This window comes from Equus przewalskii, chromosome 17, assembly GCF_037783145.1.
Source record: "Equus przewalskii isolate Varuska chromosome 17, EquPr2, whole genome shotgun sequence".
Taxonomy (NCBI): Eukaryota; Metazoa; Chordata; class Mammalia; order Perissodactyla; family Equidae; genus Equus; species Equus przewalskii.
Genome location: NC_091847.1, coordinates 9417702 through 9561880, shown reverse-complemented (window position 1 = coordinate 9561880; position 144179 = coordinate 9417702). Strand labels below are relative to the sequence as shown.

The 144179-nt window shown below is 49.0% G+C and overlaps 2 protein-coding genes across 51 annotated transcripts in view; both read right to left on the bottom strand.

The window, feature by feature from the left end:
* Positions 1-31724: 31724 nt before the first annotated feature.
* TFCP2L1 (transcription factor CP2 like 1) lies at positions 31725-90322 on the bottom strand. The gene is made up of 15 exons (XM_070581029.1): positions 90146-90322; positions 86487-86638; positions 60382-60458; positions 59732-59837; positions 58939-59045; positions 57737-57889; positions 53774-53884; positions 51181-51272; positions 49372-49420; positions 49194-49287; positions 47033-47123; positions 45856-45959; positions 44009-44151; positions 40161-40212; positions 31725-39296 (listed from the first exon to the last, which is right to left on the bottom strand). Exons 1-15 carry the CDS (start codon positions 90205-90207, stop codon positions 39250-39252), a joined length of 1440 nt encoding a protein of 479 aa, XP_070437130.1. The 5' UTR covers positions 90208-90322; the 3' UTR covers positions 31725-39249.
* A 49006-nt stretch (positions 90323-139328) lies between these two features.
* The window catches only part of CLASP1 (cytoplasmic linker associated protein 1), a 258954-nt gene continuing 254103 nt past the window's right edge, over positions 139329-144179 (bottom strand). For all 50 annotated transcript variants that reach the window (XM_070581077.1, XM_070581036.1, XM_070581055.1 and 47 more), the window contains one exon: positions 139329-142486. In XM_070581077.1, coding sequence (XP_070437178.1) covers positions 142400-142486 — 87 coding nt within the window. In that variant the 3' untranslated portion in view covers positions 139329-142399. The remainder of the gene's footprint in view (positions 142487-144179) is intronic.

Here is a 144179-nt window from a genome sequence, read left to right as displayed (position 1 = left end):
CTGGAAATGGCAAATATGTGGATAAATGACTTTTTTCTTATATTTTAAACCTCTTTAAAAGATAATTGACTATTCAAAGGAAAATTAACAACACCAATGCATTTTGGGGTCCATGACACATGTAGAAGTAAATTGTGTGACAACAATAGCACAAAGACCAGGAGAAGAGAAATGGAAGTGCAGTAACTTTAGGTTTCTGTACTATACATTAAATAGTAAACTATCAAGGAGACTTGATAAGTTAAAGATGTATATTATAAACCATAAAGAAGCCACTAAAAAAACCACACACACACAAAGCAAAGGTATGGCTAATAATCCAATAAAGGAGGCAAAATGAAACCACAAAAAGTAATCCAAAGGTGGGAAGGAAAACTAGAAATGGAAAAAAGAACACCTAGAACAAATAGAAAACAAATAATAAGATATTAGATTTAGCCAAACCTTATCAATTATTACATTAAGTGTAAACGGCCTAAACACTTCTATTAAAAGGCAGAGATTGGCATATTGGATAAAAAAGCAAGACCCTAATATATGATTTGCAAATATTTTCTCCATTCTGTGGGTTGACTTCTCACTCTCTTGATAGTATCCTTTGATGTACCAAAACTTTAAAATTTTGATGAAGTCCAATTTGTCTATTTTTCATGTTGCTTTGTGCTTTTGGTGTCATATGTAAGAATCCATTGTCAAATCCAAGGTCATGAAATTTACCACCATGTTTTCTTTCAAGAATTTAATAGTTTTAGCTCTTATATTTAGGCCTTTGACTCATTTTGAGTTAATTTTTGTAGATGACTGAGGTTAGGGTTTTATTCATTCTTTTGCATGTGCTGTCCATTTGTCCCAGCATCATTTGTTGAAGAGACTGTTCTTTATCCCATTAAATGGACTTGGCACCCTTGTCAGAAATCAACTGGCCATACATGGATGTGAAGAAATTGGAATCCTCATGTATTGCTAGTGGGAATGTAAAATGGTGCAGCTGCTGTGGAAAACAGTTTGGCAATTCCTCAAAAAGTCAAACATAGAACTACCATGTGACCTAGCAATTCCACTCCTAGGTATATAGCCAAAAGAACTGAAAGCAGGGACTCACGCAGATACCTGTACACCAATGTCCATAGCAGCACTATTCAAAAATAGCCAAAAGGTGGAAACAACCCAGGGTCCAGCAATATGTGAATGGATAAAGAAAATATAGTGTATGCACACAATGGAACATTATTCAGTCATAAAAAGGAGTGAAATTTTGACATATGCTACAGCACAGATGGACCTGGAAAATATTATGCTAAGTGAAGTAAGCCAGACAGAGAAGAACCAAATATTGTATGATTCTATTTTTTATGAGGTTCTCAGAATAGTCCAATTCATAGAGACAGAAAGTAGAATAGAGGTTACTAGGTGCTGGAGGAAGGGGAAGATAAGGAGTTATTCTTTAATGGATAAGTGTTCATGTTGGGGACAATGAAAAAGTTTTAGATGATAGTGGTGATGGTTACACATTGTGAGTGTATTTAATGCCTCTGAATTGTACATTTAAAATGGCTAAAATGATAAATGTTATGTGTGTTTTGCCACATAATTTAAAAAGTTTTTTAATCAACTGGCCATAGATGTATGGGCTTCTTTCTGAATTATTCCATTGACTATATGACTAAACTTATTCCAGTACCATACTGTTTCAATTAATATAGCTTTTTAGTAAGTTTTGAAAGCAGGAAGTGTATGTTCAACAACTTTGCTCTTCTTCTTCAAGATTGTTTTGGCTGTTTGGGATCTCTTGTAATTCCAAATGAATCTTAGGCTCAGCTTTTCCATTTCTTCCCAAAAGGCCATTGGGATTTTGATATGGATTGTTTTGAATCTATAGATTGCTTTGGATAGTATTGCCATCTTAACAATATGAAGTCTTCTAATCTATGAACGTGTCTTTCCATTTATTTGGGTCTTCTTTAACATTTTTAGTAATATTTTATAGTTTTGGTGCACATGCCTTGTACCTCCCTCATTAAATTTATTCTAGAATATATAAAGGACTCTTCTAACTCAAAAACAAAAAGACAGCACAATTTTAAAATGTGCAAAGGACCTAAATAGACTTTTCTCCAAAGACGTACAAATGGCCAACAAGCACATGAAAAGATGCACAACGTAATTAGTCATTCAATTTTTCAAATTAAAACCATAATGAGATACCATTTCACACCTACTAAGATGGGTATTATAATTTTTTTAAAGCAGAAAATAAGTGTTGTGAGGACAAATGCTGGTGGAGAAATTGGCACTCTTGAGCATTGCTGGTGGGGAGATGAAATGGTGCGACCACTCTGGAAGACAAGAAGGCTGTTTCTCAATAAGTTAAATGTGGAATTATAATATGATCCAATAATTCCACTCTTAGATATATACCCAGGAGAAATGAAGACAGGTATTCAAACAAAAATTTGTAAACAGATATTCAGAGCAGCTCTGCTCCCAATGGCCAAAAGGTGGAATCAACTCAAATGTTCATCCACTGATGAATGGATAAACGAAATATGGTGTACATATACAATGGAATATTACTCAGTCATAGAAAGGAATGAAGTATTGATACATGCTACAACATGGGTGAAACTTGAAAACATTACACTAAGTGAAAGAAGCCAGACACAAAAGGCTGCATGTTGTGTGATTCCACTTATATGAAAAATTCAGAGTCAGAAAATCCACGGAAACAGAAAGTAGATTAGTGGGTCCAGGGGTAGGGAGGAGAGGGGGATGGGGAGTGATTGCTTAATGAGTACAGGGTTTCCTTTTGAGGTAATGAAAATGTGCTTGAACTAAATAGTAGTGATGGTTGCACAACATTGTGAATGCACTAAATGTCACTGAATTGTACACTTTAAATAGTTAAAATGGTGAATTTTATGTTATGTGCATTTTGCCATCCAAGAAAAAGCAAGACCCAGCTATGTTCTGTCTATAATGATTACTCACTAAATATGAAGACACACAGATTAGAAGTGAAAGCATGGAAGGAGATACACCACGCTAACACTAATCAAAAGAAGGCTAGAACGCTATATTAATATCAGACAAAATAGATTTCAAAGCAAATCACATTACCAGGGACCAAGAAAGTCATCTCTTAGTGATAAAGGGTCTAATACATCAAGATGACATTATAACCCTAAAGGTTTATGCATCTAATAACAGAGCTTGAAAATGCATGAAGCAGGGGCCGGCCCAGTGGCATAGTGGTTAGATCATGTGCTCTACTTTGGCGGTCCAGGGTTCACAGGTTCAGATCCTATCACAGACCTACACACTGCTCATCAAGCCATGCTGTGGCAGCATCCCATATACAAAAGAGAGGAAGGTTGGCACAGATGTTAGCTCAGCAACAATCTTCCTCAAGCAAAAAGAGGAAGATTGGCAACAGATGTTTGCTCAGGGCCAATCTTCCTCACCAAAAAAAAGAAAGAAAGAAAATGCATGAAGAAAAACTAATAGAACTGAAAGAATAATTAGACAAATCCTCAATTATGTGAAAGACACAAAGTAGGCTTAAACATGAAGATGAAAGGTGTGAAATTTGGACTAAGGAAAACGCTACAGGGCAACCCTGTTTCTTCAACATATAAATTGCAAGTAAATTTTAAATAGCAGGATAAACTAGACGTTCCAGGAGACCCAACAGATAACCCTATTGTACGTAATGTATAGACCTTATTTAGATTCCAATTCAAGCAATTACTTGTAAGATAAGAGAGGAAATATGAACACTTACCAGAAATCAGATGACACTGAGAAATTAATGTTAATTTGTTTAGGTGGGATAATAATATTGCGGTCATTTTTTTAAAGGAATCCTTATCTTTTAGAAATATATACTGTCATACAGTTGAAATGATACAAAATCTGAGATTTCCTTCCAAATAATCCAGGGGATTGTGGAGAGTGGGGAAAGATAAATCAAGACTGTCCATATATTGATAATTGTTGAAACTGGGTGGTAGGTCATTACACTATTCTCACTACTTTTGTATGTACTTGAAAATGTTCATGAGAAAAAAGTTTAAAAAATAATAAAAAAGGGAGAAGGGCATATTGTGCAATTTACAGACATGCCAGATGGGTTGGAGATCTACGTCTCACCACAGAATTGGTCCATGAGGATGACTCTTACCACCAGGCACAACACTGTAGTCTCCACCTTGACTTTGCCGGTGTCACACCGGACACTTGCTACTAGGCACTGCCCCTCTGCTTCAGCTGTGTCACTCAGTTGCAGCTGCCCCTCCTGCCGGGGGAAGGCTTCACGTTTCTGCCCCTATATCATTGCAGGGGCTACCCAACTACAGGAGCTGGCGAGTGGGGCTGGCACCGCCAGACCTAGGGCATACCTAGCGTGAGTAAGGGCTTGTTTGGGTGGTTGTGTTGTATCTACCTTGTTAGGGCGTGTAGTCACTGCACGCTGTACCATATCCCTTAAGACCACGAGTCAGTCCCGAATCTACAGGTAAATGCACATCTAATGCTCATCATTAGTCCTTGTGCTGATTCATCTCCAGTCGTTTTGGTTGTCTAAAACTCATTTATTTCTTAGTGGATTCTTCAGGCAGGGTTCATGTGAATTATGTTCCCTCACTTCTTACAAATTCATAACAGTTCACGGTCTTTGTACTTGAAGGTCAGTTTGACAAGAAATAAAATCCTTAGGTCACATGTTCTTTCCTTCAATATCTTAAACATGTTCATCTTCTGTCTTCTGGTATGAAATACTGCTCACAAAATGTCTGATGCTGACTTGATTTCTTTTCCTTAGAGACGTGCTGTCCAACAGAACTTTCTGTGATGAGGTCAATGTCCTATAATGTGTGCTGTCCAATATGGTAGCCGCCAGCTACAGGTGGTTGCTGAGCATTTAGAATGTGAGAGGAATTTTTTTAATTTTACTTAACTTTAATTGAAGTAGCCACATGTGTCTAGTGACTACCATACCACACGTGCAGGCTTAGATTGACTTGATCTTTTTTCCTGGCTACCCAAAACTTTTTCCTTAAAAACTAAAATTTTACTCTAAATCTCATTGTTGGCTTTCTGGGTCAATGGTCCTAGATATGTGGCGTCAGCTTTCAATATTTTGTTTCAAGTCTTTTTATTTCAGGGAACTTTTCTTGAATCTAGACTTTAACATGGCTCTGTCCCATTGCTTTGGTTTTCTTCCCCAGAGATTACTCTCATGCATATATTGGATCTTCTTTGTCTGTCTTCGGTATCCATCACTATCTCTCAAATCCTTTTTTAAAGTTTTTTTCATTTCTGTTTTAATTTTAAAGACTACCAGGGTCACGTTCAAAAGAATTCAGGAATCAATCTGAATTATATCCCACTGGCCAAAGATGAGACAATTGAGCATGAAGTTGCCTCCTACCCAAAACCATAAGATGGTGAATTCTCCATAAATTGAAGGGGTCCATGTGCTGAGCAGGCCAGAAGAAAGACAAACGTCACCAGAACTCTTAAGTGTGTTCAGGATTTTATACAGAATATGATATAGTAGATGCTATATAAACGCTTATTAAAGTGAAGTCAACTGGGAGGGCAGAGCCATATATGTATGCCTATTAAATTTAATCTTGTTAGGTTTGGTTCTTTATTACTGCCTGTTAAGACGTTATTGAATTTACATTCTCTCATCCCTTTTATGCTCCTAGTGCCAACCAGCTTCATGATGCACACAGAGCTCACAAGCGTGCAGGCACTTATCTCACCCCATCATGAAACACAATGGGCAGGGAGGGGACAAGGACAAAGCGTGTGTATGGCCTGCCTACAGAGATATGCCTCGATTTGTCCCTGAGTCGTTAGTCATCCTGGGCTGAGTGAAGCCATAACTCAGTGACGTCTCCAACCAATTATCAAGTAATGAAGAGCATGGCTAACACGCATGGAGCACCCACTGAGTGCCGGGCCCCACGCCGAGTGCTTCACCTCCATTAGATTATTCCATTCTCAAAATAATCCTATGCTTGGAAGTAGAGTTCAGTGTTTAGGAGCAGTCTCTGAAATCAGAAGACCTGGGCTCAAATCCCAGTCAGACCCTTAACCAGCCCTGTGACCAGTGACAAATACTAACCTCTCTAGGCTCCCAGGTTCCTCTTCTGTAACAGGAAAGGATTGGCTGTACTAACCCCAGATGGTTGTCGTGAGACAAAATCGGATCACACAAGTGCTGTGCTTGGCCCAGGCTCCGGCAGGTGCTAGGTACCTAGCACAGAGTAGTTACGAGCTTCATCCCTACTCTGAGGAAAGTGGAGGGCATAGGCATTAAGTAACTTGCAAGGATGTACAGCTAGAAAGTGGGAACGCCCGTGCCCCCGACATGCTCTGCCTCCATCTCGTCCACAGGTGACTCTGAGGGGTTTGCCCACATGGCCTAGTGAGGTCCCAATCTGCTTTGTCTTTTGCATTTCCCTGCTCTCCAATATTGAAAGCCTGGCCTAAGAAACACCAGCTGGCACAGGAAATTAAGGAGCGCCAGGGAACTTTCCATCTTGGCTATTCATCTTTTCTCCTCATCTAGGTTGTGAGACCTGGATGTCAGAGCAGGCAAATGACCAGAACCAAGATAGGTCCTAGAGGAGGAGGGAGCGAGTAGAATAAATGAATGCATGAACAATTAGTCTCAACACTGCAAAATTGTCCGTGGGCCCGGTCCGTGGTGATGCTGGCTATGTCCTGGCATAATGACAAGTTCCATTGCCATAGATACCCCAGGGAATTTTCTCCTCTGCTCTTCAGGAAGTTTGACTGCTCCGTGACAACATAAGGACACTTCCAATGTCAGAAATTATAACCAACCATAAAACATTTTTTAAACCCAAGCAACAACCATCTCTGTTGTATAAACACGTCGGGAAGGGAAACGACTGCCCTGGGACCCGGCCTGTAAATCCAGGGCCACACCCAGCTCTGCCTAGGTCGGTTGCCCGCCTCAGCTCCTGTGAAGTCCCCTGGCTCGGTCACGCACTAAGACTTTACGGGAATGACTCAGATTCCCCTGCTTGCCTAGAGCCATCAGTGCTGAAAGATTCGGGGCCTCAACCTTGAACCCAACTGTGCCAAGCTGACTGTAATCATTTATCTACCCACTGCTGGGGACCCAAAGCCGGCGAGTTCCTTCAGCTGCATGTGCAGATGTTTCCTTTGTGCCCCAAACCAGGGGTGGCAATCCAAAGATGGGGAACAGTCATCTTCTGTCTTAAGTAACTCCGCTCCCGAGAGGTGCCCACCACTCCAGCCCCTCCTCTCCCCACGCTGCCCCTGCCCACACTTTACACTGTGCAAGACCCTCTACCTGTGGGTGCCCCAAGGTACCACATCCACAGGGCTTGACAGTCCGGGCTCCACCAGGAGTCTCTCCCCCAACTCTGCCTCATTCCTTAGAGATTTAGTTCATATTTTCTTTACTTTTGTGGGTGTTTGAAAATGTCCATCAAAAAGTTGTTTTTTTAAAAATATTTCAATTCAAGTACCACCTCTTCCAGAAAGCTTTCCTTGACTTCTCTGGCCAATTTAGGTGTCACATCCCTCCTCTGGGTTTCCATAGCATCCAGAGTTGGTCTCTATCAGCATAGCACAAAGCAGTGGTCAAGGCCGTGGATTTGGGGATAAGATGCACCTGGCTTAAATCCTGACCCTACTATTCACTTGTTATATGACCTTGAGCAGGTTCCCAAGCCCCAAATTCCACTTTTATAAAATCAGATTGATACTAACACTTACCTCCTAAGAGTCTGATGATAATTAAATGAGATAATGCATTTAGGACATTTAGTACAATACCTGGCATAAAGAAAGTGCTGAGAAAATAATAATAATATGCACTTGTAAATTATTATCTTAACACAGATGACTCTCTAATGAGACGAGATATGCATCTGTTTCCCCACTGGACCATGGGCTCGGTTTTATTTCCAACCACTAGCATAGCATAGGCTGGGGACACAAAAGGGAACTGGATTTTTCCAGAGTCTGCATCTTCCAACAGGTCATACCGTCTGCAGAGGCCCTTTTTGAAAAGTGCAAGAAGCACGCAGCCTATTAAGCCTGCAGAAGTAGAATCTAATTAGCAAATATTTATTAGGTAACTGCTATGTACTGGATGCTGTGAGCGATAAAAAGATGAAAAATACAGTCTTATTCCTCAAGAAGCTCACGTTTTATTTGGGGGAAAGGAAATATAAACCTTTGGGAATTTCAACCAAGAAATAATGCTTAAGTAACAAAGATGGTAAAGTGAAAATCTAACAAAGAGAAAAACCGAATTAATTAGCAGGTGCCCTGCCTCTGCCCACCACGGCTCTCAGAGTTCGGCTCCCACCCCCATCCCAGAGCCTCACCCTGTCCCGTCTCCTGTCCCCATTCCCAGACCAGTCCCAGCTGGAGGAGCTGGTTCGTGAGCAGCCTAAGTCCCATTCTCCGCCTCCGTCATGATACTCAAGCCGACCCCCGGGCCCTAGGAAGTAGGCGTCTTTATGGCCGTTTACGGATGAGAAGACCAAGGCTCGTGGTGACTGAACAACTCCTCGGAGCCCCAGATTCCGCAAGTGGCAGAAGCTGGATCCTGTCCCAGGTCTGCGTGACAATCAGAGCATCCCCCACACGGGATGACGAGGCATCTGGCGGGAGACAGGCCAGCGTGCAAGGCAGCATTTCTCTCCCCCGTGGGTGTAGGCCAGCTGGGGAAGATTATTTGCTCACCTGGACCAGTTGGTATCAGCAAAGACAAATGTGAGTGTTGAGGGCAAACAACAGAAACTCAACTCCGGCTGCCCAGAAACTCAGAATCAACAGGAAGGTGGGGAACAAGGCTCAGGAAGTGGTCCGGAGCCGAGAAAGGCCACCAGTCCTCTGGGCAGAGTCCACCCCGGGGGCTGGGCCCTGGACTGCTGCTGCCGCTGGCGCACGCTGCCATGGCGAAGGGAGTCCGACTCTTCCTGTGCGTGACGTCACCACTTGAGATTCTGAGTCCTGGATGGGAGGGTCCCTTTGGCCAAGCCTGGGTCCCTTTGCTCAGGTACTGGGTGAGGGAACATCTGCCCGTTCAGCTTCCCCAGTAGGTGGCTTATCTCCTGCCAATACTCACATGAAGGGGCCTTACTCACAAATAGGGAGGGGGGTAAATATGCTGGGCGGTCCCCTCCCCACCCCAACAACAAATACCCTCTGCAATACTTCGGAGCTGAAGAGGGTGGAAGAGATGACATGGGGCTAGAAGCCTGAAGGAGGACCCACAGTGAGGGCTGGGAGAACTCAGGAGGGCTTCGTGGAAGAGGTGTGTCTTGACCGTGACCTTTAAGCACAGGGAGTATGTGGCCCCTGTTCTGCCCATGATGCCTGGCCTGACCCGCTCAGCCGCCTGGCAAGTGGTCCTCCGAGAGTGTCCAGTGCCCGCGTTGCTGCGTCGGCGTCACCATTCCCACGGCCACCGGCACTGTGCTGGGAGTCAGGCGTCCACATTCTCCAGCTCTGCCAACAGTGCAGGCTAGCTTCACGGGCTCCATCGTACAGATGAGGAAACGGACGCTGAGGGAGATGACAGGTCCTGCACCGGAGGCCGGCATGGGAACCCAGCCTGTGGAGCAGGATGCCCACACCGCTGGTCCTCAGCCTGATGTCCCCCAGCACAGCTGGAGAAGTAGCAGGAACGTGGCACACTTCACTCCAGCTGTAGGCTTTTCCCGGGAATTTTGTATCCTTCACGCACGCCAACCCTATGAGATAGTGCGGGCCACGTGTGATTTCCCCTTGCGTGGTCGAGGAACCAGAGGCCAAGGTCAGCCAACCTTCAAGGACCAGAGTCTGCCCAGGCTGGGCGCCGGCTCTCCGCCCTGATCCAGTCGGCAGCTGCCTTCGTCCCCTGTGACCCTGCCGTGGCAGGCCGCGGGGTGGAGCAGTTTGGGGAACAGATCCCATTAAGCTGTGTCCGTCCACATGATGTAAGCCCACACCTAAAGCCGTTCCCCGGAACGCAGTGGTCGAAAGTGCTGAGGGAACGTTTGTCTGGGAGAACAATGGGTACTGATTACTCTGGCAGCGGCAGCTGGCAGGCTCGGGAGGTGGTTTGGTCTGGGGTTTGGGGTGGGTTTTACTTGGATGCCAAAGCCCGGTTACTCATCATTCCTGCTCTATCTGGGCCCCTGGGCTTCCTGAGGACCCAGCAGGAGCAGCGCCACAGCCCAAAACACGTGCCGTCCCATCGCCCCCTCTCCTCCTGGGAGTGACCAGTGTCACTGCACTGGCTGGGATGGGCTGGCCCGACACTCCACTGAAGACAGGGACGGGGGTCTGGACTCAGGGCTGGGACCTCCCAACCCTGGGGTCGGGGGGAGGATCCTCCTTTATACTGGAGCATACACTCCTGAGAACTTTCTAGAGAGAGTTGTGACTATGCTCCATTTCCTGGCCACCTACATGTGGCTCCAAATACTCTGTCTCTCTCTCTCACACACACAAACTCTACACACACACACACACACACACACCCCCACAGAGGGCCAGGCCACTCCCTGCCTCTCACCACCATGGTCCCCTCAGTGGTCGAGGAGTCAGATGACCTCAAGCAAGTCCTGATTCAGCCACCAGTGCATGACCTTTCACATCCCCTCTCCAGGGCTCTGTCCCCAGCTGTATGATGACAAGACTGGATGCATCAGCCTCTTTACACCACCTCAGACCCTCTGGACCTCAGCTGCCTCCTGCTCCAGCCACCTCTGTGCCTCCGCAAGGACAGGCTCTGTGCTCCTGGAACGAGCACCCCTCGCCTGGGGGCTGCGCGGTCGCCACCTGAGAGAGCGGGGGCAGGAGCGGGTATCGAGCTTCCTTTCTCCCCCAGGATGAGCTTGTGCAGCTTCTCAGAGCTCGGGCCCAGGAGGCTGCTGCCAACTGGATCCGAGCATCAGCCCTCTGTGGCTCCCTGCTCTCTCCCCCGATCGCCCCCTCTCCCTGGGCTCACGCTCCCTAACCAGGGTCTCAGACAGAGTCCGGAAGCCGCAGGCTCTGCTCCAGTGACCTGGTCAAGTCAGTGGGTTTAAGAGCCTCTCAGGCCTCTGTTCTGTGAAGGATGTTCTCTTAAGAAAAAATGCCAAGACCTGGATCATCTCACACCTGGTTTGCATCTCTGCTTCTTCTCCTCACTGGGTAACTGACTCTCATTGACCCTTCGTTTCTTCCTCTATTAAATGGGGCTGAACCCTTGCAGAATTGTTCCAAGAGTGAAATGAAACAATGCATCTAATGCACCCTGCACAAGACCTGGTATCCAGTAGCTGCTCAATAATTTAAAAACAAACACACAAAGACAAGCCTAGGCTTGAGCAGAGCGCAGAGAGAGCCGGTGGCTGGGAGCAGAGCCCTGGGAAGTTTCTGGCTGTTCCCCAGGAGGTGCTGCCTCCCTGGCTGGCCTTGATGGCAGAGGGACCCATGTCCACAGATCCCACTGCAACCTCGTGTCCCTCCCACCGAGCCCCGAGATCCAGCATCTGCAGGCTGGAAACGCACGCCCCGGGGAGTGAGCCCAGAATCAAGCCAGGATTCCGGCGGGCACTCAAGATCAACAAGCTTCAGGTTTCCTGGTTGAGGTCATGCACGTACAGCATGTTCCCTCTTTTCAGAGGGGGGAGCAGCACCAGAACTCAGCCTCCTGCTTCTCTGTCACCCTGATGCCCTCCCAGCCCTCTGCCCTGGGTTTCCCTCAGCTGCCCCAGTTGACCCACCCGAGCAGGCGGAGTGTGGCAGGGGCATTTCTCAATGCGTGGTGCCCTCGGCGTGCCGGGCTCCCGAGAAAGCTGCTCGCCCAGCGCCTCCGCTCTGCACCCCGAGCCAGCTTCTCATCCTGGGGCTCCAGGGACCTTGAGGACTTGGCTCGGACGGGCCCTCTGACAGCGTCCCCAATCATCTCTAGCTGCTCTGGAGGTCAGGGCAGGGCTGGGAGGAGAAGCTGGCAGCGAAGGAGCACAGGGACCACCAGCCTGCCCTACAGGAGGCGAGCGTGCATGGCCAGGTGTTGTGCACACACATGGCTGCCTGGCCCTCTGGCTGAAGCTGCAGGTCACCCAACGCAACCCTCAGAGCCATTGACCCAGCAGGTCCCGAGTCCGCTACAGTTCTGCTCAGCCTGTGCGGGCGGCCCCCCAGAAGGCTTCCTAGCCCTCCCGGCTTGGCCCCTGCTGACTACCCATCGCTTCTGAGGACCACACATCCCCCCCTGGCTTTGGGTCAGTGCTATTTTATAGCCTCAGTAGCCCCCTCCTTTTGCTGGCCCTGGTCTTTCCACAGCAAGGCCCAAGCTGGCCCACACTCTACCAGCCTCCAGGATAATGGTTCCAGAATCTAACACACATCAAGTGGATCCTTTGCTGACAATCTTTTCGTGGCCCCCCGGTTTTCAGGATAAAATCCTCCGAGGCCTCTCACCTTTCTGGCAGCCCAGCCTCCCTGCACCTGCCCTCTCTGTGCCCGCGCTGTAGACTTCCCCAAAGGCTGCACCATGCTCTCGCTGTGGGCCATGGCGCATTCTCTTTCTTCCCATCAGCATGCTCTCGTCTTCTTGACGGATGATCACCTACTCATCTTTCAGGACTTGAGTTTCATCCTTAGGACACCTTCCTAGATGCCTCCAGGCTGGGCTGGCTGTCTTCCTTTGAGCCCCAGGGAGCCAGGCTCCTCTCTGTCCTATTCCATCCTTTGGCTGAGTCCTTTGAAGATGGTCTCAATGTCTCCTCATCCCCTGTAGGCTCAGCAAAGTCCCAGAACATTGTAGACCTCAAAAAATGTTCATGCCTGATGATAACATCAAACATCGGTAACAGCCTTCCATCGATTACCCGTTCTGTTTCTGCTGTGTAAGCATCATGCAGTTTAAAGTCATGTTAGTAAAGTTTTCTTTCAATCACAGCACTATGATCCTGTTGGATACATTGTTAGGTAACCTACAGAGAGAGAAAGAATTTTTTTTTTCCAGAGGAAGATTGGCCCTGAGCTAACATTTGTGCCAATCTTCCTCTATTCTCTATGTGGGTCTCTGCCACAGCATGGCTGAGGAGTGGTGCAGGTCCGGCCCTGGATCCAAACCCATGAACTCGGGCTGCCAAAGTGGAGCACGCTGAACTTAACCACTATGCCATGGGGCCAGCCCCTGAGAATTATTTTAAGATCTATGTGAAATTATGTCACAAATGGGTAGGAGAAGTTGTGATCAATGACGTAGATGGTTAAGCCACTGGAAGGCAGAGAAACATAGTTTCCATTTAAGAGTAGAAAAGCAGAGATGAGGACAACAATTGGTCGAGTGTACAAGAGGAACATAGGAAATGATTGGTTAGCGCTTATGGTAATATCTCTGTAAAGGACGGTTGAACTGATCTTTTAAGAATAAGGTTCAAGTGAGGGGAGGAATTGTGGCTACAAAGAAAAAAGGAAGTTTAGTATAGGAATATTTTTAGATGAAAAAAATCTCTCTCAGCTGCTGATAAAGAAGAAGGGTAGGTTTAATTGGAGTAAGTATATAAAAAACATCGATGGAGAGAAGGATGTGGCCAATGAGACATTTCTAAAACGAGAGATCTTAAATATGGGGTCATTTGAACGTTTAAGAACTTACCTGAGGGGGGCTAGCCCCATAGCCTAGTGGTTAAGTTTGGTGCGCTCTGCTTCGGCAGCCCAGGTTTGCAAGATTTGCTCAGGGCAAATCTTCCTCAAGCAAGAAATTAAAAAAGAGGAAGATTGGCAACAGATGTTAGCTCAGGGCAAATCTTCCTCAGCAAAAAGAAAAGAAAAGAAAAGAACTTGATTTCTGTAAATAAGGTTAATAAATTCTTGCATAAAGAAAAAAATGTTTATGGGATGGACAGATAAATGGATGGATGGATGGCTGAAGGATAAATACCAATAAGCAGCAAAAAAGATCCAAAATTTCCTGATGTCCTCCACAATCAATAAAAAAAGTTGAAAATAATTAGATTAAACTGAACGAAAGTTCCCGCCAGAGGGAGAGTTTTGCCCTTGAGACGTTGATTTCGCTCCCTTTATTTATCAGTCAGCATTGACTGCAGCCTCCTGGGTGCCCGAAGGACAAAGAGAGCGGGGTAAGGCGAGGGCCAGGGCCCCGCCCACAGGGAGCTGGGGCAGCCACCAGATAGACTGGACACACAGGGAGTAACTCAGAGCCCGCCAGCCCCTCCTGGGGAGGTGCAGCGCGGGCCACAGGGAGAGGGGGCAGGTCAGAGAGGGCCCCCCACAGTGCTCTACCCTGTAAAACTCTGACTCCAACCTCCACATCCACATGAGACGACGAAAACATGACCCCAGACTTTATGGCTGACCCTCTGGCCGTGGCTCTGATGTGAATCCGAATCTAAACCTTCACCCTATCAGGGAGGCTGAATCTGGTCCTCCCGTTAAGCTGGACCCAAACCCTAATGGGGTCACACCTGAACCCAGACCTCAATCCTGACCCGATGGAGGGCTCGAGAAACCCCTGCACAACAAGGAACCAGATCAAACTCAGAAACCCTCTGAAAGGCTCTGGTGAAGGCCGAGCGGATTCAAAGAGAGGCTCCCCTGTGGAAAACCCAGCTGCGGCCCTGAGCCCCGCCCAGGCCCCGGCCAGAGACTCGGGCACAGCCGTGCTCCTTCTGTGCCCCCAGAAATGGGCTGAGCTCCCCCAGCACCTGGGGCCAGTTACGGCATCTGGGGCAGTGGAGAGGAACAGCTGGACTTCTGTCCTCTGGGCACCTCCACCCCACCCCACCCCATGAGTCTCACGGTCACCCTCCGCAGCCATTGGTCATCATCACACGCTCGAGAGCCTCCTGCATGTGCCAGGCCTGGGGCTGGCCACTCAGGGACGAAGCTCGTGTGGCTCTGGCCCTTGGGAACCCAGCTCCAGCGGAAGGTGAGGCTCATTTCCTCATTCAAGAGACATTGATTGCACATCTTCTGCAGCTCCCAAGCTCACAGAGTGAGTGTCCCACTGCCAAAGGTCTGGAAATCTGAGTTAGGGGACGTGTGCTTGCAGCTGCGTCTCTCGGGGTGGACTCACCTGTGTGAACCTTCAGGCTGATGCATGTGTCTGTACTGAGCAGTTCTGGGACACCATGAGAACCACTCTCGGCCTGTGATCGGCACCTTCTCCCCCAAGGCAGACCTTTGCCAGAAAACCAACAGCCATTCAGAAAACCAGCAGCCAGGGGTTGCTCAGAGAGCACGAATCAAAGAGGGCTGGATAAACCGAGCAGTGCTGCCAAGGGGCCCAGAATACAGAAAGCGCATTGACTGAGAGGCCTCCCTCTCATGGGCATTGCTGGCATGGGCACTGCCACTGTTTGCCTTTGTGACCCTGCCTTTCTGAGTGGCTATGACAAAAACATTTCTTCTTTAAATGTTGTAGCTGATAGGAATACACCTGGTTTCAAATACTTTGAAAGCCTTTGCTTTATGCTTATTGACTCATGGTGACAAGATGGCTGCTGCACCTCCAAGCCTCACGGTGACATTCCAGTCAGAAAGAAAAGGGATGGGCAATGGGGCCAAAAAACTTGATGGCAAAAATTTGCCCTTCCCTAGGGACTTTTGCCTATGTGCTGGTGTCCAGACCCTGTCATGTGTACGCTCCTAGCAGCGAGGGAGACAGAACAATTGAGTGGTTTCATTTTCTGGCCTGTGTAGAGGAGGAAGGCGAGAAGTGGCACTGGATGGCAGCTGGGCAGACACCCAGGAGTGTCTGTCTGTCGTGGATGAGTTAGAACTCGTGGTCAGGGTGCAGCAGAGCCCAGCGGGTCTGGGAGCTGCGTGTCCCCTTCAGGGGACTGTGCTCTCCTCTCCGATCAGTGCTGTCGCCCCACTCAGCTCGGGGACACATGCTCAGCAGGTCACAGTCTCCACTCTCCCGGAGCTGGTTCCGAGGCTCCCCAGGTGTGGATGCTGTGCTCCTCAGGCCAGTGTTTGGTCTCTCGGGCTGCGGTGGCCCTGTTCTCGCTCTGCCCACCCTTCTCCACTCACTCAGGCCCACCTCCTCCATGAAGCCTTCTGGGATGGCTCCACTCCCTCTCACGACCCCCACAGCTCCGCCCCTTCACAGACAGCCAGGGCCACCCCCCCATCGCCCTGTCTCATCTCACAGGCTTCCCGGAGCCGACTGAGCTGTGGTGGAACTCAAGGCCCACAGCAGGCTCTGTTCCTTCCCCACGTGTCACCTGCACTGATCAGCTGATGTTTCCTTCGACTTTTCCCAAGACAAGAGCAAGCTGGGCAAACACGCCCCCTGGCCAGCTCCCTGGTGCCTGTCCCCTTACAGCTGCGTCCCCACCTCGAGGTGATGTCAGAAAGTCCGCCTGAGTCTGCAGCACTTTCCCTTCTCCCTCCAGCCCGGGAGGCCCCACCTCACATGCCCCATGCAGGGCCAGCCGTCCCTCAGGCTGGACACCCGCAGCTGCCCCTGCTGACAACCCAGGACCCGGCGGGCACCCTCCCGTCTTTCCTTCCTCATCCTCCTCTCACTGGGAGGAGAACCCACGTGCACCCGTGTGAGCCCAGAGCACAGCGTGCGTGGACAAGGGTTCGAGGGAGCCCAATGATGCGGCCAGGCAGCCGGGAGGGTAGAGGCCAGAGTCAGCATGGGGAACCGGACCCCAGAAGAGCTGGGAGGGCTTTGTCAAACCTGCCCCAAGTCCCCCCGTAGCTGTTTGTCACTCCACCCTCATCCATCCCACAGAAGCTCCCAGTGCGCCCTCAGCCCACAGAGACGTCCCCAGCCTAAGGGGCAGTGCAGGCCCCGCAGAGCAGCCGCTCTCCCGCCTCTGTGCCGAGTGGATCCCCTCTCCCCAAGCAGATGTCCGACTTCCCTGAAGGGATGGCCTCTGCCTCAGATTCTCAGAGAAGCAATTCCCAGAGTGTTTTCCACGGTACATGGTGTCTGTGAGTTGCCAAGTTGGGCGGGGCGGAATAAATTTGGGAAATGTTGGATAAGACAAGATAAAAGAGTCTCTTCACTTCAGGCCTTCTCAGAGCCTTCAGTGGGCTGTAGTATGAAGTCACTCTGAGAGGAAGAGACCATGTGCAGCATTTCCCAACCTTCCCTGGACACTGACTCGGCCTGAGGCCGAGCCCTGGCTCCACTCCTGCAGCCTCACCTGAGCCAGTGGCCCCGGTCCGAGGCTCCGTTTCTTCAAACCCTCTGCTGGCGTTGTGAGGCTGGCCTGTCACGGTGTCATGGCTTCCTGGAGGACGGACGCCTGAGCTGGGTGCTGAGGGAAGGGGCAGTGGGCCCACTGTGGGGAAGCTGTCCCAGGCAGCCGAGGCGCCTTGCAGAGGCTCCTAAGGCAGGAGAGCCTGGGGAGGCCGGGCGGCTGGGAGGCTGCAGGGGACAGAGGGAAGAGGGCAGAGGGCAGGATGGATGGCAGGCGGGCCAGCTCACAGAGGGCCAGGGGTCAGGCGAGGGGTGGCTGGCCCCACTCCACCCTGGGAAGGCCTGGGGCGTGTGACATCCTTCTCAGTGGCATCTGTTTGTATAGCACTCACGACACGTTCGGGCTGCTCCGAGCAGCTCACCGGATGGGCTCACTGCACCGTCACAGCACCGCTGGGCGAGGGCCATCGCCACCCGGCAGCGCAGAGGAGGGACCGAGAGCAGAGAGGCCAGCTCAGTCGTCGGAGGGGAGGGAGCCCGTGAGCGGCCCCCAGGCTGTGCAGCCCCGGAGCAGCCGCTCCTGACCCAACACAGCTCCCTGGGAGGCACCGGGGCGCTGGGGCCTGGGAGGCAGCGGCCCCAGTGTGGCCTCCGAGCACTTCGACTCTGCTCGACGCTCAGACAGGCGCCTGCCCTGCGGCCCGCCGGGTGGAGACGCCCTCCCGACCAAGCCCTCAGACTCCAAACCCTCAAAGGCAGCGTGTCTTCCAGGGACAGTGCGGCTGCTGCCAGGCCCCCGGGGGCGGGCCGCGGGCCAGGGACATGGTTTGGCTCCAGAACGTCCCAGAGCAATTTGCAACACCTTCAAACCTCCCGGAGCAGCCAAGAGAGGTGGGCCGTGCGCCGGCCGCAGGAAGGCGGCCAGGGGGCACGCTCCCCTGGGGCCGAGGACAGGCCCTCGCAGGACTCCCGCCGGCACCCTGCATTCTGCCCGGGCGGCGCGCTGCCGGAGCCCCCAGGACCCCGGCCGCAGCGCCGCCCCTCCACCGCTCAGCCTCGGGAGCACCATGCCGGAGGGAGGCGGCTGAGGCCTGGCTGCCGTGATCGGCCGGGGGTTCCAGCGGGTTACCTGCTCCGAGCACACGCCATGGGTCACGACCGCGAACAGCTGGAGGCCTCACATAAGGCGACAGCTACCGCCCAGGGACCTGCCGCGTGCCAGGCTCAGTCTTCCGGTTCATCCCGCTCGTGGCTTCCACAAACCTCTAATGAACCCCTACTGTGTGCCACTTACCCTGCGCCCAGGGGAGGCAGACCCTACCTGCTCTCGGGCGCTCACTGGCACGCAAGGGCCCACCTTACAGATGAGGAAGAAATTCACCCAGAACGGTGGGGCCTTCCCCCCGAAGAGCCTTTGCATGGCCACAAGGGACCGGGCCAGGCCTCATGGGAGCCAGCTTCGTACAAAACACCTACCATCTTAGTGATCTCCCACCACAGCCAACAAGGTGTGGACTGCCATCCCTGCTATAGAGAAGTGTAACTGGGGCCCAGAGAGGTCAGGCAACTTGCCCAAGTTCACACAGCAGCCACAGTGGGATTTGAACCCAGTTCTGAATAACTCCAAGTCCATGTGCTCAGCAGGGGGATGGGGTACAGCAGGCTGAGGGGGGACTCTCCTTCTGCTGGAGCAGGAAAGGTGGCAGCGGCAGGGAGGTGGATAGGGAAGGAGCAGGCCTGCTGGGAAGAGTGGTGACTCACCAGGAAACGTTGTCCCAGGTGACAAAGCAGGCCTGGCTCTTGCCAGACACTCACCCTCACTCACTTTTCTCCATCCCTTCCCTGCCCTTCCACGCCCTGTTCTCTGGGCTCCGTGAGTACGTTCTGTTCTTACTGAACTTTTTCCTGAGCAGGGCGGCTTGACTCTTCCCCTGTGGGCCCAGGGCCCTCGGCTGACTGGGAGCACCAGCCCAGGCTCGGCCTCCTGCGGGACCGGAGAGAGACGGCTAAAGTGAACGCTGGAGCCCACACTGGCCGGCCTGCGAACCCGCAGGGCTCCCCATGCTCTGGGTCAGGGTCGGTCTGCAGCGTGGCCCCCAGCCTGCTCCACGGGCCAGGATGCCGCCCGCCCTGCTCCCTGCGCCTGCACAATGTCCATCACTGTACCGTGTGTGTCAAAGAAGGCCCTCACTTTTAGGAGATGCTCACGTGTTTAGAGGCAGAAGGACATCAGAGCAGCAACTCACTCTGAAACATTTTAGAAAAAATGTATGACAGACAGGTAGATAGAGGCAGATAGATGATGAAGATAGAGATAGGTAGGCAGATAGACAGACAGATGATAGATAGACAGATACATAGATGATAGATAGATAGACAAATGATAGATAGATAGGTAGATAGATGATAGACATATAGATGATAGATGATAGACAGATGATAGATGATAGATGTGGGAAAATACTAACATTTTTAAGGAAACTGAGTAAAGGATGCTGGAAATTATTTGTACTATTTTTGCAACTTTTCTCTAAGTTTGAAATGATTTCTTAAAAAATGCAGAAAACTGGGGAGGAGTAACTTTAAAAGCCTCCTAACCTCTAGCCTCACCTCCAGAAAGCCCCCCACTCTCGAGGCCCCGCCCAGCCCCGCCCTCTCCTGCCTCCCCGCGTCCCCTGTCACACTTCACTGTAGAGGTCTGTTCCCCACGTTCGACAGTGAGCGCGTGAGGACTGGGCAGCGTCCAAAATTCAGACCTGCGATCCCAGCCACGTGCCTCCAGCTCTGGGCGCCGCGCTCCGGGTACAGGCGCAGAGACGGCGCGGGCTCCGGGAGCGCAGCCCCAGCGGGAAGGAGACGGCAGCGCGCTGAACCCGGGTCCCCCGGATGGCGCGGTCCCACGACGTGGTGGCGGTCTTCTCCCTGCTGGGGCTGCTGTCCTGAGCCACCCGGTCACCCTCCCTGCCACCCGATGCACTGACAGCTAACTCCCACGAGCCTGGGACCAGCATCTCTGGGAGCCCGATGTCCCTCTGGGGAGTTTGAAAGGAAACATGCAGAAAGGAGAGGCCAGGCAGCCGAGGGCCAGGCCCGAAGGGGTAGGGAGCCGGGCGCGTTATCAGGGTCTCTAAGACAAGGTACAGAGGGTGTGTGGAGGCAGGAGGCTGGCGAGTGGGGAGAGGGAGTCGGAGGACGCTTGGAGAGGCCCCATGCTGTTACCCTTTCACATGGTCCTTGCTCTTCACTGAGCACCTACTTGTCTGGGCAATGCTCCAGGTCCAGGCGACACAGCAAGTGAAGCATGCCTACCCACCCTGGAGCTGGCGTCCTGCTGCTGGGGACGGTCAACCCTGCACAGCCGCGGGGGGTTGTGACGGATCTGGTCCTCTTTGGTATTATGAAGCAGAATAAGCCAGGAGACAGAGAGCGTGAGGCATGGGAAGGGGGGGTCCTACATGAAGTGATGAGAAGCCCTCTCTGTTCAATGGCCTACAGGGGGTCCCATTCCCACAGGCTGCCCGTGGGTCCTGGAAGGAATAGGAAGGAGCTGTGCTGAGACTGGGAGGAAGGTCTTCCCAGGTGGAGAACAGCAAGTGCAAAGGCCCTGGGGTAGAGCACAAACGGAGCATTCCAGAAACAGAAAGAGACCAGTATGGCTAGGGCAGGTGAATGGGGAGCAAGAGGAGGAGGCTGAGATCGGAGAGACCGTGAGCCTCATGAGTGACACTGGGAACACTAGGAGGGTTTTCAGAAGCGTGATCAGACTTGCATTCTCACAAGGATAATACAGGCTGCTTTGTGGAGGGTCAGCTGTGGTGGGGCCAGGGGGCGGGGCCAGGGTGGAGGCAAGGAGGCCAGAGAACAGGGGACTGACTGCACAGCCCAGGAGACACGATGATACTGGTCAGGGCTGCATCACGACTCCTGGGGGCCCAAGGTACCTCTGCCTTTGGGGGCCCCTCCCTCCATTAAAAATGTTTAAATGATATTTTATAACTACTTTGGTTAGAGATGAATACATATTATATATTCATTATTGTTATCTTCATTTTTTCTGCTGATTTCAGAAGAAATTACAATTACAACATTTTCGTGGGCTCCTAAAAACACGTGCGGCCTCAGCACGCCCACTGTACCGTGCCCAGTGGAGAAGTCGGCCTGAGAGGGATGTGCTCAGATTTGGGAAATAGAAGAAGTTGTAGGACCCCATGCTCGACCCCAGCTCCAAGTTGCCCTGGAATGTCAGCCGCATGAAGGCAGGCGCAGGGTGCGTCTCTAGCACTGCGTTCCCGGGCGGGGCAGCACCTGGCACCCGGAGGCCCCGTCCCTCTCCGCCCATCTCGGGACCCTGCTCTGCAGGATTACAGCGACCCGCGTTTCTAGAGCTGCTCTTAGTGCTTCTCTGTTCCTTGCCATCAAAGGACTTTGCAAATCCCCTAAGTCAGGGTGAAAAGTCTAAGGAAGGGGCAGCAGGACCGGAGCTGTCAAAGACTGCTTTGTGAAGGAGGGGAGCTTGGACTGGTCCTGAAGGAGGAGAAAGATAAGGACAGATGGACAGACGTGGAAGAGGAGGGCGTTCCGGGCAGAAGAGATCGCTCAACGGAGGATGTCGCTGGGGAAACGCTCAGCACGCTGTAGCAGTAGAGGGAAAATGACTCTGAGTAGTGGGCTCCGGGGAGAGCGGGAGACGCTGCGTCAGCCAGACCCTATTCTCAAGTTGCCACCAGGGCAACACCCCCACTTCCTTTTAAAGGCACCCATGCCATTGTCTGGGGAGAAGTCAGAGGGGTGTGTTCCTACTCCCTGACCTCTGCTCTGTCTTGGCCACAATGCCCCTTTGAAGTCAAAGTGTTGAGAATCCTGGCCAGGTGGAAATCAGTTTCAAAATACAGAGGACAGGGGCCAGCCTGGCAATGTAGTGGTTAAGTTTAGCATGTTCCATTTTGGCAGCCCAGGTTCATGGGTTTGGATCCTGGGTGTGGCCCTACACCACTCGTCAGCCATGCTGTGGCAGCGACCCACATATAAAGTGGAGGAAGATGGGCACAGACGTTAGTTCAGGGCTAATCTTCCTCTGCAAAAAATAAATTTAAAAAAAAAACAGAGGACAGCGGCATAAATAAATGAATGAATGAATGAAATTTGACATACTTGTTTGCACATGAACCCTCCATAATTGTGTTGTTGAATCTGTTTGCAATTTCACCCCTAGATGAAGATGTCCCCCTGACTGAGAAAAATGGAATTTACTCAAGTCCCCAAATGTCCCTTCTGTTCCCATGTAACTGCTGGACCCCAAAGGGACAGGCTGGAGATGGCAGGCTTGGGCCACTTTCCTTTAACTGGAGACAAGCAGCATGGGCCCCGGACGGAGAAAACCACACATCACTCAGGGCCACCTCGCAGCTGGCCAGGTCGCTGGTCTTGAGCGCAGGCGGAGTCCCCAGTGGCAGGATGAGGAGGAGCCCTGGCTGTATGGCCAGAAAGCCCGCAGACCGCACTTCGGCTCACACCTTCTGCCGAGCATCTCACCATGAGCGACTGAGCATTTCTAAGCCTGAGGTTCCCTGGAGAACAGGACCACAGGCCTCACTCACAGGGTTGCGAAGGTGCGATGGCCAGTGCCGGCCCACACCCAGCGAGGTGCCTGATCCGCATGCGCGCACTCAGGAAGGGGTGTTGACAGACGTCTGGAGCAGACTCTGGCAACCCCGACACTCCCGTCTCCCCTCCCTCGGGGGCGGGGGCTCAGCTGCCCCCCACAGAGGGAACTTGGAGCCTGGCCCTTTGAAGCTGGACAGCGCCCTCCTCTGGGCAGGTGCACGGGGCACCTAGGGGCTCCTTGTGATGTCCCACTGCTGGATCCCCCATCCTCTCCCCCTCCAACTTCTTCCTGCACCTCTGTCTCTGGAAGGCAGCCTTCTCCTGGTCTCCTGGTCCAGCGCTGCCCTCTCTGCCAGCGAAGCACCCTCGGTGGACACTCCTTCCCCAGAACCACCCACCTCCTGGCACATTCCTCTTCTCTGGGTGGGAAGGGCCTGGGTTTGAGGGCAGAGCCCAGGCCGAGGACATGCGCAGCTGGGTTCCTTCTCAGCCTGGATGGGCCACCCAGTCACCAGGGGACTTCGGCATGCTACTTCCTTTCTGTGGGTCTCAATTTCCCTAGCACCGACAGCAGCGGCAGTGACAAAAGAGGTTAGCCGAGCTCCGAGTTTTCCACACCCTGCCCCCCACAGCCCTGGGCGTCCTCAAAGCCCCCTCTCCTAAGTCCGTGGCCCCCACCCACCCCGGCCTGGGCCTCAGAGCAGCTCTTAGTTTGGAATCACTGCCACATGCTGTTCCCTTTAAGGAAGGGTTTGGGGACAAGCGTGAAGCCCCCTGGCCTGGGTGGTGTCGAGGGGTCCCTGCAGCGCTGACTCTCAGGGACTGTGTTACTGGGGTCTGGCGGGAATCCAGCCCCAGGGCCGCGGCTGTGTCACGCGGGAGCAGTGTCCTCCCTGCCCCCTCCTCCACGGTCGTCTGTGCCAGAGGCGATCAGACAGAAACAAGCCCGGGGGCCTCAGCCGGCCCCACAGCGGGCCCCTGTGCCACCCCAGGCCCAGCTCTGTTTTGTACACAAACACCCAGCACGGGGCACTGGCAACCTGCGGGCTAACTTTGTCTTTCCAACAACAAGGCCCTTTTTTCTTAAAGGCACCCAAGCACACTCTTTGGTTTGGAGGCAAGTAGAGGCCACAAGAGGAGCCTGGAGGAAGCAAGAGACTACAGTTGCTTCTCAATCCCTGCATCTCCCACTACCTGCACTGGGTGGGGTCACCCCACGCCACCCCTTCCAGCAGAGTGCCCGGCACACGGCACCACAGGCTCACAATGACCGTGGGCTAAGACAAAAAGGTGAACGAATGAGTACGGGGCCCCAAGACCAGCCCATTTAGGATCTTTTTTTTCTCTTTTTGAGCTTGTGCATCTCTGTGAAGAGAGCAGTTTAGTGCCCTGGCTTGAGCCAAAGCGCCTGGGTTCGGGTTCTGTTTGGGGCAAGTTAATGGACCTCTCCTGCTTGTTTCCTCCGTCCTAAGATAGGGCTGGTGATGGCACCTGCCAGGGCCGCTGGGAGCCCTGGTATCCACACACTCCAGACAGAGCCCGGCCACAGGGCGCCACCGAGCGTGTCGGCAATGTCTCCTCTCATTTATTCTGGTGGGCTTTGTTATTTCTTTATTAAATGTCGTGGTGGCAGAAAGTGCTGGACCTCCAGGTGGACTACATTTCCCAGCCACCCAACCAGGCTGCCGGCTGGGGCCGCGTGACCACGTTCTGCCCAGAGCCATGTGAGAGGAAGCCCTGGGCGCCCCTTTCGGGCCTGGTCTCTGAGACCTCTCCTCTGTCCTCCGTGCTCTCGCCCCTTCCTCTGTCTGGAGCAAGGGGTCCAGAGCAGGATTCTGAGGCCCAGACAATGGCAGGACCACCAAATGGCAGGAACCTAGTCCCTGAGTGACCCTTTAGCACCCAGCCGGGCAGCCCAGATGGACCTGAGACCTGAAGGAGGAACCTTTACCGTGTTCAGTCTCTAAAGTTTCAGGGGTTTTTTTATATAGTGTTTGGCTTTACTTACCTAATATAGCCATAATGTGAGACTATTTAATTAATTTTCAGGATATTTCCAACTTAATTTTTTTTCTAGCAATTATTATCATAGGGCTATTGCTTTATATTCTTCTCTTTAATGTTATCTTTTGGATACTTCACAGAGTTTAAGTCACTAGCAACCAAAAGCATATGGCTCCCCAAACACTGCTTAGAACCTGGGGCTCCAGGACCCTCCTGACCCCTTTCCTGGAGTCAGACTCATGTCAGGAGATAGAGGCACCCCCATCAGGGTCCTAGGGCAGCAAGCTTCCAAAGGCACGAGTCAGTCAAAGGCGGAGGCCGGGAGTCAGGACCGAGCCCGCAGAGCCCCACGCAGAGCTCCAGGCCGCCAGGTGGGAGCCTGGGGCCTCCCCGCCCTCGGTTCCCGCACGGCTGGGATGGTGCTCTCATAGCCCAAAGGAGAAAGCAGCGCTGTCCCTGGAGCTCACATCCCGCAGGCCAGGGGCGGTGGCTCGCCAGAGTGACAGTTACCCAACCGAGAAGGCCAGGCCCAGTGGCTCTTGAAACGGGAGATTCCCAGACAGCCTGACTCACACACACTCCCGTCCCCATCAGTTTAGGCAGATGCTGAACTGACTTTACAGACGCTGCAGGAGGTCAGCCAGGTGCAGTTTCTACAGCCTGTGGTGGAGCAAAGGGCGCTGGGCGGGTGGGGTGCTGAGGTGACCTCTGGAGATCAGAAACCCATGGGGCCAGAGGAAGAGCTGCACATGCAGGGACCTGGGCACGGCTTCCCCCGAGTCCTGGGGCTTGCATTCCAGAGGCGGCAGCAGGAACAACAGAGCAACACTTGCAGTTGTGGGAGGATGCCCACTCAGTGACCAGGAACGGGGCTGGGGCCCCGGGTCCCCTGGCTGGGGCTGGCCTCTGAGCTGGAGACGTACCAAACCAGCTTCCTGGCACCTCTTCCACGTGCCCCCACCACCTCCACCCCCTTCGCTGGCCCAGGGAGGCAAGGGCGAGGTGGCTGCTCACCCCTTTGCACGGCCCCAAGGGCACAGCTGGGACACGGCTGAGATGGAAAAAGAATGAACGCTGCCCGTCCTGAAGGCACACTGCCCCGAGGGTCTGAGCACAGGAAGCAGGGGCGTCCCACAGCCCACCTGGACTGTCCCAGATCCTCCCCAGCTCAGAGCAGCGCCTGACCCAGGATGCATTTGCTCCCTTCCACTGGCCCCACCACCCCATCCCCAGAGCCACATGGCACAGTCCATGGAGTCCACTGCAGTCCTTGGAGCTGACAAACCCAGGTCAGAAGCCCAGCTCTGCCCCATGGCCAGCTGTGCGTTCTTGAGTAGAGTACCCAGCCTCCCTGGGCTGCAGTTTCTTCATGGGCAATGTGGAAACTTCAACACCTGCCTCAAAATGTACTGTGAGCACTGGCTGAGATCATAAAATGTCGGGAAGAAAAACACTCCCTCCACCCTCTTAAGTTTGGTGACTGGGGTCCTGAGAGTTAAACTGACAAAAGACAGATTAGCAAGAAAAAAGGCAGATTTTTTTTTTTTTTTTTTTTGAGGAAGATTACCCCTGAGCTAACATCCCCCGCCAATCCTCCTCTTTTTGCTGAGGAAGATTGCCCCTGAGCTAACATTCGTGCCCACCTTCCTCTACCTTATATGTGGGACGCCTGCCACAGCATGGCTTGACAAGCAGTGTGTAGGTCCGCACCCGGGATCTGAACCAGTGAACCCAGGGCCACCGAAGCAGAGCTCAAGAACTTGACTGCTGAGCCACTGGCCGACCCCAAGAAAAGACAGATTGTTATTCTCATGTCTACGCAGGAGTTCACATAAAACTGTGACTCAAGCAGACAGATAGAATTTGGGGTTTAAGTACCATCTTAATAGGGGAAGGGGACGAGGAGGGGCATTGATGGGAAAACAAGTGACTTTCAGGGAGGATAAATGGGCCCCAGGGGGAGCAGATGGGAGAGATGATGGTTTTGTGACAATGTCTGTGAGGGGATTGCTCCTTCTCGACCTCTTCCCTGCGGGGATGGGAGTCAGTCTTCGCTGGTTGTGTTAGTGACGCCCAGGGAGAGGATTTATGACCATTGAATTCTTTTGGGAGGCTCTGCTTTGAGGCAGATAAGAGGAGTTAAAAACAAGAAACAAAACCCTCTTCACAATGGTCTTCATGTGGTCAGAGAGGGCTGTGAGACCCCTGGCACCTGGTGGCTGCCTGATGGGGCAGCCCTTCCCAGGCCCTCTCCGTGCTGACCCGCCCCACGTCCCTTTGCCCTGTGCTTGGTACTTTTCCCAATTCCCTACTCTCCCATCTGAATTTGTCTGTCCCTGTCCCTTCCCACCACAGCCCTGTCCCCTACTCTCACAGCCCTGTTCTTGGTGCTCAGCAGACTAACCTGAAGCCCCATCAAGGCACGCCAGCTGGTTCCTGCCCCAGGACAGGCAGTCTTTCACCAGGGCCTTCAGGTCCCACTCCCTCAATTGCCAATCACCATATTGCTATCATTTACTCATTCAACAAACATTCCTGGAGAGGCTTCTGCCTGCCGGGCCTTGGGCTGGACTCCAGAGTGGCAGGGATCAGGCAGACCAACCTCCGTCCTCTAGGAGCTCAGTCCAGTTAGAGAGGCAGGCAGACAAACTGACAGTTCAGCCTATGCACAGGAGCCATGCGCGCTCAGAGGAAGAGCAGGGCTAGCAAGCTCTGTGACTTGTTGGTGCCAGGAAGAGCTGGGTCCACAAAGGGAACCGAAGGAGTGAGGACGGAGGGGAGGAAGGAAGGGAGGGAGGCTGGCTGACTTCCCTCCATCCTCCTGTCCACTCTGGAGGTGCTGGGGCCAGCCCTCCCCCACTCCAGGTCAGCCTCCCTGATGCTCAGATACCCCAATAGCTGCTCCCGTCAGATAAGTGCTCTCCAGATAACCCCTTCCCCTTGTAATTGAGTTTAAATATTGATCCACCCAATCAAAGCAGGTTAATGATCAACCCCGCCGAGCTCTGGCAGCCTCGCAGCCCCCGGAGTGAAGCGACAAGGGGCTGAGGGAGGGGCAGCCATGGGGGACACAGCCCTCCCTGGAAAGCATGTCCTCTGGGGGCCTGGACTGCGGGTTGTCCAGTCCTGGCTCTGCCCCTGACGGGCTGTGTTCCCCCGGCAGGTCCAAGAACCCTCTCCAAGCCGAGCATCGGTGCCTGTGTCTGCAGCACGGAAGCCCCAGCCCCTGCCCTTCCCAGAGGAAGGGCCAGGCGAGGACAGAGGACAGGGGTGCTCCGGCCAGGGAAGGTCATGAGTGCTCCAGCGCTGCACACAGCCCGGAGAACGTGCCACACACTGCTCCTTCGGGCGCTCTGCTTCGCGGCCCTCAGCGGATTCCCTCAGGCTCCTAGGGGTTTGATCCTCATAAATCAGCCCCTGAGGGCTCATCCTGTCTGACAACCTCGAGGTGGCATCTCAAGCCTACGGGACAGAGGCCCAGACAGTGGGTGCCCTCGCCCAGGTGACCTTCTCTGGTCTTCCACGTGGGCTGCCACAGTCAGTGATGCGGGAGCCTCCGCAGCCCAGGCCTTCCCAGGACTCGGAGAAGCGCTGAGTGTGGCTGCCACGCCCGGCCCAGAGCAGACGGTGGGGGAGAGCTGGCGGCCTCCACGCCTGCACCCAGGAGGCCCCTCCGCCTCCCCAGGGCGCCCCATCAACAGGTTTTACAAACCAAAGCAACGTCCCCCAAAGTGAGGATGGGAGGATCCCAGAACTGACCGGCTCCTCGGGTTCTGGGTGACCTTTGACTCAGCTGACCCTAACATTCTCCAGTCCGCCCCGCCACCCCACCCTCAGCTCACACCCAGGGCTGCATCATGAGTGACTCATTTCCCCTCTCGATGCTTCTTCAAGAGAGCAAGTTTCTCCAAGGCAGTGGTTCTCAAACTGTGGCCCAGACCACCAGCAAATAGCATCCCCTGGGAACTCGTTAGAAATGCAAATTCTCGGGGCTGGCCCAGTGGCGCAGTGGTTAAGTGCACACGTTCCACTTCAGGGGCCCGGGGTTCACCAGTTTGGATCCCAGATGTGGACATGGCACCACTTGGCACGCCATGCTGTGGCAGGCACCCCACATATAAAGTAGAGGAAGATGGGCATGGATGTTAGCTCAGGGCCGGTCTTCCTCAGCAAAAGGAGGACGATTGGCAGCAGATGTTAGCTCAGGGCTAATCTTTCTCAAAGAAAAAAAAGAAAGAAAGAAACGCAAATTCTCAGCTCCTCCTACTGAATAGGAGACTCTGGGTCGGGGGGCCAGCACTGTCTTATAAGCCCTCCTGTGACTCTGAAGCTCTAGGACACTGGTTCTCAGCAGGGCCCACAAAGTCCCCAGACCCCAGTGAACCACAAACTGTGACTGAAGTCCTCTCACTCACCGGCCATTCGAAACTCTTTAAGCAAATTGAACCCGTTCAACCCATATAACAATCCTATGAAGCAGGCATAATTATAACTACTAGTCCCATTTTATGGATGTGGAACGCAAAGCACAGAAAAGTGAAGAAAGCTTGCCCAAGATCACAGGGCTGGAAGCTGAATTTAAACCCAGTCACCATCATCCACTACGCCAGGGGTCCTCAAAGGGTGGTCCCTGGACCAGTGGCATCACCATCGCCTGGGAACTTTTTAGAAACACAAATTCTTAGACCCCAGCTCAGACCTACTGAGTCAGGGACTCTGGGCATGGGGCCCAGCAGTCTGGTAACAAGACCTCTGGGTGATTCTGATGCAATGTGAGGACCACAGCACTCACCTGCTGCCTGACAGCAAGGCATCCGGTGGACTTCAACCTGAAAGCTCCATGCCCACATCACGGCCGGGGCAGTGTCTGCTGGAGATGGGCCATCTTTCAGAGCGGCTCTGCTCCTGCCCACTGGAAGGCACGGGCCGAGGGCCTGGCCTCCGCGGGGCTCACCCAGTTCTCTCGCAGGTCGATGGGAAGGAGCAGCAGCAGCAGGGCCCCTGCGGCTCGGGAGGGCCTGCCCAGCATGGGCCGAGGGCACTCTGGGCTCACACCGTCAGGCTTGCTGTGCCCTTCTGCTCACATCTGAGCCCCCTCTGTGGGGCAGAGGCCACTCAAGCAGATGGGGCAGCCGGCAGCCAAGCCAGAAAGGCAGCGCGATGCAGGCTCAGGCTCCGCCCCTAATCTCTCCCAGACCTTGACAAGTTCCCTAGTTCAGCTCTGAGCTTTTGAACCCAATTGCATCTTGTCCCTTCTTAGTTTAAGGACCTGCACTGCTGTACCCACTGCACAACCAAGAACCACACTCCCCCCACCCCCATGGTCTGGGAGACCCCATGTCAGTGTTGTCAAAGCACGGGGCACAGCCCACAGCGGACCAGGAAGTCACCTTGGCAGGTCGGGACATGCATCTCTAAAGACAGAGTGAAAGGCAATAGTTCAAGTACCATTCTGTGAAACTCACTAATATGTGTGTCCTGGGTAACACTGAACTCGGAGAATCACCGCTCTCTCTGACCCCATCCTCGACCGGCTGTCTACCCCGACCCCCTGCGGCATCACCCTCATTTGGATCCTAGAAAACACAAAGCTGATTCCCGCCTCCGAGCCCCGGCTGGCCGAGCGGCTCCCATTTCCCTGGGGCCCTCCTCCAGGCCCAGCCTGTGCTCACTGTTCACACCACGGTCTCCTGTCGGCCTCAGCAGCCGGGGCTGCCAGCATTGCTGGTCCACAGAGGAGAAGGCAGGCTCAGCGAGGTTAATGGCTTGTTCTAATCCTATGGTGCCAGGATTCCAACCTGAAACAGACCCTCCCCGTGTGCACACCCTCGTTCTTCTCCTGGGGAGCACAGGCAGGCTGAGACGGGAGGGGACCTCACCAGAGTGCGGGGAGGGCGCTGTGATCCTCTGGGCTTCGGAGGATGGGGAGAACGCAGGCAGGAGACACGAGGAGTGGCAGCCCTGGGCACAGAGCACCATGTGTGAGTGGAATGGAATGCTGGGGGCCAATGGGCTTGGAAGAGGTGTGGGCTAGGCAGGCAGGTTTCTGAGCAGTGTAGGGGCTGGAGAGGGAACACAGGCTGCTTTAGGAAGGCTGGTGGGTGGCTCAAGAGACAGCAGCCTCGGCCCTAGATGGTGACAAGGGTCTGAGGTGGTGGCACTGCAAATGCGCCCACCACGGGGTTGAGCACAGCACACCCACTGATCAAGTTTCTAGGACCCAAGGCCTCCTACTGGGATGGCGACTAGAAAAAGAAATAAAGTAAGTGTTAGCAAGGATGTGGCGAAATTAGAACCTTTGTGCACCACTGGTGGGAATGTCTAACGGTGCAGCTGCTGTGGAAACAGTATTACCATAGGATCCAGCAAGCCCACTTCTGGGTATACACCCCAAAACAGTGGAGGAGAAACTCCAACAGATGTTTGCACACCCATGTTCCCAGCGACATTATTCACGACAGCCAAAGGGTGGATGCAACCCAAGTGTCCATAGACACATGAAGGGATAAACAAAATGTGGATTATTACTCACCCTTAGAAAGGAAGGAAATCCGCACACATGCTACAATATGGATGAACCTTGGGGACACCATGCCAAGTGAAAGAAGCCAGTCACAAAAGGACAAGTAATGTATGATTCCACTTATATGACGTGTCCAGAGTAGTCACATTCACGGAGACAAAGCAGAAGGGTGGTGGCCAGGGGCTGGGAGAGGGGGAATGGGGAGTTAGCGTTTACTGGGGACAGAGTTTCAGTTGGGGAAGATGAAAAAGTCCTAGAGATGGACAGTGGAGACGCCTGCACAACAGTGTGACGTACTTGATGCCACTGAACAGTACACTTAAAAATGGTTATGATGGTAAATTTTACGTTATATGTATTTCAAAATTTAAAAAAAAAAAAAAGGACTGGAGGCCTGAGCCACAAGGGTTTCTTACAAATGAGTTTTATTTGCATTCTGACCCAAGCACAGATCCCCATACAGAGTTCTCGTCTGCACAATGGTACAGTAACAAGTGCAAAATATGCTTTATTTCAGGTACAAAAACAACGTGGCAGTAGGACTTCTTGATGCCCACCTCCCCACGACCCGGCACGCCCGCCTGGCCCATCCAAGGGCCACTGCACCCCAGTAGAGATCCCACCACCTTCAGAAAAGTCACCCAGTGTGGAGAAAGGTGGGGAGGTTACATTCTAAGGAAGAAATCACTTTAAATACACGAACATTAGAGAACACATAACCAAGGTTTTATGCAGCAAGGGGAGGGCTGGGGGAAGCACACAGAACAATCCCCTTCTCTTCTGCCCTTGCCAGCCCCACAAGCGCTTCCCCGTGCACGTGCACCAAAGCGGACGCCGCGTAGCAAGGAGCTTGCCTGCACCCTGGGAGGAGAGCACGCAGTCTGGATGTGGGATCCTGACCCGGATGCCTGGATTCTCATCCCAGCTGGATCCATCAGCAGTGGGAGGATGCTGGCCTGTATCTAATTTCTCAGTCTTCATTTCCTCACCTGGAAAACTGGGCCTAGGGGCCTCGCAGAGTTGTGGGAGGATCAAATGAGACAATGGCAAAAGCACTGGGCATGAGCCTGACCCAGGAGAGGCCAGTCGGCATCAGCTGCTGTTAGTGTTGGTGTTACTGCTAATGGATGGTTGGATGCAAAGTTCAGCCATCTGCACCAGGAGGGAAGAAGCCAGGGGCCCAAAAAGGCTGGCCAAGCCACGGGGAGGGCGGGACCAAGACCGCAGCATGTGGGGCTCACCCCATGAGGCCGGCACCTGGGCTCACTCCAGCTTCTCCCAAGGGCAGAGTGGAAACCCAGGCCCATGGAGCCCTTACAGAGGGCCAGGGAGCAGCCCTGCTCAACCGCCAAGCAAAGGCTGCCACAGCGGTTCCCACTGTAGGAGAAAGAGCAGCAGGAACAGAAGGAGGGATTTGCTGGGCCCCAGAGAAGCCCCAAGAGGTCCACGGTCCTCAAGGTGCCACCTGGAAGTGAAGGTCAGGCTGTACCCAGGACAAGAAAGTTCCAGTGACCTAAGTCAGGAGGCTGCCACCTACCATAGCTCATCAACTCATTAATGCCAGCACAAAACCCTCTTAGAGTCACCCCTAGCACCCTGACCCAGGGGTCCAAAGGCCAGGGCTCCAGGAGGGGACAGCAGGCAGGAAGAGGGGGAAAGTAAGAGACAATCCCACCCAGAGGCTGGGCGGGACCCGTCCCAGGAAGGGCGCAAGCGACAGGCAGGGGCATCCAACGCTGCTCAGCCCAATGCTTTTCCTGCTTCAAGCTCAGAGCAAAACACTTTCTATTATTTAAAAAAGTCTTCCTTTCCTGGGATTTTCTTTAAAATAATCCACCGGGGATGGGGAGTAACAGAGAGAGGTCTAGTTCAGTGGTTGGCAATCTTTTTCTGTAAAGGGCTAGACAGTAACTATTTTCAGCCTTAAGGGCCAAGAAGCAAATCGAAAATGTGTCAGCAAAGGAGAAAACGAATTTCCACAACTTTTCTGTTGATGAAATTCAAGATATGATAATAATTGAGTAGTTTCTTGGTAATTCAGGTCTACTAATGAGAAGAATGGAATTTGGGGGGTATGGGATGACATCTCCCTTAGCTGAGCTCAGACAGCGCTCCCTATCATCCACAAACCCCACAGTGAGCTGGACGCGCCGCCGTTCGCCAGCCCCTGACAAGAGCGGTGTGTGCTGCTCACTGTGGATGATCAACGCTGGGGTTAATTATGTTGTTCTCTCTTTGATGAAGGTGTGAAAACTTGCCGTGGTAAAAGGCTTCCGTGTCCCCTGGCTCACCCTTGGGGCTCCTCAGCATGATGGGCATGTGACAGGCTCACACACCACCCCTTTGGAGGGGGCTGGGTTGGCTGCCCGGTTGGCAGGGCTGGTCAGCCCAAGATGCAGGCAGTGACAGCTCCTCCCCACCTCATGCCAGCAGCTGCCCTGCACAGAGGAGCAAATCCACCCCTCAGAGCTACTTCTTGGGGACACTGCCCCTGGAAGGTTCCTACAGGGCAGCGGGGGAGCGGGGGATGGCAGGTGCAGCCCTGGGCCACCACTCAGACCTGTGAGTTGTCACTCACAGGGGTGGGGGAAGAAAGCCCCAGAGGAGCCTGTGCGGAGAGGTCTGAGAGCTTAATGCAGGCTTCAAGAAGCAACTGGGGTGCCCTCTGGGGGGTGGGTCCCCAGGAAGGAGGCCCAGGGTGGCCTGAGCAGCACCTTGCTGCCCCCAGGTCCCAGTAAGGGCTTCACAGCAGCCTCCACATCTCCAGGCCAGGCCCGCCTGAAGGCCCCATTGCCATGTCCCCACAGGGGGAAGGGAAGAGGGCCGGGAGGCGATCAGAGAGGGTGTTGAAACATTTCCTACTGGCCAACCTGAATGATAATGTCCTGCACAGAGAATGATAACCTGAGGTGGGAGAGTGTACGTGAGGCAGTTGTGTAGAAGACGGACTCCATGGGCCTTGCTCTTAGGGTCCCTGTCAGATGTCAGCTGCCAGCACTGCTCAGCTCCCTGGGAGAGCTGGCCTTAGGGTGTGCATGCCCCGCAACTAGGCCAACTTTACCCTATCCAGCTTCATCAACAGAGCCTGAACCAGGAGCGTCACATAAGGTCTAAAGGGAACAGCAGTAATCACGTCTAGCTGAGCTGAGCATATTCGGGGCCACGCTCATGCAGATACAGGAGTGGGGAAAGAGATCCGTGTGCATACATGATCACACACACACAGGTGCGTGCACTATCTATAACGTAGCTGCAGAACCGTCCAATGCTGCATCCAGGCTCAGGCTGCCGGGAAACACCTGGTGGCCACTCTAAGTGTGCTGATGGAGCAGTCTGCCCCGCTGTGAGCTGGACTTGACTCTCAAACACCTGACCGAACGCTATACCTCATGTCAAGGTGCATGCAGCCTTGCAGCGCAGGCACCAGCCTGAGCAGGAGCATGAGCAGCACTGTGTGCACCCAGGATGCATGCACGTCCCTGTCAGCTGCCCACTGTGTGACCTGGATGGAGGAGGAATAGCAAAGACCCCCTGACCTTCAGATTCACCACGTGACTGAGCCAGCCACGCCTCCAGAGGTCTCCCAGCCATACTGTTAAGAGAGACGGAGACCCAGAGAGGCAAAGAGACCCACGGAAGCGAGGGTCTTAGGTCCTAGGACCCCTGACTCTTGGCCCCCTGTCCTTTCCAACTCTCCCACCCCCTCATCCTTTGCTTGCACACCTTCTCGGAGAGGCCTGGGTCTTCCTCTCTCTGCTCCACTGACAACAGCACAAGAGGCTTTTCCATTTGTTCACCAACTCATTAATGATTTTCAGACCTTAAATTACTCAGGCCAGCCTCTGAAGCCACACTGGACTTGGAAACTTGTGACACACTGCTCAGCAAGCTAGAGTCTATTCCCTGTCAAACCCTCTCTAGGTTAACAAGGGGCCTGAGGCGGCTTGGGCAGGAGGTCACCAGGGCAATGTCTGACCTTTGCTTAGGACCCCATGCCAAGACTTCGAACTCCCCACCCCATCCTGCTCTTTCCAAAGGCACACCGCCCCTTCCCCCAGCAAATGCTACTGCTCCCCTTCTCAAAAGTCTCTGTGTCTTTATTGCAAAGGTGCAACCTGGTAAACAGGAACGAGTTTATCACAACCTTGCAAACAGACACTTGCCCAGCAAAGAAACGTGATGGCCTGACCATAAAGAACTCAGTGGTGGGCTCTGGGTCAAGACGGTGGCCTGAGCACATGTGTATATCTTCTCTCCCTCCGGAGATCACTTTGAAAAACTGCTGCTGCCAAGGAGGAGCACCCCACACTAGGTGGGGCGCAGGGTGCAGCCCTGGGACGGCTGCCCTGCCCAGCAGGCTCTGAGCTCACAGTGGACAGAAGTGGGAAGTGCTGTGGCTTTTCTGTACTTTAACAAAACGACAAAAATAAAACCCTCAGTTTTCATTCATCTGAGTCCTATGGAAGGGACAAGCTGCTGAATTAGGTGGCTAAAACATTTTGAAACCAAGTTACAATGTGTGTTACTTTTTGGTATTCATTATTTTCTACTTCTTTGTAAACTACAAGATTTAACTATAACCATTAGGAGAAGGTAAGAAGAGCAGGTGGCAGGGGGTGTTTCAGAGAATGGAAGACTCTACTAACAGCAAACGCAAGGTAACAGATCTTTATTAGATCCTCATTTGGAATCAAGAAATAAAAATATTAGCCTACCACATTTTTAGAATTAAAATTTAGCCTGTCATCACTTGGCCTGGGAAGTGGCATCACTTAGATCTAAACTAGACACCTTGAAAGGCTGGAAGTCAGAAGACCAAAGCCTAGGCCTGGTTCTGTGTGACCCTGGGCAAGTAACTACACTTCAATGTGACTCAGTTTCCTCAAAAAAGGAAATGACTGGTACTGACCTTCTCCTAGGACTGGCGGGTGGAGCTGGGACAGGCACCAAGAAAGACTGCAGAACATCAGACAGCGATATGACTCAGTATTGTTGAGACAGGTGAAGGGGGAGGCAGCGGGGAGGAGAGAGAGCCAGTCGTAAAAACAGTGGAGCCAAACATTGGCTGAGTTATTAAAAACAGTGAGCTGCCCAATGACATACTAGGTCCTAGAAAGAAAGATCCAGTAAGAATCAGGGGCCCTTAGCACGGGAGCCGAGGCAATTTCAAAGGGATTCCAATAGTCTTTTCAATAACTGGAGCCGGAACAACTGGATATCCACATGCAAAAGAATGAAATTAGACCCCCTACCTCACACCATATACAAAAGTTAACTCAAAATGAATCAAACACCATTGTGAGAGCAAAAACTATAAAAATTCGTAGAAGAAAACATAAGACACAATCTTCCCGACCTTGGATTAGGCAAAACAGTTTCTTAGATATGACATCAAAAACACAAGCAACAAGGGAAAAAATGGGTATCTTGGACATCATCAAAATTAAAAACTTCTGTGTTTACATTATCAAGAAAGTAAAGACAACCCACAGGATGGGAAAAAATCTTTTACAAATCATGTATCTGATAAAGGACCTGCATCTAGAACATACAAGGAACTCACACAACTCAATAATAAAAAGACAAATAACCCAGTTCAAAGTTGGCAAAGGATCTGAACAGACCTTTCTCCAAAGAAGGTATACAAATGGCCAACAAGCGCCATGAGAAGATGCTCAACGTCGTTAGCCATCAGGGAAATGCAAATCAAAACCACAGAAGCTACATCACACCCACTAGGATGCTATAGCCTAAAAGACATACTAGCAAGCGTTGGTGAGTGTGCAGAGAAACTGGAACCCTCACACGGTGCTGACAGGAATGTAAAATGGTACAGCTGCTTTAGAAAAAGGCTGGCAGTTCCTCTAGGAGTTAAACATAGAGTTACCAGAGCCCAGGAAGCCCACTCCTATGTACAGTTCCAAAAGAAATGAAAACATACGTGTACACAAAAACTTGTACAAACACGTTCATAGCAGCATCGTTCATAACAGCCAAAAAGTAGGAACAACTCAGTTGTCCATCAGGTGATGAATGGATAAACAAAATGTGGTCTAGCCACAGAATGAAATACTATTCAGCTATAAAAAAGACTGAAGTACTAACATATGTTCAACATGGATGACCCTGGAAAACATTATGCTAAGTAAAGAAGCTAGTCACGAAAGACCACATATTGCAATATGAGTCCATATATATGAAATGTCCAGAACAGGTAAATCCACATAGAAAGTAGCCTCAGGGCTGCCTTGGACTAGGGAAGCTGGGTGGAAAGTGAGAAAGCAATTGCTAAAGATACAGGGTTTCTTTTGGGGGGGTGATGAAAATGTTCTAGCATTAATTATGGTCATTCTGTCAATTTACTAAAAACCATAGACTTATACACTATAAATGGGTAAACTGTATGAAATGTGAATTATATCTCAATATAACTGCTCTCTACTCCTCAGTCCCCCACAAAAAAGGAAAAGGAATCAGGAGCCTGTCCTTACTCTGCAAGAACACCACACCTGTGGTCCCAACCTCATTATTAACAGAGGCCCGTTCACTCTCAGAAGTGCCCTGGTTGGTAAGATAAATTTACGTCATCACCCCATTGCTGTGTGTCATCAGGCAGGTGGCTTTGCCCCTCTGGGCTTTAGTCGCCCCATCTTTAAAACAAGGTCTACCCTCTTCTGATAATCCCTGATCCTAGCACTACGTTCCCCAAAAGCTCCTCTTTAGAAGCTGTGAAAGCCTGCTCGGGGGGTCACAGGGCTCACCACGCTCGGGAACACGAACTAAATTAGCAAAGAGTGGAAGCCCCGGGCCAGGCTAGATCACTGGGTCCTGGGAAACAGGTGAGACGAGGACCAATTCCTGAGTCTACCAGTTACCGATACGTTTCCCCATAGTCAGGCCACTAAGAAATGTGATGCCACCGTTCCAACGCAGGCAAAACGGCCTAAACGCACCCCTACAGATGAAAAAAGATGAACGTTCAAACGGGGGCCCTCACCGAAGATACAACAAGGTCTTGCCTAAACGGGATTTGACAAGTCCATCCAAGAGGGCCCGCTCATCTGATTATAAAATGGAATGCTCATTTCCTAGTCCTCCCTTCCCACGATTGCTTAGGAAATAAAATTGTATCAAAGGAGCTCAAGAGGAATCATTTTGCTCTCATCCCTTTCATACTCATAAGTGTGTGCCTGAAAACAGTGTTTCCATCCTCCCCCCTCCCTCCCAAGAGCCTTAGAACGAAGTCCTACACGTGCACTGTGGCGTCTACCACACCAATGCAGAGATACAGCCCACTCCGGGCTCGCAGTAGCAGATGCTTAGAAGCAAGGGAAAGGTGAAGGAAGCAGGAGGCACAGAACAAACTCCGCTCCCATCGATCCACCAAGAACGGGGAAGACGATGCTCCCCAGGGTCACTGAGAAGGGAACCAACACGAAGACAGGAGAGTGGCAGCTAACTGCCCTCGTCTAGTCAGCAGTCCTGGGCAAGGAGCGAGTCACCAGGGAAAAAGGTGAAGGTGTGGGGCTGAGGCAGAGCCTTCTCTGGAGGCAGGAGAGTGCTCAGAAGGAACCAATACAGTTGGCACCAAGATGCCCAGTGGACTAGCCTCCAACTATGGGAGCGAGCGGTTTCAGAGAAGACACCCCCACCATTTGCCTCTTTAGAAGGGCAGGGCTGGGAAAAAGAACAAGGAACCATTCAAAAGCTGGAGGCCGAGAGGAAGGGGGAGACGAGCCATTGGCTTTCTGCGTGCCAGAGACTTAGCCTCCAGGGGTTTCTGCTGGTGGTTGGTCTGTGGCGTTCATAGACGGGGCGAGGTGCTTCCTAGCCACAGCTTCCCAGTGAGGCCGCAGCTTACAGTGATGCCATTTCTACATCCAAGGGGTCCATGGGGCTGGGAGTTGCAGGCAGTTGCACACTCTACTTCTGCTCAGAGGCCACACTTCAGGATGATGTGGTAGCCATCATTGCTCTCGGCTGCAAAAGAGAAACACTGGGCATTTTACAGGAAGAAAGGCACCATGCCGTGGCTTTGGCAGTCACAGAAGGCGCGGTCTTAGGGCACCAGCAGAAGCCCTGCTGTGAGCACTTGCAGAGACCAAGATAAGGCTGCACAAAGCATGCTGACAAAAGCAGAGATTTCCACACCTGCCTTCGTGGATGCCTTGTTGAGCTCCTTTCTGACAACGGGCTTTTCCACCACAGCCCTGGGCCCAAGGACTAAAGCCCTATGTGCAAGGAGGTTTGGACAAACTGTGGCTCTCGGGGTGCTGTGGGCCCCGGGCTCTGAAGGCACTCGTTGGCTGGATCCAGAGAACAGGGGGAGGGATGGGCCACATCACGGTCCCGTCTCTGGCCTCATCAGGGGGCGTTCATTCTGATATGCTCCACACCCCCCCCCCGAGCCCCAAGGAGGGTCACGGCTGGCCTTTCCCTCTCCTGGGATGAGTTCTTCCTCAGGTGGGCCCTCTATGTGGCCCCCACCCAGGTCCCAACCCTCTCAGCCTGCAGACCTGGTAGCTGCATCCCTCTGCACCTGTCCTTCCTGGAGAGCCTCATTTCAGAAAAGCTCAAATGTGCCTTGCTTTTTGGCACTGAGTTCCCGGAGAACGCATGGCCTGGCCCGGGCTCCGTTTGGAAGTAACTTTGGAGCCAGTCTCGCCGGCTCTCACATTTGGCTCTCACATTTCCAGGGCTGGCTTTCGCAGGAAGTTTGCATCCCTTTCCCAGAGGACGTTCCCAGGGAACACTCTCCAGAGGCCCCGCTCACCCTGCAGCTCTCCCCTCCTGGTTCCCCAGGGTGCAGCCAGCACACTTCACTTCAACAGGGGGGCGCTTTACCTTTTAAGGTACTGAGGATAAAACAGGATTCATCCTGGAAGTTCTGCACCATCTGAAAGGCAAGGGAGACACCACGTCCCTTCAACAACCAGTTCACAAGACGCAAAGCCGCAGGGACCCAGAGCCCGGCCCTCGCAGCCATCAGAGGTGACAGTCACCGTGTTTACACAGAGGCAGGAAAACGGTCACGCTCACCTTTGAGAAAACGGGATCCAAACAAATGAGTGAAACACTTACAATTTTAAGAAACAAAAAACTGAACGTAAGGGATGGAAAGAAGGCTGGAAGGGAACCAGGATGCATTTCACACCCGACTAAATTTTTTGTTTGTTTACTTTTGTTATGCTTTGTCCTAGTTACCAGGTCCTCCAGCCCCCATAAAGGACACATTGGAGGAGTGCGTATATGTAGAACGGCAACTCATAAAAACTAAAGTGCTTTAAAAACTCTCAGTAATTAGCAGGCCCTGCGCATCGGACTCCTAAGAGGACCAAATAGATGCCATTCTCAGTGTCTACAAATGCGGCAGGAACGCACCATTACTCACCAGCCACCTCTGGGGAATTCTTGTCTCGATTAACTACAGTGACCCTGGACAAGTCAACCTTTTATCCTCCTGTCTCCACACCCCATCTGTAAAATGGGGCTGTCTTGACGATAAAAAAATATGATGAGGACACAGAGCTGTGGGCACTGGCATTCAGCACTGATGGAGTGTCGCTCTGTACAGGTGCCGTGTGGGACTGTCCACAGGACCAGTAAGGATGACGACACACGTCTCCCACAGGTTGATGCCCTAGATAAACTCTTGCATGTGCACACACAAAACACACCTAGGAATGTTCAGAGCAGCACTGTTGCTAAGAGGGAAATGAGACGCAGCCTCCACGTCACTCAACAGTGGAGGACGCGGCACGCGCTGCGGCCCGGTCACACTGTGCGCCTCAGCAGGGCCACGCCTCCCAGCCGCACACCTCCACAGGCGCCGATCTCCAAAACATGATGTGGAACGAAAGAAGGCACTACTATTCCACTTACGTAAAGCTTTAAAATAGGCAAAATTAAACATATCGCGGAGGAATAAAGGAATTATTAATAGGAAATTCAGACCAGCAGGCGGAGGGACGGAGTGGAGTACGGAAACAGCCACAAAGGGGCTTCGAACACGACGCTGTATTCACCTAAGTGCAGGTACTAGGTACTTTATTCTTTCACCTGTACAAATAAGTTGTATACACCCCTTGCATATGTATGCTGTATTTCACAATATAAAATATATTAACAGCACGCACATATATATAAACATACACACCACACACACACTAGCCAACACAACAGCAAAACCGCTACCAATGTCAAAAATGCAACCCACATTTTATTGCCTGCTGGGGATTACTGCCCCAAATGCTACAAATCCATCCACCTGCCCACCCCTGCCCCTCCCCGCAGGGCCTAATGATGCGTGAAGTACATTTGTTCTATACTGCCGGCCTGCTCCCTCTGGGACTCTTGGCACCCGGGCCACTTGGGCACGCAAAGCCCTAAGCACAGCCCACCCGGGCTTAATCAGTAACTGCCTTGTTTAATTAAGCGCCCTTGCACCCCAGGGGCCGGCTCCGCGCCTGGCCAGGCTGCCTCCAGCGCTCCGGGCAATTAAGAACCAAAGGTTTCCAATTGATTCGGGGTTAAGAGGCAAGGAGACTTCAGGAATAAGAATCGCCTACTTAGCTGAGGTGGCATTTGAGTTCTGTTCTCTGCTTCACTTGCTTAACTGCCTACTCTTGAGGTACAGGGCAAGCTGGGGAAGCAACTTCCTTCGGGGACCCAGGGAACAGCAAGGGCTTCGCACATTCTTGGCTTTTGTCTTCACAAAAGAAATTCATTCTGAAATGCAAAGTGACGAGTTTTCCAAGCCACAACAACTGCCCACTGCTCGGGCGTTTTAACCGTCCTGGCTGTTCTAAAGTAAGCTCCCAGGTCAGAAATTCTGGGCTTCGTTCTCTTTATCTGTCAAATGGGGGTAAAGAAATAGCTGCATTAGATTTGAATGGAACGATATGGAAGGAGTTCTGAACTGGCAACAAAAAGAGCAATATGCAGATAAACGTTCCGCTGGACGTCTGTTGTATGTTTTAAAAACCCACACCGACACACACTCAGGCACACAATGGACACGCACACAAAAAGTTATCAGGCAGAATTACATCAAACCTAATATAAACTCCTCCAGGAAGAGAGAGCAGGGAAGACGAGGGCCTTTCACATTGCCTTCTGCTGTTCTCCACTGCCGGACTTCTTAGACTAACTACAAATCACTTTTTAACTAAAAAGGAAGGAAGGAAACCACCACTTTGCCAACCTCTAGGATGAAATGCCCATGAAACACAGGCGCTCATTTAAGGGGCTCTGGCAATTGCAACGACAAGCGGCAATAGGATTATTACTAATAGTGACAGTACATGAAATATACAGACCATTAAAAGCCTTACATTTCATACACTGTCAAATTTACAGATCTCGCCATCTCTTGCTCCCCTAATTAACAAGTGCCCAGCTCTGTTAATTACAGCAACACCACCTCTTTAGTGTGTCCTGGTACCTGACGCTGTTTTCTCATTTTATCCTGACTACAACCCGCCCGGTGGGTATAATTATCCCTATTCTGCAGATGTGGAAACTGAGGTTCGAATAGGTTAAGTAAATTTGCCCAAGGCGCTCAGCTACTAGGAGCCAGTTCCTAGTAGGGCACAGCAGTCCACTTCCAAAGCCCACATCTCCTCTACTTTCCCAGCCACCGGTCCTGTTCCGGCTCCTCTCTAATCCTCTGGACCGAGGGCTCAGAATGCCGGCAGCTGGCTTGGCACCTGCTGGGGGCTGAGCCTGGGGCTCATTTCAGGAGGGGTGGGACGGCCTGCTGGCTCAGAGTTTGAGCTCTGCAGCTGGACGCCCTGGATTCCCACCACAGCCCCACCCCTTACCAGCTGTGCAACCTGGGGCACTTACTGAGCCTCTCTCTGCCTCAGTTTCCTACCTGTGAAATGGGATAATGGTAGCAGCCACCTCCTGGGGAAGCTGTCAGGATTAAATGAGTCACTCTGTATGCATTTAGAACAATAGCCGGGACACAGTAAGCACTGGATAAATGCTGACCCTCCTTGCTATTACGATTAAGAGGAGGGGTCCAAGCTAGAACGAGCTTAAAAGCCTGCTCTACAACATGCAGGGAGACCCAAACGTGTCAGCAGACCTGTTCCATCACCCCCTCCTTAGCCATGAGTGGGATCAGGTCACTCGAGGGCTCAGCTCCAATAGCACTCTGGGAACACCTATGCCCTCTGCCAGCGGCTGCTTGTGCCCTGCACAGGTCTGGGTGGCCAGGGACAGACCCAGGAGGGCTGTGGCGCCTTCACTGTTTAGCAGAGGAGGGCTCATTCTCTCCCTCAAGCCACACCCACGCCGCCGCCCAACCCGCCGTCCACCTCCTCTCCCTGGGCCTGCCGCTAGCCGTGGGCGAGCAGCCTCCCCTGACTTCTCGCGGTCCTCACTGTGAGCACGCAGCAGACAGGGCTGCAGTGTGCCCTCCTGGTTCTGGCCTGGCCCCTGGCCGAGGGTTGAGTACACAGTGGATACTAGCTGGCTATTCAGAGCCCAGTCATGGCCTTAGCTCCCTGTCACAGCACCCCAGGTGCCACTGCAGCCAAGAGCAGGTGGCATGTAGATGAAATGTGTTTACCACCTTTGAGCTAAAGCCCTCCCCAAGCCCCACAGGGGCATTCTGGGGCAGGGGCTGCTGCTCCTTGTAGCCCGAGGCCCCAGCTCACCAGGCTCGAGTCGGGGGTGGCACTCACCTCGTTGCTCACCACCACGTGGATGCCTGTGGGCCCCTGCCGGTAGACTCGGTGGATGTGCTGAGGGGAGATGCTGTACAGGCTGGCAATCTTCTCAATCAGCTCCAAGGTGGTGAGCTCCTCCAGGAAGATGGCGTGGTACACTGGAGGAGAGAGGACAGGCCCTCCTATAGAACGAGCACCTGTCTACACCCCCGCAGCCCGAGAAATCAACAACTCCCTAGTAGGGACGTCCATGCCAGATGGATTCCGCAGGATCTGGCTGCACTGGGCACATGCCTAGAAGCCCCACGGCTGAGAGTGTGGGTGCCAGGCCTCTGTGCAGCCCCCGACGGGGGAAAGGACGCCAGGCTGCGGTTCTTTATTCCTGTTTCTGTCTCTCTTGGGGCACTTATGTGAAACGTAGAATTCTTGCATCCACCCCAGATCAATAACAGCCATTGCGGGGTGGAGCCCGGAGGCTGGAGGGACAGTGGCTGACAGAAATCTGTGTTTTTAACAAGCTTCCACTGATTCTGGTGTGCAGCCAGACGTGCAACCCACAGCAGGAGCAAAGAGGAAACCCCGTGTCCCCTTTCCTTTCTCCCCAGGCTTTAAAGGGCTGACTGGATGGCTTCAGGGGCAAAGAGTGACATTTCAGGATAACTGCTACTTGACACAGAAGAGGGCGGGTCTTGTCCTTGCCCTTCTCATAGCACAAATAACACTCAGTGCGAGCTGTGACCCCAAAGGGAGAAGGGGTGCACTTGGAGTGTCATTAGCCCGTCACAAGAGAATGTGACGACGAAGTGACCCTGAGGCTGGAAACGCTTCCTTACACAAAACCCAAACCAGCCAGGCAGGAGCTCACTCCGTGGGCAACCTGGGAGGATGACTCTGTTCGGGGCCTCATGCTCCTCAAAAGTAAAACACACTGGAGTAAACTAGAGGTTGGGGGCTAGTCAACTCTTCTGTACCTCAGTTTCCCCCACGAGGAAACAACATTAGCAACAGTTTCTACTATGAGAAGCAAGTAAGCGAATATTTGGAAAGCCCTTAGGACAGGACTTGTTGAGCTTTCTCATTGATCTGCAGGGACCTGCAGAGAGGCGGACGGGGTGCTCCCTGCTCTGTGCACAGACGATGCAGAGCACGGTCTGTGCAGGCATTGAGACAGGCAGCTCGTCAGACTCAGCACTCACGGATGCTCAGAAACAAGAAGCTTTACGTGCGACACCTCCAGGGGGTAGGTGTTGCCATCTCTATTTTACACTTGTGTAAATGCACAGGCCCTGGTACCCTGCCCAAGGCCACATGGCCAACAGGTGGCATGGCCAGCACTGGAACTCAGGGACAGCTGATCCCAAAGCTTGTGTTCTCTATCTCACCAAACTGACTCAAAATTGCCAACCCAAGAAGTGACACACTCCTGAGGCAGATTCTTTAACTCCTCAGCCCTCATGCAGCAACCAACCCAAAGGGGAAAGACTCATGCATCCTTGGGAAGTCAGAGGAGGAAGCACTCCTGGCAACAGAGTCGTCGAGTGTCACTCGTCACCAACCTGGGAGCCAGAAGGCCTGACTCCCAATTCTACCAAAGGTAGCTAAGCGGCTCTGGAGGACACATCACCTCTCCAGGCCTCTGTTTCCCCAGGTGGAAAATAAGGGAGCTGGACCGATACTCTGAGAGATGCCTTCACCTTAACCACGCCCATCCCAGGATGAGGTTTAACAACAACTTATCCTGCTGGAAACTGGAGTGAGGCAGATCGGGGCAGATGTTCCCAGCAACAGGACTTGGGTTGTTTCCTCCCTTACTCTGCCACCCTGTAACCGGCCCCCGTCGGGAGGGGCTCCCCACAACCCACCACACAGACTGGGGTCCCCACCGCCGTCCCGCTTCTGCTGCAGGGGTGCTCGGTTCTGCTCCAGCTCCTGACAGACATAAATGGTCATCTTCGGCCTCACATTCCTGGCAGGAGGAGAGGAAATAGCATGTGTGGGGGACCAAGCTCTGTTGTTCCAGAATGTTCCAGAACACAGGGTGGAAACAACAGTGGGAAGGACTCAGGGAGAAAGAAAGAAGGCTGCAGGGATGCAGAATGCCCTTCACTGAGGGGTGTGGCAGACAGAATCCCATCCAGGCAGACCTTTAACAGCTTCACACAGGCTTCCCTGGAGGCAGAGGGATGGATGATCTTTCCAGGTCCTGCAACCCGCCCAGAGGGGTTCTGCCCAGAACACAAATCTCAAGATATGAGGTATTTTCCAGAGCGGTAAGAAAAGCAACTTTCTCTGGCTTACTCTGCACCAGGTACTACCTCAGAACTTTAAAGCGTAACTCATTTCATCCTCACACAGCTTACGAGGAGCCTGGACCATCATCCTCGGTTTACAGACGAGGAAACCGAGGCTCAGGGCGGTTAAGGGCTTTACCCCAGTTGCAAAGTTCCTAAGAGACAGATCTGGGATTCAAACCCAGGCGCTCTATCTCACTCTAAAACCGTGCGGTCCACGTGTAACTATTAAAATTTAAATTCATTAAAGTTAAATAAAATTTAAAACTCAGTCTGTCAGTCACATTAGCGCCAGACCAAATGAACCACGGCCACATGAGGCCGGGGTGACTGTACAGCGGGCTACAGAACTTCCACCACGGCGGGAAGTGCCATCAGACACAGCACTGCTCTGCAGTCTGCCCTGGAAACTGCTGCCGGAGGCTCGGTAACCCGCACCAGTCCACACGTTCCCTCCAGGAGACGGCAGCTTGAAGCCCAGGACCATGCAAGCAAGGGGAAGTGGCTAAGGGGCTGAGATCCAGAGGCCAAGAAGAGGGAGGGGGCTCCAGGCAGGGCTGGTGCAGCCAGTTGCATCTCCCGGCACAGCATCTCACTCACCTGCTGTGGCCTCGAGCCCCTCTCATGAGCCTCTTCCTGCACTTGCCCCGAGAGGAGCCCCATTCCCACCAGCCACCCGACATGGTGTCCAAGAGGCTGGCCATGGGCTTCCTGCCACACCCGCCTCCAGCTGGAAACCTACACCCACCTGCCTTTGATGGCATTGAAGAGCCGGATCCCATCTGCAGGGCCACAGATCTGGACCAAATCATCTCGAGACATTTTCAGCAAGTCAGCACCTAGGCAGGTAAATGGGGCTGGCTGTTACATGGGACACAAAGAAAAGGCTCCGTCCCCAAGCACCTGCAGACCCTGAGTTGGGCTCAGGGGGCAGGGAAGAGGAGAGAACCATCCTCACCTTCAGTGGGCACCAGACAACCTCAGATCACAGCCCAAGAGATGTCAGAAGCTAAATGACCAGTCTTCACAAAATTCAGTAGAACAGACAAGCGTGGACAGAAGCCAATAGGTCCTCATTGCCCGTGTCTGCTGCCCCTCCCTCTGTACTTTTTCTTAGCATAAATGCATGCAGCTTATCGGCATGGGGCATTGAATATATGTTTACCTGTCTGTACAAAAGGACATAGCTCATAGGATGCAGCCATTCTGACTGCACCTGTGCACCCAGCACCCAGACCAAGACGCCGGACATCCCCACCATCCCACAGGCCCCTCGTACCAGCTACTCCCCCACCTCTGGGGAACCACTGTCCTGACTTCGTACCATCCAGATGAGCTCTGCTTGTTTTTTGAAATTTATGTGAATAGAATTGAACAGTATGCATTCTTCTATGTCTGGCTCCCTCCCTCCAAGTTCTGGCTAAGGGCTCATTCACGTTGTACGTGGTTACAGATCATTCACGCCCATTATCAGACGATATTCACTGCATGAATATCCCACGGTCACGTATCCACTCTGCTGAAGGGCATCAAGGGTGCTTCCGGTTTGGGGCTATTAAGAATTAAGCTCTATGAACATTCTCGTACGTGGATGCAGTCTCTTTCTCAAAGCCCAAGGAGTGCCCTGTAGCCTTGTGCCCACATGGACTCTCCAAGACATAAGTACGATATCAGCCTTCTGCTGAAAACCTGCCCACAGCCATGTGGCCTACAGCCACAGGTTGCACCCCTTTTTCCTGCCACAGTTAATACACAGTTTTAGGTACAATTCTGTAGGCACAATGGCTCCCTTCCCATTGGGAGTAAAAGCCACAGTCCTCTCACTGTCCTACTGGGACCCTTGGTGCTTCTCTGACCTCACCTGCTCCCCGAGTCCACTGGGCCCCATCACCTGCATTCTCTGCCCTGTGGCCATGCCAGGCAGGTGCCCCCCTTACAACCTCTGCCCTTTCCCTCTGCTTGGAAATCTCACCCCTTTCCCCGCTCAGTCCCCACTTGGCTCACTCCGTTGCCTGCGCCAGCTCTGCTCAAGGACACCTCGGTAAGGCCCACGCTGACCACGCGACTCGAGACTGGAGCCAGCCGTCCTTCCTCCCCGGCCAGAACGAGGTCAGGTCCCTCCTCTGAGCCCGCCACCACAGACCGGTCAGTGTGTTGAAACGGGTATTTACACATCTGCACGGACTCAAAGCAGCAAGCTCCCTGTGCACAGGGTCCCTGTCTGACCCTCCTCACATCTTCCACCCCGAAGACAAAGGAAGTTCTTAGAAACGCTGAGCTGAAAGATGACTGGAAGCTGATGTCCTTGAGAGCCGCCCCTCTAGTTTGGTCAAATCTTTACTCCCTGTCACTCTGGACTGTCTCTTCTTGGTGGCAAGGTTCGTTGCTCAGTTTACCCTTGTAGCCCATGGCCCCTGGCTCAAGACTTCTGCCTCATGTGCCCATCAGTGAGGGCTTCAAAAACCTTCTAGAGAAGGAAGGACCAGTGGTCCTTCTCACCTGTAGCTTCACCTCCGTCTCCCAGGTCGTGGCTCTGGAGACAATGTGACAAGGAGCCTTGTGGGAGGAAAAGTGCCAGGGAGCTTTGCTGACTGTGCAGCGGCCTGCTTGGCTGAGGAGGCCCTTCCCAGGCAGACCAGGGCCCACCCCCAGAGGTGCGGGGGGGTCTCGACAAAGGCGCCCAGACGTCCTCCCTAAAGCCGCACTGACCGGGCCTTCTGGGGCAGGACCTCACATCTTCGCACGTGCCCAAGCGTCAGCAGATACAAGCGAGTGGCCCACACTACTCTCGGTCCCCAGGACGAAATCACAGCCCCGCAGCACTGAGGGCAAGTCCTGGAAGGCAGCTGGCCCCCGCTGAGGGTTTCTGAGATCCCTGTGGGTTTCAAACGCGACTCAGAGGCGCTCACCTGAGAAGCTGGCGAAGAGCCGGCAGAACTGCGAGAACCTGTTGCGGTGCAGCCACTGCTGGGCGTCCTGGATGGAGGCTGACGGGAGCAGGTGCTGCAGGAGAGGGGGGGGCCGTGAAACGCGTGCCCGGGCTCTGCCCAGGGACAGCAGCCAGGGCGCGCGGCCGCAGACACTTACGTCACTGCCCACGGGCAGGGCCTCCACCGCGTGGGTCGGAGAGGAGTTGCTGCGAAGCAAGAGAAGAGGCGGTGAGGACGAGGACGAGGACGCCTCCGGGGACACGGTGATGGTCTCCTCCCCGCCCGTGCTTTTACTTCCCCTCGGCTACGGGACTGGTTTTAAATGAAGTGGGTCCTCAAGAATTTCCCGAGTCAGAGAAACATCTGCAGGAGCCACGCGCCGTCCCTCAAAATCCCTAATCAGCCCTTGGGGTGGACGAGACCCTCTGAGGAGCTACATTCTCCCGTCCCACGATCGCCCCTCCAGCCCGAGGCGTGGGGTCCCTCCTCATGAGAACTCCCTCCCACCCGGGTCTCCACCCTGAGCCTCAGCCAGAGGGAAGGCCAGGCAGACGGAGGAGACCCAGGCAGCTCCTGCCAGTGCCTCAGGGCCTGGACGGCAGCAGCCAAAGAAAGGTCACCCAACACTCTTCCCTGGGGTAATCAGAGAGGGCAGAGGAACCCCTCGGGACAAGCACCCACAGCTGGGCATCCACCCGTGAGAAAAACATTCCCCTGGATTTTCCCCAAAGGGAGGCACACGGCCTTCCCTCAGGGCTCACCATCAGGAAGGCACAGACCCGCACCACTGGGTCTTTAAGTTAGGAGAAAGATACATTTAAAAATGACCCTCCCAGACAGACGGTGGTGATGTACAACGTGAATGTACTTACTGCCTAACTATACACTTGAAAATGGTAACATGGTAGATGTCACATGACATATATTTTACCAAAACAGCAATAAAAAGAAAACACCTTGCAGGGTCATCAGCAGTAACGACAGCTGCACTTCATTGAGTGACTCCGGGGTGCCAGGCATGTTGCACACGTTCCCCTGACCCAGCATGGAATTCTCACTCCCTTGGTGGTGGGGAAACTGAGACTGAGAGAGGTTAAGGAACGTATCCCAGAAAGGTATAGACATAAGACTAGCGCCACCTGAATCTAAATAAGACACCTTTTCCACGTGCCCCTCCTCAGGAGGACTCTCCTCAGTTCGCAGAACCGAGTCCCTGGACGCTCTTGCTTTCCCATTGGTTAAGTTCTCTGTCTGCCAAGTGCGGGCTTAGAGGAACTTGCAGGTTCTGCGCCCACCTGTTAAACCCGTCTGCCCCCTGCCCCCACAAACAGGACGTGCAGAGCCATCACTGTGATGCCGGGGGCCCTGTGCTACACAGGCCGGGACAGGTGGGAGAGCTGCCCGCCACCCCTGCACTCCCGTCACCTTGAACCCAGCGTGGCCTGTGCATCTGCAGAGCGGGGCAACCAGCAGCGAGGCCGCTTCTGTGTAACGAGCCCTGAAATCCGGGGCAGCGAGGATCGTGAGCTGACTCACCCCTCCTAGAGAACATGCACAAGGGCCGCAGGAAGAACCAAGAGGGCCCCTCGCAGCCACGGGGGCCATCCAAACAGCTGCCTGAGGCCTCCCCTGTCTCGGAGGCCATTCCGCCCCGGAGGGCGCCTGGAAGGCCATCTCAGGAGGCCAACTTAACTAACGCACCCGCAGGCCAGCCCTACTGTTACTGAGGGCAGGGCAGGGGCGTTCCGGGCTGCCGCCCCGCCACACAGTGTTTACAGAAGTGTGTCCGAGCACAAAAAGCTGTGCAAATTCTAAAAATAGTTGTGAACACAACACGAGTTAGCTATTCTGAACCCAAATCAATGCCAGGCTACAAAAGGAGGGAAGCGACAGAGAGGAAGACGAAGAAGAGAACCTCTACCCGTCATCATTCCAGGGACTCCAAAGGGAGAAAGGTCGGACATACCCTTCGCCAAGACCAAAGCTGCTGGGAGAGCCATTGTAGCTTGGGGACGGGGCGTTGTTCACCTGGTAGGCCACGTCGGGCCACGGAGAGCACTGTGGGAAGAGAACACAGGGCAGCAGCGATGTGAGGGCAGTGATCCTCAGGAGGAACTGGCTCTGCAGAGGGGCTGACCCCGGCTCTTCTCCCTCCCAAGCGAGCATCCATCAAAGTTGGGATGTGAAACCACTGATCCTTCAACACCGACCCACATCCATCCGGCGCCCACAGGAGCCAGGGACGCACCAAAGAAAGCAAACATGGCAGAGACGGGACCCGAAATTTAATTAAGCCATCCCCAGAGCAAGCAAAGCATGGGATGTGTGTCTCTTTGAACCTCCCAGCAATCAAACCAAAGAGGGAAACATCCTCACTCAGGTGATTCCTGGGTGCGCGAGAAAAGAGAGAGAACAAAACAGACAGGTTTTCTGGCTGCAGACAAATGGGTGTGAATGCATGAAACAGGACCACAAAAACTTCCAAACAAACATCCTCAGTCTAGTTCAGTATTAAAAACCTGCGCTGCTTGAAAAGAGAATCTGCCCACAGGCCTCACAGACAGGAGGCACTTTCCCAATCTCCCAGAGCAGCTTCTCTTCAGCACGGCTCTGTGTGCATTTATTCCATTTGAGGCATCCTGCTAGGAGCGAGGGGAGACACAGAAACGTGAAAGATGTGAACCTTGAACTCAAGGAACTGCTTGTGCAGGAGCCAAAAATGAACACCTGTGAGTCTCCCAAAGCAAGCAAAGGCATACAGGTTTGGCCTGTTGGGGGATGCCAGCGGACAAAGAATTCACTTCTTCCCTTCCCTGCGATGACATCTCTTTGGAGAGGGCCAGTTTGAAGCATTCCTGAAGATTTATTGTCGCTCCCCGAACCACAGGGTTGGTAAATCTTTAACTCTGTTGTGAGTGTGGGCTGGAATTTGTGGGTGCTAAATCCAAGGAGGAAGCCGATGAGCTGATAGAAGGCGAGCCATCACCTCACAAGGTCACAGGCCAGGTGGGGATTTTGACCAGCCACACCACACTGCCGACAAGGGCTGGGACCAACACTGCCCGAGGCACACCAAGACCTCTCCTCCACCGGGGTGTCAGAGGAGGGTCAGCGTGGAGAGGCTGAGGCCCAGCAGGAAGGGAAAGGTGTCACGGGCGGACGACAGAGGGAGAGGAGGATGCTCCGGGCAGCGTCACCGGTACAGGCACGGACGAGGCCCGGGGAGAATGACCTGGCTGGAGCTCAGAGCCACACAGCGCAGGCCCAGCCCTGCTCTGCCGCCCAAGGTGGGCTAGGGCTCTTCCTGCACCAGGGCTCCCTGGCTCCCTTTCCCCTCCATCAGATCAAATGCCTGGACACATCTGTCTGTGCTGCCCTCTTGCAAATACCCTGCTGCACACAGCTTATCACACACACACACAGCTCGTCAGCCAGGACGGGGCCACTGTTGTCTCAGACGACCTGTGCCCGGGCCTCTCCCTTAACACAGCCTGAACCCCGCCATGGCCAGTGCTGGGCCTTAAGCATCTGTGGAGGGTCTTCTGAGTAAGTCAAATTATTCAGTGAGTAAACACCAACACCAATCAGCTGGCCACATCACAGAACAGTGGCGAACAGTTGTTAAAAACAAAAAAACAAGGCTCAGGAAAAGAGGTGGCACCAGCAGTGACCCACGACAAGAGGAAGGGAGTCTGCAACAGCGAGAATCTCAGAAGCACCCTAGACAGCAGGACGGGTAGAGCAGGCTGTGTAGTGTTGGGGTCAAGAGGAAACACATTCCAGTATCTACCCAAACAGCATGGGGTCAGCCCTCCAACCCAGCGATCCACCCTGAGAACGAACCCTGCAGACAGTCTCACCCGCGCATACTGTCCCATGTGCCAGGGTCTCCAGTGCACGCCCTGTGACGTGGCAAGAGCCCAGAAACAACCAATGTCCACCAACAGGCCACTCACACCACACAAGAAAGGCTACATGGCTGGATAAAGAACTAGGAGGTTCCTCATGAACAGACTCCCAGATATGCTGGGAAATAAAGAAAGCAAGTTACAGAACAGTATGTCTGCAAACTTGTATGCAGTATGCAGCATGTTGGTGTAAAGAAGTGGGCGTGGGGCAAACGTCTATGACTGGCTTCATTTGCAGAGACAGCCGGGCCAGAGACATGAGGAACCAGAGATGCCAGCCATCCCGAGGAGAGAAACCGCGAGGCTGGGACGGTGTTGGGAGGGATATTTTCTGACGAACACGCTCTTATATCTTTTGAATCTGGGGTCACGTGAATATATTACCTATTCAAAAAAATCAAAATAACCTAACGTTGAAAAGTGCAAATGGCAGCAAGAGTTAGAAGTTATTTCTGAAACACCTCCCCAGACACTGGGCCTTATCAGATGAACATAGCTCCAGACACGGGAACACACCAGAACGTAACGGGCGCCCTCAAAAGAAGCATTCACCCAAGATGGGCAATTTTCCAAGACTCTAAACCGACAGCGCCATGGCCCGCTCCTGGTGGAAGGCCCCGGGAGGCCGTGCCCGGTCCCCGGCTGGCTCACCTCTGTGAGGATGGTGGTTTCATAGGATGGCTGGTACTTCTCCTTCTCCTGGGCGGTTCGCTTCTCCATCTTCTCCCGGTCGGTCTTCTGTTTCCGGTCGGCTCCCTTTGGCTGCAAGTGCAGAGCACAGGGGTCCGATCAATCCAAAGTGGACAGAGACGGCTGTCGGAGGAAGATCCAGGGCTGAGCCGTGGCCTCCAAGGCCTGCACGCTCCCCTCCTCACCCTAGGGTCCAGAAGCCCCATCAGGATCTCACAGACAGGAAAGCAGCTCGCTCTCCTCCCAGACATCAAACACATGGTCCTCCTGTCCCGAACCTTTCCCCATCCCAAGGGAACCAAGAGGCTGCCGTGGGGTCCTGCCACTCTGCTGACTGTGGGGAAAAGCCTGGAAAAGATCTTTAGCACTGGCCACTTACTTATGGAAAGGAACCCCCAGGAGCCACAACAAATCTCAACGTGCTCCTTGGGTAACCCATGGAAAGCAAAAGGAAGCAGAAGACTGGGGGCTGTTGGCGGCGATTTGGTCTATGCCTGTAGGCTGGGAAATCCCGGGCACATTGTGAAGGCCTGGGACCCCTGTCATGCTCCTAGCTTACACTCCACACACACGGTAACACCTCCGTCTTGCGCAGCCTATCCTAGGCGCCAGCAAACCTGAGCAACCGACAGAAGGCGTCCAGGCCTCACAGGTACTATTTCCCCCATTTATAGATTAGGAAACTAAGGCTCAAGTGATCCATCAAGACTGGAGAGGAACCAAGTGCTGACCAGGTAAAGAGTCCAGGTCAGATGCCGAGGTGTGCGCCAGCAGGCCCGGCAGACGGAGGCCTTCCTGACATCACTGGAACTGTCACTTCCCAGGTGTTCATGGTTTGGTTGGTGAGTTTGGACATCAATACTCCGAGCAGCCCCAGAACTGAGCAGTTTTACTATGTACACCGTAGACCACACATGGCGGGCAGTAAAAACACGCCTTTCGAGCCCAACGGCTCCTTCGGGGATTTGCATCCTGGCGTGCCTTCCTCAGGCTCCAGCTTTTCACTCTCAGCTCAAGGGATCTGAGGAAACAGCCTTTGGGTGATGCCCACACTGGATGGAGGCAGGCTTGCTGGGGGTCCCAGGGGGACACGAATGACAGGTTCAGAGTTCAGCAGGAAAGGCAGGCATGCAGCAGCCTTACCCCCGTCATCCGACCTCCGTGCTCCATCTCCGTTCTCCCGTCCTAGAAAGGAGGCCCTGCTTCCCTACCAGAGGCCACGGGGCACGGTGGCATTACTGCCAGACCATGGCTGAGCCTACAGGTGGAGGACAACACTCAGCCCCAGCAAGGCCTGCAGGGAGCCAGCTGGTCAGAGGGGGCCCTGCCTTTCCTTTCAGAGGCCCTGACACCCCACAGAGCCCCAGGGCACAGCTCCAAGAAGCCAGGAGCTTCCCGGTGACGGGCGAGCAGGGGTGGGGAATGACAGACAGTTTGGCTGGACTCTGCCCGGCACCTGTGCACACCTGTCTAAACTGCTTCTGTGAACGGGGTGGGTGGATGGGGTGGCCGCACTTCCTCAGGCATTCTGAGGAGGCAGTTTGGGGTGACAGGGACTCCCACCCGTTGCAGGAGATGCCAAGGCCTTCCTTGGGTCACTCAGACAAGGCAGCTTCTGGCACAATTCGCCAAATAACATCTGGTGTATGGTCAAGGAGTTTGGTGGACAGGGCCCTCGCTCCTGAGCTTCTGCCTCGAGGCATGGGAAGGGGAGTCAGTGGGGGCCACGGGAAGAACTGGGCACTCTATAGGCAGAGAGTTCCTCTCTCTACTGCCCAGCACGGCATCTGGTCCCCAGGGCACAGACCTCAAGAGCAGTGAAATTACACTGGACACCACTGGACCAGGAAGTGAGCCACTCCCTGAGGGCGGAAGACAGCTAATGGGACCACGGAGCGGGCTGCACACGACAGAGAGAGAGGTGCGACTGATGGGCAAGCAAAGATCAGCAGTGCCGCTGTGGAGACGCCCACGGTGAACCAGAGTCACGAGATCCGGAGTGGGCAGTAAGCCCAGAGCCTACAGCACCCACCGCACCAGTGGACGCGGCCGGCAGACTAACGTGCCCCAGAGACGGCCACGGCCTCATCCCCAGAGCCAGTGAGGACGTCACCTTCACGGCAGAGGTGGTAAGGTTGCAGATGGGATTAAGATTTTGCTAATCGTGTGAGGCTAACACAGGTGAATGGCCCTGGGTCATCCCGCGGGCCCGATGTAATCACAGGGCCTTCAGGGTGGAGGAGGACGGAGAGGAGGCCAGAGCCGTGAGGCTGAGAAGCACTCAGCTGCTCCCCGCGGCTCTGAGGACGAAGGGAGGGCCAGGAGCCAGGGAAGGCGGAGGACTCTAGAGCTGGAAAAGACCAGGAAAGCTTCTCCCTGGGGCCTCCAGAAAAGAACCCAGCCCTCCTGACACCTGGACTTTTAGGCCAGCGAGACCTACTTCAGACTTCCGACCATCAGCATTGAAAGATGATAAACGGGTAGTTTTAAGCCCCTAAACTTGCGATAATTTGTTACAGCAAGAACAGGAAACAAATACAGTGGAGAAACACAACTTCCTTTGGAGGCCGACTTCAAGGCTTCATCCTCCTAAAGCAGGTGCTTCTGAAGGTGCTGCTGCTTCGGCAGGAAAGACAAACTCACGCCCCCACCACCCCTTCTTCACCCTGCCGGGGTGGCAGCACTAACTCACAGGGCGTGCCGAGCCTCAGAGCCCGGCCAGGGCCGCGGGATCCTTTGCCCACAGCCCTCAGGCGGCCAGATGCCATCACTGCGGGGGACCCAGGCAGCCGGCTGTGTGGTCCCCTAAGTGCAGAGGCCACCAGCTCTTGCTTTGTTTCTCCCATGGCTGCGATGATTGGCATGTTCCCCAAATCTCTGCCAAGTGCTGTGTCCCAGGGTCCGCGGAAGACACTAAAGAGGTAAATGGCATAGTCCCTGTCGTCAGGGGCTTCCAGTCTAGTTGGGAAACAGGACAGATCTCCTGATCAACAGGTAGAACCTGTGGGTATTTAGTCCCACATCCCTCCCAAGCTCAGGAAGATCGACACTGACCCAGCTTTCTCTCCAACAAGGCCCTTTCTCAAGCAAGTCACTCCGGAATCTCCAGCCCCAGCACGTGGAACTTTGTCAGCAAGTTCCAAGGTCACCTGACTGTGAAAGAAGGGGAGGACAGGGAAGGCAGTGGGGCCGGCTACTCAAGGCAGTTCCTGCTGGGGAGGTGGGCTCACTCCTTCTCTGCAGGCACCTGCTGGAGTCTCCCAGGCCAATGGGGGTCCAGCCTGCTGGGGACGGGGCCTATAGTCCGGCTTGGGCACAGCCCGCCCACCCTGAGAATGATGTAGGCTCTGTGGCAACTCGATCGCCCCGGGGCCACATGGGACCCTGAGCTGAGTCACTGGCTACCATCTTTAGGAATCAGTCCAGATAATGAGATGAAAGACAATGACACGTGACTGCAAGGGGTGAGGCAAGAAAGGAAAAGTGAGGAGGTATCCAAAAGTGCTTCTTTCTCCAACAGGAGGCCACTGCAGAAGGAAAAATGGCCTGAGTTGATTTTTAAGGGGAATCTAATGGGCAACTCTAGAGTCTGTGGCCAACGACAAAAACAAGAATCTAAAAATGCGCAAATTCAATCATTCTCATAAAGCAGAGCTGAGCACTGACATCTATGATGATGACAGCTGACGAGGTGCCCCGAGCGCAAGGACGCGCAGAGTGGGCGCCCGCCATCCCCTGGCAGGCAGCTCATGCTCATCAGGACTCCAGGCAGAAGCCCCGGCTAAAGGGATGCCGAGCTCCTGGCTGGGCCTCCAGGCCGAATGGCAAGAGTCAACGGTTTGGCATCACCGTCCAGCGCAGGCTGAGTGCAGGCAGGACCTGCGCCACTTGTGACGGCAGGCGGAGCATGGCAGGCCGTCCTACCTTGAACACCTTGATCTGGCAGCTGGCCGAGTGCAAGTGTTCCGTGTACTCCCCATTCTCGTTCTGCTTAAATGTATCGATCTGCACTCGAAAAGGCACGCCCTTCTCGCCCCCGTGCTTCCTCGGGGTGAACTCTGTGCTGATGCAGTGCACCTGGAAGGGAAATGCAAGGCAGGCAGCAAAGGGCTCCAGACACCCCAAGGGCTCCTCTCCACGTGGAGGCTCCCGTCCTGCACAGCCGGTGTGGGCCTGCCTCAACCTCCCTGCTCCCCGACGCTGTCCACAAACGACACGTCCTCCCACGTTTGTCCCTTGATCTTCGGGGCCCTGCCTGGCCAGCTAAGTCTCACCATTGCTCCAGGCCCACTGACCCCCGTAGCCCTACCCTCGCTCCTCACCCAGGCCCCTCCCGTGGCAAATCCCGCAGACTGCAGAGCGGGGACCACAGCTGTGTCCCTAACAGCCTGGTGTCCAGGTTACTCAGGCCAGGCCAGAAGCTGGAACCATTTCTGTAAGTACCTATCACATGGAAGGCACTTGATATATATTTATTGTTGTAATACTATGATAATGTTGTGATAATATTATCTATATTAGTGCAACAACAAAGATAATATATTATCTATATTAGTGCAACAATGCTAGTGTCATAATAATTTTAAAATAAGAATATTGCAATTATGAGAAGAAAACAAAGATCGCTAACTTTTACTGAGCAATTTCTATGGACCGGGCACTGCAGTGATGGCTTTCTATTCATTATCTGATTTGTAAAAAGGTGGGAAAACTAAGGGGCTCAAAAAGGGACACATAGTAAGTGAGAGAGCTGGTGCTGAGCCCAGAGCACGGCCCCCGCCAAGCCTTCAGCCACCTTGACCTTCCATGGCGCTTAACACAAGGCTGGATCCACACCAGGTGCGTGATAATTAAATAATTCATAATAGAAACTATTATGGAAAAATTTTTTACTTCAAATTATTTATGCTAGGACATATTTATTTTGTAAAAAGCTTAGATAACGATAAGCAAAACCCACACAGGATTCTGAAACATTCCAAGCGAGCTCTGTGACTCTGAGCAACACTCACACCCCCTCTCCCCTTCAGCCTCCTCCTCCGCACCAGGGAACAGGAGCCCACCAGGGCCCTGCAAATGGACCCCAGAACTCGGGTTGGCCCCCAACGGCAACCTCATCGGCTTACCTGAATGAACGCAGAGGCTCTCTTCGAAGGGTCCCACAAAAACTCAACTGCGTTCAGCTGGGTCGGGCTGGCCCTGGGGTCCAAGATACCAACAGACAGTGGAATATCTGCACACACACACACACACAAAAGTGCAATTGTCAGCCACTCCCAGATATTTAGGGAAGGACTCTCATTACAGGTCCAAATTCCTTAACCACAATTTGAAATGCCAGAAGTTCTGAAAACTAAGTTTTGCATAACTCATTTGGCAGAAAGCCTGACTCGAATTGCCATGAAGCTATTTAGAGTCTTTATCCCTTTTTGTGTGAACAGTCATTTTATTTTGCTAAAGAAATATTATTGTGCTTGATTGCCTGTGATTACCCAATGCCACAGGTCTACACACCCTGCTGTCATTCTAATTTCTGAATTCCAAAACCCATCTGGCCCCAAGGGTTGTGGATAAAAGACTGTGGACCAGTGCCTGAGCCCCCCAAATTCCACTTCTCTCGCCCCTCTCTCCGATGCCCATGCTTCCCCTCATCAGTTATCAAAACCCTCTCCCTCTGCAAAGCCTTTCCTGCAACCCCCGACAGCAGGTCTCTGAATTCCACGGCCTTTCTTTTCCACCGAAAGGGGACCTCCCTGAGGGCAGGGCCAATGAATGGCATGTTCACCTCTGCTAGCTCCCACAGCGTTTGACACAGGAGTGCGCTAAAATGCCCTGGACAGGCGTGGCCCCAGAAGGCGTTCAGCAAGAACCCCGATGTGGCTGGAGAGCCTTAGGCCTCTCCTGCCCCAGGAGACTCACCGATGTCCAGGATCCGATCCCCGGGCCGGCTCCACCGCCAGCCCTCCAGCTGCTGGTGCTCCGTGTACTGCAGCCGACGGTCGTGGAAAACCACGCGGATGATGCTCTGGGGAGGGGAGGCCAGCAGGGGACAGCTGAATGTGGGGGCCAAGCGGGACCCAAGAAGAACCCACCAGGGCTGTTCCCTGAGCCAGAGCAAACCTCTTGTCTCCACTGGCCTCTCCTCTGGAGCCTTCCTTCCCAGCTCTTGAGCTCGTGCTTATCCCTTCTCAGAACCCCAATAATGCTAACGACAGTAAGAGTAACGATGACTACCCTGTTTTCCAGAATCACTGAGCGCTTTACATCCATGGCTCATCTATAGGCCTTTCAGTGCAGATGAGCAAACCAAAGCTCGGGAAAGTTCAGTTAAGTGGCAAAGCCAGGCTGGAGCCTGAGTTTGTCCAACCCGGAGCCAGTGCATCAGCCACTCTGGCTCCCAACGCTGCCGGCCTGTCCTCGTGCCCTTAGACAACACACTCCCGGGGACAGGAACCCCCTCTCCCTCTGCAGCTTTACCCGAGCCTCCTCGCCGCTCCTGACCCCCACAGCAAGCCCAGCGCACAGACCCCAGCCAACCCCCCGGGAGGGAGGGCGGCCCACAGCCTTACCTTGACATGTTTTGTGTTCACATCTTGAAAGTCTCCCAGCTTCCGGTTCTCCAGCAGTCGGATCTCATAGGACTGACCTGGAGGGGGGTTAACAGTATACTTTCCACCTCTGAGTGTTTTCACATTTGGGGCTCACCCAGCTAGAGGTCTTCTCAACCCCTCAGTGCCCACCCCGGCCTCACAGCCCCGAGGAGCAAAGCGGAGAAGAAAGTCCAAGGCTGGGCCATTGCTCTCTGGACCGGACACTGGGGTTTGTCCTCCTAGCCCAGACGGGCCTGGGGCACCCCAGGTAGGGCACCCTGTGACCCCTCAAGAAACAGCACTCCATGGTTTTCAAAGAAATAGAATTCAAAGTATAGTTAGCAATGAATTTATGGAACATAACTTCCTATTTCTTTATAAAGAATGCCCCCGTCACTCAGACAGAGAACACAGCTACTTAAATCCACATTCAAGTAAATAACTGACCATACCTTGGCAGAGAGCAGGTTTAAAGGAACGAATAAAAGCCTGTTAAACATTGTCTCTAATTGCAGAATGAAAAGCATTTTCCCAAGTTAAAAGAATTTCACGTATTTGAAAGGGTGTGGGGATTCTGTTTGGTGACATACAACCAGCACAAGCTAGTTAAAGAATATAAATGGAGAAAAGATCCATCCATAATAACAAAAAATTTAAAAGTTTCTAGGAATAACCTGAAGTACACTACACACACTTTATTGGAAGATAAAATATAGTTTGAATAAATAGGATACACCATGTTCCTAGATGGGAAGGCCATGTATCAAATGTCAATTTTTCCCAAGTTAAACAAGTTGTGGTTGTCCAACTCTAAAACACTCTAGCGTATATCACAACTTAATAAAGGATGTTTTACAAATAAGAATAAACAATTTAATAATTGGTATTGGTTAATCTGATTAGCTATATAAAAATTTATTTTTTGGCACCTGAGCTAACAGCTGTTGCCAATCTTTTTTTTTTTCTTCTTTATCTCCCCAAATCCCCCTGGTACATAGTTGTATATTCTTAGTTGCAGGTCCTTCTAGTTGTGACATGTGGGACGCCGCCTCAGTGTGGCCTGATGAGCGGTGCCATGTCCGCGCCCAGGATTCGAACCAGTGAAACCCTGGGCTGCCGCAGCAGAGCACACAAACTTAACCACTCGGCCGTGGGGCCAGCCCCTGCTACCTTATATTTGAAAAAAGACCCTTTGCAGATGCAATTAGGTTAAGGATACTGAAATGAGGAGATCATTCTGGATTATCTGGGAGGTCCCTAAATCCACAGGGAAGAGTCCTTGTAAGAGACACACAGGGGAGACAAGAGGACGCAATGTGGCCATGTGAGCGGAGATGGGAGGGATGCGGCCACACACCCAGGAGCACCTGGAGCCACCAAAGCTGGGAGAGGCAGAGAATGGAGTCTCCCGCCGGCCCCAGGAGGGGCACGGCCCCACCACATTTCTGACTTCCAGCCTCCAGAAGTGTGAGAGAATCCGCTTCTGTTGTTTTTGCTTTACGCCAACATGGTTGTAGTAATTTGTTATGGCAGCCACAGGAAACTAATATACTCCTCCCCCACTGAATAACAGAATGGGCAAAGAATATGAAATTAAATCATTCATTCCAGATATTTGCTGAGCAACAATTATTGCCAAACACCATGCGAATCCTAAGGACAAATGAGCAGAATGGATGGAGGGCATGTGTTATTAGGCCTGGAAACGATGCTGGCCAAGCACAGAAATACCCACTCAGCGAGCCTCCCTTCTCAGGAGCTTTACCAGCCTATCTCACAGGACTGGCAAACACCCGCTGAACACACCGAGCCCCGACACTGCTCACGACAAGGTGCTGGGCAACCCTCCCAGCGGAGGGCAGAGGCGCAGACCCCAAACTCTCATCCTGCCAACTTGCCAGGTCAGAAGATGCAACTCAGAACAGTATTGCTGACCTCACCAACACTTCTAACTTTCTGAAACATCCAGATTTTTAACATACATTTCCGGGCTCCTGAGCCAACACTCCCTTGACAGCAACATAAAATGGAACCTCACGTGCCCTAACTGGTTTTTCCAGTGTCCTCGCCTCTTCCGAGGAAGAATGTCGCCAGCTCTGGCATGAGGTCCAACGCCCTAATGGTCATTACCGTGGGTTTACAGGCGCCCCAGGGCCCAATTAACACTGACCCCAGGCTCTGCAGAGCAACCTCAGCTCTTGCCCAAGCGAGGCACCTCCTGCCCCATACGGAGCACTTTCCGAGCCTGAACACAAGAGGCAGCAACTTGGAGATCAGAGCTATTAAGTGGGCCAGGACCACAGCCTCCTCCACCTGCAGCAGACACGCAACCCACGTGCTTCCTGCTGAGTCTGGCATCGCCCTTCCTCATCCCTTCCTCCCACACACTTCGGAGCCCCTCCCAGCCACACCCCACCACCCTGACTCAGGACTCAGACGGCCGTCCAGTCTTCCTCCCCACGCGGCCACCATGCACTGCGGCCCGCGGGACTGACCGCCCCACGCTCAGCTCTCACACAGCACAACGCAGAGCACATCCAGAGGCCATCCCCAAAGTCACTCCCTGGCCAACGAGTGAGGTCCTCAAAGCTGAACTGACCTGGGGCACATGGGCATTCCTCTCCTTGGCCGCCATCATTTTGGGTCATGGGTGGGAGCCACGGACAGTGGGCTCTGTGAAGGCACAGACTGTGTCTGCTTGCTCACCACTGTTTGACACACAGCAGGTACTCAGCAAATGCTTAAAGACGATTTCATACTCTTTGCAATGCTGTTCTATGCTAGAACTACAGGGTTTGAAAAAGTAAGACATACTTCTGCTCTCCAAGGGTTAGTAATCTTCTGGGACATATGAAACAGCACAGGAAAAGCACCAATGCAAGGCAGAAGTTGAGAAATCCCTCTAAGAGACAACAGAGATCCCAAGACAGGCAAGACTCAGCCAGCACGGGGAGGGGGAGAAATGGTTTGACCAAGGAGATAACATCCCCATGGACTTTGAAGAGTGGGCAGAATTTCTGTAGATGAGGGGAAGAATGAGTAAGAAAGCAATCCCACACAAAATTGCAGCAAGCAGGCGGGAGGGGAGAGGCGTGCCTCCAGGAACAAATACTTGCAGCTTTCCTTCACTGGGTGCTTGCCCAGGGCAACGTCTGAATCTGAGAACAAGTCAATGGGGCAGTCTGGGATTCTGAGCCCCAGTGACAGAAGGACGCGGAGGCTCCAAGAGGTTCCGTGACTTGGGCAAACTCAAACAGCTAGTAAGCAGCAGAGCCAGGAGCAGAACCTAAATCTGTTTCCAGCACCTACCACGTTCTTTGCCACATCCTACCTCGTGAGTGTCATTTGCTGGGGAGAGGACTTCTGTAGGTCCACAAAATTCTCTCCCAACTTCTCCTTGCTGGAAGGCATCTGATTCCTTTTTGTACAGTAATTACAGTTTGCCTACAGCATCTTGCAGCATATAAGCACCCGGGCCATCCCCATCCTAAGTTAAAATGGCCTTTTTCTCCTTCCTTCTTCCTGTTAAGACCGGCAATAAAGGTGACTCCTAAAATGACCAATTCAACTCACCGGGTGACCTTGGATAAAGCATGTTGACTCCATTTCCTTGTCTGTAAAATTCTCTTTTCTACATTCTAAACAATGATTTGGGAGGAAAAACAAATTACTACAGAAAATGATAGTAAAGCCTGTTCGAATTTCAGAATTGTGAAATTTGTAAAAAGAAAAAAAAAACGCTGGTCTTAGAATCAAGGAAATAGGGTAACAAATAACTACCATTTGGCTGTCATTCAGCTATGTGTTGGGACATGGCTAAGCCCCTTATGTGCATTACTTCATTGAGTCCTTGCAACAATCCATGAGGAAAACCCACTACTGCCCCCATTTTATAGATGAGGAAATAAGAAACAGAGAGGTTAAGCATCTTATCGAAGACGGAACTTAGGTCTCTCTGACTCCAAAGACTGGTCACTTAGCCAAACTACTCTGCACAGTGTCGAGTTGCTTCAAAGATCCCTTCTGGTTCTAATGTCCAGCGAGTCCATCTATTACATTTCTCCTGAGTTTCTTGATACTCATTTTATTTCACGAGCCTCTTCCACACACCTAAACCCTTCCTCTCCTTTAGGCTCCCATCCCTAACACCCCATGACCTCAGTTCTCTGAACCAAGCGGACCTTTGAAATCTGATGGACATGCAACCACACTGTGGCATAAGGCTGGACGTTTGTTTCCTCCTGAGAAACTGTTCTCCCTGGATCACACATTCCTATCCTACTTACAATACGCTGAACATATTATGAGGCTACAGGATCTAAAACTAAAACTACACTTTTGGCATGGGGACAAACAGACCAATGGAAAAAACAAAAAGCCCAGAAGTAGATACTCAGAAACCTGATTTATGAAAGTGAGAAAAAAGAGGCTTTTCAAGAGTGAGGGATGACTGGTTGTCTATATGAAAAAATAAATCCCTACCTCCCACCATATATAATAAATTAATTCTAGGTGAATGAAAGCCATAAAATAAAAACAAAACCTTAACATTTCTAAAGCAAATATAAGACTTTATGACTGGAATAAGAAAGCATTTCTTAACTAGAAACAAACAAAGAATAATTTATGTCCTATATCATATAGGAAAACTACGTTAAAATTTATATATTGAGACACCTTTGAAAATGCCAGGGGTGCCATTAATGATTTCACAATCTCTATAAGTGGGGTCTGACCTGGCAAACTGTCACCCTAGGGAAACAGAAAATGGTCAACAAACGTACAAAAAGATGCTGGTCTCTACAAGTATCCAGGAAAATGCAAAATGAAGTAAGATACCGTCTTACATCCATCAGTGGGGCAAAAGTTACACTGTGACAATATCAGGTGTTGATGAGAATGTAAAGCAGGGCCGCTCTCAGGCATTGCTGATGCAAGTTATTAGACTGATAGAACCATTCTGGAAAAGAGTTTGCCAAAAAAGTTAGGCTAAGGATGCACAAAACCTTCGGTCAAGCAAATCCAATTCTAGAGGCATGTCCTAAAGAGGCACTTGATGTGCCCTGGGAGATGGACAGAAACTGCTCACAGCCACTGTTCACGACAGGGAGAAACCGTCAACAATCTGCCTCTCCAGCAACGAGGAAAGAGACGCGTTAATTCTATTACTCGCCTTAGAATGGAATAGCACACAGCACTTAAAATGAGCGCCCTAGAGACACATCTCAACATGGGGAAATCTCAGCAACACAGCATTAAACAAAAGAAGTACACGGTGATCTATATGAAACTACTTATATACAGTTTAAAGACAAAACAGCACTATTCATCTTTACGGCTAAATTTGCAAGGAGGAAAGATTTAAAATGTAAAAATGCGCACGGGGATTCAAACCAACCTCGATTCCACAGTAGCGGTTTGGCTTCTGGGGAGGGAGGACAGGCAACGGGATTAGAAAGAGAGAAAATCAGAAGCAAATTTGGCCAGACTGAAAAAACTGTGTTAGGCCCAGGAGTAGTTGTCATCTTATTCTCCGCAGTATTCAAGAGATCTGAAGTGAAAACATTTCTCTCACACACACAGAAAACCGAGTGCAGTAACGGCACCCGGAGCCAGCTGTCAGGCTGCCTTGTTCCCTGGCCATGTGTTGCCGACTCCCCAGCCCCACCTTAGAGGGAGGGTCCCTTGGGCTGCACTGCTCAGCAGTCACTGTACAGCCCCAGGCCACCCCCTTAGTGCCAGTGACACGCTGGGTGCAGGGCGTTCAAAGACACTAGCATTCACCCGACGTATCACACCCCACCCCACAATTTTGCCACTGAAATTAAAAACCTCCTGCAATGTGATGAGCCCATTTTATTTAACCAACTCACTTTTTAAACTTAATTTTTTAAAGTGTATATCATGACTGCATGTATAAAATCATAATCATAGATCACAAGTAAACCAGTAGTAATTGTAAAACTCATATACATATGCAGCCACGAGTGTTCCTGTATGTCCCCCTAAGACTTCCTGGGTAATGTGGTCAGCATCCGGGTTTGGAGCCTGGGCTCACATCTCGGCCCACCACTCACTAATGGGTAAATGGCTCCACGCGCCAGCCTCAGTGTCCGCATCTCCAACACGTGGGCAATATTGGTACTTAATTGGGATGCAGAGGGTGGTGGAGGACTGAAGGTGCACCCAGCAGCCAGTGGACACACGAGATCTTTGGCTGGACCCCAGCAGTGAGAGTATCGGAAAGAAGACACCAAGAACCACACAGGGCACCAGGCCCGGTGGTGGCCTTTCCTGGTGGCCTTCCCACAGCCTTGCCAAGGCCTTCAAGGCAATTCCTCCCACTCACCCCCGCCCCACCTCTACTCTGCTTCTGTGAAAGGCCTTTTAAAGGCTAGCAGGCAAGGAGCCCCATGGTCAGCACTTGGTGACCGCCAGCCCAGAGGGACCAAGGTGACTAGGAGGGGCAGAAGGGCAGGTGGTCACAGGCTCCACCCCCAGCACGGTGGCAGCAGAGCCCTGGGGACCGCCTCCCACTTTAGTGCTCCTGCTTTAGCCCACAGGGAGGGGTAGGGGTTCCTCAGCCAGACTGGGGCTCAGCGGGGAGCCCTGGCCGCCAACCTGAATGGCACCTGGAACACACCGGAAGAACGGCTTGGACACTGCCCAAAGGGCCCTGAAGCCAGTCCAAAGGGTGTGGAAGCTTCCCTCCGCCCCAGCCTTAGGACTGTGCCCAACCTCCATCCCTTGGCACTTCCTCCCTCCACCCACACAGGGAGCAATCGGGGAAGGAGGGCAAGGAGCACAGGGGATAGAAGAGAAAACGTCTTTTCCGAGGAGGACAAAATAAAATACACACATGTGGCTCTCCGCACTGGGCTGGCCCCGCGGTGCTCGACAAACCTGTTTCCTCCCCCTGCCCTCATGTAGCCCACAGCGTCTAACGTCTTCTAGCCCAGGCATCAGCCATCTCCGTAAAGGGCCAGACAGTGACTATTTTTGGCTTTGTGGGCCCTAAAATCTTGGTCGCAACTGCCCAACTCTGCCACTGTAGCAAGGAAAGAGCCACAGACAATACGCGAAGGAATGGGCATGGCTGTGTTCCAATAAAACTTTATTTGTGGACACTGCAATTTGAATTTTTTATAAGCTTCCCTCTTCCTGCTGACCTCTTACTTCCTCCCAACTTCTTTCAGAGCTCTGCAACTTTGCCCTCCGGCTTTCCGGCATGAAGGCTAAGTCGTAGCTCCCCAACTAGACAGGAAGCTCTCTGAGGACAGGCCGGTTGCCAGTTTATCTGAACCAAACTTGCACACGCATACACACACACACACACACACACACACACACACCCACACCAGCCCCTTGGACAGTACTGGCATGTGATAGGTGTTTAATTAATTAACGGTGGCAGAGATTGACATTAAATTCCCTAAAGCAAATAACAGAGCTGGAACTAGTCAGCCAACCAAGAAGAGCATGAAAAGATGTTCAACCTCACTAATGGTCAAAGAAAGGCCAAATGAAAACAATGCAATCCCAGTTTCACCTATCATGTCAGCAAAAATTTAACAGATTGCTAACATCCGACAAGGACAAAATGTGGAGAAATGGGCCCTCATACACATTGGAGGTGGGAGATTCTACGTTACAACCTGTTGGGCATTTGGACAATACCCAACAAGACTGAAAACGTGCACAGTCCATGACTCAACTACCCATCACCAAGACTCTAGTCTACAGAGCTGGCAGCACACGAGATTAAAAATATTTACATGAATCTATTCAATGCGGTAGTTTATAGCACTGTTATAGCTAAAAACTGAGAAGAAATGAAGTGGTCAACAATTGCGTTACTACCACGTGGTGGACTACTTAACACTCAGGTGTTTCAGAGAATGAGGCCTGCACCTCCCCAGGTGATCAAGTTAGCACGACGTGCCTCATGACACGGTGCACCAAGAAGGATACGGTGTCACTTACCATTCCTGCCCCAACAACCTGAATAAGAAACAAGCAAACCCAAACTGAGAAACAGCCTGCACACACCTGGCCCAGACTCTTCACAAAGGCCAATGTCACCAAAGACAAGGAAAGGCTGAGGATCCGTCCAGATTAAAGGAGAGTAAAGAGAGGGGCAACTAAATACAATGCCTCGTTCTGGACTGGATTTTGAATCAGGGCGAAAAACTGCTAAAAAGGACAGTATTGGAACAATTGGCTATGCGGTAGGTAACAATATCGTATTGATACTAAATTTCCTGAAACTGATCATGGAATTGTGATTATGTAAAAGAATGTCCTTGTTCTTAGGAAACAGGTGGTAAAGTATTTACAAATAAAGGAACACGATGTCCTCAACTAACCCTCAAATGATTCCGGGAGGAAAATATACATAAAATACACAGAGAAAGCAAATGTGACAAAACGTTAAAAACCAGCGAACCTGGCGAACGGCACACAGGAGTTCATTGTAATAACCTTTCAATTCTTCCATAGTTTGAAATTTAAAATTACTTTGAATTAAAAGTTTAAAAATAACTCTCAGATTATAAAACAGGCAGACCTAGATCTAAAATAGACAGGAAAAACCGTCCACCAGCGACGTATATATACACACACACACATACACATACATACACACCAATACATCATATACATACATACATATACAGATGAGTGGGAAAAAACAAGTTGCTGAATAATATGTACACAATGTGATTGTACTTTTATTTTAAAATGTTATATACATATTCCTATATTTGTGAGTCTAATATATGCATCTAACACTGGATAAAGAAGGACCCTTCCCTCTTACATTAGGTGCACCTTCAGCATCAACTTTTTTTAAACTAGGAATATATTGCATGTGTATTTGAAAAAAATGCAAAACATGGGGCGAGCCTGGAGGCATAGTGGTTAAGTTTACGCACTCCACTTCAGCACCCAGGGTTTGCAGGTTCAGATCCCAGATGTGGACATACACACCTCTCAGCAAGCTGTGCAGTGGTGACATCCCACATACAAAACAGATGAAGACTGGTGCAGATCTTAGCTCAGGGACAATCTTGCTCACCAAACCAAACCAAATGAAACAAAGAAAATAGGAGGGAAAGCCTCATACTGTTCCAAGCATGTAACAGATGTCCATGGCGACAATGACTGGTATTTTTTTCTTCCAGTGTCAGTCTGGTACCCAAAAGCCAATCAGACAGGGGGCATTTGGGGAAAATAGTCTTTGTCCAATAAACAGAACACCGAGCACATGTAGACCAGGTCAGACACACGCAGGTCCTTCCCATCCAACAGGCTCTGGGAGACCACCTGAAAACCCATAGTATGACTGTGCCCATTTTAGAGGTGAGAATACTAAGTCCCAGAGAGCTACTGATGTGCCCATGGTGACACTGCAAGTTAGTGGCAAAGACTCAGCACCTGTGGCCTGGCCCGAGGGAGGGGAGTTGGGGTCAGATACACGGGGGCTGAGTCAGACCCTCCCATGTCCTGGCACGTTCTTGAACCTCTCTGCATCTCGCTCTCTTTGTCTGCAAAATGTTCTCTGCAGAACGGTTGTGAGGATTAAATGAGACAATGTCTTTCCAGTCGGGCATGCAATAAGTCCTCAACAAGTGCCAGTCAGAGCGCCACTTCCAACCACAGGTGTTAGGTGCACCCTCACGTCCTGAGCCCCACCCAGGCACCAGCCACTGTGCCCACTGCACACACATGAACTCTCCTCCAGCCTTCACAATAGCTCTGTACACTGAGTGACCAGGCCACCCAAAGCCACCCAAGGTCACATGGCCAGGAGGCAGCCAAGCTGGGACGTGCCCTGGGATGAGACCACCAGGGCTCCCTGACCCTTCCCGACTGTCTGGAGGATGCCACTGCTGCGACCCAGGGCAGTGCTGCCCAGAGCAGCCCACCCACGCTGACTCCCCCTGGGCTGTGCCCACCAGGCACTCCTGCAGAGCTGCTCTGACCAGCAAGCGGAACTCAGCGCATGGCCTCCTCCCCAGATCACGGTGTTCCCAGGAACAGAAGGCAACTGCCCGGGCCAGCCAAGATTTACAAGTTGTTTACTTTCCAACAGTTACTGGTTTGGGTAATTAATGCCACATAAAACATAATGGGAGGCCATCACCACCCCAGAGAAAGGAGGGCTGGATGCCAACAGTCTTGTAATAATGGCAGACAAGCATAACAATGGGAGAAAGCATAATCCCGCACGCACTGTGTCCAGTGTTGGTAGTTTGTTTTGTCACTTGCATACGTGTAGTATCGTGCAAGAGTGTCGACACAGAGCGCTCACACTCAGGGCCTGTTTCGCAGAAAAGGCTTTTCCACCAACAGACCCGAGTCCCCATCCTGATGGCCCATCACCAGTGTGATCCTGGGTGGGCACTTAACCTCCTGGCAGCCACTTTCAAATGTCATGGACCACGTACCGTGCCTGGCATGCAGTGGATCTCCAACAAACGCTTGGAAGATGGTAAGGATGTGTATGTGGACAAAAAGAGAAGAGTAAACCATGTCCTGGAGACACCGTGGAGAAGGGACTGCCTCCAGCACGAGGGGCAGGGAAAACAGAGAGGCCAAAAGTGAGAAAATGCTCAAAGATAGGATAGAAGCACGTCAAAGTGACACAGGAACCAATCTGAAGGAGCGCCCACTGGCCACAGGGGAGCAATTTGAGCAAGAAAATAGATAACAACAGTATCGAATTTTAACCCACAGAAATAATAATAAATGTCCATGAGTGTATACTGACATAAGAAATAAGTAAATAAATAAATAAATGGTAGAGAAGAAAAACCTCTTTCCTACAGTAGCATTCCAATTACTAAATGTAGCAAGAAGGGAGAAATAAATAAAAAATCACCATTAGGCAAACACTACAGTAAAAACTGGTGCAGACAAGATCCACAGATGGTGCTGCTGTCCACGTCAGGGGGAAAGTTTGAGGATAACTAAGGTATCCACATAGGCTCCAAATACCTCCCCCACCCCAAGATATTTACTAACCACAGAGGGGAAAGTCGTAACTGGACAGCAGACCCCTGGCAGACACCAGCAGACCATCAGGGTTTACACCACCAGCAGCAAGACAAATCAGATCACGACGCGCTGGCAAGGGCACAATGTCACTTCTGTGGCGTTCTTGCCAAAAATCCAAAAACCTCAATATCATCATTAAAAAACATCAGACAGGGGCTGGCCCCGTGGCCGAGTGGTTGAGTTCGCGCGCTCCGCTGCAGGCGGCCCAGTGTTTCGTTGGTTCAAATCCTGGGCGCGGACATGGCACTGCTCATCAAACCACGCTGAGGCAGCGTCCCACATGCCACAACTAGAAGAACCCACAACGAGAAATATACAACTATGTACCGGGGGGCCTTGGGGAGAAAAAGGAAAAAATAAAATCTTTAAAAAAAAAAAAAATTGTCAAAAAAAAAAAAAAAACATCAGACAAACCCAAATTGAGGGGCATTCTACAAAATAACTCACGAGTAAGCACTCTCTAAGTCTGAAGGTCATGGAAGAAAAGGAAAGACTGAGGGGCTGTCACAGATTGGAGGAGACTAAGGAGACATGGCAGTGAAAGGCCATGTGGGATCCTGCGCTGGAACCTGAAACAGACAAGGGACAGTCGTGGAGGAAGTGATAAACTTCCAATGAGGACTTTAGTAGAGTGAACAGAAGGATACCAATATAATTGCCTGGCTTCAATAACGGTATCATGGTCATGGTTATAAGGCAACATTATGGGAAGTTGGGTAAAAGGAACTCTAGGCACCATTTTTGACATTTTAAGTCTATTCTCTTCTCTTCCCCAAAAAGCCCTGGATTCCCAAGCCCCACCGAGCACTGTGGACAATAGAGCTGTTTGGACCAGGAACCCGCATGCTCACAAGCTGGCTGATTCTGAATCAGGGGCCTCTGGACCCCTGGACCCTTGAGAATCATGTTCCAAAGTTGTCTGATTTGCTCTCAATACTGGAAATGGCATCTTTTTCCTATTTTACTTTATCCTTGGTTTTTATCGGTTCATTAGAAAGTCACAAATTTTTGGATATTGAACTTATATCCAGCCACCGTGTTGAACCGAATCCTTAAACTCTTAAAACGAGCGCTATGAAACTGCAGGTCAACCCATTTTCATTTACAAAATGGCAACTGCATGTGGCTCAACCTAACACAACAGTTCCTGCAGATCAATAAGCAAAAGGGCAAGAGAAAAATGGACTAAGGACCGAAACTCAGTTTCTAGTAAAAGAAACGCAAGGGCTTATAAACCAACATGAGAAGATGCTCGATTCCACTCATAACAGTTACCAGAACTTAAGTAAATACAAATTAAAATGAGGTGCTTATTTTCTGTGTGCACATTAGAAAAAATTCAAAATATTGACAATGTAGAGGCCAGGCAAGGATGTGGAGAAACAGGTACTCTCCTGCACAGGTGGTAGGGGCATAACAAGTAAGTTAGTAGGACAAACGTCAGTAAAGAGTGGAAAACCAGGGGGCCAGCCCTGTGGCCAAGTGGTTAAGTTCGCGTGCTCTGCTTCGGCAGCCCAGGGTTTCGCTGGTTCGGATCCTGGGCGCAGACATGGCACTGCTCATCCGGCCTCGCTGAGGCAGCATCCCACATGCCACAACTGGAAGGACCCACAACTAAAATATACAACTATGTACTTGGGGGGATTTGGGGAGGAAAAGCAGAAAAAAAAAAAAAAGATAGGCAACAATTGTTAGCTCAGGTGCCAATCATTAAAAAGAAAAAAAGAGTGGAAAACCAAAGCGCTAAGAGATGGTCAGAGTGTGACTCACTCGGCACCTCCCTCCAGGCCCTCCTGGCAGGAACCGTGTCGGGCTGAGGGTCTTCATGGGCCTTGAGCCCTAAGCTCTTGGAGGTGGGAGCCTGCCTCCTGCTCGCTCATATTCCAACCACGGCTGTCTGGCCTGGGCAGCCCCGTTTTCTGTCTTGGCCTCTGATGAGATGAAGGACCTTCTGGAGCAGTCGCTGTCGGGGCAAACAGGCCCTGTCCGTGCAGCCCCAAGGCAACCGAACCTCTTCTTCCCCAGCAGCCCCAGGCCATCGAGAAGAGCGGCGCCTACAGATGGCCTCAGGGAACTGCCCCCTCTGCCTCGGCTTACAGAGCAGAGAAAGGGAGAAGGTGGGAGCAGCCACACTTACGCAGGGCCCGGCTCTGGGCCGCAGGGGGTCCAGGCGAGCATGCAACAGCCAGGCCAAGGGTTCCCTCCCTGGAAGTGCAAAATCAGGAGGCAGGGAATGAGAGCACCAGCCCTTTGGGTGGCTGGGCTGAGGATCCGTGTTCTCAGGAGCTTTTGGTGGCCTTACTCTCTGCCCTCTGGCCATAGAGGCAAGGAAGACGGCCAGAAGAGAGTGCGTAAGGCAGACCCCAGAGAGGAACAAAGTCAGAGTATCCTCCTGGCGTTTGAGCCTCCAGCTTCACTCTGCTCCTGAGGCCAAGCTGCAACCCTGTCTTGAGGTCACCTGCTTTGTGTGACACCAGCAAATGGCCAACAGTGGCCACCAGAAGAGACCTCCATTACCCCATCCTTACTCCATCAAAAACACAGACAATAGCAAGTGCTGGATGTGGGCAAACGGAGACCCTCCTATATTGCTGGGAGCAACGTAAAATAGTTCAGCTGCTTTGGAAAACAGTCTGGCAATTTCTCAAAAGTTAAACATCGAGTTACCATACGACCCAGAAATTCCGCTCCTAGGTACATACCCAAGAGAAATGAAAACACAGGTCCACACAAAAACTTGTACATGAATGTTCCCAGCAGCATATTCATAACAGCAAAAAGTGGAAACAACCCAATGTCCATCAACTGAAGAATGAATAAATAAAACGAGGTACATCCATGTAATGGAGGACTATTCGGCAATGAAAAGGAATGAAGTTCTGATATGGGCTACAACGTGGATGGCCCTTGAAAAAGAAGTCATCACAAAAGGCCTCCATTTGTATGATAGCATTCATACGAAATGTCCAGAAGAGGGAAATTTATAGAGACAAAGGAGATTAGCGGTTGTCTAGGGCTGGGGGCAGGGGTGTGACGAGAGAAGGAGAGAATGGGGATTGTCTGCTAATGGGTACAGTTTCTTTTAGGAGGGACAAAAATGGTCTACAATTAGTTGTGGGGATGGTTTAATATATTTAGCTGAGCATACTAAAAAATATGAATTATATAGGCTCAGCCTGGTGGCATAGTGGTTAAGTTTGCATGCTCCACTTCAGCAGCCCAGGGTTCACAGGTTCAGATCCCTGGTGGGAACCGAAACACCACTCATCAAAACCACATTGTGGTGGCATCCCACACAAAATAAAGGAAGACTGGTGCAGATGTTAGCTCAAGGCCAATCTTCCTCACCAAAAAATAAAAAAATAGAATTGTACACTTTAAATGGGTAGATTGTATGGTATGTGAATTGTATCCCAATGGAACTGTTTAAAAAGAGAGATGAGATTGAAGTACCTCTCTATGACATGGGGCAAGTCACACAGCCTCTCTGGGCCTCAGTTTACTTACATACAATACAGGGGAAGAGGGCGGGGTGGGGGGGGAGAGTGGATAGGCTAGATCAGTGCTTCTTAGACTTTGATACACTCATAAATCACCCAGGAACTTATTAAGATGCAGCTTCTGATTCAGCTGTCCTGCAGCAGACCCAGGGTTCTGCATTTCCAACAAGCTTTCAGGTGACGCTGGTCCACAGACCACATTTTCAGTAGCAAGGCATCAGAGATGATATCTTGGCCCCCTCTAGGCCTAATCCTTTAGGAATCTACTCTTGTCCACCTCTGTGAATTCCAGAGCATGTGTGGTCTCTCCTTCCCATTCAAGATTCACAGCGTCCTCTAAGCACCCAGAAGGAAGCTTCCAGGACCTGAACGCTGGTTGGAGAGTGGCACAGCAAGATCAGGAACCTCCCAAGTCTGTTTGAGCATAGATACCCTGCTGGCCACAGAAGAGATCCTCAACCTGCAAAGCATAGAGCTTTGCAAGGTCCAGTCCTCTCTTTCTGGAAAGAAAGAGATGGAAAACAGCAGCGCCCTCAGTGCAGAGGCTAACAAACCCTAGTACACCTAAACGTCAACCACTGCGGTGCTTGGTGGAAGCACATTCCTGCGCCTCCCAGTTCTAACACGGCCAGAACCACACACACCAGGAGACTGAAGTACTGCCCTCGAGCCTCTCTGGAGAGAAGACAGGACTGCACTCCAAGAGCCTGTTAGGAACCCACTACACATGCTGAAAAGTGGACTCCACCCTCCAGGCCTCAGTTTCCCCATCAATCAAAGGAGGCTGGAGAAGATGCCCCTCACGGTACCCAAAGGACACGCCTGCGCAAGACAAGGAGAGGGGCACAGTGGCCGTGGCGCCAAGGAGGGCCTGCTGATGGCCACACAAACATCCTTGCCGCTGGTGTGTGGCAGCAGTGCAGCACTCCCGTGAGGGCGCCTGGATTACAGGCACGAGGATCAAGTCGGTCTGAGTTTCCTCTGGAAATTCTGGTATGTGCTGCTTTGTTTTTACAGTAAAAAACCAAGGTACTTTGTGAGAAAGTGAGCTGGCCCAGAGATTTTCCGCCCAAGCTGAAGAATATGTAAAGCTGGTGAGCACATTAAACGCACCGCAGGGGCCCTTGAGTCCCCCGCAGGGGCCGGTCCTCTGATGTGACAAACTGTGTTTAGCAGCACTTAGTAAAGATGCGAACAGGTCCACCTGTTTACGGGGGGCTAGAGCAGCGCTCCTTGACTGAGAACAGAAAAGGGAGTCCCCTAAAATCTCACTGAATGGACTAATGATGGCTCATCTGGAAGGCTGGATATGCTCACCCACAGACGCATCAAAACCCTCCAGTCTCTTTTTTTTTCTCCCCAAATCCCCCCAGCATATAGTTGTATATTTTAGTTGTGGGTCCCTCTAGTTGTGGCATGTGGGATGCCGCCTCAACGTGGCCTGATGAGCGGTGCCACGTCTGCATCCAGGATCCGAACCAGAGAAACCCTGGGCCGCTGTGGCGGAGCACGCGAACTTAAACACTCGGCCACAGGGCCGGCCCCTAAAACCCTCCAGTCTCAAGTGACTGAGGTCAAAAACATCTTAAAGACATGTCAGAAGAATGCAGAACATCGGATGCAAACAGCAAATGCCCAAGAGGATGCTAAGGAGAAGGGAAGACTAGATAAGCTAAAAGAACAGGACAGAGTACTCGAAAATTTTGACACACAGAGGGAACAGGAGGGCAGTGATAAAGGGAACCAGTTAAAATCTCGGAAGTTGATAAACTCACCTGCTCTCTTTAGAGATTAAATGCATGATGGCCACTTGGCATCAGAGCACAAGACTGAGTCAGAAAATGGAGACCAAGATGATTAGTCTGCAGTCAGTCATGGCGAAGAAATTCAACGATGCTGTTAACTGAAATATTTCCTCAAAAATTCTTGAGAGAGAAAAACAGCATATTTAAGAAGTTACATGAAGAAAATGAAATGCAAGAAGCACTGGCTGCTCAAATCAACAGTCTCCCACCAGAGCAGGCACCCTGACAGTGTGAAAGGCACAAGCAGAGAGTGAAGTTCCAAACTCCAGCTGAAACTCGCTGCTGCCAAGATCATGAAATGCAACTTTGCAGAAAACCAACGCAGGAGGGAATTTGCTGCTTAGAAATAGGGGGAAACTTTTTGAAGTGTACAAAAACAACAGGCTTATACATCAAAACCTTGACTCCTCCAAAAATATGATGAAGACTCAGAGAAATCAAAGGTGGCTCAGTTCCCATGAGAAAACAGCAAGAGCCAGCCCTGGAGGCCTAGTGGCTAAAGTTCTATGCACTCTGCTTTGGTGATCTGGGGTCAGGTCCCAGGCACAGACCCACATCACTTGTCTGTCAGTGGCCATGCTGTGGTGGCAGCTCACATAGAAGGACTTATAACTAAAATATGTACTGGGGCTTTGAGGAGGAAAAGAAAGTTTGTCGGTGGTTGTACAGACTGAGAGAAAGCTCAATAACCTAAGAATTATAGTTTGAAATTCAGCTTTTTCCAAGTGGTTCCTTTGGGCCTGCTTTCCACTTGCAGCCCAGGGCAGCGCCCAAGAGGGTCATGGATTAAATTAATCATGTGTTTCTGATGCTTTGACATCTAGGGCCCACCCTGGGTCGGTCGCCCCTCCCAGGACTAGCCGATTCTTTTTTTTTTTTTTTTTTGAGGAAGATTAGCCCTGAGCTAACATCTGCTGCCAATCCTCCTCTTCTTGCTGAGGAAGACTGGCCCTGAGCTAACATCCGTGCCCATCTTCCTTCACTTTATATGCAGGATGCCTGCCACAGCATGGCTTGCCGAGTGGCGCCATGTTCACACCTAGGATCTGAACCGGCGAACCCTGGGCCACTAAAGCAGAACGTGCGAACTTAACCACTGCACCACCGGGCCGGCCCCTAGCCGATTCTTAGAGACAGTAAATGACTAGCTTTTGTGTGTGCCTTTCATACACAAACCAATCAACCCAGAGTCCACAGCCCAACCATCTCCACTATCAGGCTTTCAACAGCTCTCACTCCCAGGGCCGCTATTCCCCTGTGGAATCTCTCCAGAGCCAGCTACCAGACCAGACTAGGGACAGCCCCTCTGCCCCAGAGCCAATCCTACACCTGCTTCCTCTGCCTTGCTGCCTTCCTTCCCCTGGAAGCCACGATAAAGGCTCTTGCCCGTGTTCTCCCCTCAGGCTCTCTGCCTGCTGACCCTGGTGCATCTCCACGTGGCCCTGAGTGGTGCAATGTAGCCCCTCCTCTTGGGGCCTGGGAGTAACTATCTTTTCAATGGTATCATCTCCTTATCTGTTGGCCTCACCATACCTGAAAAATAATAAAAACTATATTTAAAACAGATCAGGAAATCCCCTGCATTCTCAGGTCCCCATGGGAACAGGAGGGGTTGGCCGTGAGGGCAGGGCCACACAGTGACAGGCAGGTTTGATTCAGATCACAGCAGCCACTCTCTAAACATGCACAGGCACAGCAGGGCGTCTGAGGGGTCTTCTCTCTTTAAATTAAGTCTGATTGAGGCCTGTTTCATTCAATGCGTTATTAAGTGATGCTGAGTTTCTTCTTATCAAAGTTTTAATAATTATAATTTCTAATATAGTGTTTGCAGAACACAGATGGTGTTAACATAATTCTTAGGAATATATCATTCCCAGTTCATTGGACCCTCTGGAATTAGATCGTATAAGTGTTATATTTTAACTTAATTAATTGATTAGTTAATCACTTTAATTCATTTAAATTAATTGGTCCACTGTTGGGGCCGGCCCGGTGGTGCAGCAGTTAAGTGTGCATGTTCCGCTTTGGCAGCCTGGGATCCACTGGTTTGGATCCCGGGTGCAGACATGGCACCGCTCATCAAGCCATGCTGTGGCAGGCATCCCACATACAAAGTAGAGGAAGATGGGCACGGATGTTAGCTTAGGGCTAGTCTTCCTCAGCAAAAAGAGGAGGATTAGCAGACGTTAGCTCAGGGCTGATCTTCTCCTTCTTCAAAAAAAAAAAAATGTTGGCAAGGTATAGAGAAATCGACATTCTTCATTCATTCAAAGAAGTTATGCGTGCCAGGCACTGAACTAGGACTAGCAGTGAACGAGACGTCCAAGGTTTCTGCTTTCAAGAAGTTTCTGTTCCAAGCGTGGTATAGATGGAGAGTAGATGTTGAGGGAGGAGGAAATAAACAATTATTCAGAGAGTTGTTGTTCGTAAAAGTACGAATCAGTCCAACTTCATTGCAGGACAATACGGCAGTATCTATGAAAATGTTGTGCTGGCCTCCTATTTCTAAATAATGACCCTACAGTTATTCTCACTCCTGCTTAAGCACATCGATATGTGTACATGGATGCTCATGTGTACATGGATGCTTGCTGGAGTGCTGGGTGTAACTATGAAGAAAACGGAAACAAGCTTAATGTTCCTCAAGAGAACAAATTATGCAACAGTCATACAATGGATCATCACGTAACCAGGAAAAATCAGCTTTTTTTTTAATGTACCCATGTGGAAAGAATCTGAGGCTATTTTGTTTGGAAAAAAGCAAGTTGCTGAATAGTATGTACAATATGATTCTATTTCTCTTAAAAAGAAAGAGACACACATAATTCCTGTAAGTATAAATGTATGAGTGTCTATATAATTAGATATACATGGGTTAATGTATGACTATACAACTAGACATATGTGGGTTAATGTATGACTAAGAAAAATCTGAGAAGTGGGATACAGGAAGCTTTCTAGAGTATAAATTTCTGTACTGTTTAGCTGTTCTGTTGTCTAAGTATGCGCTACTTTTATACTCAGGAAAAAATGAGAGAAAAATTTTTTTTAAAAAAAAAAGTAATGTATTTAAGGGTGATTTGGTTTACTCAGTTTATATTTCCAAACTTCAGGCTAAAAATTAATCTGGAAAGAAAACTCAGCTACGGAGAAAGGATAACAAAGTAACTAATCCTTTGCCTCATTCCTTAAATTCAAAGTCACTGATGTAACTGGGGAGAGAGGAAAATACAACTGCGTACTTACTATTTGTCAGACATTTGTTACTCACTAATTCTCAAGGCAACCCACAAAGCGAAGCCGTCCCAGCTCCACAGATGAGGAAACTACGGCTCCCAGAGATTAAGTGATTTCCCCAGTGCAGAAGCCGGTGGGATGACAGCGGCCATTCTGCTCCAGTTCTGGGAGCAGCCAAGACTTCCCGGCCTTGAGCTCTGATCTCCCTGGCCATTCCCTCAGGTCGCTGTGGGTGGAGAGCGTGAAGGTGGGGGTGAGGTAGGAGCAACTGATTACGGTTATTTTTGTCCAAGGAGGCATTTTCTCCCCACTCCATTCCCTCCTGGTCCTGTCCTCTCCAAGTTTCACACGCCTGTCCTCAGAGCTGCCTCAGGAGCACCAGGTGGCAGGCACCACTCACGGAAGTGCCTGGCCTAGAACCTGCCTGTAGGAAGTCCTAGGAAAAAAGGCCAGAAAAATGTGTTTCTTCCCTTCTAGAACTCTCTTCATTATCAGATCACAGATCAACCACACCCAGGCTTGCCTGATTATGTGATATGGGAGGAGGAATCCGACTTCACCTCTCTCAGCCTGCTGTCTGTAGAATAAGAATAATACATTCTGGGAGAATCTCTCAAAAGAGAGCCAGACCTGGGGGTCTAGTGGGTAAGACTCCGTGCTCTCACCACCGCGCCCGGCTGCCTTTCCCGGTCAGAGAACCCATCTGTCGGTTGTGATACTGTGGTGGCTGTGTGACCACCCACAGTGGACAGGTTTCAGCAGAGCCTCCAGACAGCCTAGGAAGAAGGACCTGGACACCCACTTCCAGAAAAAATGAGCCATGAAAACCCTGTGAACAGTGGAGCACTGTCTGACGTAGTGCCAGAAGGTGAGAGGACGGCACAGAAGGACCAGGCAGGGTTCCACTCTGCTGTCCAAGGGTCGCTAGGAGTAAATTCTAACGTGCTAAACAAAGTACCACCTAAAGGCTGAGGGCCCCACCTCCCAAGTAAAGCAACCCTTAACAGAACAGCTCCCACTACTTACGAGTCCAGTGCTTTTCGTAATCACAATTTTAAAGACGGTGTTTGAACACCCACATAGGCAACGTCTCCTCAGGGTTATGTCTGCTATCTGTCGTACAGTGAATGAAGAATCAACAGAAAAGTTCACCAGACTTCCTGCCTTTACTCTGTCCCAAAGCTACCACCTTTCCATTCTAACAGGTGCCATTTAGTTCTAGAACCAACCCTGGGTTAATCTTTGAACTGGGAAAAATAAGGATGAAAATAGTAAAAACTGGGGCCGGCTCCGTGGCCGAGTGGTTAAGTTCGCACGCTCTGCTGTGGCGGCCCAGGGTTCGGATCCTGGGCGCGGACACAGCACCGCTCGTCAGGCCACGTTGAGGCGGCCTCCCACATCCCACAACTAGAAGGACTTGCAACTAAGATATACAACTATGTGTGTGTGGGGGGTAGGGGTTTGGGAAATAAAGCAGAAAAAAAAAACACAAACAAACAAAAAAAATAGTAAAAATTTTCAAAATTTCAACTTGATGACCTTGTTAACTTCCAGAATAGGAGTAGGGGCAACACGTGTCCACTTTATTACTAATAATAGCTAACGTGTGAGTGCTCACCACGTGCCAGACACCGTGTTCAGGGCTCTACACGCACTAACGCATCTGACCCATACAGTGGCACCTACTTTGTAGGGGTTTTATTTCCCCCATCTACAGATAAACAAATTGCAGGTCCTGAGATGTCGACTTGCCTGGTCGCTGCCCAGCGGCTCAGCCTCAGCAAGGCAGCCGGAGATTTCAGCCACCTGGTCTACCTATCCAGCCATATCAGTCACACTCCTAACGTTCTAAACCCTAGTCATCCTAAACCATTTAGGAGTCTTTGGAATGACCGTGTGCTTAACTCCACCCTACCCCCACCCCATTCTTGCCTTTGCACATGGCTTTTCTCTCTTCTCACCGAACCACGCTCTCCTTCCAATGGACAGGAAGTTTTATTCCATGCGTGAATGAAAGTAAGACTCCTGTAAAAATTCATTGCTATATTTAAGATGCAAGAGTTGCTCTGGTAGGAAATACCAAAGCTTTCTCCGTAACAAACAATTCTTGCAAAGTTGTTTCTTATCTCAAAGCCAGAATTCCCTACACAGATTGCCTAAGGTTGACTTTCCTCTGTTCTCCTCCCCCGCCACCCACCTCATCCCTGCCCTCTGGCTCCAGCCTTCAGGAAAGATCCACAGTGACCTTTGGCCACTGCCAAAGAGGTTGATCTGGAAATTTGCAGCCTTCCATTTAATAGCTGTCTACCACTTCTCCTTGGGACTCCATTTCAGAGGAAAAGGACATACTTTGTTTTTCAAACCATTTTCAATTTTGACCACATCCAAAATTAGCCATTGGGCTTGGTGACAGGACACGCACACGTAACACACCTTGCCCAAGCGACATGATGTCAAGGCATTGGTCTGACACTGCACTGAGAAATGAGCATCCAATGGTTTAAACGACTTTTTGATTTATAGATACAGCATCCTTTCCATGTTTTCAGAGAACTTTAAACACATCATCACAAACACATCACATACTTCTATGGGGACGGCCCCACAGAAATAATGCAATAAACATCATAAGGCCAATGCAAAAACGTTAAATATTTAACAGCAAACCTTTCGATTAATCAAAAAGGTTTTGACTGATGTGTCAAAACTACTTTTTTCTTAAACTGAATCGATGCCTAATTGTCATACGATGTAGAAGGATTTAAAGGCTACTTTAATTAAGGTATACCAAAAAAGATAGCCAGTACAGCAATACTGATAATAGCAACAGAGAGAGAAGACAGAAAAATAAAATGGAAATAAACTAAATCACGCCTATTTTTTAATTTTTTGAATATTCATAGAGCACCTACCATCAAGGCACCAGGCTTAACGCTGGGGACACAACGTTAAAAAGACAGGGCTCTGCCCTCACAGGGCTTCCATTCTTTGTGGGGGACAGAAACTAAAATAATTACACTGTATATTTTCTTCCAGCAGTTATGACAATACTCTGCCCTAATTAACAAGAGGAAATAGTGAAATAATATGCAGACATTTTAAATGATGTTTAAGAGGCTTTAATAACAGTAGAAAACGCTATTACAAGAATGGTGTTTAATAAGAGAAACAATTTTATAAAGCACATGATCTCATCAATGTTTACAAAAAGACAAAAGAAAGATTCAATGGCCGTAAAATTCATCTTTGAGAATAAATTATCCCGAATGGCTAAGAAAAATGACGAAAGAAACTTCTGCACCTAAACAGGGAAATATATATTATATATATAAAATATATATATAATTAGTTCAATGAGCAAGGAGCAAGAATCAACAAACGTCAGGGCTTCAGGACAAACATCTCTATAAGGGTCTGTTCCTGGACTAATACTTTAGAATACGGTTTTGTAAATGTTTAAAAAGTGGCATTTTCAAGCCAGTGAGAAAAGGATAAACTAGGGAATAACTAGTAGGTTAACTATTTCAAAAAATAAACCAACTTAGACCTTTACAGCACATCATAAATTCCAGTGCAACATATGATAGTATAAATCTCACTGGTAAAGCTGAAAAAATATAATTTATGTAGTAATAATCTAAAACATCACTAAATGACTAACTGTTAAGTTTCCAACAAAAATTCCAAGTGCATTTCAATGTTAAAATTTAGAAAACGTTCAATGAAATGTAGGAAACTACTAAGCTGATTTTGGGGTGGGCAGGTATTCTAAGCATAAAATAATCATTTTAAAAGATTGAAGGATCTGACCATAGACATTTAAAATAAATTTCTACACAGAAAAAAAATCATGACATATATCCCACACTATAAATATAGTTATCACAAAATAAATAAAGTTAAATGGCCAGCAACTGACAGGAAAAATGTTTGCAACATACGGCAGCTAAAAGGTTGATGTTTTTCATAGACGGTATGCTCTTACGACCAACAAGATATACACATTCCAGTAGAAAAATGTGCAAAGGACATGAACATAATTGATGGAGAAATAAAAAAGATTGATAAATATATTTTAAAATATTCAACCACCTTAGCAATGATAGAAATGCCAGTTTAAGATTAAATTCTGTTTCACTAATCAGATGAAAACAATAACATCCAATATTGGGAAAAAGACAGTAAAATGTACCCTGCTAGCTAGCGTGTAAATTAGTACATTCTGCTGAGAAGGCAATTTGGGAAAATGTATCAAAAGCCTTATTCAAACCTTTTAATCCAGTAATTCTACTTCTAAGGTATTTATCTAAAAAAAAAAAAAATAATCAACATTTCACACAAAGACAACAACTGAATACTAAGTGTCCCTACTATGAAACTCATCAAAGTAACAGAACTACGAAATGTAATCGTATGCAACCATTACAAAAATTTAAGTTCTCAAAGCATTTTTAACGACAGATGAAAAGTTCACAAACACAGTAAATGAAGAAAACAGGATCTATCTCGGTAGCCTGATCATAATTTTAAAAGATGTATACACAAATACGTAGAAATCAAGTTGGCAGTGGTTCTCAGGTGAAATTAGAGGAGACTTCAATTTTATTTTTCTTTTAATTCTCTTCCTTATATTTTTATAAATCTTTCAAATTTTCCATAATGAACATGTATTGTTTAATAATCAGGAAAATGTAACTTAAAAAATATCTACAGTAAATATACCAAATTAACACAGGCTGGTAAGACCATGGGGCAACTGCTTTTCCCTCTTTTAACTTACCTACATTAAGCAAAAGATAACTTTTTAAAAGATCTAGTATGTTGACTGCCAAACATTGTCCAAAGGGGACCGATTAGAGGGGGAGGGGGTGGGGGAGGGGGTGGGGGCGGGGAAGGCAGGCAGAGGCCTCACAGGGTGGGGAAGAGGCGGCACACAGGGTCCAGGGCCTCAGACCACTCGGTGCTCAGCACTGCAGGAGGGCCAGAAACAAGAACTACCTTGGAGCTAAACGCTCAGTAAACATCACCCCATTTCTCCATGCCACATTTAGGCAAGAAAGCAGAAGCCCAGAGAGGAAATCGAGACTGCTCAAAGGTACACCACAAGTGGGTGGCATTTGACCTTCCATGAAAGAGAAAGGAAAACGGCCGAGGCCATTCCACAAACAAGCACAGAGGTATTCCTCCACATGGCCACAGCACTGTCACCAACGGCCACCGGCCTCCACTAAGGGAGCACAGATCTCAGGGCCTGAGCCAGTGCACTCCTGCTGACTGGGTTTGGCTTGGCGACCAACGGAGGCCACAGCGCTACCCACAGGGATAAGCAGGCCCTTCCAATGGGCCACGTCAACAACGGGAGGGGTCGTTTCCACCTGGCAGCAGACGCAGAGCCGCCTGAGAACCATTCTGAGCTGGTTCCCTGGCCTAGAAGCCTGCAAGTTCACAGTCAGAGGACAGCCTGATGATCAGGTTGGATTTCCTCCCCAGCTGGCTCCAAACTGAGGAGTCAAAGTTCCACAGAAAGGAGGCAGCCCGTGTAGACACACCGAGAGCACACTGCAGCTGCCCCCCGCAATTCGGTGAACCCTCCAGAAAGCGCTGTGTGCCCCGGCCCTCTGCTCTCCCCATGAAAATCGAGGGGCAATTAATCCACTGGACGCCGCAGAGCCTACAACGTGACCCAGGAGGGAAGTGCAATAAACACATACATATAATCACACAGAAACCACAAAAACGCCATCCGTCAGGACACTGATCTACGTGTCCAGATAAAGGGAATCGGCAAACGAACAGCCACTGTCATACCAGGCAATTCACACACCTTCACTCTTTGAAACAAAAATTACACTCCTCATTTTACACACGAAAATTCTGAAGCTCAGAGAAATAGAAAAGGCAGCTCAAAGTCCCAGAGCTGGGAAGTGCCGGAGTTGGAATTCCACCTTCAAAGCCCGTGCCACTTCTCTCAGCATGCGGTCAGCAATCTCGTCCCCGTGGTCACAAAGGGCCTCTGCCCGGCCGTGTGGAATCCAGGCCCCGCGCTGCGCTAGGCAGGGCCTGTCTTCCCACAACTGCCAGGTGCAGCTCCAGAAACGAGAGCAGTATACCTAATATACCAAAGGTGCTCAATCTATACCCAGAAAAGGACATCAGTCCTGGTACAGTAAATAGTAATTATAACAATGGCTGCCAATCACTGACCATCTGCTCTGTGAAATGCCTGTAGGAGGATCGTGACATATATTACCCACGTTTGACCCAAGTAACAACACAGTGGATGTGTCCACTTTTCAGATGAAGACGCTGAGGCTCAGGGAGGTCTCAGAGCTAGGAAATGGACTCTATCTGACACCACAGCCTCCTTCCGGAACCCAACCTCTCCCACTGTGGCAGGTCATGAGGCCCAAGTGAGTTGCTCAGGTCAACTCCGAATTCCTTCTGGGCAGTTCCCCCAGCCCCAGCCCAGGGCTCCAGCCACTACCTTGGTTGAGGTAGGTCAGCGTCTCTTCGTGCAGCTTCACAGCGGGGGACGTGGCGGCACACAGCACGTACTGCAGGGGCGGCAGGCGGGCCTCGTTCTGGGGGGACAGCTGTGGCTCCTCCTGCTTGAAGATGGGCAGGGCGAGCACATCGCTGCAACACACAGGAGGGAGCCGTCAGGAACTGAGCCCAAGGAGCCCGTTTGCAAAGACAGAGCCAAGGCAGCGAGGCAGAGGCAGACCTCGGGCTTCCAGGGCAGTGCAGCCACGCACGTTACAGCCGCAGGTTCGGCTCCCGATCCCGCCGTCACTCCAAGATGCTTTCAAACAATGAACCATTCCTTGATGATTCTATCTTCACTCAACAACTCTCAGATTTATTCAGTCCAATCATCAAGGAAGTAAAAATACAAAGTTACCTACTATCTACAAATTACAGAAAGCTCTGTGACAAAGCGACTAGCCGCCACGGAGAGAACTTCAGATGCCATAGGATTTCCATCCACGAGAGACTGCTCGTTATAAAGTCTTGCTTTTAGAATAAGAATCTGAACAAAATTTTAATCTTTTAAATAAACTATTCTATTTATTGGCTACTTTTCAGACCAATACAACCCTCTCCTCAGGGCTCCATCCACTCTGCAAATACACAAACAGTTTGCCGTACTCACCCAAGTTGAGACATTGCCCCACCCTTCTAAAAAAAGGACAGCTGGCCCACAACCCTGATTTTAAGGGTCATACTAATGTCTCCTAAATGCAAAACAAGAAGGACGGACCTTGGTCTCAATTCAGTCTTCTTATCCAAATGGAAAATATTGAGATGGTCAAGATTCTTTTCCTCTACCTCTAAACAAAATCCCCCGCCATACCCAAAGCCAGCAGCCTCGCCTCAGCCTGACTGGAGCACCTGTTTCTAGGTGTATTTTTTAAATACCCTCGCAAGGCGAAAAGAAATCCTTGAGAACACGAGCGACCTGTGAGCAGGAGAGACTTGTTTAGGACCTCTAGATTACGAACAGCACGGAAACAGGTGCCCAAAAAGTGCCCCTGCCCTTATCTAGACCCTTCTTCCGTGTGTCCCGGCTATGAATCAGATTCGCTGACCCCTCTTCACTAGATAAACAGCAGAGTCATTGGGACAATCTGTACCTCGTAGGACACAATAAACAAGTGTCTCCAAAATACAAACCCAGCACACATCCCAGCAACGTCTAGCCAGTTCTCAGAGGGAAAAGTCTGGCTTGGGGCACACCTGGAAAACCTGCCACCACCCGCTGCCCAAAGGTGAGCACACGGTGCTGCCTCGGCTCCCCCACGCTGCGCCTCCCACTCAGCAGCCCAGGCACACGCCCAGCCCAAGGGGTTATCGAGGAACAGAGGAGAAGTGGGCAGGCCTGCTCACCTGGCTTGCATCACTTCGTGTTTGCCCAGACCACGTTAAGTTAATAATCCATGGGCTGCTGCCTTTAAATAAGGGGGGAGGTGGGGGTTAGAACCATCACTCAACAGTAACTTGTTTCAAGCCTGGCATCCTTATTTGCCAAGGAATAAAAGTCACGAGAACATCAAACACAGAGGGAAGAAAGGAGTAAAGGCCACTGCCTGGCGAGGTCAGACGGTTTGCAGAGGCTCTGCAGGGTGAGGAGACAACCAAAACCAAAATACGGAACCAAGGAAAAGGACAAGACCCTCACTCTAGAGTCGGGGGGAGGAGTGGTGTATTCACTGACCCCCACCTTGGCCTTCCCTGAGGCCAACCTCTGCAAGGGCAAAAAACCCATCTTCCAGAAGCGAGATAAAAGAAGAGCCTGGACCCACGGCTTCTTTACCCATGGTCCCAAAATGACCCCAGAAACCAAGAGGGCTGCATGACACCTTTCGCCCCAACTCCCACCCCACTCCCCTCCCCTCTCTTAAAGCCATACCCAAATCCTAAAAGGTGTCTGAGATATTCCACAGACAAATGTCAATCTCAGTACCAGAGGCACTGCCCATGCAAGAGAATCACTCCCTCATGGGATGCCATTTTAGGTATCCAGGAAGTTTTAAACACACTCACCCTCCACTCAGGGTCACCTTCAAAATCATTTTTTCTTTTTTTTGAGGAAGATTAGCCCTAAGCTTACATCCACTGCCAATCCTCCTCTTTTTTTGCTGAGGAAGAGTGGCCCTGAGCTAACATCCGTGCCCATCTTCCTCTATTTTATATGTAGGACGTCTGTCACTGCATGGCTTGACGAGCAGCGCATAGTCCACGCCCGGGATCCAAACCGGTGACCCCCAGAGCCACCGAAGTGAAGCGGGTCAACTCAACCACTATGCCTCCCAGCCAGCCTCTCACACTCATTTTTAAAATATGGCAACACACCTAACGGCCACAAAGCAAAATTTAGGCAAAACTACAACTAAAACTTCTTTGTGCAAGAAAGTAAAAATGTATTCCGCAGCAGCATTTCATGTAAGGGAATGGACACAATCTCCTGCTAGGGAATTAACCTCTGCCCACTGGGCTTCCACCATCCCCCAGCGCAGCCCCCTCTGCTGACATCACCGCGCCAGCACGAGCCCTCCAGTCCTCGGTGAAGACCGGCGACGGACTACGCGGTCTGCCACCACTCTGGCCCGCGAATAAAGAACAGCGGACACGCCGGTCCAACCCAGCCACTCCTCCGCCTTCTGGAGGGGCATGTCTTCGGGGAGGACTGCTGGACAGACACCGACCAGAAGCCAGGATTCCCAGCTGGCTCGTCCTGTTAAATCTGAAGGAGAACAGCTTTGGGGCCAAAAAAAGCACGCAGGGTGCCTCTCACTTTGGATCTGCCAATGCCAGCGACTCCCTCGGCCTTGCAGGTCACCTCCGAGCACATACCAAATGCCCTTTGGGTTAAATTAGACACATTTCATAAACTGTGACTAGGATGGAAATAAAGACAGGCTAAAGCTGGTTCTGGCGAGTTCAGAAAGCGAACTGACTGCCCATTAGTCCCCTGCCAGCTGCAGAACAGGGAAAAACAATCCTCCGGGAACTGAAGCGCACGGGGTCCTCCTCCCTAAAGGGGACAGGAGAGAACTCTGCAGAACAGGCAGGGCTGACCTTTCCCTTTGAAGGGCACTCGTCCAGTCCCTGCAGAAGAAAGTTTCCCGCCTAGGGCACTAGACGTGGGGCCTCGGCCAAGGGAGGCGCGACCACCTGGAGGGAGCGCACCTGTCCCCCAGCCCCCGCCCGCCGCCGTCTCGCTGGCCCCTCGGTGCGACCGAGGACGCTGGAGAGGGCGCGAGTCCGGGCGAGGGGCCCGGGCGGCGAGGGCAACGCGCAGCGAGCCAGACCTCCCGGGACAGGCACCAGACGGAGGGTAGGAAGCTGCCTCTTCTCCGACGCGCGGGCAGCGACGCGGGGAGGCGGCGGCGCTGCCGGGGCCACAGGGGCGCGCGGGGCCCGCGTCCGTCCGTCCGTCCGTCTGTCCCGAGGCGGGAGGCGGGATCCGGGCGGCTCTTGGCCCCAGCGCCCGGAGGGCGGATGGGGAGGCAGGGGCGCAGCGAGGGCGCCCTGGCGTCCGGGCCCCGGAGCTCCCCGCCCGGTCCTCGGACGCCCGCCAGCGCCTCGCCCGCCGCCCCGCCGAGCCCGGGCTGCGCCCGTCGGGGGCGGCGCGGGCCTTACCGCAGGTAGCTGCCGGCGTTGTGCTGGTTGTAGTGCTCGGGCTGCGTGTGCCAGAACAGCATGGCTGGAGCTCTGAGCCCGCCCCGAGCGGCCGGGCGCGCAGCGAACGGGCCGCGGGCCGAGGGCGCACCGGCACCTGGAGGCAGCGCTGCCGCCGCCCGCCGCCGCCGCGCCTTTATGGACGGCCCGGGGGCGGGGCCGCCGCCAGACCCGCCCAGGCCGCGCTGCAGGGAGGCGGCTCCGGGGCCCCGCACCTGGCCGAGCCGAGCCGCGGGCGCGCCCTTCCCGGGCCGCCAGGCGGGTGGCGCGGCGCGGGGCGGCCCCCGAGGGTGGGTCTGCGGCGACCCTCGGCGGCCTCGTGCGCCTCCTCCGCGCGCCACTCTCGACGTTGTGCTCAGCGCGGGTCCCCGAGCGAGCGAGCGAGCGGTGCCGTCGCGGGGGAGAGACCGCTCTGTGCTGGACGTCGGGGACCGCGGCCCACACTCTGTGCCCTCTCGCCTTGCTCGTGGTTTTTCATAGCACTTCACGCTCTCGGAAATCGTGGTGTTTTTTCTTTTAATTTATACTTTCGTATTGATTGTCTTTCCCAATAGAACGTAAGCTCCAAGAGGGTAAGGCCTGGACTCTGTAACTCACCGCGTTGTCCCCACTACCTAGAAAAGCGCTTGGGACATAGTAAGTGCTCGATAAATATTTGTTGAATAAGTATGAAAGAAAGGAATGCATCAAGTGAATAATCAGAGAAGGCTTCCTGGAGGAGGTGACATTGAGCTGAGGCCTTATGCATGCAGAGAAAGTATCTCTGGACATCTGGAGAGAAGATGGTTCCAGGCAGGGGCAAGGGTAATTGCCGAGGCCCTGAGACTGCCCTTCTTTGATATGGCTGGGACTGGGTCCCAAGGGGGCAGCAGAGGAGATGAGATGGGAGTGGTGAGTGGGGCAGATCATGGAGGGCCTGGCAGGCCCTAGCAGGGAGCTGAGATTTTATCCTGTGTGTTTCAAGCAGAGGACTTGCATATCTGATTTGCCTTTTGGAAAGATCAATCTGGATAGAGTGTCGACAGGGGGTCGTGGGGTCAGGGCAGTGAGGAGGGAGTGGAGGTCAAGGAGCCGTGAGCCACCCCAGGTGATATCCAGACCCACACTACATGGCACAGCGCCTGGCTCAGAAGAGCTGTCCCTTAGTCTTCATCTAATGGAAGGAAGCCCCACAAACACCTGGGCCCAGAACTCCCTGCTCCCCGAGGAGGGAGGTAGATAAACTCCCCCTCACCTCCCTCTGCTCTTGCGCTGCGTCCCCCTTCAAGGAAGGACTCCTGCACCAGCCACAGGGTGTGCTGTGAGCCCAGCGAGCTGACAGCCCCCAGCCCCCGGGGACGCCTCTGCTGCAGAGCCCTTCGCCCAGGGTCGCACCCCAGTGCGGGCAGTCCTGGTGCCTGTCAAGCTGGGGGTATAAAAGTCTGGCCATCTCCACTGATGGCTGTTCTAGCCCCAGGCCTCCCCATGGGGCCAGTCGAAGCTGAAGCTGTCACGGGAGTTCCCCCAGTCCACTCCTGCTTCCTTCCCACCCCTTCACAGGTGTTAATCTCCCGGGAACTTCCTAATAAATATACTGAACACTGAGCTCCGTCTGAGGGTCCATGACAAGCACAGCCTTTAAGTAGGAGGCACTCTGGGGTGGTGTGGACAGAGCATGTCCTTTCCTGGATTCTTTCCGAGAGCACCTGCCACGTGCCAGGCGTGGCACTGGGTGCTGGGCTGCGAGCTTGCGTTCTAACTGGAGAGGCCGAAGCGTGGGCAGCAAGTACAGAACAGCGTGATCAAGGAAGTGGAGGCTGCTCTGCAAGACAAGGGAGGACTGGAGCTCTGGAAAGTCTCCGGGGAAGGTGATGTCCCCAGCGGTTGGGTGGGCGGACATTAGCCAATCTGTGGAGTGGGGGACGGAGGAGGGTCTCCAGCTGAGCTCACGGCATGTGTAAAAGCCTGGAGGAAGGGCACCAAATGTGGGACAGGGATTACAGTGGGTCAGACCTGGGTTTACCACGGGGCTCTGTCAGGGTGCGTGACCTGGCTGGGGTGAATTGACCGCACGCTGCTTCTCCCACTAAGGCGGACCATAGAATGCAGTGGAAATGATGCTGTCCCGGTTCCAGGCTGGTCCTAGGAGGCCAGGCAGCTTCTGCCTCCACCGCAGGGAGAGTCTAACTGCCCATTGGAGAGCAGTGGCAGCCCCCAGCCATTCTGGCCATTGGCAGAGGCCATCTTGGATGTGCCAATGGATCTGCTTTAACAGACCACATGGGACAGAAATGAGCCATCCACTGAGCCCTGCCCAAAATGCAGACTTGGGAACAAGGAAATGGCTGCAGATTTGGTTTTTTAGTTTTTTTTTTTTTTTTTTTGGAGGAAGATTAGCCCTGAGCTAACTACTGCCAATCCTCCTCTTTTTGCTGAGGAAGACTGGCCCTGAGCTAACATCTGTGCCCATCTTCCTCTACTTTATATGTGGGATGCCTACCACAGCATGGCTCGCCAAGCAGTGCCATGTCCACACCCAGGATCCGAACCGGCGAACCCCGGGCCGCCAAAGCGAAACGTGTGCACTTAACCGCTGCACCACCGGGCCAGCCCCTGGCTGCAGTTTTAAGCCACTAAGTTGTGGAATGGTTGGTTTCATAGCAACTGAGAGGTGATACACTGGCCCACGGGGCTTTGGCTTTGCTGTTGGTAAAATGGGGGCGATGAGGCTGAGTTTCCGGGTTGTGGTGAAACCTGGGGTCAGTGAGTGTACCCTCTCAGGAGCGACCGCATTCAGGGTGACTGCGCACCTTCTCTCCTCTCCTAGATTTTGACCCTCTTGAGGACGGATTTGGCAGTGCCCACGGAGACTGCATCTGAGTCACACCGTGTAAACCAGAATGCAATCCCTGCGGTGACTCTCCGGTGTTGCAGGGCACAGCTAGGCCTCGTCTGGACCCAGGGGCTTCCAGCCCAGTGAGGAGGAGACGCATGTGCAGAAGATCGCCTACCAGTCCCTTTTTTCTAATTTTGTAAATGTCCCCAATTCACTTATGGCGGATATTGGCTTTTCCTCTGTGCCACGCCTGGTGCCAGACGCTGGAATCTCCCGACACTGAGAAGTAGGCACATCACCCCATCAGACAGAAGGAGAAACTGAGGCTCAGGAGGCTGAAAGCCACAGCTGGGTTTTGAGGCCGGAAGTAAGAGTTCAGGGCTGTGCTCCTTGGCTCCCATTCCTGTCCTCAGGCACCGCATTCTTGTCTTGGCACAGGGCTGGGCAGATGTGTGTCTGCTCCCAAGGAGCAGCCCAGGCCCCCACAAGGCCCTGGTGGGCAGGGACTCCTCCTGGGGAAAGCCTCTCCCGTAGGCCCCGTTACGCCAACAGGCTTGGCGGACAGTGAGTGCCCAGCGTCCTCAGGCTGGAGGCCGGGCAGCCCTGGCTGCTGTGCACGCTGCCCGGGCGGGGAACTGGGAAGGGCCCAGCGCAGGAGGGCGCCCTCCAGACCTGCGCTCTGGCCTGCCGGGCCCTCTGCAGCACCTTGGCCCCTGACTCCCGCCCAGGGGCAAGGGAGAGGGAGGGCCCATCTGCCCAGCGCACTGGCTCTCCTCAGGTGCTAATTCAAGTAATGCAGTCAGTCCCCCCACGGCCCTGCAGGGTTCCGTGTGAGTCCCCAGGAGGGGGAATAGAGGCTCTGAATACTGGGGTGACTTACCCAAGGCCAGGTGGCTGAGAGTCAAGATTTGAACCCAGGCCGCCTGACTCTGGACCTCTGTACTCAGGCCCCCCTTTTGGCGCAGCCCCTTGTCTCCCAGACTAGGCTGGGCGTGGGTGGGGCAGCGGTGCACAGGATTCTGGCCCAACCCTGACCGCACCCTGCCTGCACAGACAGCTCGGGGCAGCTGTCTCTGAGGCCCTCAGGAGTTAACCACCCTCCTGTGAAGGGAGCGATCTTCCTGGAGTCTGTGTCCCCGCCAGGCTCTGGAATCTTCTAGACAGGAGCCATGTCCTCCTCCGAGATGCGTCTCCTCCGCGTGGCACAGGGTCATCATGGAGAGGCTGCCTATGAGCTCGTTTAATTTGACTGACATGAAACGCAAGGACAGTTGAGGAACAGTGTGTGCAAAGGTGCAGAGGGAGCAAAGAGTGTGGTTCTCCAGGAATGCAATAAAGGGGGAGCCACAGGACGGCCCCTAGAGTAAGAAGGTGCCAAACCAATCTGACTTCTGGGGAGTGGACTGGCTGTGTCGCCTTGGGCAAGTCACTTAACCTCTCTGTTGCCGATTGTGCAATGGCCATTTATTGAGGCGTGCTCTTGGGATCAGTGGCTGCCGAGGAGCGAGTGAGGGAAGGACAGGGCAGAGGGGCGAGTTTAAGTTGTGAGACCTCAGTGGATCCGATGAAGCTCTGGGGCCAGCATAGACCTCTGAGTTGTCTAGAATTTGGGCAAGGGGGTCAGGCCTTTGTATCCTCACGTTGACCAGTCACATCAGACACCGGGTGCCCCTGGGGAGGGGTCGTGACCTTGGGGAAAGTGACTCAGTGCGGGGCGAGCCCTGGAGAGGACCCGAGTCGGTGCTGTCAACTGCCAGCGGCCCCCGGAGAGCCTGGGCCGGGAGGGGACTCCCCGGGGCATGGCAGCACCCACTGGGCCCACCGCACCGAGTCGTCCTCTGTAGGAAGAAGGCTGTGCCTGCCTCTGGGAGCCGTTGGGAGGACACAGGGGGACAATGCGTGAGCCTGCAAGGCACCCTCTGCCGCCCTCACTAAGGACTTTCAGCTTGTCAGCTGCCCATCTCCAGTCTAGTTTTCAATTTCTTTTCAAATGTTCCCAAGTGTCTGGTGGATCAGAAACCCCATGGGCTAGTTAGGATCACATTCTGCTGCAGGGAACCAAAAACCCAAAATATAACTGGCTTACTTCTCCCTCACGCTCTGAAAGTCTGGAGTTAGCGCCGTCCAGTGCGGTGCCCACGAACCACATGTGGCCGTTGAAGGCTGGAAATACGGCTGGTCTTAATCGAGAAGTGTTGTAAGTGCAAAGTACACACCGTTCCAAAGACTTTATATGAAGAAAGAACACACTGTGGCTCGTCAGTAATATTTATACTGATCGCATGAGAGATGATCACATTTTTAATATGTTGAGTTAAATACACTATGTTATCAAAATTAATTTTACCTACTTATTTTTACTTTTTTAAATGTGACTACTAAAAATTTTAAATTTAAAAATATATGGCTTGCATTTGTGGCTTGCGTTATATTCCTACTGCACAGAACTGGTCTAGAGCCGTGGTTCTTAATCAAAGATGACTTTGCTCCCCAGAGAACACACGGCAATCTCTAGAGACATTTTTGGTTGTCACAGCTTGGGGAATGGGGCACATCTATTGGGTAGAGGCCAAGGATGCTGCTAAACATCCTAAAATGCACAGAACAGCCCCCCACAACAAAGAATTATCTGGCACAAAATGTCAATAGAGCTCAAGTTGAGCAACTCTGGTCTAGAGGTAACTAGTGCATGGCGTTCTACAGTGTCAGGAACCCAGCCTTCTTATGCCTTGCTTCTTTGCCATGTGTCCATTTGCAAGGTCATGGCACAAAATGGCTGCTGGAGCTCCAGCCATTATGACAGCATTCTTGGCAGCCACAAAGAGGAAGGGCAGAATAACGGCGCACCTTCCCTCTTCAAGGAAGTTGTACGCACCACTTCTGCTTACTTCCCATTGATTGGAATTTAGTCACCTGGCCTCACCTTGCAGTATGGGAAACTGGGGAATTGTCCTGATATGGTGTGGCATGTGCCCAGCTACAAATCACTGTTTCTTACCGAGGAAGATGAGAGGATGGATCTGAGGGGGAGACTAGTATCTGCTATTCCTTGCCAGGGGCAGCAGGCAAGGACTGTTATTCCCATTTTACAGGTGAAGAAACAGAGGCACGAGGGTAAGGGGACTTGCCAAGACACAGTGCAAACAGCAGACTCCAGCACGAGCTGAGGTCTCCTGGCTTCCAGTCATCTCTTCATCACCCCCTGCTACCCTGCAAACTTGGCTAAGTTGTATTTTTATCCTTTGAATCCCATTGGTCAATTGCCCATATTGTCACCATGATGCCAGTTTCTCTGTCAAGAACTTTACTCGCCATCTCAAGAGAAGAGAGTGACTTCTCAGAGATGCTCCTTCAAGTTCAGATAGAGTCTGGAGTTGACTTAATAGCATGGTACCAATCTCCGTTTCTCAGCTTTGACAGATGTACGCAGTAACCTCAGATGTTAACAATGAGGGAAATTGGGTGACAGTATACAGGAATTCTCTGCGTTACATTGGCAACTTCTCTATGAGGCTAAAATTATTCCAGGATAAAAAGATTCTTTAAAAAACAATGTTCCTTCAGAATTCAAACAGTCAAATTGATACATTTGGGCCTGGGAGGTTTGGTTTTCTTAAAGCAAACTCACCTGCATCATTGACATTTATAATATTTTCCGACAACTCCTGTACACCCAGCCCTGAGCAGGCTCGACCCGCTGCACGGCAATGTTCTGCTGACTAGCCCAGCTAGTTCCCACAATGGCCCCATCAGACAGCCAGCGTGCCCATTTTACAGACGAGGCTATGGAGGCATGAGAGGTCAGGCAACCTGCCCAGGGGCACGTGACCAGCCAGTGGAGGAGCCGGGGATTCGAACTCTGGTCCCTCCCACTCCAAAGACCTCGCTATTGCCTTTCACCAACTCTCCCCTGTCTAGCTAGATTCTCCCATCAGTCTTTGGGCAGTCAAGCATCCTCATCCTGACGCAGGCTGCCCTACTCCCCGCTCAGCAGTTGCAGCGAACTTCCCTGGGCGGGGCAGCCGCATGCAATTGGGCACAGCGCCTTCCCTCCAGGGGCCAAACAAGAGCCCTGTTGTCTGCTTCCTGCCTCCTTCTGTGAGCCTCCCAGCCACAAGCCGGCCTCTACAGGGAGACCACAGGCAGCCGCTCTTCCCCAGGGTCGCTGCTCGGAACGGGGGGGTGGGGGGGGGTGGGGGGGGTGGGCAGGGAGCGCGCCAGCAGAGCGGCCCCCAGGCGCACAGCGAGGAGCTGCAGCTTCGCGCTCATTAGCTGACTGAGCTCGCAGCATCCCAGGAACGGAGACGTCACCACACCCACTTCACTGATGGGAACACTGTGGCTCCAAGACTCAGCCGCCTGTCTCAATTTGCAAGCTGGAGGGTGGTGGAGCCAGACGGGCTCGTCTGGCTGGAGAGCCTATGCCCTGTCCACTGTGCTGGGCTCAAGGGACAGCAGCTGGCTGGGGCCAGACGTGCGGACGTCTCCCCAGGGAGGCAGAAGTTGGACAAGGCTGCAGAGCTTTGGTGCCTAAGAGAAGGAAGCAGGACTCAGAGGACTTTCTTCTGCTGCTGCTCTAGAGAGGCTGTCTCCGCTGGCTGCTGGCCTGCCGGTTCTCTCCCTCCTCCTCATTCATCCCCACCCCGCCCAGAAAGAGGACGGGCTGAACACGCATCTTGCTGAAACCACCACAGTGAAGTGAGCACTTCTTTTCTTAGGATGTAAATGCAGAAACACAGATAGAATGGGAAGAGCCCGCAGCCACAGAGGTTTGGAATCTGGAAAGCAGATGGGTGAGGGATAAGAGGCTTTGCAGAGAGAGAGAAGCTGAGCTGGCAAGGGACAAAACCACAGAGCAACCTGATCACCATGTCAGTGCGGCAGAGGCTGGGAGTCTCGGCGCTCTTCTCCCGGGGAAAGGATGGAAGGGAGGATGGGTTGAAATCTACTAAGAAAAGCTAAAGCTTCATCTCCCCTCCCTCTCCACGCAGAGGGCACATCAGGGGACTTCCGAACTGCGGGTGTTAGTCCAGGTCCTCCAAGAAGCAGATGCCGAGAGCGTAAGAATTTTATCAGGGAACTGCCTGTGTGCGGGAAAACCAGGAGCCCAGGAAGCCAGGAGAGCTGGCAGACTGCATTCAGCTCTGACACGCGGAGGAGAGAGGGAGGGAGGCTGAGGGGCAGCACCCAGGACGGCCCTGTGCTCTAAGGGGTCTGTGGCAATGCATCTCCGGGGAAAACAACCTCCTGAGACGTCCCTGTCACACCCCGGGAGGTGGGGGCGGGGCGGTAAGAGGAGACCGCGAGAAGAGCATCCTCAGCGAGAACCCAGTGGGATTGGAGAACAGTCTCTCAATTTGCAGACGCATTCTCATGGCCACCACTAGGGCCAACAGGAATACTTAGGGGCAGGGGTACCATCCTGAAAATGGCAATGAAATGAGTGTTTATGTAATGAATGCTGAGAGCCCGCGGCCATCCTCCTGCCCTGCGCCCACCCCCATCCAGGTCCATTCCCAGAATGCCAGCTGTCCAGCCTTCACTCTCTAAGCAGAATATTGAAAGAATTTTCTTGAAGTATTTGACTTTGGAGGCTCCCCAATGAAAGAGCCAAGCCAGATCACCCTACAGTGACAGTCAGTCAACAAGCCCCTCCTGTGCATTCTGAGCTACCAGTCAGCTGTTTGCTCCCTCTTAGTATGAGCAGAGAATCGTGGATCACCCAGCATGTGAGAAGGGCTCTGACATAAAGGATACAGACCAGAACACACCAATATGGGTGTAGGGGGGTTGGGAGTGGGAATCAACTGGAACGAAATAGAGACTGCACAGAGAGGAAACACTGAGAACTCTACCAGTGTGGCCTTGCCATCCCTGAGCTGGAGCTTATGCATGGAAGGGATGGTTGCCACGTCCTTTGGGCCAGTCCTAATGCACAACATGCACACCGTGCATTTCAACAGGGCTGCAGAGGAGGGTTGCACAGCTTGTGCACCGCCTGAAGCACAGGCCAAGGGGACTAGAGGAGCTGAAATCCAGCCCGTGCTCTTCTTGCAGAGCCATGTACCTGGCATGGGGCTTCTGCCACCCAGAGGAAGGGGCACCAGCTGCTCATTAATCCCAGTGCCCAGGGGCTGTGTCCACCCGGAAACATACAGGCTATCAGGGCCTGAATTCTATGCCTCAGCTCTTTGCCTCCGTACTGTTCCTGCTTCCTAGAATGCCGACTCCTCAATGCCCTCCTCCCCAGCCCCCATTGGCCTAGCAACTTTCATGAGGCTCAGCTCAATGTCATCTCCTCCAGGAAGCCTTCCCTAGACCCAACAGAGCAGGCCAGAAGCCCCCTCCTTGACTCTAAGTTCCACAGACATCGGCTCAGGACAACCTCACAACCCCCCAAGCCCAGGCCCCCACGAGGGCCAGGTCCACCAAGAAAAGAGTTGGATCTTTGGAGTAAGACAAGCCTGTCTTCAAATCCTGCCTCTGTTACTGTTTAGCTGGAGGACCTTGGTTAGTGTCTTAACCTCACTAGCCTGGGCTTCCTTATGTGTGACAGGGGACCTCCTTCCTAGGACAGTTTGGAGGATTAAATGAGATACTGTGTATGATGTGCCGGATACGTAGCCAAACACACGGAAATGCTCAGCTCACGCTCGCTCGTCCCCTGGGTTCGGTCCAATGCGACAGGCACGGGCTGAGCGTCTGCTGCCTGCCCAGCACGGTCACGTATTGGAGAAACGCAGCCCACGCCCCTAGTGAGACCAGAGCCTGCTCAGCTCTTCGTGGACTCACACACCCCCTCCTGGGATGATTTCTTTCTCCTCTCGAGATGACGACTTCTGTGGGTGCAGTCGATGCTGCCATGTGCTGTCCAGAGATCCCCCTTCGGACCAAGCACTGCTCCCGCTTCCCCACACCTGAGAATGCTGGCTGCTGACACTCTACAGCTGAGCACCTTTCCAGGCCTCGCCCTCAGCTGACACATGCCTTCCCTGGGGCAGCCCACGTCCAACGGCTGGCTGATGTGGAGTAGGAAGGCCTGGCTCCCTCGCCCCAATTTGGGACAACTCTGCAGGGCCATCCCAGCTCCAGAGCTGCCCGGGGGATTGGCTAAGGCCTTCCCTGCGTCTGCATTGTGGTTCGTCCCTTCCTCAGTGAGGCCCTACTTCATTTACAGGCACCCAACACGGATCCCAAGAGTGCTCCCCAAGAAACTTCCTGTGCACAATCTCCATCTCAGAATCTGCTCCCAGGGGTCCTGTCCTGAGACAGTGGGTGGGAGATGCACCAGGGATGCTGGAAAGGCTCTCAGCCATTCCTCAGATGAGGACATCCCATCGCTATCATCTGTTAGCCTATTAATTTCTTCATTTAGTGGGTATTTGTTGAGTTCTACTGTCAGGCAACCACACAGGCAGTCCCCATCCTCACAGGGCTGAAGGTTGGATGTGGGAAGGCAAACATGCAGGCAGACACAGCCCCAGGTTGGGTGTGGAATTGTGAGGAACCGAGGAGTCGCTGGGCGTGAGGGTTCCATGTCTGCCAGGCTAGGGAAGAGCAGCGACTCCCTTGCTCTGGTCTCACCCCCTGCAGGAGCCGATTCTGCAGGACCCTGGGGCTCCCAGGGAGCCATGCTTCTCCCTGTTCCCTGGGCACCCTCTGGAGTCAGTCCCAGTCCATTGGGCAGCTCCCGGCCCTGCCCAGTGTGGCCTGGGAGTCCAGAGTCCTGACCCAGTGGAACCAGGCACGCTCCCCGCACGTCCAGGGCCCCACACTCACCAGCGCTTCCTCTGCGCCTACTGTGTGGCCTCAAGTGGCCAGGAGCAGGGAGAGAGTTCATCATTGCCCCATCCACGAGAGCAGCAGATATTTGTCATGGTTGCCGAGAATCTTTTGTAGCCTTCCCCACGCTTTGAGAGCATGTTTCTTCAAATCTAAGATGCCATCAATTGTAAAGTGCACCTTTGTGAACCAATAAGAGAAAACGCTGGTAATTAAACTATGACACACTATTTTCTTATCACTTAGAGTTTGCATTTTGTTCTTATTGAAAGATCTCATTTATATTTATTGAGGTGTCTGTCTCTTGTGCATACAAGGAAAAAAGGAAAAGCAAAATAGGTCAGCTTGTTGACTTATTTCTAGATTATACTTTGTGTACAACTCTGGGTCCCTTTTTAATTCAGTTGTCTGTGTTGCAGATTCTGCACCCTGTGCTGTCCTCTGGGACATCAGGAGCATCAGTATTTATAAGTAGAGGTCCCACTGCTGGCTCCAGAATTTTGTTCCAAGCCATTGGTACTCCGTCTACGCCCTTTTGATGGAGATGCTTTCTCTACTTTATAAGGAAGTTTCCTATATGTGCAGGCAATGTCAACCTGTCACAAAACTGCCAAATGGTCGAGAGCTGTCAAAAGCATCCTGATTTTAGAGATGTGAAAATGTGAAAAAATTGTGTATCTTAGAATCAATGAAATCTGCCACCACAACTGTGAATCCCACCTTCTTGAGGTTGAATTTCTTAAACTACACTTCCCGGCCTTCTTTGCGGATCTGTGACCTAGTTTCCATCAATGAGATGTGCCCACTGGAGGCTCTGATTTGGAAGTGACATGAAGAAACGGGTTGGGCAGAGGTCACCCATTTTACTATCACGAGCGGCGGCCGAAAAAGTGTTTCTGAGGTTGGTCAGAGCAATTAAGTTGTTGGGAGCATCGCCTAGACTTTGCTTCCTCAGCTTTCTAACAATTTTGTAGGAAATAAATTCCTTTCTGCCCCAATTAGCTAGAATTGCCCCCCTAAGATATCTTTTCATTCCTTCTTCTTTGTTAACAAAACCCTGATTTTGTTGGGGCTTAGTAATTTGTGCCCATCTAGAAAACTACATTTCCCAGGCTCCCTCAAAGAGAGGGCTAACCACATGACCAAATTCTGGCCAATGAGGTGTAAGTAGAAGTTGGTGGGTGGAGCCTTGGGGCAATTCTTCAGAAAGTGAGCTGACCTGGCGCGTCCCACAAGGCAGTGCCCCTCAGATGGGATGGTGTGGGTCAGCTCCTCAAAGCTAGAGTTTTGTTTTACTATTGTTAACTGTAACCACAGGGCACATATTCAAGGGAAGTATCTTCAAAGAGAAAATCACACCCTGAAGTGTATATTGGGATTGTGGTAAGGAAGAAAGATATGGAAGCTTGGGTCTCTTGCTGTCTACGGACAACCCCACAGGCGATGTTGATTGCTCTTTCAGCTCTGTACATGTGTTTGTACTTGGTGTCGTTGTGCCTGAACCCCAGTCACTGGGTACTTCTGTAGATAATGTTAGCGCGGGGGACATTTGGCGGCCTAGACCCTGCGTTTTCTGCCTGGTTTTCAGGTAAATTTTGAATTACCTGACCACTCATTTGGGTTTTATTTGTTTTGTAAGATTTGTCATTGAATAATAATTAATGTCCTTAACTAGGTGTGGTGATGGATGTGTTAATTATCTTGGCCTTGGTAATCATTCCACAATGTATACGTATATCAAATGGTCACGCTGCACAATTATATTTGTCAATTATTCCTCAGTAAAGTTGGGAAAAAATTAATGTTTGTCTTATGGAAAACTCATATCTATAACTCAATCAATGCTCATTTTCCTCTTGTTTGCCCTTCATCCCTTCTGGTACCCTCAGAGGTTAAATTTGTTTTTCTGATGGTCCTATTCCTTGTTGTTTTAAATTAGAATAATCCTGTCTGGTGAAGTTTTAGATTATTATTATAAATTTCTTTGCAGATTAAGCGTTCCTTGTTTAGCATTTGTTTGAATTTGCCACTGCCTATTCCACACTGGATGTAGCGTTCTTCAACATCATATTCTGTTGAACCTAGTAGTGAAATCTGAGTATCCTCTTTCTCACCTAAATATGCCTAAATGCTTACACAGATATATTTTATAGCAAAGAAAGATGGGAGGGAGAGCTGAATCAGTTGCTCAGTCTCTTTTTGCCCTTGCCTTTCCTCCTCTCTTTGGCCTTGAAGGCAGGGGTAAAGGCTGGAGTTCAGGCAGCCATCTTGTGAAGGCTAAATGCCTATTCTAACATTGATACCAAACCTCTTAATCTCAAATTCGCGTGCCCAATGCACAGTAAGCCAAACACTGAGACCTCGGTGCTTGGAGGTGGAGAAAGGTTTATTTAAATTGGCCAAAACAAGAGGGCAGGAGCATGGGTTCTCTCAAATCCACCTGAACAAAGAAGGAAAGCAGGGGGGGTTGTAGAGCTAAGGGCAGGAGGAGTTTCAGAGAAAAGAAGAGGTAATCCTTGTTTCTTTGACTCCTGACAAGCCCCTGGGCAATCTGACTTCTGGGTGTCAATGGCAGCTGGGGGCTGATTATCTGGTGATCCTTGAAGGAATTCTCTTTCTTGCATAAAACAAGCTCATAAATCCTTGTGACTCTTGAGTTACCCCTCAGGTTAAACAGGAAAACAGTAAATTGACAAGACTAACTTCTGTTCATAACAAAGTTGAAAGGTAATCTTACTGAATATTTACAGTAACCCTCAGCTACCCAGGTTCAACATTGTCTGAGCGGATATACAAGAGGAGCCTGAAACCCTGAAGACATCACGAAGACACCATTTCAGCTCTGGATTGCCCATCAGATCTTAATTAATACTAATTGGTCCTAATTTGGTACCTCAGAGTAATGGCTGCAAGTTACAGAATCTAAAGTTTTAGAATAGGCTGAATGGAGAGGGTTGGGTTTGGGGCTGTAAAAGCAAAGATGTGGCAAGCTGGAAAGTTTAACCTTTAGTTATGTAGTAGTGAAACACTTGGTCAAATTGTTGCCTGTGGTGCTTTGGAAATTGGACTCTGTGCCAAGCAAGGCAGTAGATTAGGGCACATGGTGGAAAAGGGGGCAGAATGTGGGCATGTGTTGGCTCAGCTCATTCTGCTGCTTTGAGCCAAGTCCTATATGAAAGAGAAAAGCCGGGCAAGAGCAAGCTAGTCAGAGAAGGAAGGAAATACCACTCTGCCACGGCCTGAATTCGAAACCGATGAGGGCAGAGTGCAGGAATCCAGCTGCTCTCACCCCTTACCTTCGGCATGCTGCGAAGTAGGTGTCAAGGAGCAGCCTTAGCACAGAATAAGAAAAGTGGCCTCTGGGCCTTTTCAATCTCCCTCCAGTGAGAGTTTCCTTCCAGAGGACAGGGGCAAGCCCACCAGGAAGATCAGATTAAGGGTGTTGCCCTCCCACCTGAACCTATTGTTTCAAATGACTTCAAGGCATGGGCAGAGGGGGTTGGGCGGAGGGTGTGGGTGGAGGGAGCAGGGCTGAGTGAGCATAGAGCCACAGTCACAGAGCCCCAAATATTCAGACTGAAAAAAAGACAAAAGGTCATTACATTAAGTTTAATTGTCATGGGTTTAGTGTCCAGAATATCTTAAGAACTCCCATAGTCAATGAAAACAAGACAAGCCATTCAATCAAATAATGGGCAAAAGAACTGAAGAGGCATTGCCCAGAAGAGAAAACACAGACGGCCATAAACCTATAAAACATTGTTCAACCTAGTTAGTAAGCAAGAAAATACAAACTTAGGCCGTGAGATAAAATTTCACAGCCTGACAAAAATTTTAAAGTCAGAAAACATCAAGTGTTGGGCAGGATATGGAACAGCACTGAAGGTGGGGTAAACTGGAAACCACTGCAGAAAGCAGTCTGGCAGGAGACCGTGAAACGTGTGTATCCCACAACCCAGCAATTCCGCTCCCATGTATGTTCCCTGGAGAAACTCTTGACCTTGTGCACTCTGGTCAGTTGCAAAAAATCTCCTGAGCAGCAGTGTTCACAAGAAGTAGGAGTAGTAGCCATCTTTGACTACTGGATTAACAGTAGTTAATTAGTCCTAGTGGTACTAGTAGACTAGTGGATTAACAAATTTTGGATTAACAAATTTCTTTTTTTCCTTTTTTTTTTTTAAAGATTCTTTTTCCTTTTTCTCCCCAAAGCCCCCCAGTACACAGTTGTATATTCTTAGTTGTGGGTCCTTCTAGTTGTGGCATGTGGCATGCCGCCTCAGCGTGGCCTGATGAGTGGTGCCATGTCCAAGTGGAACATTCTCTGGGATAGAACATTCTCTTATGCTAGGCCATAAAACAAGCCTCAATAAATTTAAAAAGACTGAAATCCTACAGAGCATCTTCCCTCACCACAATGGAATTAAGTTACAAATCAATAAAAGGAGGAAATTTGAAAAATTCACCAAAACATGGAAATTAAACAACACATGCCTAAACAGGTCAAATGAAGAATGGATGAAAGAAAAAGCCACAAGGGAAAGTAGAAAATACTCTGAGACGAATGAAAATAAAAATACAACATATCAAAACTCGTGGATGCAGAACAGACATCAGCAATACAGTGGGCTAGGAATCTCCAGACCCTTGTTCTCCATGGAAATAGTAAATAAACCACTAGAGACTGGATAAAATAACTTTATAGGGGTTCTGGAAATCAGTCAAGATCTACAGCAAACAAGCGAATGCCCAACTAAAACCACACTCAAAACAGTAGACAATTTCACGGTGTTTTTCTTCACCCTTCCCCCCGGCCCCCTGGCATGGCACACTTTGGAGGAAGTGGTGGCCTGCTTCCCAGTTCCCTTCCACAAACCAAAGAAAGCAGAATCTACCAAATTCACAACGTTCTAACTTGTCCTGGGGCTGCCTGAGGGATTGGTCTCCGCGTTGTCTAACCTGGAGCTCAGATGGCTAAAGCAGCTCAGCCTGGATCTCAGGCTAGAGGAAGCCATAGGAAGCAGCTGGAACAGCCTGTGAAAACTGCAGGGTGACTACAGACCTGCAGAGCCCTAAGACAAGAGGTCACTGATGGAGGAGTACAATAAAACAGCAAAGGCCCTGAGAGAGCAGAGTGAGGCTTTTGGGGAAACCAAGACGTTTAAGAGCAGCCATGTACATGGGAGGGTGCGGGGGTGGTTGGAAAAGAGCGCACGCACACGCCCCAGGAAGACGCATGCCCAGAAAAGGCCAGGGAAGACTGCAAGCTTTCAGACCAGGCTGATTGGTGAAGGTCTTCCCTTCTTAAAGCTGGCCTGCAAAGACTGGGGGAAATGGCTGTTTTTTCAAATGCCCTATTTTCAGCAGAAGATCACAGGACATACAAAGAAACAGGAAAATAAGGCCCAATCAAAGGAATAAAATTTATCTCCAGAAACTGTCCCTGAAGCAACACAGAGACTGTATTTATTTTTTTTAAGGATTTTTTTTATTGTGGTAACAATGGTTTATAACTATCTAAATTTCAGGCTTACATCATTATATTTTGATTTCTGTGTATATTACCTAATGTTTCCCATCCAAAGACTAATTACCATCCATCACTGTACACATGTGCCTAATCACCTCTTTTGCCCTCCTCCCTCCCCCTTCCCATCTGGTAACCACCAATCCAACCTATCTCTATGCATTTGTTGTTGTTGTTATCTTCTATTTATGAGTGAGGTCACATGGTATGTGACTTTCTCTATCTGACTAATGTCACACAGCATAATACCCTCAAGGTCCATCCATATTGTCACAAATGGCAAGATTTCATCCTTTCTTATGGCTGAGAGGTATTGCATTGTGTATAAATATCACATCTACTTTATCCATTCTTCCCTTGATGGGCACCTAGGTTGCTTCCAAGCCTTGGCCATTGTGAATAATGCTGCAATGAGCACAGGGGTGCAGGTATCTTTACGTGTTCTACACAAAGACTTTAAAACAACTGTTTTAAATATGCTCAAAGAGCAAAAAGAAAACACAAAGAACTGAAGGAAAATAGGAAAATGATGTATGAATAAAATGAGAATACCAGCAAGGAGACATACATTATAAAAAAGAACCGAACAGAAATTCTGAGGCTGAAAAATATAATAACTGAATTGAAAAATTCACTAGAGGGGTTCAATAGTAGACTTTAACAGGCAGAAGAAAGAATGAGCAAACTATAAAACAAGTCGTTTGAAATTGCCAAGTCTGTGGAGCAGAAAGAAAAACAGGGAAAGAAAAGTAAGCAAAGCCTCAGAGACTTATGGTGACATCATCAACCACAGTAAATTACACGTTATGGAAGTCTCAGAGTGAGAAGAGAGAGAAAACGGGGCATAGAGATTATTTGAAGAAATAATGGCCAAAAACTTCCCAAATTTGAATAAAGACACGTATATACAAATTCAGGAAGCTCAACAAACTCCAGCTAAGATAAACCTAAAGAGAGTCACACCGAGACACGTTATAATCAAACTGTCAAAGTGAAAGACAAAGAGAGAATCTTCGTAGCAGCAAGAAAAAAGCAACTCCTTGCATATAAGGGATCCTCGATAAGATTGTGAACAGACTTCCCAGCAGACACCTTGCTGTCAGAAGGCAGTGGAATGAGGCCAGGCCTGGTGGCCTAGTGGTCAAGTTCAGTGCACTCTGCTTTGGTGGCCCAGGTTTGGCTCCCGGGCGTGCAGCTGTGCCATTCTGTTAGCAGCCATGCTGTGCTGGAGGCCCACATACGAAAAAATAGAGGAAAATTGGCATAGATGTTAGCTCAGGGTGAATCTTCCTCATAAAGAAAAAGGCAGTGGAATGACATATTTAAACTGCTGGAAGAAAAACTGAGCATGGAGAATTCTATATCTAGCAAAGCTGTCCTTCAAAAACGAGAGAAAAAGTAAGACATTTTCAGATAAACAAAAACTGAGGGAGTTCATTGACACTAGACTCACCCTACAGAAAGTGCTAAAGGGAATCTTTTGAATTGAGTTCAATTGAAAGGATGCCAGACAGTAACTTGAAGTCACATGAAAATATAAAGTTCTCTGGTAAAGGTAAATAAATGGACAAATGTAGAAACCAGTAGTACTACAATTGTGATTTGGAATTCCACTTTTTTTTCTTCTACTGCTTTAAAAGAAGAAAGCATAAAAATAATTATAAGTCTATGTTAATGGGTACACAATATATAAAGATGTAATTTGTGACATAAATTGGAAGAAGTGGACCTGTAAAGGAGTAAATTTTTTGTTTGCAACTGAAGTGAAGTTGTATCAGTTTAAAATAAATTGTTATAACTTTAAAATGTTATTTGCAATCCCCATGGTAACCACAGAGAAAATATCAATAGATAAATGAGAAGGGAATCAAATATCAAAAAAAATCTACTAAACACAAAGGAAGGTAGTAATAGAGGAAATGATGGACAAAAAAGCTCTAAGGCATACAGAAAACCAATGGTAAAATAGCAATAGTAAGTTATTTCTTATGTGTAACTACTTTAAAAGTAAACGGATTAAACTCACCAGTCAGAAAAACACAAATTGGTAAAATGATTAAAAAAAATAGTGTCAGCTTTAAGATGAATAAGGTCTGATGATCTACTGAATAACACAGTGACTGTAGTTAATAACACTGTATTGCATAATTTAAATTTGCTAAGAGAGTAGAACTTAAGTGTTCTCACCAAAAAAAAGAAGATAAATATGTGATGAATGTGTGAATTAAATAGATGAGAGGAATCCTTTCACAATGTATACATATATCAAGTCATCACAATGTACACTAAATATCTTATAATTGTATTTGTCAATTATACCTCAATAAAGGTGAATAAACAAAAAGACGTTTTGTTTAAAGATTTTATTTTTCCTTTTCCTCCCCAAAGGCCCACAGTACATAGTTGTGTATTTTAGTTGTGGGTCCTTCTAGTTGTGGCATGTGGGATGCCCCCTCAGTGTGGCCTGATGAGTGGTGCCATGTCCGCACCCAGGATTCAAACCAGCAAAACCCTGGGCCGCCAAAGTGGAGTGCGTGAACTTAACCACTCAGCCATGGGGCCTGCCACAAACAAGCAGAATTTAATTATATGCTGTCTACAAGAGACTCGCTTTAGATTTAAGGACATAAATAGGTTGAAAGTGAAAAGATAGAAAAAGATATTCCTTGCAAATAGTTACGAAAAAGAGATAAGGATGGCTATACTAATATCAGATAAGATACACTTTAAATTAAAAAAGTGTACAAGAGACAAAGAAAGACATTATATATTTAAAAGGTACAATACAGTAAGATGATATAACAATTATAAACATATATGTACCAAACATTAGAGCTCCTAAACATGTGAAGCAAACATTGATGGAAGTGAAGGGAAAATTAGCTGTAAAATAACAGTGGGAGAGTTGAAAATTCCAATTTCAATGTTGAATAGAACAACCAACAGAAGATAAATAAGGAAATAGAGGACTTGAACATCACTTTAGACTAATTTAACCTAACAGAAATATATAGTACATCCACAGAATAACAGCACGATACACAATTTTCTCAAATGCACACAGAGTATTCTCCAGGATAGACAATATGTTAGGCCACAAAATAAATCTTAATAAATTTAAAAGATTGAAATCATACAAAGCATCTTTGTGTGTGTGTGTGTGTGTGAGGAAGATTGGGCCTGAGCTAACATCTGTGCCAATCTTCCTCTATTTTGTATGTGGGATGCCACCACAGGGTGGCTTGATGAGTGGTGTGTAGTCTGTGCCCAGGATCCAAACCCACGGACTGTCAGCTGCCAAAGTGGAGTGCATGGACTTAACTGCTACACCACCAGGCTGGCCTCCAAAGCATCATTTTTTATCACAATGAAATGAAACTAGATATCAACAGCAAAAGGAAAACCAGAAAATTCACAAATATGTGAAATTAAATACACTCTTAAAACAACCAATGAATAAAGAAGAAATTAAAAGGGAAATTTAAAAATATTTTGAGACAAATAATAATGAAAACGCAACATACCAAAACTTGTGAGATGCAGCAAAATCAGTACTCAGAGGGAAAACTATAGCAGTAAATGCTTACATTAAAAAAAGAAGAAAGATCTCAAGTCAACAATCTAACTTTAGGTCATAAGAAAATAGAAAAAGAAGAACAAAATAAACCTAAAGCAAGAAGAAGAAAGGAAATGCTGAAGATTACAGTAGAGATAAAATAGAGAATAGAAAAAAAGAGAAAATCAATGAAACCAGGAGTCAGTTCTTCAAAAAGACCAAAAAAGTTGACAAACCTTTAGCTAGATTGACAAGACAAAAAGAGAGAAGAGTCAAATAACTAAAATCAGAATGAAAGAGAGAATATTACTACCAATTTTACAGAAACCTAAATGAAATGGACAAATTTCTAGAAACACACAACCTTCCTAGATGGATTCATGAAGTTGAAATTCTGAACAGACCTATAACTTATAAGGAGGTTGAACAAGTACTCAAACATTTCCCAACAAAGAAAAACCCAGAACCAGACTTCTTCACTGGTAAATGTTGCAAAATATTTAGAGAAGAACTAACACCAATCCTTCTCAGACTCTTCCAAAAAATTAAGGAGGAGGAAACACTTCCTAACACAGTCTATGAGGCCAATGTCATTATGATACCAAAGCCAGACAAAGACATTACAAGAAATAACAGACCAACATCCCTTATGAATATTAATGCAAAAATCCTCAACAAAATACTGGAAAACCAAATTCAACAGCATATTAAAGGGATTATTCAACATGACCAAAGTGGGATTTATTCCTGGAATGCAATGATGGTTCAACTTATGAAAATCAATCAATGTTATACGCCACATTAATAGAATGGAGGACAGAACCCACACATGTTCATCTCAGTTGACTCAGAAAACGCATTTGACAAAATTCAACACCGTTTCACAATAAAAACAGTCAAAGAACTAGTAATACTGGTGCCAGAGCAGTTAAGTGTGCACGTTCTGCTTCAGCGGCCCGGGGTTCACTGGTTCGGATCCCGGGTGAGGACACGGCACTGCTTGGCATGCCATGCTGTGGTAGAAGTCCCACATATAAAGTAGATGAAGATGGGCACGGATGTTAGCTCAGGGCCAGTCTTCCTCAGCAAAAAGAGGAGGATTGGCAGTAGTTAGCTCAGGGGTAATCTTCCTAAAAAAAAAAACAAAAAACACACAAAAAACTAGTAATACAATGAAACTATCTCAACATATGAAAAAATCCAAAGCTAACTTCACACTCAATGGTAAAAGACTGGAAGCTTCTCCCATAAGATCAGGAACAAGGCAAGTATGCCTGCTTTCACCACTTCTGTTCCACATAGTACTGGAATTCTTAACCAGAGCCATAGGGAACAAAAAAGAAGTAAAAGGCATTCAAATGTGAAAAGAATAAGTAAAATTATCTCTGTTCACAAATGACATGACCTTATATATAGAAAATCCTAAGGATTCTGCAAAAAGTTCTGCTGGAACTAATAAACAAATTCAACAAAGTTCAAGAAATAGAATCAACATGCAAAAGATCAGTTTGCTTCTCAAGTAATTTTGTTTTGAGGGTTCTATATGTTAGAGTCATTTTTGGGGGGTTTTAGAAAAACTTAAAGATGCATTAAAGTAATATAAGGAAAAATATTTTAAAAAATTAAAGATGAGTTGGGAAAAATATCTATGCAGGAAAGCAAATATAAAGTGAGCTAATTCACCCTGCAGCAAATTGTATAAACATTTAACACATAGCCAAGAAATATTATACAAAGGTTTAAAATGAAAACAAAACAAAACCAACAATTTCCTGTCCCACCTACCAACATTCTCTAGATTTTTCCTCAAATGACTCAAAATGGAATGACTGCTAACTCGTAACTTTTTTTGTTACCGTTTTTATTGTTCCAATGTGGACTTGGAAGGTTGACTGGCAACCATGTACAAGAGTAGGATTCAGTTAGCAGATGCTGCTGTAGGCAACATAAGTAAAGAGCTAACTGTTATCCTGTAGTTCCCCGAAAATACCAAAAGAAAGGAGAGCTAGAGTCTGGGACAACTACACTCTACTATCTATAGATATCCCCAGGTAATCCATTCAACTTATTTGGAGAAAAATCCTAGTTATGCATTTTTGGTTTTGTTTGTTTGTTTGATTGGTTTGGAGAAGTATCATGTTACATGTGACTTAAAAAAATAGGTGTGTGTGTGCTTCCTGAACTCAAGAGAACTACTGTGTTTCTGCACACAGAGATGGAGAAGGTTGAAGATGGGAACACTTTCTCTATAGGCCAGTTTTCAATTATTACTCTTGTTTTCATCCAATTTCTCATTATTACCATTACTAAAAATTCTTAACATCATTGCCAGAATCTCTCTTGGGGTGGTTTAAATAGATCAGATCCAAAGATTCTTGCAGTTCCTGTGAAGGGTATATTCTGAGCAAGATTTCTTATACTTCCTTTCTTTCATCAACCTCATCTGCTGCTAACCACCTCCCTTCATGACTTTTCCCGACTATACCTCAATATTGTGTGCCTCCTTGCAATCTGGTTCTTCTTAATGCCAGGAAAAATGCAACCTCTCCTTTATGTTAACTTCTAAGTACACCTTTATTTCCATTTTTTGACATGGATTATATTGGATAAATAATTTTTAAAGGTAATTTGAATAAACCCATTTAAATGCTTAAAAAAGCAGTTCATTGCTATATACTAACAATGAACAATCCAGAAAGGAAATTCAGAAAACAATTCAATTTACAATAGCATCAAAAAGAATAAAATACTTAGGAATTAATTTAACCAAGGACACAAAAGACTTGTATACTGAAAACTACAAAATATTGCTGAAAGTAGAGAAGACATAAATAAATAGAAAAATATCCCTTGGTAATGGATTGTAAGACTGAATATTATTAAGATGTCAATACCACCCAAGGCAATCTACAGATTCAATGCAATCCTTATAAAAATTCCAATTTTTTCTTTTGCAGAAATAGAAAAATCCTTTCTAAAATTCACATGGAATCTCAAGGGACTCTGAAAAGCCAAAACAATCTTTGAAAGGAACAAAGCTGGAGGAGTCACACACATTTCCTGGTTTCAAAATTTACTACAAAACTAGTACTGGCATAGAGATAGACATGTGGAAAACGGAACTGAATAGAGAGACCACAAATAAACCCTTGCATGCAGTTAAATGATTTCTGACTAGGGTGCCAAGACCACTCAATGAGAAAAAGGACTGTCTTTTCAACAAATAGTGTTGGGAAAACTGGATATCCACATGCAAAAGAATAAAGTTGGATCCTTACCTTATGCCACATACAAAAATTAACTCAAAATGAATCGAAGACCTAAATGTAAAACTATAAAACTCTTCTAAGAAAACATAAAAGGAAAGTATTATGATATTGCACTTGGCAGTGATTTCTTGAATGACACCAAAAGCACAAGCCAGAAAAGCAAAAATAGACAAAGGGGACTACATTAAACTTTAAAACTTAAGCAGAGACTTGGCAGCAACCCAAGTCTCCATCAAAGAGTGAATGGATAAAGAAGATGCAGTGTGTGTGTGTCTATATATATAATGGCATATATATAGTAGTATATATATAGAATACATATAGTACAGTAGTATTCTATATGTTTCTATTGCTTTGGCTATTTGGGATCTTTTTGTTTTTCTGTATAATGCTTAGGATTCTTTGTTCTATTTCTGTGAACAATGTCATTGGGATTCTAATTGGGATTGCATTGAATCTGTAGATTGCTTTAGGTGATATGGACATTTTAACTATGTTTATATACAGCTTTTCCTGGCACGGCTATGTCCAATGGTAACATTAATGGAAGAGAAAAGTAATCCAACAAAACAGGACCACTAAGAGCTCAGATCCCTCAGGAATAAAGTTTGAGGTCACCTCATTAGGTAAGAATCTGTTGGGGTGAGAATAAGAATAAGAACTTGGATATACGGCAGAGAGTATATCACCCAGCACTTTCCTCCTCTCTTGCTCCGCTGGCCCTCAGCAGGTGCCGTTCCCTCTGTCTAGAGTGCTCTGCATATGTTTCAAAATTCAGTCCAAGAAATACTTCTGAGGAACCTTCCATCCTTGCCTTCCTTCCCCTTCTCAGCCTCAGGCTGGATGGAGCTCCCTCCTTTGGGCTCCCACAGCCCCCGGGCTCCTCTGGCCTTATAGTCCTAATGCTTCATCATCATGCCACAGACTTGTCCATGCTTGTCTCCTCCCAGAGGATGGCAGGTTTTGTCCCAGCTCTGGTGCCTGCCCAGTGGGTGCTCAGGGGCCAACTGAACAGGGAGCCCAGGAAGCGGAGGTGAGGGAGGGCACTGGCGGAGGAGATGGCATGACCAAGGAGCATGGCTGTCCCAGGGGAGGCCGCTGATGGCCCTGCCAGAGCTGCAGCTTGTAGACGCCAGCTGCCCACAGAGAAGCAACCTCCAGCCACGTGGATGCTACCAAACCCCCAGCCCTCTCATAGAACAAACACAGACACCAGGCCCAAGGAGCAGAAGAGCTGTAACCGGGAAGCAGAGGCCAGGAGCCTGGTGGACACAGATCTGAATTAGGGCAGGTCGGGAGGGAGACAAGTCTGTTTGTACTTACGAGGTCTGTAAGCAGAGATGACAGTGAAACAATAACAATACAGTTCCACTATTGAGTCTCCTGCTCAGAGACCTGCACTCTGCTGAACAATTCATATGCCCATTTTTGCAAACGAGAAAACAGAATCTCTGAGAATTTGACCACTTGCTCAAAGAGGCACAGCTACCCAGCGGTCTCACCAGTGTTTCAGGAGCTGTATGCGTCTCTCAAGCCTGTGCACTTAGCCACCATGCCATACTACCACTGCAGAAGAACCAGAAGATTTGTAGAAGAAATCCACATTGCGTTGATGTTAAAGGGAACGTAAGTTACCTATGGCTGCATAATAAATTGCTCCAAAATTTGCCAGATGAAAATAACAAACATGTTTTATCTCACACACACAGCTGAGTGGTTCTGGCTCAGGATCTCTTATGATGTTGCGGTCAAGTGGTCAGTGCAGCTGTGGTCATCTGAAGGACTGACCGGGGCTGGAGGACCTGCTTCCGAGATGGCGTCCTCACGTGGCTGTGGGCTGGAGGCCTCAGCTCCTCACCAGGTGGGCCTCTGCACAGGCCTATCTGAGTGTCCTCCCAGCACGGCAGCTGGCTGGCCCTAGAGTGAGTGAAAAGAGAAAGTGAGGGGGAAGTCTCAGTGCTTTTTCTGACCTCGTCCCGGAAGTCACACACAGTCACCTTCACTTGATTCTATTCATTAGCGGTGAGTCATGCTCAAGGGCGGAGGAATCAGGCTCCATCTCTTAAAGGGAGGAATAGCAAAGATTTTGTGAACGTATTTAAAAACCGCAACTTAGGGATGAGAACAAGTATATTTGTATTTCATCACGAAGCTTTAATCCTGCTCTGACCCTGGTTGGCTGACACCAACTAGGCATCCTATAGTTTAATTCTGACACTAACTACCCAAGTTAGCATAGACCCCCACAGGTTAAGGGCGAACTTCTACGCTTCAGAAGCTCCCGCTTCAAATGTCAACTGCAGGTCTCAGGGGCCACTTGCACTTCTGACTGACCACTTGTAAATTTGGAGGTCGCCATGACCCCCTCAGCTTCGATAATTCACTAGAACAACTCACTGAAACTCACTGAAAGCATCACACTTATGATTACAGTTTTATTATAAAGGATGCAACTCAGGAACAGCCAAATGGAAGAGACACATGGGGCAGGATCTGGGAGGGTCCCCAGTGTGGAGAACCAAGCCCTCTCCCTGTGGAGTCAGGGCGTGTCACCCTCCTACACATCCGTGTGTCCTCATCGAGGAAGCTCCTTGAGCTTTGGGAGTTCAGAGTTTTACTGGGCTCTTTTTATGTTATTGGCCATGTGATTGAGCTCAGCCTTGAGTCCCTCCAGAGGTTGGAGGGTTGAGGCTGAAAGTCTCAACTCTCGTAATAACATGCTGGATCTTTCTGAGGTAGCCAGCCCCTCCTTTGAAACCATCCAAGGGCCCAACTTGTCACCTCATTAGCATAAACTCAGGTGTGGTGGAAAGGGCTTGATATGAACAACAAAAGATGTTTCCTATCTCTGGAGCTGGCCCTGTGGCTGAGTGGTTAAGTTCGCACGCTCCGCTGCAGGCGGCCCAGTGTTTTGTTGGTTCGAATCCTGGGTGCAGACATGGCACTGCTCATCAAACCACGCTGAGGCAGCGTCCCACATGCCATAACTAGAAGGACCCACAACAAAGAATATACAACTATGTACCGGGGGGCTTTGGGGAGAAAAAGGAAAAAGATAAAATCTTTAAAAAAAAAAAAAAAAAAAAGATGTTTCCTGTCTCTCAGGATATCCCAAGGGTTTTTGAAACTTTGTGCCAGGATTGGGGTGCAGGGGGGCTTGGACAAACACAGGATGGGACACCAGATATGTTCTTTATTATATCAAAGATCCGTATTCATCATATTTCTTCATGGAACTTTAATCCTATACATTCAATGCACCAACATTTTCAATAAAGGTAGATGGCATCACCACAGGTCAGTAAATAATTAGGCCTCAGAAAACATGTAAATAGTCGCCTTATTCATAGATACAGGCTTCCTGTATGAACTTGTGTCCCTGTTAGAATGTAAAAGTCGAGGGTATGGAAGTGCCAAACCAAATGTCACCCTTAGCACTCAGCTCCTGCAGGTGATTTTAGAGAAGGGCAGAGAATAAACACTAGCCAGGTGGTCGTATTCAACCGAGTCCTCAGCCCTCACATTCTGAGACTTGTTTTAAGTATTGCCCAAAAATTTAATCATCTTATTTTTGAGTTTTCAATTTTTAAAAGCATTTTGCATTATTTGGGTGGGAGAGGTCAGTGCCTTTTATAGCAAAGGCTTTATGTTTCATTTTTCTAGAGCAAATTAGAATTGAGACGCAGGGCCAGGAGCAACTCAGAGTTGAGATACAAGAATCTGGGGACCTCTTTTTTCCCTTTAACTGGAAGGTGGCCCAGGGAAAGGGAAGCTGCCCCGTGTGTGGGAACAAAGACTGCCAGCTGTCCCAGTGTCTCCTGTCCCCTTCTTCCATCATGAACTCCAACCTTTAGCTGGCCACGTGGTTGTCCAGACGAGAGAATACACTCCACCTGTGGCTGGGTGGATCCATATGACTGAGTTCTAGCCAATGGGATGCGAAGAGAAGTGACACTGTCATTACTGGGACATGCCCTTAAAAGCCAGGGCACCCCTCCTTGCCTTTTTCCTCCATGCTCTGCTGGGAACATGGATTGTTGGCTCACCCTCCAACCCAGATGAGGAACAGGATGTCCAGACCAGGGGCTGTGCGGCAGAACGCTGGAAGCAGCCTTGTTTCAGATGCCTGTGCAGCCACCACGGCAGCACTGAGCCACAGGGCAGGACTTGCACACGAGAAGGGCATCAACTCTCCTTGTATAAGCTCTCATTTTTGCTTCTGTCACATGCAGCACGTGCAAACATAAAGCTGTTTCTTTTTTAAAAAATTTCTATTAAGACTTTATTTTCTTAAAGCAGTTTTAGGTTCACAGCAAAATTAAGCAGAAAATATTAACACTCTGTATATACCCCCCAACCCTGACACACACAGCCTCCCCCCGTCCCGGTGCCAAAGTGCTACACTTGTTACAATCGATGAGCTACACTGACGTGTCATGATCGCTCAAAGGCCATAGTTTCCGTCACGGTCACTGTTGGTGTTGTACACTCTATCGGTTTTGACAAATGTACGATAACATGTATCCACCATTATATTATCATACACGGTATTTTCACTGCCCTAAAATTCCTCTGTTCTCCATTTATTCACCCTCCCTCCCTCAGCCCCTGGAAAACATTGATCTTTTTAGTGTATCCATAATTTTGCCTTTTCCAGAAAGTCATATCATTGAAATCGTACAGTATGTGGCCTTTTCGATTGGCTTTTTTCACTTAGTAATCTGCATTTAAAGAGTCTCCATGTCTTTCCATGGCTTGATAGCTGATTTCTTTTTAGTGTTGAATAACATTCCATTTTCTGGAGGTATCACAATTTATTTATTCATTTATTTATCTAGGTTGCTTCCAAGTTTTGGCAATTACGAACAAAGCACATCCATGTGCAAGTTTTTGTGTGGATGTGTTTTTAACTTATATGAGTAAAACCAAGGAGCGTGATTGCTGGATCACACAGTAAGAGTATGTTTAGTTTTGTAAGATCCACCGCACTGTCTTCCAAAGTGGCTGGACTGTTTTGCGTTCCCATCAGCATTGAATGAGAGCTCCTGGTGCTCCACATCCTCGCCAGCATTTGGCGTTGTCAGGGTTCTGGGTTTTGGCCATTCTAACAGGTGCAGAGTGGCACCTCACTGATGTTTTAATTTGCATTTCCCCAGTGACATATGGTGTGTAGCAGCTTTTTCTATGATTATTTGCCATCCATATATCTTCTTTGATGAGTTGTCTGTTATAGTCTTTGGCCTACTTTTTAATCAGTTGTTTGTTTTTTTAGTTGAGTTTCATGGATTCTTTATATATTTTGGATAAAGGTCCTTTATCAGGTGTGTCTTTTGCAAATATTTTCTCCCAGTCTGTGGCCTGTCTTCGCATTCTCTTGAGATTGACTTTCACAGAGCAGAAGTTTTTAATTTTAATGAAGTCCAGCGTATCGATTATTTCTTTCATGGATCATGCCTTTGGTGTTGTACCTAAAAAGTTATTATCACCTTATCCAAGGTCATCTCCTATGTTATCTTCTAGGAGTTTCATAGTTTTGCATTTTACATTTAGGTCTGTGATCCATTCTGAGTTAATTTTTGGGAAGTGTGTAAAGTCTATATCTAGATTCATTTTTTTTGCACGTAGATGTTCCAGCACCATTTGTTGAAAAGATATCTTTGTTCCATGTATTGCCTTTACTCCTTTGTCAAAGATCAGTTGATCGTATTTATGTGGATCTATTTCTGGGCTCTCTGTTCTGTTCCCTTCATCTATTAGTCTATTCTTTCACCAATACCACACCATCCTGATTATTGTGTCTTCATAATAAGTCTTGAAGTCAGATAATGTCAGTCATCCAACTTTATTCTTCTCCAACATTGTCTTGGCTATTCTGGGTCTTTTGCCTTTCCACATAAACTTTGGAATCAGTTTGTCAATATCCACAAAATAATTTTCTGGGATTTTGATTGGGATTGCATTAAATCTATACATCAAGTTAAGAAGAACTGACATCTTGACAATATTGTCTTCCTATCCGTGAACATGGAATATCTCTCAATTTATTTAGTTTTCCTTTGATTTCTTTCCTCAGAGTTTTGTAGTTTTTCTCACATAACTCTTGCACATATTTTGGTAGATTTACACCTCAGTATTTCACTTTTGGGGGTGCTAATGTAAATGGTATTGTGTTTTTAATTTCAGATTCCATTTCTTCATTGCTGGCATGGGGAAGTGATTGACTTTTGTATATTAATCTTGCATCCTGCAACTTTGCTGTAATCACTTATTAGTTCCTGGAGCTTTTTGTCAAGTCTTTCAGGTTTTCTACATGGATGATTTTGTCATCTGTGAACAAAGACAGTTTCATTTCTTCCTTCCCAATCTGTATACCTTTTATTCCCTTTTCTTGACTTATTGAATTAGCTAAACCTTCCACTGGGATATTGAAAAGGAGTGATGAGAGGGGACATCCTGGCTTTGTTCCTGATCTTAGTGGGAAAGCTTTAAGTTTCTTACCATTAAGTATGACGTTAGCTGTTGGGTTTTTGCAGATATTCTTTATCAAGTTAAGGAAGTTTCCATCTATTCTTAGTTTACTGACAGTTTTTATCTTGAATGGGGGTTGAATTTTGTCAAATGCTTTTCTGTATCTATTGATATGATCACGTGATTTTTTTAGCCTGTTGATGTGACGGATTACATTAATTGATTTCAGAATGTTGAGCCAGCTTTGCACATTTGGAATAAATCCCACCTGGTCATGACATATAATTCTTTTTACACATTGTTGGATTCAATTTGTTAATATTTTGTTGAAGATTTTTGCATCTATATTCATGAGAGATATTAGTCTTTAGTTTTCTTTTCTTGTAATATCTTTGTCTGGCTTTGCTATTAAGATAATGCTGGCCTCATAGCAAGAGTTAGGATGCATTCTCTCTGCTTCTATCCTCTCAAAAAGATTGTAGATAATTGGTATAATTTCCTCCTTAAGTGTTTGGTAGAATTCATCAGTAAATCCACCTGAGCCTGGTTCTTTCTGTTTTGAAAAGTTATTAATTATTCCTTCAATTTCTTTAATAGATGTAGGCCTATTCAGATTGTCTATTTCTTCTTGTGTGAGTTTTGGCAAATTGTATCTTTCAAGGAATTGGTCCATTTCATCTAATTATCAAAATTGTAGGTGTAGACTTATTAATAGTTTATTATATAACTATTATTATATAGTTATAATATCTTTTATTATAATATCCATAGGATTCTAATGATGCTCCTCTTTCATTTCTGAAGGAGCAATGTGTGTCCTCTTTCTTTTTCTCCTGGTTTTAGTCTGGCTAGAGGCTTATCAGATTTATTGATCTTTTCAAAGAAACAGCTTTTGGTTTCATTGATTCTCTCTATTGATTTCCTGTTTTCAGTTTTATTGATTTCTCCTTTAATTCTCATTATTACTTTCTTCTACTTTCTTTGGATTTAATTTAATCTTCTTTTTCTAGTTTGCTAAGGTGGAAACTTGGATTATTGATTTTAGATCTGTCTTCTTCTCTAATATGTGCATTCAGTGCTATAAATTTCCCACTAAGCACTGCTTTCACTACATCCCACAAACTTTGATAAGTTGTGTTTCCATTTTCATTTAGTTCAAAATATTTTAAAATTTCTCTTGAGATTTCTTCTTTGATCCATGTACTGTTTAAAAGTGTGTTGTTTAGTCTCCACATATTTTGGTATTTTCCATTTATCTGTCTGTTTTTTTGATTTCTAGTTTAATTCCTTTGTGGTCTGAGAACAGATATTGTAAGATTTCTATTCTTTTAAATTTGTTAAGGTGTGTTTCATGGCCCAGAATGTGGTCTGTCTTGCTGAATGTTCCATGTAAGCTTGAGAAGAGTGTGTATTCTGCTGTTATTAGATGAAGTAGTCTATAGATGTCAATTATATCCAGTTGATGGATGGTGTTGTTGAGTTCAATGACATCCTCACTGATTTTCTGCCTGCTGGATCTGTCCATTTCTGACAGAGAACTGTTGAAGTCTCCACCTATGATAGTGGATTCATCTATTTCACTTTGCAATTCTATTAGTTTTTGCCTTGCATACTTTGACACTCTGTCGTTAGGCACATGCATGTTAAGGATAGCTACGTCTTCTTAAAGAACTGACCCCTTCATCATTTTGTAATGCCTTTCTTTATCCCTGACAACTTTCCCTGCTAAAGTTCTTTCCTGGGGTGCTCGCCATGCCATCTATCTCCAGCTGACTTTGTGCCGGCCTAGCTGCTCATTTACCTCGTGCAAAAGGCATCTCAGAATGAGCTGAAGACCCCCAGATCTCCTAGGTGGTGGCCCTTTTCACTTCTCTCCTGACCCACTCTGCAATCCTGCTGGCCTCTGTTCGTGGCCTCTATTCTGGATAGCTTGTCCCTCATTCTTTGAACTTGGTATCCATATTTGTCTCCCTCAGGAATTCTTTCACTTCTTTTTCCTTTGGCTCACTTTTCTCCAGACTGCCTCGGGGAAGGTACCAATTCCAGCACCAGCTGGACTGAGGGGAATGAGGTGAGACTCAGATGTGGTCATTCATTCAACAATCAAGGGCTTGTCATAAGTTCATGGTTGAATGAATGAATGACAAATGGTTGGGTGAACGAGCAAATGACTACATAAAACACATCCTGCATGCCTACCATGTGTAAAGGCTGTATCAAATGCTGGCTCTCAATACAAGATTACAGGGGCCGGCCCGATGGCCAGCGCTTAAGTTCTCACGTTCCGCTTCTCAGCGGCCCGGGGTTCGCCGGTTCGGATCCCAGGTACAGACATGGCACCACTTGGCTCGATTACAAAACTAGGGTCACAAACGTTCAAATCCTTTGTGGCCCAAAAGTTCATTAATTCAGTTCAAGGAATGTCATTTACCCTAGACCTAATGTTGGGGAGGTTATTCCAGGATATCCCCAAGGGCCCATGTCATTCACAATGTCACTAGGAAACCGGGCCACAGTCATTGGTAGGATGATGACAACTGAGGGACTTGGGAGCCAGACTGGAGGTGCTGGTGGCAGATGTCTGGGTCACCCTTCTAAGGCTGGAGCTTCTCCCTTTCCTCAATGTACTAAGGAGCAAGTACGCAAACTTTTAAAATAATTTTTCTGGTGAAAAAAGGTATGTTTATTGTAAAACATTTAGTAGTATATTAATAAGTTGATAAATACCAAAGGTAAAATTATAAAGATAAAATAAGTTAATATTATTTTTAAATGTCAGTGTAAAATAAGTTAATATTTTGTAAAATGTAAGTTAGTTAATGGGATGTAACATAAGTCAATAAATGCCACCCCTAATCCTGGCGCTCAGGGTAGTGGGGTGAGCAGAATTCAACGTGGCCCCCAGCAGTTCTCCCCTCGAGTGTGAGAGGACACGACCCAGGCACATGAACCTTTTAAACCCTGGACTAGAAATTGGAGACGGAGGAAGTTGGAGAGATTTGAAGCTGCAGCAGATGCTCTCCTGTTGGCCTTGAAGAAGGGAACTGCCATGTTGTGGAGAGGACCATGGGGCAGGAAACAGTGGCAGAAAAGAGCAGCCCCTTGGGCTAGAGCAGCTCCAGCTGAAGGCCAGAAGAAAGCAGGGATGTTACTCCTGCAACCAGAAGGAATTCAACTCTGCCAACAGCATGCGAGCTTGGAAGAGGACTCATGCTCCAGAAAGGAATGCAGCCCAGCTGACATCTTGATTTTAGCCTTTTAAGACCCTGAGTAGAAAAATGTCTGTTCCCAGAGGATATGAACAGACATTGTTCCAAAGAAGGCATACAGATGGCCAACAGCACTTGAAAAAATGTTCAGCATCACTAATTATTAGGGAAATGCAAATTAAAACTACAATGAGATGTGGCCTCACACCCATCAGAATGGTTATAATTAACAAGACAAGAAATAATAAGCGTTGGAGAGGATGAGGAGAAAAGGGAACTCTCATATACTGCCGGTGGGAATGCAAACTGATGCAGCCACTATGGAAAACAGTATGGAGATTCCTCAAAAAATTAAAAACAGAAATACCACACTCCAGCTATCCCACTACTGGGTATTTATACAAAGAATTCAAAATCAACAATTCAAAGAGACTTATGCAGTCCTATGTTCATTGCAGCCTTATTCACAACAGCCAAGACATAGAGGCAACCCGAGTGCCCATCCATGGATGAATGGATCCAGAAGATGTGGTATGTATATATTGAATGGAACACTACTCAACCATAGAAAAAGATAAAAATTGTCCCATTTGCAACAACACAGACGGACCTCGAGGGCATTATGTTCAGTGAAATAAGCCAGACAAAGAGAGACAAACGCCATATGATTTCACTCATGTGGAAGATAAACAAACACATAGACAAAGAGAACAGATTAGTGGTTACCAGAGAGGAAGGGGATGTGTTGGGGGGGTGAAAGAGATAAAGGGGCACATATGCATGGTGACTGATAAAAACCAGACTACTGGTGTGAGCACGATGCAGTCTATACAGAAACTGATGTACAATAATGCACACCTGAAATTACATAATGTTATAAATTAATACGACCTCAATAAAAAAAAAAAAGACCCTGAGTAGAGAGCTTAAAGAGCCCGAGGCTGGACTCCTGACCACGGAAACTGAAATAATACATTTGTGTTGTTCTGAGCTGCTCGTTTATGGTAATTTGATATGTCGCTATGGAAAACTGTTACAGCAAGCATGGTAATGTTTAAAATATTTATTTCATTTGTGAACATATGCAAAATAGACTTGGGTTCAGATTACATATCATCTTTTGCAAGTGGATTTTGTCATTTAATATGTCATAAGCATTTTTCTCATATCACTAAACACGTGTCTAGAACCCGAATTCCAGTCGCCACGTATCGTGTGGGCGTAAGTTAGATCCCAGTTGCATTTTAAATTACGTTCTTGTCTATGAATCTTGGTGCTCCTCTCCCGTGATTTTGTGAGGGCAAAGTCCTAGAAGTAGAATTCCTAAGTCAAAAGGCTTTGCTCTTCGAGACTTTTCATTCGTAAAGCTGAGTTGTCCTTCAGAAATGTGTCCACAAGCAGGGTCCAAGGGTGGCCCCTTTTCACCCTCACTCACACCTCTTCCCATTGGTTTCCATCCTGACAGTTTACTTTAGGAAACAAACGAGGCTATTGTGCGTGTTGGTGTGTGTGTGCAATGGGGCATATCTGGGTTCTACAACAAGGTCACCCCTTCAAAACAGGAGAGTTGTCCTTTAGGAATTGGATTTTTATTTTCTTTTGGTGGGAACATGACAATTATTTCACTAAATGTTCTTCTCTCTCCTCAATAAGACTCAAACTCTTTGAGAGTAGGATATATGACTTTTGTTCCTTTTTTTATCCTTCTTGGGAATTAATTCAGGGTTGGCTTCCCTTGATAAAGCTGCCGTATGTTGACGGTGAGGAAAATGTCCTGTGGCCACTGCAGGTCCTGCTGCTCCTGTCTGGCTCAGAATGGCCTGATGTGGGAGCTGTATCCAGGTATCTTACTCTGCCAGGGCTGCCCTAACAAATGCCACAGACTGGATGGCATAAACAACAGAATTTCTTTCTCACAGTTCTGGAGGCTGGAAGTCCAAGATCAAGGTCTCAGCAGGGCTGTTTGTTTCTGAGGTCTTTCTCCTTGGCTTATAAATAGTTGCCTTCCTGCTATGTTCTCACACAGTCTTTCCTCTGTGCACGCACACCCCTGGTGACTCTTTGCGTGTCCAGATTTCCTCTTCTTATAAGGACATTAGTCCTATTGGATCGGGGCTCACCCTAATGACCCGTTTTAACTTAATTACCTCTTTAGAGGACCCATCTCCAAATATGGTCACATTCTGAGGTCCTGTGGATAGAGCTTCAACACGGATTCGGGGAGCGGAGAGGAGACACAATTTAGCCCCTAACAGTGGACCAGAGTCTCGTCATCAACAGTGACCAAATAACCTGGGGAGGTGGAGTCAGTCGTGCAGTCTCCCAGGAGAGGGGCTGAGCTCTGTGGGGAAATGGTGCCTTCTCCAGCAGAACCTGGACTTCCCAAGTCTGACATCATGAGACCCCCGAGGGAGGCCAACGAGGAGGGAAACATACAAAGAAAAAGGATCTAAACCATCTGGATTCCAAGAAACAGCATTTGTTGGGGACCTCAGGCCCCATCTCTTCTCTCAGGATTCTGGAGGATAGGAAGCTCGTTGGTGGCCCTGCCCAGTTCCGTCCCCTCCACAGAGCAGATTACACCACTTTCCGCCCTGGAGCATCTTCCTTCGCAGGCTATATTTTTTTCAACTTTTTATTGTGGAAAATTTCTAACATACAGAAAAGTTTAAATAAAAGTATAAAGAATACCTATATAGCCACTTCCTAGCCCAACAACGGGCTGCCCCACAGTTTGCCATATTCGCTTTACCTATCTTTCTCTTTCATTTTTATTTTTCTTTTCTGCTGAATCTGGGCAGACTTGTATTAATGTTAATTTTATTTCTGCTTATAAAAGTAATATAAACTCAGTGAAGGAAATTTAGAAAATACAAGAAAATATGATTAAGCAGAAAAGTCATCCATGTTCCCACCACCCAGAGATAACTATAAATTATATTATGGTATCTTTCTTTATCCATGTATATAATTTCATAGTTGTGATTATATATATGTGGCTCCTTTCTTATCTTGTAAAAAATGCACATTACAGTGTATAGAACATAAATGTGCAGCTAACGAATCATTACAGAATTAACATGCAGCCTCTTAACTGTCAGTCAGAGCGAAAATAGAGCCTTGCCGGCACCCTAGACACGTCCACGGCCTCTCCCCAATCACGGCCACCTTCCTCTCCCTAAAGTAACCACTGTCCGATTAAATGGGATATTAATGCATATTCGGACCTTTGATGTACAACAAAGGTGGCCCTGCCAAGCAGTGGGAAAAGGAAAGTATTTTCAATGAGTGGACTAGGGTGACTTTGTTTGGCAATACTATTCTTTATTATTCATTTTTCTTTTTACACATGTAAACAAGTCAGTGATGTATTATTTTGAGATTCCATATGTATATATGGAAAAATATGTATATATGTATTTTGGACTGTCAGAATGCCCACCACCAACTGCGTTACATTACAGCTCCTGAGGACAGGTCGGGCTGGAACAAGGGTAAACTTTTACGGCTACAAGTACTCACAGCAGATATGCGTGTGGATGACCTCTCTGGGCTCTTTCTTCGTTCTCTGGACTTGTTCTCTCCTTTGATTCTCTTTCTACTTTCCCCTGCCAAGCGTCCATCAATAAACACTATGGATAGCTCCAGCTCTTTCTGGACTTTATGCAAATACAATTATACCATTTGTATTTGTTTGTGTCTGGCTTCTTTGGTGAACTTTACGTTCAATAGATGTAGTTTGTTTATTTTTGTTGCTGTGAAGTGTCGCGTTGCACGAATACACGTTCTCCTGCTGATAGACATTTGGATAGTTCACGGGATTTGGGGTTTTTTTTTGAGAGGGGAGACTATTATAAATAATGTTTCTATGAACGTTCTTTTGTCTCCTAGCGCCCTGATGCTTTGCTGTTGGCTGTACAGACGGAGAGAAATGCCGTGTCAGAGGATATGCCTTGTTTGACTTCACAAGTGCCATCTGGGTTTCCAAACTGTTCCCACGAGAAGGCCCATTGCTCCCTTCTTGGTATTGTTCGTCTTTTCAATTTTAGCCATTCCAGCAGGCGTGTGTTGAAGTTTTACTTTGCGTTTTCCTGACTACTAATGAGGCTGAGCACCTCTTAACGCTCATTTGGATTTCTAGCTTTGCAAACTGCTGGCCTCTTGCTCACCTGTCTTGTATTTTTTTTTTTTTTTTTTTTTTACTGATTTATAAGAATTTTTCTTTTTAAAGATTGGCACCTGAGCTAACAACTGTTGCCAATCTTCTTTTTTTTTTCCCTGCTTTTTCTCCCCAAATCCCCCAATACACAGCTGCATATTTTAGTTGTGGCATGTGGGATGCCGCTTCAACATGGCCTGATGAGTGGTGCCATGTCCGTGCCCAGGATCCGAACCAGCAAAACCCTAGGCTGCCAAAGCGGAGCACATGAACTTAACCACTCGGCCAGGAGGCCGGCCCCAAGAGTTTTTCTTTTATATACTTTGACATTGAGGTCTTTGTTGGTTAAATATATTGCAAATGTATTTTCGCACTTTCCAGCTGACCTTTTTCCTCTTTTAATGATTCTCTTGATGACTAGAAGTTATTGCTTTGAATGAGCCAATTTATCAATCCATTCCTTTATGATAATTGCTCTTTGCATGCTATTTAAGGAATCTTCCCTACTTTGAGACCATAAAGATATTCTCAATTATCTTCTCGAAGATTCATTGTTTCACCTTTTGTGTTTAGGCCCTCGATCCCTGGAATTAATTTTCGTGCTTGGTGTGAGGTAGGGGTCGAGTTTTTCTTCTTGTTTCTCCACACTTATGTCTAGTTGACCCAGTCCACTTATTGAAAATACTTTCCTTTTCCCACTGTTTTGCAGTGCCACCTTTGTCATAAATCAGGTGTCCAAATATGCATGAGGCTATTTCTAGGCTCTTTATTTGTTCTCTTCATCTATTTGTCTATTACTGTAGAATACCACACTATTGTAATTATTGTGAGCTTTGTGGAAATTCTTGATTTCTGGTAGAATAAGTCCTCCTACCTTGATTTTCTTCTGCTCTAAGAGTGTCTCGGCTGTTTTTTGTTCCTCTGTATGTCCATATACAATTTAACATCAGTTTTTCAAGATACATTAAAAACACCTGTTGGAATTTTTATTAGAATTTTATTAGAATTAGGTCATTTGGCAGAGAACTGACAACTTTACAATAGTACGCCTTCTGATGAACATCTCTCCATTTAGTTAAATATTCATTTTCTCTCTTTTTTTTTTTTTGAGGAAGATTAACCCTGAGCTAACTGCTGCCAATCCTCCTCTTTTTGCTGAGGAAGACTGGCCCTGAGCTAACATCTGTGCCCATCTTCCTCTACTTTATCTGTGGGACGCCCACCACAGCATGGCTTGCCAAGCAGTGCCATGTCCGCACCTGGGATCCAAACCGGCTAACCCGGGGCCACCGAAGTGGAACGTGTGCACTTAACCGCTGCACCACTGGGCCAGCCCCTCATTTTCTCTTAAGAGTGTTTTTATAATTTTCTTCAGAGAAGTTTTACTCTTTTTTTGTTAGATTTATTTCTAGGTATTCAAAATTTTTATTCTATTACAAACAGTATCTATTTAAAATTTTTGTTTTTTGTTTGTTGCTGACATATAGAAATAAACTTTGTTTACTGAATTTTATCCAACAAAATTGCTGAACTCATTTATTTATTTATTTTTTGATGAGGAAGAGTGGCCCTGAGCTAGCATCTCTGCCAATCTTCCTCTATTTTGTATGTGGGACACTGCCACAGCATGGCTGATGAGTGGTGTAGGTCCATGCCTAGGATCCAAACCTGCGAACCCCAGGCCACTGAAGCAGAGCATACAAACCTGACCACTACAGCACTGGGTCAGCCCCTGAACTCATTATTAATTGTGAAAATCTATCTGTAAATCCTTTGGACTTTCTATTTTTATATATAGTATTTCATCCACAAATTACGACAGTTTTATTTCTTCCTTTCCAATCCCTATGCTTTTAATCTCTTTTTTTCTTGCCCTTCCACACTGGCCAGGACCTGCCGTACGACATTCAATAGAAGCAGCAATCTAGTGCACCCGGGCCTTGTTCCAGACCTCAGAGGGAAGGTTTTCAACATCTCATCATTAAGTATGATCTTTGCTCCAGGTTTTTTATAGGAAAACTTTATCAGATTAAGAAGGTTTCCTTCTATTCTGTTTTCTAAAAGTATGTTTCAGATCATGAATGGGTGTTGAATTTTATCAAACGCTGTTTCTATATCTATTTAGATGATCATGATTTTTCCTCTATACTCTGTTCATGTCAAGAATTTCGTTAATAGATTTTCTAATGTTAAACCAACCTTGGAGTAAACACTACTTCATCATTATGCATTAAAAGATTCAGTTTGCTAATATTTTGTCTAGGATTTTTGCGTCTATCTTAATGAGTGAGATTGGCCTGTAATTTTCCTTTCTTATGACGTCTTATTGGGTTTGGTAGCGGAGTTAACGCTGACCCGATCAGCTAGCGTTCCTCGTGTTCTGTGCTCTGGAGGAGTTTGTGTGGGATCGACACTTATTCTGCCTTAAATATTTGGTAAAATGCATGAGTGCAGCCATCTGGCCTTAGAGTTTTCTTTATGTGAAGATTTAAAATTATGGATTTAATTTCTTTCATAGTTACAAGACTATTAGTTTCTTTGTTTCTTGTACCAGTTTGGATTCTGCTATTTTTTCCTACAATTTGTCCATTTTGTCTACATTTTAGCTTAATATTGTTATTTTTATATTGTATATACTCATCTTTTTTGTTTATTTTTATGTTTTAAGTGTACAATATAGTGGTTTTAGTATATCCGCAAAGTTGCACAAGCACCGCCACTATCTAATCCTAGAATACTTTAATTATCCAAAAAAGAAACTCCATGCCCACCAGGAGTCACTCACATTCCCGCCCCCCCTCAGCCCTCGGCAACTGTTACTCTATTTTCTACAGATTTGCCAATTTTGGACATTTCACATAAATGGAATCATACACTATGTACCTTTTGTGACTGGCTTCCTTCACTGAGCATAACGTTTTTAAGATTCATGCATGTTGTTGTGTGTGTCAGTACCTCATTCCTTTGAACGGCCGGATCAGATTTCATTGTATGGATGCGCTGTGTTTGGTTTATCTATTCACCAGCTGACGGACATTCCTGTTTCCACTTTCGGGCTATTATGAATAATGTTGCTATAAACATTCTTTTATAAGTTTTTGTGTGGACATATATTTTCAGTTCTCTTGAGTAAATATCTGGGACATGTGGTAACTAAGTTTAACTTTCTGAGGCAGTGCCAGACTTTTCCAAAGTGGCTGCCCCATTTACATTCCCATCAACAATGTCTGAGGGTTCTAGTTTCTACACATCTTTGCCAAAATTATCGTCTGCCTTTTTGACCCTAGCCATTCTAGCGGGTGTAAAGAGATACCTCATTGTGGTTTTGATTTGCAAATTTTAATGTCAATCATTTTTCATGCACTTGTTGGCTATTTATATATGTATATATACATACATATTTATAGAAATATCTATTCAGATCCTTTGCTCACTTTTAAATTGAGTTATTTGTCTTTTGTTGAGTTGTAAATGTTCTTTACATATTCTGGATATAAGTCCCTTATCAGATACATGATTTGCAAATACTTTCTCCCATGCTGTGGGTGTTTTTTTCACTTTCTTGATGATGTTTTTTGAATCACAAAAAAAGGTAAAAGTTTCAAATTTTGGTGAAGTCCAATTTACCATTTTTATTTCGTTGCTTGGGGATTTGGTGTCATATTGTCTGATAAAAGGTCATGCAGATTTAACATATGTTTTCCTTTGAGAGTTTTATAGTTTCAGCTCCTACATTTAGATCTTTGATCGATTTGAGTTAATTTTTGTCTGTGGAGTGATGTAGAGATTCAAATGTGCTCTTTCACATGTGTTTTCCAGCTGCTCCTGATTACCTTTTTAACATCTGCAGGATCTCTGATGATGTGCCTCTTTTCATTCCTGATGTTGATAATTTGTGTCTTTTCCTTTTATCTCAATTAACCTCTCCCACGGTTTATTGATTTTGAGATGTTGTTAATTGTATTAGTCTTTCTGAGTAACCAGATTTTCTCTTTACTGATCCTCCCTATTGCATGTTTATTTAATTGATTTCTGCATTATATTATTTCCTTTCTACTTTGTGTTTATGTTGCTATTCTTTTTCTAACTTCTTGAGACAAATGGTTAAGTTATAAATTTTCAGCTTTTTCTTTATCCAGCATATGCATCCAAGGTTAAACTTTTACTCTAAGCTTGGCTTTAGTTGCATTCCACAAATTTTGGTATGTGATGTTTTCATTATCATTCAGTTCAAACTATTTTCTAATTTCCATTGTAATTTCTTCCTTGTCCATTGAGTTATTTAGAAACGTATTTTTAAGTATTGTGCTTGCATGTAACATCTTTTCTCAACCTGCTTTCAACTTACCTATATACTTAAGTTTAGATGTGCCTCTCGGAAACAGCATATAGTTGTGGTGTTTTTAAAATCCAATCCAAAAATTTTTGTCGTTTCACTGGCATATTCCGTCCATTTGCATTTAATGTAATCAGTAGGATGTTGGCTTAAATCTAACATCTTATTATGTGCTTTCTATTGGTCCCATCTGCTCTTTTCTTTTTCTGTCCTTTTTGGCTTCTTTTGGATGGATTGTTCTTTATTACACAGTTTCCTCCTTTTATTAGTTTGAAAATTACACCATTTTAACTATATTTTTAAGTTTTCCCGAGAGTTTCAAAATGCAGCCTTGATTTTTCAAAACCTAACGTTAAACAGTGCTTCTATTTTCTTCCTTAGAACACTTTAACCTCACTTGGCTTGCTCTCTTTTTATTTATATGCCATTGTTGTCATACATTTTAATTTCACAGACATTTTAAATTCCATGGGATGTTATTATCATTATTGTTTTACACAGAATCATTTAGATTTGCCTTTGTAATTACCATGTCAATTGATCTTCATTCCTTTGTGCAACAACCACCTAATATTTGGGATCATTTCTTTCTGCCTGGAGAAATCCCTTTGTTTTTTACACAGTCCTGCTCATGAAGAATTATTGTTTTTGTTTGTCTGAAATTTTATTTATTTCATCTTCTATCTGACAGGATGTTTTTGTTGGGCATAGAGTTCCATTATCTTCTGCTTTCTATTGTTTCTGCAGGGCAGTCAGCTGACAGTCTCAGCATTGCTTCTTTGAAAGGCATCGTTGTTTCTTTGCAGCTGCTTTCAAACTTCTCTCTCTGTCTCGTTTTTATGCAGTGTTATTACCACATACCTACATTTGAGTATTTCATTACCCTCACGGGCAGGATCAGGACTAGAGTGAGGCGATGAGTTTCTTAGGGCACACAATTTAGGGATGCACTCAGACTCAGGGTCATGCGAGTGCACCTTCATCCCTGCCTGCTGACTGCAGTTCACTGCACTTTTTAACCTGCAGTTTGTTGTCTTTCGTCATTTTGAAAAAATCTCAGCCATTATCTTTTAAGGTATTGCTTCTGCTCCATTCTCATTCTCCTCCCCTCTGGGATTCCCATTCCATGGACTTTACATCTTAGAGCTTCTATGTTCCTTATCATCGCCTCTGTATTTTCTGTCCTTTTGTTTCTCTGTGCTTCATTTTCATATTGTCTTTGGGCCTGCCTTCCAGTTCACTAATCATCTTTTCAGCTCTGTCTAATCTATTAAACTTACCCCTGGAGTTCTTAATTGCTGTTATTGTATTCTTCAATTCTAAAACTTCTTTTTTTATTCTACCATATCCTTTTAAAAAATATGATATGGCATATTTTAAAAAGCTTCCAGTCCTCTGTAGAAATTCTCAGTCTTGTCTTTTATCTCTTTGAACATGATAAATAAAGTTGTTTTAAAGTCTGCATTTGATAGCTCCAATAGTTGGGGCCCTTGTGGATATTTATTGTCTGTTTTTTCTGTTGGTCTTTGTTCATGCTATCTTGCCCCTTCATGTGGCAGGTTACTATTTATTGTATGCCGAACAGTGTACTGAAAAGTTGTATAAATATTTTGGTGGCCTAGATAATCTTTTCTTCCTCCAGAGAAGACTTATGCTTGTTTCTGCCAGGAACTTGGGGCATTAGCAATTTAGATCATGTTACTTCTACCTAAGGGGATAAGGCTGGCAGGAGCCTTGCTCCACATCTCGGTTGTCTTAGTTTTCTCTTCTGGATCAGCAAACACCCCCAGGACACAAGTTTCCCTAAATGCTGGCTCCTCTCTTCAGACTTCCATCTTTTCCTGCTAATTCCTGGTAATGCCTAGCAAGTTTTCACTACCTTCTTCACTCTCTGATGCCTTCAGTTAAATTTGCAAAACAATTTGTCCAGCTTTTTTGGTTTACCCCAAATTATCCCATGTACCATTATCAGAAGAGGAAATCCTCTCTATCTTTTTATTTTCCACTTAACATTATTTGTGAGCATTCCCCATGTCTTTAAAAATTTTTTGGACATACACTTTTACATGGGCTGGATAGTATTTCATCAAAAGGCTGTGCCATAATTTATTTAGCTGTTCTATCTTCAGTTGGATGTTTGAGTTGTCTGTCTCTCTGTTGGTCGGGGTCCTCCACTACAAATGATGGAGTCCCCTCCAGTCAGTTTAAGCAGAAGGAGATTTCTTACAGATAGGTAGGTAGTGGACGTTATCTTTGGGAGAGCTGACAGGGTAAGGTACCACTCAGCCAGGAACAACAGAAGACAGGGAAAATTCCTTCCTAGATAAGGGGGCAAACCTTAGTGGTCCACCTGCTGTTTCATAGCCATGACACTGGGGACAAACTAGAACCTGCACCTGAGCTGCCCGCCAAGAACCAAATGTCACCGCCATTGTGTCCGTCCTCAAGAAAAGCTGCTTCTCATATTGTAAAGGCACATCTTCTCAGCAGAACCTGGCCATCCAGGGAACCCGGCAGCACGGGAGTCAGCTCAGCAGCAGAAGAGAGCACGCTAGAAGGGCTAGAAAGGGTGTTAAGGACGCCAGTCCGTCTCAGATGCCACATCTCGCCTCTGCAGCCCTGGTGTTCCTGAGAGCGACCATGTCCAGTGCACCTCCATCTCTGCGTGTGTCTCCCTCAGGTTCTCTTTCCCGTGCTTCTGGAGAATGTTTCACAAGGGCCTCAGGTGTGGTTGAAAAGGCAGGACCCCCTGTGATCAGTAACCATTTGGATAACATCGGAACCATTTCTCCTTTTGGCCTTTGTTAGGAGGGATAAGCAGGTGGGAGAGAGAGAGCTGAGCAGGATCAGGAGCTGAAGGGGACAAAGTCTCCCTAATGCTCAGTGGCCAGGGCTGTGAGAAACTGGTGCTGGGAAGAGGAGATCCTCACGCTCACCCTCCCGCCTCTGCCATTGCAGAGAGAAGGGGTGTCCCACGAGGGTGATGGTGTCCTGTGTTTGTGGCCTCTCCTCAAATACGTGCCTGCAGAACATCGGACAGTCTCCTGGAGCCTGGCATTCCTCGAATCGTGGTCTGCAGATGTATTCTCGGGGGTCTGCAAATTCTCTACAAGAATTTAAAATTTGGGGGTTTCTATGTCTACAATAATCCAAAGAATTAATAGAAGACTCATCTAAATCACCTTGCAACTTAGGATTCTCACACTTTTTCTTGTTTTTAACTTATGAAATGTTTGATAATACAAAATAAAATACATACAACATATGTTAGTTACGAGCTATAAAATAAAATGAACACTCGTGAACCTGCCACCCAAATTATGAGCTGGAAGACCTCGATGGTGAGCCTGCTCCTCCTTGTCCTGTGCCTGTGTGTTAAAGCAGAATGCCAAAGGCACACCACACTCGAAGATGCCCTAGAGGACCAAACCCTTCAAGCCACGTAGGCAAAACTAAACCCAGGTTATTCCATGACTATCAACGAAACAACATCTTGTAAATGCCTCTGATAATAATGAAAGAAACTTAAGTCATCTTCCTGAAATGGTATAAATCACTTTTAACCAATGCCCTGCCATCTGGAAACGCCACTGTGATAACCAATCGTGGCCCAGGTCAAACACCTTCCTCATTGTGACTTTATAAGCCATCCTGTAACGTCACGTCTCTGAGCTTCATCTCAGTTTGGGTGTGAAATCTCCCAGTTCGCAAACTGTTCTTTTGTGCACAATACATTTTTACTAAATACTATTTTACTGATCTGGTTTCAATTGTTACCGTTCTGTAGAGTTTTACCACAACATCAATGTCTCTAAAAGACACATAGTTATTTAGTTTGGGTTATTTTCACCTTTAAAAAACGATAAGCTACTTCACGCATCCTTCTATGACTTTCTCTTTTCCCTCAAAACGGTATTCCTGAGATTCAGCTGTGTTGACGAGTGCCGCCGTGGTTCATTTGCTCTACCATATCCCACGAGGTAAATGTTGCACAAATTCATTACGGATTCTCCTGGCCGGGTCCCTTTGGGCTGTCTCGTTTTGGTTTTAGGAGTTGTGCTGCCTTGAACACACTCGCACGTGTCTTCTGGAACGCTCACGCCTGGGTTTGCCTAGGGCACGTCCCACAAGTGGGATTGGTGGGTTGTAAGTTATATGAATCTTTAACTTTACAAGACAATGTCAAACTGTTTTCCACCTTGGTCAGGCTGCCTCATAATTTTAGGGCTAAGAGAAGCCAAAGACTCACTTGAGATTATATAGAAATGCGGAAGACAGCATGGGAACCCAGGCCCGACTCCAAAGGCCAGGCTCCCTCCCCCACTTGATTGGTTTGTTGACCGCTGAGTAACAGCAGCGGCTAAGCATGGCAGGAGTGTCCAGGGCACTTAATTTTTCAGTATTTACACATATCCTGTGAGTAGGTACTGTGGCCACTGGTACTCTGCCCAATCAGAGGAAGAGAAGTAGTTAGAAAACTTGCCCAAGGTCACACGAGAACTGGAATTTGATCTCGGCAGTGTAGCCATAGCGGCTGTGTCTTTAGGAGCCATGGCAGGGCTCCTGAACAAATGGAAAGAAAGCCGAGACGCTGAAGCACGCCCTGCTTGGGGACCGCAGACCACTCACTCCTTCGTTCGCTCAGCACCTCCTGTGGGCCGGGCACACGGGCTGAGTGTTAGGAACGCAGAGGGAAATGAGACAGGCCCAGTTCCACCCACAGAGATAGGGAAATCAGATAGATAATCGCACAAACAGATGTAAAATGCCTGATATTAGGAAGGAAAAGTAAAGGGACTAATCTAGATTCTTCTCCAAAGAAGTAATGACCTGGCATTTAAGCCGAGACATAAAATATCTGTAGAAGTCAGCCAAGGGAAGTGCGTGTATACGTGCGTGCATGCGTGTGCACAGGTGAGTTTGCACACGTGTGTGAGGGGTTAGGGGAATGGGCCAGGTAGAAGGAACAGAAATGCAAAGGCCCAGAGGCAGGGAAACAGTGACTGGGCACAGTGACACAAAATGGGGGGGAAGAGGATGGCAGGGGGCTGGGTGGTGGGCCTTGCAGGCCATGGTCAAGATTTTGGAATTTTATCTGTGTGTGTGTGTGTGTGTGTGAGAGAGAGAGAGAGAAACCACTACAAGGTCTGAAGCAAAGAAACAACAGGTCAAATGAGCATTTTTTTAAGGAAAGCCACCATGTACCTTCAGGAGGGAGAATGGAAGGCAGGAGGCGATCCGAGCAGGTGAGAAAGGGGGCCTGGACCAGCTGCTGGCCATGAGGGGCCAGAGGTGGAGGCCTCAAGACCCGCTGTGGAGGTGGGATTCACAGGCCTTGGGGGTGGGCTGAAGGTGGGAGTGGAGGGTGAGGGAAGGAGCCTGGTATGGCGTCTGGGTAGGTGGAGCCACTGTTTTCCAAAATGGGGAGTAGCAGGTTTGGGAGACCAGCTTAAAAGTCTGATTGTGGAAATGCTCCATTTGAGCAGCCCCAGGAACGTCCACGTGAAGAAGTCTGGAAGGCAGTTGGGTATGTGAATCTGGAGCTCTCAGGAGATAAAGCTTGGCTGGTCAGGGCACAGCAAGCATGGGAAGGAGGTGGGGTGGAGGTGCACCCTGGAGAAGGTGCCTGGAGAAGCACCAGGGCCTGAGGCAGGGAGAAGACAACGAGGAGGGGCTGCGGGGCTGAGGAGCAGCTGGAGGCGCAGGAGGGAGGGCAAATGGACTGAAAAGGACATTCAGACAGTCCCTCTCCTGTCTCCGCTTCCTCCAGTCTGATCATCTCTCTCACGGATGGAAAAGTACCTGTAAGCTCACGGTGTATGTGCTGACCTTTCCCACCGGACTGGAGGTCTTAAGGGGCAGAGACCCCTCGCCCGTGGGAGGGCACCAAGGAAGGCAGGGGCATCCCAGCGTGGCTGGGAATTTCCCAGAACACTGTGCCTGGCCCAGAGCCCCACGGAGCCAACCTCTTGGGCCTCAGCACTGGCAGCAGGCCCAGGGTCTGAAGAGAGCTGTGGTGTGGAAGCATTTTAATGTTTTTTAAATACATAATCTGGGATTAGATGCCCATTCACATGACCTTTGTCCGTTCTTGCCTGGAGCCACTGAAGTAGGAGTTAATAAATACTGGAGGAAATGGAAAGGCCAGGTGGAGCTCGGGCTAAGGCTCTGCGGGGAAGAGATTTCTCGAGAGGGGAGCTTTATGCCCAGGGGGCCCCTATGTCCCATTTGCCCGAGACTCTCCTGGCTTCCCTCTGCTAATGGCACCCCACTTTCCTTTCAAAAGCCCTAGGGCAGATGCTAGGTAGTCACCATCCATTACCCTGTCTTGTCGGTGATGGTCTGGCTGACATTCCTGAAGCCCAGTGCTGTTTTCTGCAACACGTCTCAAGGATTGTCCCAAAGTTTGGGACCAAACCACCTGTCATATTTCAAGCAAAATGCTCTACTATTGTTCTCAAACTGTGGTCACAGAGCGGCGGCAGCAGCAGCACCTGGGAGCTTGTTAGAAACGCCCATTTCCAGGCCCCCCTCGGCCCTACAGACCCAGTGGAGCTGGGCCAGGGCCCAGCCTTCGGCTTCACAGGCTCCTGGGGGCTTCCCCGCCCCCTGTAACTTCAGCAAAGACGTGTGAAGACTGGACAGGCGGGATGGGCAGGGAAGACGGCGGCCAGACAGAGACAGGGGCCTAGGGTCCGGCCCCGGCTCCACGTGTCACTGTCTAGCTGGGGCTTGTCCTCGTGCCTCAGGTCCCTCAACTAGACATTAAACACGACAGCACACCCCTTATCCGCATCTCAGGACTACAAAAACCAGCAAGATGGGACAGATGAGAATTCTTCCAAATCTAAGGCCTCCCCAATGATAATGCTGCCTGTCCAACCCCAGTAACGATCCAAGAGCATCGAGAACAGTGGTCTTCAAGCCAAGTTTTCATCTTGGAGCTTCAGGCGGTCTTGGAACCGGCTATGACTGAGTGCAGAACTGTGTGAGTAGACACGTGCACTCTTCTGGAGAGAACCATTCAGATGCCCCAAAGCCACGCTGACTGCAGTGTGCCTCTCTACCCTTCACCCCAACAAGCATGGCCTGTGACCCTCTTAAAGATGGCAAGGACTTCCTGGCAGCCCTGAGGTAAGGAAGGGTAATGGTGCCAGGGCGTGGAGACCCAAATACTGCAGGCTGCACTGCCCGCTGTGCCTGACCACAGCCTGCGCCCCTGGGGGCTTTCCACATTTGCTAATGAATAATAGACTTGCAGGGCGTGCGGGCGTGTGGGGCTGACTCCCCCTCCTGTGTATTTCCCACTCCACAGCAGGAGGCAGGGCCCGGCCGGCGGCTTCACCCGCACCGCCTGGGTGAGCCTCACAGCACCTCCCGGAAGGAGCTCTCATTCCAATTTCTAAGTGGAAAGACAGGGGCAGGAAGCCACGTGACTCGCCCAAGAGGCAAAGGGGGGAATCTGGGATGTGAACCCAGGTATTTGTGATCCGTATCACTCCAGGCCACATGTCACACAGGGTTAGGAGGCGGTGGGCCACAGGGGAAAGGGGGCTCATCACCATGGAACACAATGGAAAACTCAAAAAAAGTTTTTCTTAATAAAGACTCCAAAGAAATGGATTGGTGCCCCTGGTGTCGTGCGCTGTTCCTCCTAAGACCACGCTCCTGCCGGCTGTCGGACAGCCCCTTCCGAGCCCTTCCCTGAGGGCCAAGCGAAGACCTGCCTGCCCCAGTCTCAGAATGCCTGGAAGCTAACACTCTCGCTGCCCAGACGAGCGGACAGGGCCCTTGGTCACGCAGCCCACCACGCATCTGCACGGCCGACCGTTCCACTCCACCCAGCATGGCAGCCCTGCCCGGGCACCCAGGTCGGCAGGGACACCGCCCTAGGGTCTGACCCGCTGACGTCACAAGGAGAAAGAGCTCCCCGATGCAGTTCTAATGTGGTCACATTCTGATGTCAGGAGATGGGATAAGCTACCTACAGGGCACGGTGACAAAAAACACTGCTCCAATGCAGGAATCTGAATTAAGTTTCATTTATTCTAGGGCAAACTCAAAGGGGTTTTTTTGTTGTTGTTTTCTTTTTTAGCAAATCCTAGCACATTATTAACAACAAAAAAAAATCTGTACATTTGCCATGATACACTTGAAGGTGAAACAAATAAGATATAAATACAGATATGGATGTAACATGAAAAAGCCCAAAAACAAAAAACAAAAACCCAACCTGGGGGTGTGGGGGACCATGCGTGTGAACACAGTGCCAACAAAACTATCTTGGTGGCTGATCCTTTTCAGAGCATTTCTTTTTTCATTTCCAAACATTATTGTTAGCAAAGTCCTGGTGGGATTCTACAAAGTTCTTATTTGCTGTTTTTTAATGTGTAATATTATGCTTGATAAATAAAGGGTGGCAGGGAAAGAAAAAGATTGATGAGACAAACTCGGCTGCATTACCTGCTTGGGGTATCGACAAGCTAGTGAGGAGCCCCAGAAAGGCAGCCCCGCGGCCGTCTCGGCCCGGTCCAGCGAAGCACACTTGGTGCCCTTGAAGAAGGCCACCTGCCGCCCCCTCGGCCTCGGCCTGCGGGCGCACCGGGGCCTGAGAGGGATGGCAGCAGCTTGAAGGGAAGCAAGAGCCAGGCAATCCGGCCCCAGCGGGGCGTGGGGGGTGTTGGGGCCCTGTACAGTCAGGTAAACGGGGGAGGCAAACCCAGTTTGGGGGGCTTTGCTCTTCTGTGTTCTGTTGTTTCGTCTGAACAGGAGGCCTGCAGGGAGGTGGCGGCAAGGCAAGGCAGCTGCAGCTGTCAGGACTCGGAGAGGGCGGCGGTGGCACAGCCCTCCCTGTGAGGTGGCGGCGGCATGCGAGTCTCCTCGGTGGTGGGAGCAGTTCTGATTGAGGCCAAGAGACCCGGGAGCGATTGTATCTAAGTCAGGAGATTGAAGGTGGGCAAGTGACATTCAAGGCTAGCCCTTCGTGAGTACTATGAGGACAGCTGGCAATGTTCAAGATTCTTCCCAACTACAGGCGGGGGCCAGGGCGCCCTGGGCGTCAAAGAGTTACAGGAGAAAGGTCTCTCTGAATGCAGCAAGCATAAAAGAACTCCTGAATAACCTAGCCAGAACGCACGTTTCCACCACAGAAGCGCCATCGAGACTTTCTGGCTCACTTGTAGAGTGTAAAAAAGAAATCCTGTTAGTGAAATATTAACAAACGGTATTTATCAATGAAAGTAAGGCCTGGTTCTGCTATGTTTTGAGCCAAAAATAAGTCAATAATATTCAACCACTTAAAATGCGCTCTTGAAGTTCCCTCAACAGCAGCAGTGGGGTACTTCCTACGTGTGCAAGATGCCCCCTCCACACACGCACATACATACACACACACACACACACACACACCCTCGCAGTGAAGGCACTCTGGCTTCACTGGTCCTGGACCTTCATTTTCAGTGCCCATTTCCAAATAAAGTATCTAAAACAAATTCAGAATGAAAACGAGTTATGTCTGCTACAGTGCCTTTCCCAGCTTCCAGCATCAACGCTGGAGGTCAGAGAATGGGGCCGTGTGGAGAGCAGTGGTGAGAACCTGTCCCTGCTCTTCAGGCCGGGGGCAGCGACTCACATCCAACAGCAAACACCTCAGTAAAAATTAACATGAGAATAGGCGTTTTCCTTACGGAAAAGTCAGTTCAATGGAGAGGATCTAAAATAGAGTAACAAGAGACAATACAAGTCTTCGTGATTGCATTAGAAGTTTCCACTCGGCTCTAAGAATTTTACTCAAAACTTACTTAACCAGACTCCAAATCTAGTTACTTTTATTACAGCAATCAAACCCCCAAGACATTTTTTTAAAAAGGTAGTTTCTTTGATAATTTCTCATTGAAGAAAAGGAAGCAGACTCTAAAACTGTTTCAAATCCTGTTTTTCTGCAATTTGCCACTCATCATAATTACTTTTTCAGTAAACAATGACTTTTTCAATAGATAGATGATCGAGAAGGTACTTCAGTCCATAAACTAAAAAACAAAAAGATTCTGACACTTGGTCTCTCTAGACTTTTCATTGATCTTAATCTGAAATTAAAGTCATAACTGAGAGGGGAGCGTTGCCCTTTACCAGACTGACTGAGAACATTTTAGAACTGAGCAGCTCAGGCACAGGTCAGGGGAGAGGAAAAAGACAGTGCTAACCGGGTGTCAGGAGGCCCAGGGTCCTGGGAGAAGTCCAGGTTTCCCCAAGATCTTAGCAGTAGAACAAACGCTCCTCCTCCACTGTCTACACTTCACGAAACGGCTTTTTAGGCGGCCATTAACTGATGCCATAACTTTACCTTGACTGCATTTAAACTGTAAGAACTCTCTCGAGTGGCAGCCTGGGGGTGGGGACAGCGTCAGTGGAGCTGCTCAGAGGCGCAGGAGCCTGTCCTGGGGGGATTATGGAGGATGCCCTCCTACACTAAAGGTGAGGGCAGTCAGCCTCCAGTCTAGGCATTATAAGCAAAATGTCACGTTTTTGTTAAAAGACCATCTTCAGGCTTTTCTCCATTTCTTGCAAAGACTTGATTTACATTCTTAGTAGGTCTCAAAACACAACTTAAAGACAAACGACCCTTCCATGGTGTCAACTGTGAAAGGGGTAGTGCTCTGCCTCATACAGGCCACGTCCAGAGGAAAGTAAACTAAGATGAAAGAGAAACACAAATTAACACTCCCTCCTCAAATCTGTTGTTAACTGAAAAGAAAATGCTATTTTCTACCAAGTATTGGCTAGAGAGCTCTGATTTTAAAATCTGCACCCACACACATGGTTGTATGATCTCAGCAGGCTGTACAAGACATGTTTAAGTATCGCTCTTTTCTGATTCCTGTTGTTTCTTAAGAAGATGCAATGCTGGCCTTGTTTCCTTTACATTCAATACCAGTAAGATTCTACACAAAAGCTGGAAGGGACCAAAATACTGATTGTAATAAATATTTGCGGGCCTCCTTGTACTGACTGGGCAGCCGATGGGGGGAGGTGGGAAAGGTCTCAGAGAGGCACCACCGATTGCTTCTAGGGCTACACGAAGAGACTGTGGCGTCGCCATTAGCTGTGTGTGGACACGTCGGAGGAGGAGCTGCTGTTGCTGTTCGTGGTTTGGGCCCTCTTTATATATAAGTTTAGTAGCTTCATCTGCAAACAGAAGGTACAAATAAATTAGCAAGAGGAAAAGCAATCAAAAAGTAGAAAACAGGAAAACAACCCCAGGTGACAATAAGAAAAGAGCACGTCCTTTAGTTGAGAAATTCATCACACAAACATTTACTGAGGGCCTACTACTCATCCAACACTTCTGCTGGGTGCCAGGGCCACGGAGGGAGACCAGAGTCTAGAGGGAAAGAAGCGCCATGGGTTACTACAAAAACGATGAAACCTGTTCTCACTAGGTGGGCCAAGGGCTCCCTGAAAAAAGCGTATGATGGGCAGATCCACAAATTTCTGGGGCGACTGCACCCAACAGCTCCATCCAAGCTAGTGGGAAGAGCAGGGTGAGAGCCCACGCTGCACTGGGATAAAGCAGCTAAGCCAAGGTTAGAGGTCAAATTCTCTAACTTTCACACCTTTGCTCAAGCTGTTCCTTCCGCCTAGCACGCCTTCTCTCCCCACCCCCACTTCTGCCTGCTGAAACCCACCGCAGCACTGTGGCACCTGAGACCTAGCCCCATGAAGCCCTCCCCCACCTGCTCATCTGGATGCCCTCACTTGTTCCTCTGAGCTCCTGGGGCACTCCCACCCCACAGTGCACGCAGCATACGCTGCCTCAAGCTATACTTAGCAGTGGACTTGCTCGCTCCTTCCGGGGAGATCAGACCTCCCTGGGGCCAGATACTGCATCACTAAATATCTCACCTCAGATGGGCATAGTGCTTTACAGTGAACGGCTTTCATAGCTGAGATCTCACTACTTTTTAACTTAAGCCCATTTGTACCCTCAAAATATGTAAAACAGCAATTAAGGTAATATATTATGTTGATAATTTGCCTGATCATATTAAGAATAAAAAGAAAGAGGTATTTGTAGAAGCAAAATGCCCAAAGCAATCTATTTAACACAGAACTTGTAAGATTAAGGGAATATGAAATGTTTAGTGTCCACAGCTCTTGACCTGCCTTGCTCTGAACAGACAGTGGGGCTGAGACAACTGTAAGCCAACCGAGGGGAGGAGAGGCTGGTCTCCAGGGGGACCCATAAAGAGAAGCTGAGGGTGGTGTGTGTGGTGCACGAGGAAGTAGGGCCCTCTGATGACCAGTGGGAACAGCAACAGTGCAGAGCTCCTAAGAGAGGCACTGTCCCCAGACAGCCTGCCCTGCAAAGGTGCTGTCATGCACGTGTCGAGCCTGCCTACACAGCCGCGGGTGTTTCCACAGCACAGTCCGCAGGGAGCAGTCCACCGCAGGGCTCTGCACACCAGCGCCTGGAGCTGTCTCACTCTTCTCGCTGCAGAGCAGCGTGTCACATTCATTTACAACTCATGTCGCAGTTTGCCATTCCCCACCTTTTAAAATCTTAAACCTTTTAATATATAGTCAGTGCAGCGATCAAAGTGCCATCATTTTCCACAAGGACTTTCATGCTCTGGGGCTCTCTGCGACGCGTCCAGGGCCAACTAGGTTCAAGGGAAATCCTGGCCCACGAGACAAAGCTCTGGCCTGAGGCTCAACAGATCTGGCAGAATGCTAGAAGCAACTCTACCACTAAAAGGCTGTGTGACCTCAGGCAGAACATTTTCCGAGCCTCGGCTTCCCCACCTGCAAAATGAAGAGGACTGAGAACGCTTCCACGTGCCCTCTGTGGCTCCTTGTGCAGAAACTGTGTCCTCTGAAC

Excerpts from the sequence above, each read along its gene's own strand:
- TFCP2L1 (XM_070581029.1), bottom strand. The coding sequence starts at position 90,207 with ATGCTGTTCTGGCACACGCAGCCCGAGCACTACAACCAGCACAACGCC. Across the intron at positions 86,639-90,145 it reads AACGCCGGCAGCTACCTGCG|CGATGTGCTCGCCCTGCCCA; the intron begins GTAAGGCCCGCG and ends TGTGTGTTGCAG. Across the intron at positions 39,297-40,160 it reads TATCCTCAGTACCTTAAAAG|CCGAGAGCAATGATGGCTAC; the intron begins GTAAAGCGCCCC and ends TCTCTTTTGCAG.